The sequence below is a fragment of the Peromyscus californicus genome, unplaced genomic scaffold (assembly GCF_007827085.1).
Source record: "Peromyscus californicus insignis strain IS unplaced genomic scaffold, ASM782708v3 Scaffold_10__1_contigs__length_136768540, whole genome shotgun sequence".
NCBI lineage: Eukaryota > Metazoa > Chordata > Mammalia > Rodentia > Cricetidae > Peromyscus > Peromyscus californicus.
Window position 1 is genome coordinate 116,347,875 of NW_026294391.1, and position 105,583 is coordinate 116,453,457.

The following is a 105,583-nucleotide window of genomic DNA, read 5'->3' on the forward strand; positions in this document are numbered from 1 at the left end:
CCCCATTCCCATCTCTTCCAGGGCAACGACTCCCCTGGGGATTGAGTTCAACCTGGTAGATTCAGACCAGGCAGGTCCAGTCCCCTCCTCCCAGGCTGAGCAAAGTGTCCCTGCATAAGCCCCAGGTTCCAAACAGCCAGCTCATGCACTAAGGACAGGTCCCGGTCCCACTGCCTGGATGCCTCCCAAACAGTTCAAGCTAATAAACTGTCTCACTTATCCAGAGGGCCTGATCCAGTTGGGGGCCCCTCAGCCATTGGTTCATAGTTCATGTGTTTCCATTTGTTTGGCTATTTGTCCCTGTGCTTTTTCCAATCTTGGTCTCAACAATTCTCGCTCATACAAACCCTCCTCTTTCTCACCAATTGGATTCCTGGAGCTCCACCTGGGACCTGGCCGTAGATCTCTGCATCCGGTTCCCTCAGTCATTGGATGAGGTTTCTAGCACGACAATTAGGGTGTTTGGCCATCCCATCACCAGAGTAGGTCAGTTCGGGCTGTCTCTCGACCACTGCCAGCAGTCTGTTGTGTGGGTATCTTTGTGGATTTCTGTGGGCCTCTCTAGCACTTTGCTTCTTCCTATTCTCATGTGGTCTTCATTTACCATGGTCTCCTATTCCTTGTTCTCCCTCTCTGTTGTTGATCCAGCTGGGATCTCCTGCTCCCCCAAGCTCTCTTTCCCTCGACCCTCGCCCTTCACTACGCCCACTCATGTCCAGGTTGTTCATGTAGATCTTATCCATTTCTCTGTCATTGGGCAATCCCTGTGTCTTTCTTGGGGTCCTGTTTTCCAGGTAGCCTCCCTGGAGTTGTGAGTAGCAGTCCAGTCATCCTTGTTCCACATCTAGTATCCTCCTATGAGTGAGTACATACCATGTTCGTCTTTCTGAGTCTGGGTTACCTCACTCAGGATGATTTTCTTTTTTTAAGATTTATTTATTTATTATGTATACAGTTTTCTGTCTGCATGTATGTCTGCAGGCCAGAAGAGGGCTCCAGATCTCATTACGGATGGCTGTGAACCGCTAGGAATTGAGCTCAGGACCTCTGGAAGAGCAGCCAGAGCTCTTAACTGCTGAGCCATCTCTCCAGCCCCCAACCTGGGAATCTTCTTATCTTCTTGAGGACAACATGAATGACAGTAAGTTCCCTGTCCCCCCCTTTTTTTCTTTGAGACAGTGTCTCTCCTTATAGCCCTGGCTATCCTGGAAATCACTATGTCAATTAGGTCAGGCTGGCCTTGAACTCACAGAAATCCATCTGCCTCTGCCTCCCAAGTGCTGGGATTTAAGGCATGAGCCACCATGCCTGGCCCTAGTTCCTGTTTCTTGTTCACTGCTGATCCTCAGATCCTGGCTTGTGCTTGGCACAGCAGAAGATGAGTAAATGACCTAGAGGTGTCAGACTGGAAGTGAAGAGAATTTGATATCCTGAGGCAGAAGAGATAGGGACAGGAACTGCCCCCACAGCCCAACAGGCAAGAGAGGAAGAGTACAGTGAAACCACACACAGCTGTTCTTGTGTTGGGGATGAGTTGAATGAAGATGTGAGAGGGAGAAGCAAAGGGCGCCTGGGTGGTGGTAGGGTGCTCTCGGAGGGGCCCTCTAAGTGGAGCCTGAGAACACGGGAGGACTGTGTAGATGCAGAGGGAGAGTTCCAGGCTGTGTCAAGGACCAGGGCAGAGGATTCAGGGGCATGTGTTGGGGGTCATGGAGTGAAAGGCAGAGGCACAGAGAGTGACAAGGAGGCCATTGTGACCTAGGAGAGAAAGGAATGGTGGGATGAGTTATCCAGACTCTTGTAGATCACAGTCAGGATTGCATCCTTGGGGCTAAAGAACACAGAGGATGGGCTTTCAGCATGGACATGGCATAGCTCATTTACCTATTCACAGCCTCACTCTAATGCAGTGTTGGAGGGAGGATGGATGGGAAATGGACAAGAATGAGAAGCAGGCTAATCAGAACAGACTTCTTGGACTTCCTGATGATCAATGATCAACAATATCAGAGTAGGTCAGAAGAACAGAGAACACCATCTGATTTCAAAAGTGCTATGTGATTAAATGAGAGAAGAAAAGAAAGAGAGGCAAAAAGGATGACAGGTACTCATATACAAGAACAAACTGCAGGATGGGAAAAATCTAGAAAGAAGTTAGGGAGACCATTTGAGGAACTATCAGGGTACATTGGTGAGAGATCCTGGTACATTAGGGCTAGAGTAGAGACAATTGTCAGATATTGAATTAGAGATAATGTTGTCAGCAGTTGCTAAAAGAGAGTGTGTGTGAGGATATGAGATACCTTAGTGACTGGAAAATTCTAGGTACAGAACAGTGCCAAGTTGTACAGGAGCGGACATATAACTTGTGAATGAGGATTGTGCCTGACTCTTTCTGATTGTTGTGAAATTTTTCATGGGCGGGAAGACTTGGCAGTGTCTCCCCTCTCCTTCTAAGGTTCCAATAACAAACCAAAGTTTGAGTCCACCAGAGTTCACCCTGGTGAACCAATGAGTTTATTAGAGTTACCTACACAGCATGAGTGACATGTTCCAAGCACGTGCATGGGGGCCCCTAAAGCAACGCTGGAAAGTCTGCATGCAGCGCAGAAGGCTTCCCCATGGCTGCGTCGATAGGGGCCTCCCTGAATCCTTCCCCATCTAGAACCTTTGGCCCCTCCCTGAATCCTTCCCCATCTAGAACCTCTGGCCCCTCCCTGAATCCTTCCCCATCTAGAACCTCTGGCCCCTCCCTGAATCCTTCCCCATCTAGAACCTCTGGCCCCTCCCTGAGACCTTTAGGACAAAATTGAATATAGCTGTTTGGGAGGAGTAGCTAGATACTCAGGTGAGGGTTCCATGACAGTCCCATCCCATCCTTCTGGCATCAGTTGTCAACAAGTCCAACTGTGTGACCTTTTACCAGCAGACCCGACATAATCCCCAAAGACAGTGGAGTGGCAATTTAGCTCAGAGGATAGTCCTGTACAACACTGACTCATTGTTGTTTTTAAATATGTATTATTTTTTAAATTTTCTTGTATGTGTGTTCATATATGTGTGTTCAGGATGTGTACCTTTGAATGTGGATGTGCATGCTGTGGTAGAAGTCAGAGAACAACTTTCAGAAGTCAGTTATTTCCTTCCACCATGGGTTCTGGGTATTTAACTCAGGCCACCAGACTTGTACAACAAGTGCCTCTGAGCTATCTCACCAACCATGGGTTTATTTTTCAAGAAATAAATATACACACTTAAGAAGTAAATCTACCAAAAACCTACAGCACACATTATTCCTAGGAGTTAAAAATTAAAATCATAGGCCAGGCATGGTGGCAATGCCTTTAATCCCAGCTCTTTGGGAAACAGAGGGAGGCCAGTCTCTGAGTTTGAGGCCAGCTGGCCTACATAAGTAAGTTCAAGGCCAGCTAGGGCTACATAGTGAGACTTTGTCTCAAAAAATAATTAGACTCTTTCAAAGATGAAATGTGCTCTCTGTCACCAATTCTATTCAACAGTACAGTACCAGAATGTAAATTATTTTGATGAACCAAAATGTCAAGTATAATAAATTTATTAAGTATAAATTCAGCATACGAAAATTAACTGAATTTCTAAAAAACAGTACCAAGAAATGTAGGAAACACGAGTTTTTAAGATAACATTAGCAAACATTAGCAAAACTATGTGAGGAATAAATATATAAACATATACAGAAATATACATCTTTTTTCTTTATTCTTCTCTCATATAGTACATCCCAAGCACCATTTTCCCTTCCTCTCCTCCCTCCAGTCTCCACCTCGCCCCTAGGTCCACCCACCCTCCGTCTCCCCTCAGAAAAGAGCAGGCCTTCCAAGGACATCAACCAAGCAGGGCATTATATGCTACATTAAGACCAGACACAGAAATGTACATCTTTCATACATAGAATATATGGAGAATATGTATGTGACAATATAATAAATATATATATAAAACCAGTATGCAAGTAATTATAAAATTACTTGGATGACAACATAAGGAAATGGGAGGTTCAAGCTGGAACAGGGACAGAGTGGAGAGCAAGGAAAGAGATACCATGCTAAATGAAGACATCATGGGAATAGAAAGAGGCAGAGTGATAGCGAAGTTCCCAGGAATCCACAAGGATGACCCCACCTTGGACTAATGGCAATGGTTGAGAGGGTGCCTGGACTGATCTACTCCGATGACTGGATTAGTGAATACCCTGTCATCATAGAGCTTTCATCCAGTCACTGATGGAAGCTGATACAGAGATCCACTGCTGGGCACCAGGCTGAACTCCAGTAGTCCAATCGATGAGAAAGAGGAGGGATTCTGTGGGCAGGGTACGTCGAGATCATGGTGGGAAAACATGCAGAGACGGCCAGCCAAACTAGTGGAAACACATGAACTGTGGACCAATAGCTGTGGAGCCCCCATGGTACTGGACTAGGCCCTCTGGATAGGCAAGACAGTTGTTTAGCTTGAACTGTTTGGGGGGCCCCCAGGCAGGGGGATCCGGATCCATCCCTGGTGCATGGGCAGGCTTTTCGGAGCCCAATGCCTATGGTGGGATACCTTGTGCAGCCTTGGTGCAAGGGGGAGGGACTTGGACCTGCCTCAGCTGAGTGTGCTAGGCTCTGCTGACTCCCCATGGGAGACCTTGACTTGGGGGAGGTTGGAATGGGGGGTGTGTTGGGGGGAAGGCTGGGGGACGGGAGGAGGGAGGAGGGGGGAATCTGTGGTTGGTATATAAAATGAACAGAAAATTTCTTAATAATAAAAACACACTGATAAAAATGTGATTTTAAAAAAGAAAAAAAAAAGAATAGTGAAGACAAACACAAAGAGAACAAATTAGGCAGATCTGGCTTACACATCTCAGGACCTTCTGTTAACCTTTATTAACCAACACAGTGTGGCACAGAGCATAAGAACAGAACAATGAAATAGAACATCAAGGCCCAGAGGGATCCCACTCACGTGTGGAAATCTGTGCTTCAGAGGTGGCACTGCAGCTGACTGTGGGAAAATACACCAGGCATCGTATGGTCCTGGACAGTTAGCAATCGGTGGGAAATACCGCAAATGTCAGGGCAGAGTGGCACCTGCTATAATCATAGCACTCTGGAGGCAGAGCTAGAAGCATCTAGAATTCAAAGCCAGCCTGGGCTAGGAGGTGAGATCTTGTCTCAAAACCACAAAACTAAACTGAGTAAATGATGCAATTTGATTGGGTTCTTAATATCTTTCTCTCCCCCCCACCCTGTCTCTGTCTATCTGTCTCTGTCTGTCTCTGTCTGTGTGTGTGTGTGTGTGTGTGTGTGTGTGTGTGTAGCTGGAATGTTTCTCTCTGGGTCCCGCCAATCCCCCACAGTCCCGCAGCCCACTTATAAAATTCTCAGACGCGTATATTAGTTACAAACTGTATGGCCATAGCAGGCTTCTTGCTATCTGTTCTTATATCTTAAATTAACCCATTTCTATTAATCTATACCTTGCCATGTGGCTCATGGCTTACCAGTAACTTACATCTTGCTACTCATCTCAGCGTGGGCTGGCAGCATCTCCTGACTCAGCCTTCTTCCACCCAGCATTCTCCTCTCCCCTTGTCCTGCTTGGTGATACCAACATGATATGAACACGCAACATGTGTGTGTGTGTGTAAGTGCAGGCATAAGCATGCCACAGCATATGTGTAGAGGTCAGAGGACAACTTTGGGCATCAGCCCTTGACTTTCTACCTTGTTTTAGCCAGGGTCTCTGGTTGTTTGCCACTGCATATGCCACGCTAGCCAGCCCACAGGCTCCCAGAGCCTCCCCGGGCTCTGTCTCCCACCTAGCTGCAGAAGTGCTTGGATTACAGATTTCTGCTACTGCATCTGGCTTTGTGGAGGGTCTACGGATTGAATTTAGGTCATCATGTCTGCTTACTAAACCATCTCCCCAGCACCCTCACATTATATTTTTTAAAGTTCCAAATGGATTATATACTTAAAGAAAAAAAACAATAAACTTTAGAAGAAAGTAAAAAAACAAAAAACAAAAAACTTTAAGACTTCAAAATAGGAAAATATTTCGAGAAGAGGACACAGAAAATGCTAACATAACAAAGAAGGTTCCTGTGGTGGTATTGTGTTCCCCAAAATATTGTGTACCTTAATAAACTTATCTGGGGTCAGAGAACAGAACAGCCACTAGATATAGAGGCCAGAAAATGGTGGCACACATGCCTTTAATCCTAGCATTCCAGAGGCAGAGATCCACCTGGATCTCTGTGAGTTCAAGGCCACACTGGAAACAGCCAGGCATGTTGACACACGCCTTTAATCCCAGGAAGTGATGGCAGGAAGCAGAAAGGTATTTAAGGCGTGAGGAGCAGGAACTAGAGCCTGGTTAAGCTTTTAGGCTTCTAGCAGCAGTTCAGCTGAGATTCATTTGGACGAGGACTCAGAGGCTTCTAGTCTGAGGAAACAGGATCAGGTGAGGAACAGGCGAGGTGAGGTGGCTGTGGCTTGCTCTGCTTCTCTGATCTTCCAGCATTCACCCCAATAACTCGCCTCAGGTTTGATTTTATTAAAAAGACCTTTAAGCCGGGTGGTAGTGGTGCACGCCTTTAATCCCAGCACTCGGGAGGCAGAGGCAGGCAGATCTCTGTGAGTTCGAGGCCAGCCTGGGCTACAGCGCGAGATCCAGGAAAGGCGCAAAGCTACACAGAGAAACCCTGTCTCGAAAAACCAAAAAAAAAAAAAGACCTTTAAGATTTGTGCTGCAGGTTCCTGTGGTAGCATCGTCAACACTGTCATTTTTAAGGTTGGTGGTATGCAAACACATGTCCCTTTTATTCAGTTTCATTTCATATGCTCCTATTTCATACTGGCCAAATATTACATGGTAACACATTTAACTACACAAAGAAATGCATATTAATCAGAGCAGAAAAGTCAGTACTTTTAGTAATCTTAGAAAAATTAAGCCCAAATTTTTCAGAATTCTATGCTTATTTGTGAACTATGCTTTAAAGAAAGTATTATAAAAGCAGGACTAGGGCTGGAAAGATAGCTCCGTGGATAAAGATGCTTGGCATGCAAGCCTAATGACCTGAGTTCAGATTCCATGCTGGAAGGAAAGAGCCCAGCCTGAGTTGTCCTCTGACCTCCACAAAATCTACAGTCTGCATATGACAGAAAATGATAGGACTTTCATAGCCTTTTTTTTCTGTTAGAGTGTGTGTGTGTGTGTGTGTGTGTGTGTGTGTGTGTGTGTGTGTGACACAAAAGCAGAAGGAGGGCCATTTGGGAAGAAGAAGGGGACCATTTGGTGAAGGGAGAAGGTAACAGAGGGTTGAATATGGACAGAGCACATAACTTATGAAAATATCATAATGAAATATATCACTTTGTGTGATTAATATACAATACTTTTAAAACATAACTAACACTGTACACAAACATGAGAAAAATCTAGGTAAGCCTTAAAACTCATTACCAAAAGCTTGACCCATGAAAGAGAAACTTGGTAATTTAGACTGTACTAAAATCTACAACTTCTCTGTAGCAGATAATATTATCAGAATGAAAAAACAGGCCACTGAGTATAAAAACAATATTTGCAAAATACACATATATAAAGGACACTCAATATATACACAGAAGCCTTCAAATTGATCAATATAAAAACAATCCCATTTGAAAATGGACAAAGGATGGTACTGGAGCAATGGCTCAGTGGTTAAGAACATTGGCAGTTGTTCCAGAGGACACAGGTTCAATTCCCAGCACCCACATGGCAGCTCATAACCAGGGGATCCGACACCTTCACACAGACAGACATGTAGGGAAAACACCAATGCACATAAAATAAATAGAAATAAATCATTTTTCAAAAAGAAAGAAAAGAAGCAAAGGAAGAGTGGAGATGGCCAATAAGCACATGAAAATGTAAAGGAATTGCAACTTACCATAACGGTGAGATGTCACTTGACACTTAGCGGTACAGCTCAAATTCAAAAGCAGACGATCCCAATAACAGATAAGGTGCCAAGCTACAGGAATGCATTCACTGCTGCAGAGATTGCAAAACTGTACAGCCATTTTGAAAGACAGTTTGGCAATATCTTATAAAGCTAAACATAATCTTAACATATGATCTAGCAACTGTGCTCCTTGGTATTTACCCAACTAATTTGAAATTTTATGTCCACACAAAAAACCTACATGGGAATGCTTACAGCAACTTGACTCAAGACCAGCCAAACTACCGAGATGTGCCTCGATACTAAGTAAACAAGCAGAGGCATCCAGAGAACAGTCTAGTACTCAGAGAGAAAAAGAAGTATGTTATCACGACACAGAGCGGAGTGCTGAATGCAGATTCCTGGAAGAAGTCAGTCCAAAAAAAGGGCTACATAGTGTAGGATTTCAACCATATGGCAGGAAAAATGAGTATACAGGGCCTTAGGGGAAGGAAGCAGAGGCGGGGCACGGGGCTTTTCAAGACTGTGAAATGATTCTATATGATAACACAATTGTGCTTACTTACCATTATGCACCTGCCAAAACTCATTCATCTTTAGAACACAAACAGTGGATACTGTTGGGCTTGGACTCACAGGCTTCTAATCTCAAGCATACTTGGGAAGGTGAGGCAGGAGGATCTCAAGTTCAGGGTCTTCTGGGGTACTTAGTGAGATACTATCTCAAAACAAAAAGGGTACAGGGTTGGCTTGCCTAGCCCATGTTAAGGAGCAGGTTCAATCTCCAGTACTGAAAACAAAACACAGTAAAATGAACACATACCAAATGAGAAAAGAGTGAACCCTAGTGTGCACAAATGAAACAATTATTTAGGAGGCCAGGGCAACCCCCAAATAGAATGTACACTGTGATAAAACAATCTAATTGTATTATAGATTTATGAAGTGGCTGACACGGGGTCATTGCTGTGAGTTTGATGCTACCCTGTCTATAGAGTGGCACTCTGTCTAGACCCCCCCCCCAAAAAAAAGAAACTAAACCATAAATCAGTCAATGTCCTGAAGAGAGGGACGTAACACGTCACTTTGCAAATGAGCAGACTTTAACACTAATGGCAAACAACCAACATGTAATCTCTGTGCTCTTTAGGGGAAAGTTGTTTCCCTGGGCCTGTGAGTTAGCAATCCTGCAATGACTTTACATGTACTTAAATAACTTAAAGAAGTATTAGTTAAACAACTCAGTTAAGTGAAAAGCAGATGGTGGGAGTCAGGTTTCAGCTGCAGTGGGAGTTTACATATAACCAAGGAAAAGAAGTTAGAATGATCTATGGGGTGATGTATTAAAAATCAGCATGAGCTCATTAAGCATAAATATAGGCATTATATGTAAAAATAGTCACACTTACACGTAAGTGTGCAGGTTAATATGCCCACTTACATTTCCTTGTTATATCCAAATGAAAAGATATAGAAGCAGTGAAATTCCAGTGAGAATGAGCAAATCCAGTGGCCGGGTGGTAGGTGTTGGTTTCTAATACTATTCTTCACTCAATGAAACCAGACTATTTTTTGAGAATTGGCTATTTCTAGGACTGGAGAAGGAAACAGACAATATGAACTTACAATGTATTGTCATGCCAGAAAGCAAAGAAATGCTTAAAATAAAAATCTACAACGATGGGGGCGTGCCAAAGGGACACAGAAGCTCCCAGTGTTTACAGCGCAAACACTTGCAGCAACAAAATAAAGTAGTGCTCATATCTGTGAATCCAAACTTGGATAAATGACAAAATAAATGAGTCCTGATTTCAGAAGTTACTTTTACAGAAGAAATCTGAATCAGGTATGTAAGTACTCTATCCTCAAGGTAGGATAGCATAAATTCTCACTTCGTAAGTGTGGCCGCATATAGGGACTTCTAATAAGTACTGGGGTGGGGTGAGTTTTACAGTGGAGACGCCTGACAAATCTTACCTAGATGAATGGATACATGGCCTTGGCATGATATGATGAGGGGGACAGTTTACCTTGGCTGTCTTTCTCTCCCACCCCAACATTTAATCACAGTCTAATAACAGACAAATCCCAGTAGCAAGACATCAAAGAATGTCTATGAAGCCGTCACCGCCAAGAGAATCCAGGACACGATATCTGAATTTAAGATGGTCCTGAGGATAGATTTCTGAAACACAAAACAGATACTAGGCAAAACCCAAGAAATCTGAATAAAGGATGGACTTTAGTTAATATCTTGCACTAACAGTGGTTCGTTGATTGTACCAAATGTCATAAGCTAACGTGTTAGTAACAAAAGAAATCAATTATAGGGCACATGAGAACTCTGCATTATCTTTCCAAGTTTTCTAAAAGCATGAGAATGTTCTAATAATCAGTCTACTTTCCTATCCATGCCTCAGGAAAGATAATTCACCTAGTCATTCTAAGGATTTGGGGGCAGTAATTATCCCCTCAATGAGATTATGTACTTCTTCCCAGAAGTCCTTCCTCCATTCAGTCTCTTGCAAATCTTCCATTACGTAGCACGGAGGCAAGAAAAGTGTAACCTTACTCTTTTGTTTGTTTTTCAAGACAGGGTTTCAGCCCTGGCTGTCCTGGGACTCACTCTGTACAGTAGGCTGGCCTCGAACTCACAGAGATCTGCCTGCCTCTGCCTGCTGAGTGCTGGGATTAAAGTCGTACGCCACCACGGTTGGGCAGTTTTGCCTTTTTTTATCTTTCTGTCTCTTTTGGATACTAGCCAAAGCCTTGAATGCTTTGCAGACGCTCTGGGCTTCCTCACCATTTCTCTGAGAAGCCTCCTCCTCTTCTGCCTCTCCGCTGCTGGCTGGTCTTCATCACCGAACCCACCTGCTTTCTCTAAACACCACCCCTCTTCCTGGCAGCTTGCCTGTTCCGTTTTCTCTTAAACTCTAATAACATTGTCATCAACTGTCAAAAAAGGTCAAAGAACCAATTTGATTTTAGAAAAATACCACTTTTCAAAAAGACAGACTAAAGGGACACTAATGAGTGCTAATCTGTGAACCTTGGGGAAGCAGCTATAAAAGCTATTTGAGAGAAGTGTGGAGAAATTGGAATAGAGAATGGTTCGTTCTTGTTTAGTTATGAGAGTGGCATCGGGCTCATATGGAGAAATAAACAACAGTGGCAAGAAAATTAGGAATGATGGCTCTAAATGGAGAACCTCAAGGCTCATCACACAATTCTTTCACATTTCACAAGCTTCCAAATTCCAAAACAAAAATTCAGGAAAAGTATCAGTATGGTTTTAGATATGGGCAAAATGATAACTGGAGGTTATCTAGGAAAATAAGCATGTCAAGATAATTAGGGGAAATCCTCAGAAGGAATAGTAAGGTTTGACTAGAGATGCCAAGTATGAGAATATAGAACTGGGGCCATTGACCAGCGAGGTAGAGCACTTCTCTCTCATGCTCAAGGATTTGGGCTAGACCCCCAGGACAACAAAAAGGAAAAAAAGAAAGGAAATATATAGCAATTTTAAACAATTAGAACTTTTTGTGTGGCTTTTTCCCCTCTAGAGACTGCAGAGTCCAGTGACAGATCTGTGGACATTCAATGTATGAAGATGGCTCTTCCAATCAATGTGGGAGAAAATAACAAATGGGGTTGGGATAACCAGTTAGCTACTTGGGTAAAAAGTATTCCTATTACCTAAATAAATTCCAAATGAACAAAAGATTTAAAGTATAAAAGCAAACAAACAAAACCCCCTTGTGGGACACACCTGTAATCTGAGCACTTTGGAAGCTGAGGCAGGATTGTGGTTAGTTCTAGGCCAGCCTGGGCTACATAATGCGTACAGATCAGCCAATACAACATAGAAAGATCTTACCTCAAAAAACAGACAAACAAACAAAAAAACAAACAAAACCCTTTTAAAGTGCTAGAGAAGTATATTCAATTCATTCATTCTTTTTTTTTTTTTGGTTTTTTGAGACAGGGTTTCTCTGTGCAGTTTTGCGCCTTTCCTGGGACTCACTTGGTAGCCCAGGCTGGCCTCGAACTCACAGAGATCCGCCTGGCTCTGCCTCCCGAGTGCTGGGATTAAAGGCGTGCGCCACCACCGCCCGGCTCAATTCATTCATTCTTAAATGTAAAAGCCTTTCTAGGCAAAGCAAATTCCCAGTAGCCACAAATACTGATAACTCTAACTACAAAAACAAACAAAATTCAGGAAAACATCACTAAACAATTTTCTTAACTTACAAAAAGCTCAACTGAAAACAGAACACGACCACACACACAGTTCACTGAAAACCAAAAGATGAGAAAATGTGTTCCATCTCTTCTATCAAAATATATCAAACTGGCTGGGCAGTGGTGGGGCACACCTTTAATGCCAGCACTTGGGAGACAGAGGCAGGCAGATCTCTGTGAGTTCAAGGCCAGTTTGGTCTACAGAGTGAGATCCAGGACAGCCAGAGCTGTTATACAGAGAAACTGAGTCTCAAAAAATCAAATAAAAAAATTTTTAAAAATGCATTAAATCTTCATTAAAATATAAGATTCCAATAATTCAGTTTCAGAAGATCAAACCAAAAGCCAATTCATACTCAGTATTGGCATGGATCTGATAAACATTTCCTCTCATACATTGTATGTGGAAGGACACTGGACCGTGATGTCTGAAGGTCAATTTGATAGTAGCTACTGAACTGAAAATGAAAAGCATCCTTTGATCCAGGAATTCTATGGTAGCAATTAACCCCGTGGGCCTAATCTCATTAAATGCATGTATATATTTACTCCAATATGACCCAGTGAAATACTGAAAACAATCTAAAAATTGACCAGTTTGGAATATTAGTTGAAAAAAATAACGAGGTGTTTCTGTATATATTGATACAGAAAGATCTTATAAAACACAAGAAATGAAACAAACAACATAGAAAAGCGTAAACTGTCTAATTCCATTGATGTAAAATAATGAAGTATATGTTGGGTGGCAATTAAAGCTGGTTACCTCTGCAAACATACATATTAGAGAGGGAGGAAAAAACACAGGGGACAAGTCTATTTATAAATTACACAATGAACGAACATATCACACAAAACAAACGTGACACATGCACATTTCTAGCCATCTAGCTACTCTTTGAGAATATTCTGTTATTTAACAAAAGGAAGTTTTTCATCATTCTAAAGCTGGCTTCACTAACAAGGGGCTAATTTTTGTAATTTAAAATTTTTCATATATTTTTTGACTTTCTATATTACCTGGTCTTTTATTCCACGTGCATATATTATATTTCCCTTTCCTTCTTAAAAAAAAACACTTTGTCAGGTTATTTTGAAATATCCTACATGGACTTTCAAATTACTGTAGGTAACTGGCAAGTTTTATACATGGGACTTGCCTTTAGATTTTCATTAAACTTTTGATTTTTCCCTGGTATTCCAATCATGGTTTTTGGTTTTTTTGGTTTTTTTGGTTTGTTTTTTTTTTTTTTTTTTTTGGTGGGGTCAGGGGCAGGATCTCACTACACAGCTCTGGCCAGCTTGGGACTCACTTCGTAGATCAGTATTAAAGGTATGTGCCACCATACTCAGCTCAATCCAGGTTTTTTGACTATCATTTTAACTGTATGCTGTATTTGTGATGCAGTGATTACATGTTGCTGCTTAAGGACCACCTCCTGTACCCTGCAGGGCACTTGATTATCTAGAAGTGCCATTATACATTATGAGTGCAAAAGCGAAAGTACATTAAGACTTTACATATACAGGGGCATGGTGGTGCACAGCTGGAACCTCAGCACTTGGGAGGCAGGTGCAGGACAATTAGGAATTCAAGTCCAGCCTTGATTATATAGGTAGTTTGAGGCTAGTAAGGGCTAAATAAATGAAACACCATCTCAAATACGCATGTAACAAAAAATTAAGGAAAAAGAGGCTGTGAATCTGAAAGACAGTGAGGGCTACATGGAAGGGGTTGGAAGGAGTAAAGGAAAGGGAAAATTACGTAATTATATTATAATCTCAAAAACTTGAGCCGGGCGGTGGTGGCTCACGCCTGTAATCCCAGCACTCGGGAGGCAGAGGCAGGTGGATCTTTGTGAGTTTGAGGCCAGCCTGGTCTACAGAGCTAGTCCAGGACAGGCTCCAAAGCTACAGAGAAACCCTGTCTCAAAAAACCAAAATAAATAAATAAATAAATAAATAAATAAATAAATAAATAATATTTTTAAAGGAAGACTTTACATATATAATTAAAGTATGCATTCAGAAAACAGCATCATACTAAAAAAATACAATATCACAATATTAGTTCACGTTTTTCTGGAGACAGAGAAGCTGAAAAAATGAGATTAAAAGTTAAAAACAAAAAACCCAAATACCAAAACCAAAGTGAGACAATCACTTATTTATTGGACAGGGCAAGGTCATTTAAAGAGAGGAAACATATCCAAAAAATGGGTTTATTGGTGTTACAGGCATCAAGGCTCACAAACAATAGTATTCAATACATCATGGAAACAGGTCACGTACAGCCAGGAAGATGCTGTCATGTCACTCAAAAGTATGCCACAAGTGCTTAGGAAGCAATCATTAGGGAGTAACTGTGCATACTTGTCACCAATTCACAATCTTTATTCCCTGCAGCTGAGCTATTAGCCCATAGGATTTGGCTAGTTCCCTGGTTATAAAGTGTGTTCCTGTGTTCTGGAGAACTTTGATTGTATGTCTCCTACTTTTTAACGTCACTGAAATCATGTCAGTATAGGCTTACCTAGCACTAGCTCACATCACTGTTTTTGAACTACCCTAGGCAGTAATGGACTATCGCACAGTATTGTAAATAATATTCTGTACTGAACACACTTAGCACTGTTACAATGCACCCATATCTTATTAAGTTTTATAGTACCATATTTCAAGAAGATAGCAGAAATTCAATGAAGTCGATTTAAAAAAAAATTTGGGATGTTTACCTGGCCTGAGGTATACAAGCTGTCCGCAAAGGTGGACATATCTAAAATTTACTATGTCAATTATTTGCTAAAAATTTTAGCATTATTTTTAGCAAGATTTTCTTGGCTGGGTAGGCAAGAATAGATTTTAATATCCATTGTAGAAACTAAATAAATGTTAGAAGCAGTATTACAGAATGGATGTTCGGCTAGAAGGGAAACTATTCTATGTAACAAGATTAACTGAGTAGTCTGTCAGGTATTGGCTTTCCCTCTTTAAATCCATTAATCTATCAACTACTTTTTTTACTGTGATACTGTGTATGAACCTAAGGCCTTGCATATGCTAGCCAAGCATTCTACCAGATTAACAATCCCAGCCCCTCAACCACTTCCTCTCACTGTACTGGGCTCTGGGTTCTCAAGGTGAGTGTTCACTCCATATAGAAAACCATATTTAGGAATCTGGTCACAACGACTAACTACTGCATGAATTCATTTTTAGTAAATGATCAGATTATACATATGTAGACTATTAGTTCCCTAGGACCTAGGTGGGACACACTGGGAGGAAATCGGAGGTGACTACTAAAGAATACAGGGCTTCTTTAGGGGTAGTAAAATGGCCTAGATTTATCATGTAGTTGCACAATTTTGCAATTATATTAAAAGTTACTTAATTGTATGCTTTTAAATTTGTATAACTTCTTTAAAGGTAAGGTCTCATAGTGTATCTCAATCTGGCCTTGAGTTTGCGTGACAACTTTCCTGCCTTGGCCTCCTGAGTGTTAGAATTACAGGCGTGAGCCACATCTGGCAACTATGCCCTTTAAAAGAATGAAATTACAAAGCATGTAGATTAATTCTCAGTTAACATTGTTATGAAAACACATTAAGAAGGAAGACAGTCCCCAAAGAGAAGAAAACGAGAGGCTCTTCAATCAAGTACTAGTCAGGGAGAATGGGAGAAAGGCTTGATGTGCAGCATGCTTCCTGCATGCCATTTTGATTTCACTATCATCACGTTAGTTCTTAGATTCACTTTTTCTGGGGGGTTGGAATTAAGACAGGGATTCACTAAGATAGCCCAGATTTGCCCCAAACTGGTGATCCTCCTAAGTGCTAGGATTACATGCACATGCCACCACACCTGGCTTGACTTCACATTTTTAGACTGTTACTAAATTATTGTAGGCGATCAGTAGATTTCTGAGTTGTTCTCATTAGAGAACAGCGTCAGTGCTACATAGACTTGGAAAAACAAAAGAATCACAATCCAATACCAAGGGGCTGGGATGTAGCTCAGTTTGTAGAGTGCTTGCTTAGCATGCATAAGGCCCTAGGTTCAATCCCCAGGACCCAGAAAACCAGGTATAGTGGCAGCACCTATAATCTTAGCACTGAGGAGGTGGAGGCATAAGGATCATCCTTGGCTACATAGTGAGGTTGAGGCTAGCTCAGGTTATGTGAAATCCTCTTTACAAACAAAAAACAAAAACAAATCAATGACAAAATAATCTTGTCCTTTGAAGCTGTGCATTACCAGGTAGAAAGGCTGAGGTTCATTCCTAATGAAAAAATGCCACCAAGTGTGAGAACATTTGGATAGCAAGACCCTGCCTGAAACAAACAAACAAAAAAGCTTCAGGTGGGTTTCCTATCAAAATCCACAGTTATTCCCTTTACACCTATATAATTGAACAAAATTAATGTGCTGATGCTTGTGGAAAGCAATAGTCTCTACGAAGTAATGTTGAGCTTCTTAGTTTCCTAGCTAAAAAAGCTCCTCCAATTTTCCTAAGAGTAAAATGACTGTTTCTGAAAAACATTCAAGGATCTGTCCTTATGCTCACCTTCAGCACCATAGTGAAGATGGAAAACTCCAAGCCAGCTTGCAATCAGAAGCTACGAAGCAACTTCTTAAATGACCTTAATTTTCTAAGAGAATTGAAATAGATTAGCTCCAAATATTTAGAACATATTTGGCCCAATTTCTTTGCATATGCCTTTATATTAAGTGAGACATTTCTTTATTTTCACTAATTTACCAGTTTAGTATGAAATAAATAAGTCAACAGACTTTGAATGAGTGAAACTGGCTAATGACAATCAGTTTTCCTCAATCAATACTACTCTACACAGGCAAGATAATGAAGTCACAATTGTCTTTTTGGTCTACTTTCAACTAGTCTTACATTATATAATCAGTGAAAATTTTACAACAGAACAACAGGAGTAGTTTCACAGCAAGATGAACTTGTTAAATATATATGTTATGGTAGAATTTCTGACACAGAAATTGCTCACTGCACACAGAATCTCAGAAGTGATGAAACAAGACAGCTAATGTTAGAAGGTATCTGGGAGTAGGGTCTGGAGAGAAACCATTGATAAAGTAAAAACTGGCAAGTATCTGTAAAAGCAGAGTCACTCTTTAGGGAACCTAAGAAAAACTGCAAAGTCACCATTTTGGTCTTCTTAAAGAAGTCGGTCTAATAAGAATTGAAGACCATTTGACTCTTGTGTTGCCATTTGACTCTTGTGTTGCAAAATGCAGGTGTTACATGGTATTTTCAGGACTCCTAAAACCTGTAGTGCAAAAGAAAAGAAATCTACGAAAATAAATAATCACAAAAATCCCAACATTTTTCTGGGAAATGTGTTCAAAACAGTGACTTTTACAAAACATGGGAATTGTTTCAAATGAACAAAAAAAACCTCTATACGAAACTTCAAAGACTCATTTCACAGATAACTTATACACCATTTGATTTCAACAATGTACAAACAAGGGCCATAGATTATTGTAATTAGCTCTGAAATAGCAATATAAATACTGATGTTTCGGGGAGTGTTTGACACTCCAAACTCCAATACTCAATTCTGTGTCTGTCCTGTTATTTAATTTGTAAAAAGCTTAACGGCGCAGTGAGTCAAACTTTCGTAACTTCAATGACGTGTTAGAGGACAATGCATCGAGGTTTGAAGAATTTGTTGCATCCGAAGGCCGGAACAGTACTCGGCCACGATGATTAAATACATAAAAAGATGGGTGATTCCTTAAGGTATCAAATGTCCTTAAAAAGAAAAAAAAAGCACCAATTTTAAATAAACCTTTATAAAAGCACATTTGGAAAATAAGCAGGCTTCTAATTAATTATGAATTTGCTGTGAATTATATTTTAAATAGGAATAAATCTGAGATTAGACTACAAATGGTAATCACACTGTATTGCATATTTTTACTCTACAAAGACTGCAAGAAACTTGGAAATGACCATAAAGTTCTCAGATTTTTTTTCTTCAGCCATTCATTCCTTCCAGGATGCCTATCAATGATAACAAATACTAGATGAACTTCAGTCATCTCTATAAATTTAAAAGTAGCTTATGATAAATCATCTTTCAAATGCTAGCACACAAACTGTACTTCTGATTATTCTCCCTTGGCCCTAAGCCATAGACATTTCAAGGATTTGTTTTTCAAGTACAGTGAAAAATTCCTTTTGGCCTTCTGTATGTACTAGTGGCCAAATTCAACTATTTTGCTGCCCCCTACTTGACGCCATTTGGTTTGGCTCTTTTCTTTCCTGGCCTCTTGCCTGAGAGCCTTCAAAGACTCTCTCAGTGAGATTTGTATCATCTAAAAAAGTCCATAAATGTCCTGAGATATGAGCTTTTAGTGTTTGCTTTTAAATATTATTTTCTTGAAAAGAACCAGAGAATCTTCCCTTTATGGAAAAAATCTCAAAGTTAGCCCCATTTAACCACCCAAATGGAAATAAGGGGGGTGGGCTGGAGAGGTAGCTCAAGGGTTCAGAATGTATACTGTTCCTACAGAGCACCAGGGTTTTGTTCTCAGCATCTATGCTGGGTGGGTGGCTCATAACTGCCTTTAACTCCAGTTCCAGGTGCATCCAATTCTGTCTGGCCTCCATGGGCACCTGCATGCACATAAACTCATGTACCCACATATACATAAATACAAAATAATCTTAAAATAAATTGAAATAATAAAGTAAATGGAGGGGGAGTAACTTCCTCCAGTGTAGAGATATTTACTGAAAATATTGTAAAGGGCTATTTTTATAGATAAAGAAGGTAGGGAAAGCCCAGAAATGGAATTGAACAAACTGAAGTAAAAATATGAGGCAGGCAAGCAAACAGAAAACAGGAGAAACATGCAGAATAATGATGGTATTAATCCAGAAAAATAGAAAAAGGGCTAAGGGTACTCCTTAGGTTCAAATGACAGAGGAAACAGAAAAGTCAGTTACTCTTCCAAATACTAAGCTGGGACAAGAGGATAAAAGAAAAAGAAGGAAGACACAAGGAGGTAGAGAGGAGACAGGAGACAAAAAAAAGGAAGGAACCTAGTTAATGCTTCTGAGCTATTATCTTTCTATGTACCTATTCATCTGTCTATCACATTCTAACGAACCAGTGATTTTAGGCCACTAGCAGGAACCATAATCTAATACCTTGTTTTTACTTTTCTCCTCTTATGGTCTTCCTATTTAACCTAGACTCTCTTGGAACTCACAATTCTTCTGTTTCATCCTTGAGAGTGCTGGGCTTACAGGCATGTGCCCCTATACTTGGCTTTCAACTTCGACTTGTCCTATGACACCAAATACTGACTTAGTACTTCTGCCTCATTACTCCTACATAATCAAACTACATAATCAAAAGATAAAAATGAAACCAACTTTTGTGTAGCTGAAATCATGCTGTAAATCATGTACAGAAAACAAATCTCTCTGAAGTTAAATGCTTCTGGAAAGGAACTTACTTATTCTTTAATTCTGAAGTGGCATCCATGTCTTTGAACTCCCCTGCGATATGAACTATGCCATAACAGGTAACGGCAAAGGCCAGAAGTGTCTGAAGAACTATCTGTGAGTATAAAGATGCAGATTAACAAACAGCATATAAACACTATTTGAAAAATTGACAGTCTGCTTCCCCCAACCCCACCCCGCACTGTGCAAGTTCTAACAAGCATTCCTCAGTGCCACTCGCCAAGGAGTCACTTCTTGAAATGATTTACACTCAGACACAATAAAATCTCTTAAGTACAATAACACTTTTGATGTTTTAGGAAGTGAACTTAGCAACATGCTCAGAGGAGCAAAGTCACCAAGTACTAACTGGTACCAAGCCACTTAGAACTCAAGTACCAAATAGTGTCTGCTTTCAAGAGCAACTAAAACTCTTCTTTGTTATTTTAGTACTGGTTAGTATCAGAGAGGGCACAAAGCATATGAGCAGAGTATAAAGAAAAACAATAAAAAGGTATCACGTACCCGCCAACCAACTAAACTTTCAACCCTTGTCATTTTGAAACAGGGTCTCATTACATATCCCAAGTTGGCATTAAACTCACAATCCTCCTGCATTAGCTTTTCCAGATGCAGCAATTACAGGTATATGCCACCAAACCTGGCTTCTCAGAACTTTCCAAGTCCCTGTCCCATTATTTCCTTTCTTTCCTTCTTAAAGTTAACTATTGTACTTAATTGTGTATTAATCAGTTCCTTGCTGTTCTTAACAATTTTCCTTCTGTTTTTGAACAATTATGGAACCTCCAAAACACATTATGGTTTACTTTTACTCATTTCGAATCTCATTTAAATGCACTCAAATACATTCTTTTGAGTCTAGCTGTCTTCCCTCAACATTCTGTGTGAGATGCATCCCCACAGCAGCAGTCTATTCTTTTCGTTGTGTTTAGCACTTACCATATGAAAACACCATGATCTATTTCATTACTGCTGGGAATGTGGGGTGTTTCCTGTTATTTTTATAAGGCCAACATAAATATTTCTACATGTCTCCTGGTACACAGGAATGGAAATTCTGAGTACAGAGTATGTGTGTGTTCAGATTTATTACATAACACCAAACTGCTTTCTAAACAGGTTGTGCAAGCAACAATGCTTAATTTAATGTTTGAAATTAACCAACATGGGATTATGGGCCTCTTTTCTTAATTATGATTACATGAATTTTTAAAATTTGCCAATTGAGAATCCTAAGAAAGTTATTTTAAGTAGATATAAAAATGCATGTATGTTTGGATACATCTACCAAGAAGAAAAGGTGAGAGGAGGGTAAGTTAACAGCCATGTATACCATAGCTTTAGTTAGAAACAGCTAGAGACATAAGTAACCACAAGCTAGTACTGTCTAAATCAAAACCCAACAACATTTGAAATGTTACTTTACATTGCAACTACCAATCTACCAGAGATTGTCTTCTTTTTTGTTTTTTGTTTTTTCCCCCGGAGCTGAAGATCGAACCCAGGGCCTTGCGCTTGCTAGGCAAGCGCTCTACCACTGAGCTAAATCCCCATCCCATTTTTTATTTTTTATTAAGAGATTTTCTATTCATTTTACATACCAACCACAGATTCCCCTGTCCTCCCTCCTCCCACCCTCCAGCCCTTCCCCCCAAGCCATCCCCCATTCCCATCTCCTCCAAGGCAAGGTCTCCCATGGAGATTCAGCTCAGCCTGGTACATTCAGTTGAGACAGGTCCAAGCCCCTCCTCCCTGCACCAAGGCTGTGCAAAGTGTCCCACCATAGGCACTAGGCTCCAAAAAGCCGGCTCATGCACTAGGGATGGGTCCCATTCCCACTGCCTGGGGGCCCCCTAAACAGTTTAAGCTAAACTTGTTTTTTAAAACAGGGTCTCAGCTCAATGTTGTTGAGGAAAACCTTGAACTTCTGAGCCTCCGGTTTCTACATTTTAAGTGCTAGGATTATAGGCGTGTGCCACCATGCCCAATTTATTGGGTATAGAGGATCAAACACAGGGATTTGTGTATGCCAGGCAAACACTGTACTGAATTACATTCCTAGCCCCAAGGAGATTGTGTTTCATATAACACAGCAAGAATGTGGTAAATCAATGAATTGTCATGAAAGTATGTCCCAGAAAAATGATGTCCAAGGAAAACTATAAAGTAGGTGTGGTGGCACATACTTGCAATCTCAGCACCCAGGAGATGAAGGCAGCAGCAGAATCAAGAGTTTCAAGGCCATTTTTGGCTACATACAATTTCAGTGGTAGCCTAGGCCACACAGACTCTGTCTCCAAAACAAAACAAAAACCAAAGCTAGCTAACTACAAGACGACATATATACTTAGTACTGGATAACGAATTTGGGGACTCTTCCCTGGTGAAGACTATTTCTCCTATTCTCAGCACTCCTTAGTTATCGGTGCATAATTGTCTAGTGTTGAGGCTCCATGGTTATCCCTTAAATCATACACATACAAGTAACATTATAGGAACTGAGCAGTTGTATTTATATATTTAAGAATATATAGATATATACATATGTATGTAACACAATTTAAGAAATAGAGGCCAGGAATTTGAGTGACATGGGAAAGGTTGGAGGGAGCAAAAGGGGAAATGATATAATTATATTTTAATTTCAAAAACAATTTTTAAAGTTCATATACACATACATAATGCTTTTATAAAGGATCTAGTTTCAACCTTATTTTGTTGTTTATTTCACATTTATTTATAGTGAGGAAACATAGGTGCCATAGCGTTAAGGATTCAAGTCAGAGACTTGCAGAAGTTGGTTCTCTCCTACTATGTGGATTCCAGGGATTAAAGCCAGATCATCAGGCTGAACAGCAAGTGCTTTTACCCACTGAAACATCTTTACCACTGAGACATCTCACCAGTTCCCAAAAGCTGTTTCAATTAGGCAAAACAAAGTACATGTACCTAAGACAACACTGTGTATACATAGGAAAAATAGGAACAAGACTAAACCCTGATAGCCTTTAAACTATTACGAGTAAATGTGAAATTGCCAAGGAATTGGATCAGTTCTGTTGGTGCTATTGTTTTAATTTTGTGTGATTAGTTTATATTTTTCACACCTATTGTTTAATTCTGTTACAAAGAACTTAACTATTTTTCTAAGTTTAAATCTAAAGTAACACTAAATTATAAGTCAAGTGAGGACTAGGCATTAATTCAGGTTATAATCATTGATTCCTGTCTGTAAATAAGTACTGTCAGCATTGCTTGTTTTTAAACTTCATTTTCAAAAGGAACTACTGGGCCAGTGAAATGGGTGAGTGGGTGAGGATGCTTGCCACCAAGTCTGATGAACTGAAATTTTTTTCCCTTGGTACCCACATGATGAAAGAAAATTGACTCCTGCTGTTTGTCTTTTGACCTACACACTTGTGCCATAATATAATATTTAAAAAGGAATTTTTATAAAAATTTGAGACAAATAACAATTTTAAAGGCCATTTTATACTGTGGATACAAAAGCTTCTAGAAAGGCCCCCTATTTCCTTCTTTAGTTTTTGTTGTTTGATAAAGGGTCTTACTCTGTAGTCCAGGTTGACCTCAAACTCACAACAATCCTCATGCCTCAATCTCCCAAGTGCTGTGATTATAGCTGTGAGCCACCATGGCTGATAAAAAGTTCTAATAGAAAATCTTTAAGATTTCAAAATCTTTAGATTTTATAGAGTGATAAAAGCAGGTAACATCTGGGCAAGGTAACACAAGTCTTTAGTCCTAGCATTCAGGAGGCAGAGGCAGGGGCAGAGGCAGAAGAAGATAGATCTCTGTGAGTTTGAGACCAGCTAGATCTACATAGCAAGTTCAAAGTCATCGAGAGCTAAACAGTGAGACTCTAGCTCAAAAAAAGAAGCAGGTAACAGATGTCATATCATGCTTGAAAATGAAAAGAATAAAATAAAATAACATAAAAATTACCACAAGCAAAGTGGTTGATTTTTAAATACGTATTTAATGGAATATAAACGACCAACTTACATCTATTGGTAGTGATTCATCTTCCTTTTCTGTTAGTCGCATATAAGAACGATCTATAAACCAGAAACATACCATTAAGGAAATTGTAGCCTGTTTTCCTTTCTTAAAATGCAAGAAAATCAATATACCAAAGAAGTGGCTGATTTACATGCTACATAAAGTAATGCTAATCCCAGATTCCTCAAAAACCTCTTCTAATGCAGTCAGCCTTATCTTTATGAATTAGTTTATGCTTGTCATGGCCTGTCTTTATCAACTTAACTGAGTGACAGATGGCCAAGTATGAAACTGAAATAACTAAGCATAATTTTTCATCCATTAGTATAGAAAATCTAGAAATTCTCCAACTTTCTTTCACTAAGTGGTCAAAGAAGTCATAATTATTTAACAGTCAACAGGACTACAAACATCTTCATTGCTGAATGACCCTGCCATTGTACAGTGAAGCCAAAGTGAAAACTGGCATGGGAATGTTTCTCTTCAGTGTAGTGGTGTAATTGGAGTTTCGGGACACCAATTTCTGTCCCTGCTGCTACTTAATTCTGCTGCTGCCTTAACTTCAGGAGGCAGCAAGAGTCTGAAGGATCAGGATTTGGAAACTGGTAACCCTGAGTCATACATAGCACCAGCTCTTCTATTTACTATAATTTACTGTACCTCACTTAAGACATCCTCAGCAACTCCAACATGTATTTCAATTGTAGAGTGTTAAAATGTGAAAGTGAGCAGAGTGTTTCTTAGACTCAAAGAGCTACAGAACCATTCACCTGAGTTTCCTCCGTGGTAAAATGGGAATGTGAAAGTTAAACAGGGTTTGTTTAGTGCATGATTGCTGCACTGCTATAGTAAAGGTCACTATGGCAGAGATGAGCATGCTACACCACCACAGGATGCTATCTGATGCCACAATTTCACATGACACAACTAGTGTCAAAGGTAATGCCAGACTTTTGCCAGCATGAGCATTACAGAGATCTTGCTGCAGTTACAAATCCATAAGGCATTCGAATCACGTGAAAAATATAAAATCCAAAATCTTAATTCTAGATTAAGTAGGACTTATTATTATGAAGCATACTTCATAATATACTCTAGACTTAAAATACCCAAATTGTTTTAAGTGAATGTGGTATGACTCTGTTAAAAAGGTATGTTTCAGACAGATTATATTTGAATTTACAGAACTTATAATGGCGGGAGTAAAAACAAAACCAATCCAATATCAAAAGTAGTTTTGAATTAACCTTCCAATGTCCCACTTCTAGCTAGCTTTCTTCTTTGAATGAAGTCTAACATGGCACTTTAACACTAGCTAGGCATTTCTTCATTGTTGAAATGAGGACGTTGGACTTCAAGCAAGGGCCTTCTTTGCACCACGACTGTATAATAGAGCCAAAGCTTACTTTGAAAATAACACAGTACTCCAGTGTATGCTAATCTCCTCTAGGACAGTGCTTCACAAAGTAATGTGCATGTAAATCACCCAGGGATCTATTAAAATGAAGATCTGATTCAATAGGTCTGAGGTGGAGCCTGAGTGTCTACTAACAAGCTCCCAGGTGATGTCCATGACGCTAGCCTATTGACCACACTACGAGCAGCAAGGGTAAGACACTTTCTGCGGGTCCCACCAAATTACTACTCCCCATGAGCATTTATACACACACATACACATACACACCCCTTTGCATATCCATATTATTTTACTGTAATTATTTCTCCACTAGCCTAAGAACTCCCTTATGGCATCGCGGAACCTCTAGCATCTAAAAGCTGAAGTAACTTCAATCATTGATCTGAGAAAAAATTTAAAACCCACCATATAGCACGTTATCTTCTGCCCAAGGTCACACAGATTTAACAGTTAAGCGAAATTTTAACGACCAACCCTTTAATGTTACCGGTCCACTGCTCTTTCCCGTGTCACACTGCCTCCCTGAGGCAAATGGTCACTTAACTTCTCAGACTCTGCCTGGACAGCAGAGCGCCCAGGATGCTGTCGACCTGTCATGAAGCCACAAGCATTCAAAGTTCTCAATCCCACACTTTGTCTGATCCGCTTTATGCTGGATCTGACATCTCGAGTCTTAAGTTCTGAGACAGACTCCTGCTCTGAATCCTTTCTCAAACATCAGCAACCTCTTCTAACCTTTCTGCAGTCTAGCTGTTCCACACCCCTCCAATTTTAAGCCTTCCACCGAGGACCCTGAACTGCTTTACTTAGTCACCCCAAACTATACGGTCTCTAAGGGCTGTTCCTCCGGCACTGGGTCCGACAGTTCCTCAGGGGAGCGCCCCCACACAGCCCTAGGTGTCCCGCACGCGAGAAGTCCCCGTCCTTCATGCACTTACGCTGAGCAGCTGAAAAGGCAGCATGGGCTAGGGCAAAGAGGCCGACGCCTACAAGTCCTTTCCACAGCGATGGCGCCATGATTCGGAAGGAGCGGCAGCCCAACAAAAGGAGGCGAAGGGCGGTTGAGCTATTCCTCCTTTCACCGGCGGGCGTCCACGCGGCGCAGGAACATGACGTCACCAAAGCCCTGGGCGCGAAGTGCCGGGTGGCGCAAAACTCAGTGAGCCGTGAGAATGAGGAAAAAGGAATGCTGGGAAGAAGGAGAAAGCGACACGGAAAAAGGTCCTCAGGGCCTCCTTCGAGTCTGCGCAGTGCCGCTTCTCTCCGAGGGGCGGAGCTGAGCCGAGGGCGTGAAAGAATAGGCCAAGTGAGACCAATGGGGAGGCGCAGAAAAAATGCCAGCAAATAAGCGCTGGACTTGGAGAAGGGGCGGGACTTACGGAAAGGCCCAGGAGGAGAAGAGGGTGGGGCTGGTGGTAAAGGCTGTGGGTGCAAGATTCAGAATCCTAGCAGTTTGTATTTATAAGTTGGCTAGTTAGTTGATTTGTTTTTCTTTCGAACCCAAGTCCTTTGCTTTCATTAAGTCTTCCCTATGCTTCTGGCTTCGGACAACTGGTACTGAGGAAGGTTGCAAGGGAATTAGCGTGAGGAGGCAAATAAAGTGTGAGGAGGCAAATAAAGGCAAATAAAGTGTCTCCACACTTTATTTGCCTTTATTTGTGGAGGGTGATAACTTGGGGGGCGGGGTTGGAGCCCTGAACGCTTGACTTGCAGGAGACGCTCAGAAAATTAATTTAGCTTCGTACTTTTCTACTTTACCTTTCTTTGAGAAAAATCCACGCAAAAAGGAGTGTAGCATAGCAGAACTGTTTTGTCGTGAAGAATGCTAGCATGCATTAAGGAAAAAATAAATCAATAAAGGGATGTTTAAAACAATCTGATCAGGATCCAAATATAACCTCCTTTCTCCGTTTTTGTCTTCATCTCCTAAAATGTAGGCATTCAAAAGTGAGGTCTTCCCTTGATCTCTTTTTGCTCTGCTCTCTGTTCACAAGTTCATTAATTCGTTTCCACTTCAGACCAGCATAGATACTATAGTGATTCCAAATCAACAACTGTGTCTCGAATACCACTCCTTAGCTCCAGGTCAGCATTCCCAGCTACCCACTGCTGGATATTAATTTGCATGTGAGTAGACCCCGTGGTACATGAAATTTATATGGCCAAACGTAATTCACCCCCTCAACTCTATACAAGTTACTTCAGTGCCCCTGCTGAGTGGCACAGCTTTGTAAACTGCACATCACAAAATAAATGTAAAGTGTAATTACCGTTCTTTTCCATCGACCTCTAAAGAACTGTCATCTCAGTTGACTCACCAGTACCTGTTTACTGGTGCTCCTTATTATGCTTTTTAAATGTGAAGCATCCCCACTTGTGATCTCCTTAATCTACTCAAATCAGAGTATATCACTTTCTAAACTATATCATTTATTTACCATGTTTGTTATGTTACTGTTGATTGCTGCCTCTTTTCCCATTCTGCAAGAAGACAGATTTCTCTGTGCATAGAACATTGAGTTCCAAATAGTAGAAACTGAATGCATATTTGTTGAATGAAGGATGAATAAACGTTGGGAAAGAACTGAAAGTGATTTTATCACTGAAAAAAATCTTTACAAAGATTCCTTCTAGTACTTTGAATTGGGTTTTAAAAGATCACTGTGGTCTTTTGATATACTTGGGTTGCTTCACCTCTGAAAAAATGGAAATTAAGACATCCAAGAGCCAACAGCACACTTCCTTAAACTTACCTGTATTGTTTTTGTTCTGGATCCCATTACTCAAACATGTCAGTCATTACTGTTCTGTGGGCCCTCTCCACACAGTGCTTGATCAACATCAATTGCAATATCAAGTATTCCTTACAAAAGAAGAACTATCAATAAACGTCACAATCAGAACGAACAAACAACTCATCACTGTTTAATTGGCAGGAAAATGCTTTTTTCTCGATGCTTGGGATGTTGCAAGATAGAAAATACAGTTTTAAAACAGACCAAAATTTTGTTTTAGCTTAGATAATGCTCATTAAAACTTTTCCAGGTAACCTAATAACAATTTATCTGAAGCAGAAAATTATTAAAAGGTTAGAGGGTTTTGAGAGGGAGAGAGGTGGGGAGGGGAGGGAGGGGACAGAGACTGACTCTCACTGTGTAGTCTCTGCGGGCCTCAGAATAATGATTGAAACTGGTGTGCCTTATCCACCTACCCAGTACTGGGGTTGGTGGCATGTAACACTAAGAACACTTTCTTAAAGTCTCTGAGTTCTGGGTCACTTCTTTAAAAAAAAAAAAAAGAGGTTATGGAGAAATACGCCCACTGAGAAATCTGGTATTTGTATAAGCCACAAATGCATTTTCCTAGTCTTCAGAGAAGTGACTCAGCTCTAGAAAAAACATTTTGCTTTCTGTTCACTTAAGATACACTTGCATCTCTCCTCATCTCACTCTCTTCCATACATTCACCACTCCTTTTAACCTTCTATCAGTGTATCAAATACCAGAAAACTAGCCTGGTTTTCTGTTTTCTAGTCATAAACTGTTAAATCAAGTTCATGGGGTTTGTTTTGAAACAGGGCCTTGTTAGGATGCCCAAGCTGGCTTCAAACACTTGGGCACAAGTAGTCCTTTGGCCTTGCGCACCCCCAGAAACTGTAGGACTACAGATATATACCACCATGCCTGTGGAACGGCATTTCAATTTTCTGTAGATTCCAACCTGAAGGGAGATCAAGGTGTTCTTAGTTAGAGAGAAATGGATAATACTAATAAGTAACTAGAATCCACTCAAACATGGTTCTGCGGGTTGGAATTAGTCCCAGAGTACAAGATGCAACTAGTGATAGCACTGTTTTCCTGAGTTCTTAGAACAAAATCAAACTGCGTAAAACACAGTATTTAAAATTCTAAGTAACTGCAGAAGTGCCTTGATTATTTCCTCCTCCAAAAACCCTCCCTACATGTGCCGTGGATTAATGATACAGATATTATTGGAGGTGAAGATAATAATAGCTAAAGCATTTATAGAGAAATGTTTCCCAGGTTAATGTGTTGACTAGAGAAAAGTGTCCCATAATTGGACCTTAGCTTCATGCCAGCCAAGTTCTTAAATATCTTCATATGTTACTTGTGAACATTTCAGTCGCTCAAATATATTTCCCCTTTATCTACCATACCCTGACCTAGTGTGAAAATACACCTTTCCTGCAAATATGTTCCTATTACATATATATATATGTGTGTGTGTATATATATATGTACTGAAAGGGCTGGTGAGATGGGTTAGCAGGTAAGGGTACTTGCTGCCAAGCCTAATGACCTCAGTTAAACCCCCAGGACCTACATGGTGGCAGGGGAGAAAATGAATTCCTTAAAATTGAGTATGGGCAAATGTGCAAAACACACACACACACACACACACACACACACACACACACACACACACACACACTGAATTAAATAATTTTTAATAACTTAATTTTATTTTAGTGATTTATTTATTTTGAGTACTTTTCTCTTTTTAAGAAATTTTTTATTCATTTTACATACCAACCCCACCTCCCCTCTCACCCCACCTCCCACTCCCCCCCAGCATTCCCCCCTCACCCCCCATCCCCTCCTCCACAAGGGTAAGGCCTCCCATGGGGAGTCAACAAAGCCTGGTACATTCAGTTGAGGCAGGACCAAGCCCCTCCTAAATAATTTTTTTTAAAAGAAGTTTCTTTAAGCTAATTATATTTAGAACAATATCTCTGAGTAACATATTCTAGAATTCTTTTGCCTTCTAGGCAAACTAACCTGCTTGGCTGCCCTGTCTGTCTGTCCACCACACCCTCCTCCTTCCCTTTTTCCCTCTATCCTCCCCACTTCATGGACTTAATCAGCAAACAAGGAATTGCATAGTTCTTTCTCAGGTAAGGAATCAGATCAATAAAACAGCAGAAACTGAATCATTCAGACAGGCAGATCTTCCACAGATCCATATAGGTTTTACCTAACACATTCATCATGCAAAAAGTGCTTGTCCAGGTTCCCTAAAGACTTGTAACTAATCTGCTAGAGAAGAATTCACACATTTTTTAACAACGGCAAAAACCAGGGCAAAGCGGATCCCTTCGACACGTTTTACCCTTCAGCCAGGCAGATGTATAGCCCTTACCAGAGCTCAGGCCTCTCTACAGGCAGCTCCTGGTGGCCCCGGGCAGCTCCCTAGTTACCAGAACTGGAATCCAGGTCCCTAGTTTGAGGCTCTCCCTAGGAAACTAGCATTTTCAAAATTGATGTTGCATCCTCTTATTTTCTTCTTACAGACATAGTGTGTACTTGGAAGAAATTCAGACAAGAAACAATGAAAGATGTATCTCAAATGATCTAAGTAACACCTTGGTATTTTGAGAATCCAATCTTAATAAGATTGTATTTACATGATTCATGGCTTTGAGATTTGTCTACTGAATTGCTTATACTGCAATAGTTTTCTAGAGCATGTACTGGGGTAGGGTTTGGACCCTGGATTTTCCTTCTGTACATCTGGGAGACTGAAGGAGTTACTCATCTCTGTGTTTCAGTTTCCTCACCTGTAACTCGAGGAAAACCACAGTGCTCATTTATAGGGGCCATGGTCAGGACTGAGTGTGATGATGCCTGTTAGATGTGTAAGTCATCTCACACATTGTAAGTACTCAGTAAATGTTGACTGTCATTTTTATTATTTAAGAAACATTTATTTTTACAATTTATATGTGTGCATATCTGTGGGTGGTTATGTGCACAAGAGTACAGGTGCCTACAGAGGCCAGAAGACCAGTGTCACCCCTTAGAGCTGGAGTTACAGGTGGTTGTGAGCTAGCTGCCTGATATGGGTGTTGGGAACTGAACTCAGGTTCTCTGGAAGAACAATGTATGCTCTTTAACTACAAAGCCGTATCTCCAGGCCTCAATTTTTTATTTATTGTTACTTTACTATTCCTGTGGATGCAGGATCTTGGGGGAGGGTGGTTCTTGTGTGCTACGTGCACCACGGCACAGATGTGGAGATCAGAGCACAAGTTTGTGGAGTTGGTTCTCTCCTTGCATCTTTATGTGAGTTTTAGGGCTCAAACTCAGATCCTCATGATTATCCAGCAGATGCTTTCTTTACCTGCAGAACCATCTCTTAATCCTCATGATTCTTTTAGTGTGTGTGTGTGTGTGTGTGTGTGTGTGTGTGTGTGTGTGTGTGTGTGTGTTCATGTGTATGAGTACAGATGAGTGCAGGTCAAAGTACAACCCCAGGTGTTGGTCCTCACTCTCTACCTTGTTTGATACAGGATCTTCTTGTTTGCTGCTGTGTAACCCAGACTAGTTAGCCGAAGCTTCCAGATTCTCCATTCTCTGACTCCCCTCTTGCTGTAGGAACACTGGGATTACAGATGTGTGTTATCAAATCTAGCATTATGTGTGTCCTGGGGATCCGAACTCAGATCTTCATGAGTGTGCAGCAAGTGTCTTCCCCCACTGACTGAGCCATCTCCTTAGTCCCTGTTATTATTATTTGTTATTGATCCTTCTATTTTTCCAAACTAAAGAGATTCCTTATGCCGTCACTCTTTCCTAAAGCATCAGTTGCTTCTCCCCTTGATTTTTTTTTTTTTGAGACAAGGTCTCACTGTGTGGTTCTGGCTGGCCTAGACCTTTTGAGTGCTGACCCTTTGCTTTATATTTTTAATTCTTGTGACCATTTCGAGATTGAATACATCTCCCAGGACTTTGTTGATGCATCTGCACAGAGTAGCCTAAGTTACTTGTATGAGCTTAATATGAGCATGCACTTCAAAGAGTCTCCCTAATGGCACTGAAAAAAATCTGGCTTTTTTTCACATTGGGATGATCATATGAGGTAATAAATTGTGTGGAAACTTTTGCATGTTTATGCTGAATTCAAACGGGTAGCTGTGACCTCTGTTTGAGTTTAGGCATTCTGTTTGGATATAGGCATTCACTTCAATATTGCCTCAGGACTGAGCTCATGATACCCTCCCTTTCTTGTTGGGAAAAGTCAGGACCTCCCACAGCTTCAATACTGAACATATAGCTCCCAAACCTACTGCTGGTCCTGATGTCATTCCTGAACTGTCAAGCTACGTTTCTAACTGCCTACTCCAATATCTGCAAGTGGATTTCCCACCACTTTCCTTTTTATTTGGGGGACAGGGTCTTATTGTCATTTATCCCTGGCTGGCCTGGAACTTGTTGTGTAACCCAGGTTAGCCTCAGACTCATGATAATTCTTCTGCCCCAGCCTTCTGTGTGCTGGGATTATAGTCATGTGTCAGCATGCCTGGGTTCCCTCCGATTTCTTACATCCAGCCTGTCCATAGCCAAGTTCAGCCTTATGACTTCCTGTTATTCCTGCTAACAGGTCTATGTTTTCTAATTATGCAGATTCAAAACCGTGGAGTCCTTTTTCCATGTTTCTTTTTTTCCTTTTTGGCAGTGCTAGGGATCGAATCGAGGGCCTTGCAAATGCTGAGCACGTGCACTGCGCTGCATCCTTAGCCATCTACATTGTAACAGTTTGCCACTTTTATTCCTACCTTACCCAGTAAATTAAGGTCCTATTACATTTTGGCACTAATTCTGTTTTATTTTTCCCTATCTTTTTGGTAGGAGAGTGTGGTTCTTTGAATGAGAAATGTTCCACATAGGCCTGGGTATTTGAATTCTTGTTCCAAGTTGGTGGTGCTGTTTGGAGCGGTTTAGGTGGCGCAGCCTTGGTGGGAAAAGTATGAGTATGTCATTGGGGGCAGGCATTGAGATTATATAGTCCCGCCCTACTTCCAATGTGTCTGCTTCGTGCTTGTGTTTGAAGATAAGAGCTCCCGGTCCGGTCCCCTACTCCTGCTGCCCTGCCTGCCACTTGCTGTTATACCTCCCCAGCATGGTGGGCTGTTGTCTCTCTGAAACTATAAGCCAAAAGAAACTCTCTTTTTTTTAAGTTGTGTTCGGTCATGGTGTTTGTCACAATGACAGAAAAGGAACTAATACAGAGAGGGTGCAGAAGCTCAGTGTGTAGCACAGGCTGGCCTCAAAATTATGTTGCTCCTACCTCAGCCTTCTGAGCCCTGGAATTACAGGTGTGTGTCACCATGGGAAGCTACTTTTCTAAACTCCTAGTTGGCCTCCCAGGACTCATCTCTTTGCATGTAATTTATTCCCTTTTCTGCTGCCAAACCTAAACTGGGGAGATTTTTGATTGGGGAAATGAATGAGCTAAACATTTCAGTTGCATTATAGCTCTTTCGTTATGTGACTTCTACCAAACTTCTCCACCCTTCTCCCAGGACATGAATTAGTTAACCCACTGTTTATCAGGCACTTCCAGTGAACTAAAGATTGTGCTGAGCACGACTAAGCTTATCGGTGCTTTTCAGTTATCAAGTATTTACTGAGTACTTACTATGTACCTGGTATTGCAAAGCCCTCTTTCAGTTTATCCTTGAATTGAGTTTATGTTTCTATGGAAATTTAACGCCATCTGCAAACATGGGGATTTCCTTTGCACTCATTGAAATTCAAGAGACACTTACTGGTGCATTGACAGGATATGTGCTAGTGCATACATTTTACATTTTCTTTTGTATGCTTATGTGTACATGCGTGTGTGGGTGTGTGCCATGGTTCATGTGCGGAGGACACAGGACAATTTGCAGGGGTCAGTTTTATCCTTCCACCGTGTGAGGCAGGCTTACTGGCAGATATTTTTACCCATCAAATCATCTTTGTTAGCCCCAGAGTACTTACTTTGGTTAAATTTTGTGCTAGGTGCTGGTGGTACAGGACAAAGTAATATCTAATTCCTGCCTTGGAGGTGCTCATGACCTTAGAAAATGAATATGAAAGCTAGGATAGAGATTTGCTCAGGGGTTCAGGACCTTTAGGAAGAGGAGCCCCTAACTCAGTCTGTGGGCCTCCTGGAACATTTGGTGACCTTTAATCTGTAGGTCTGTTCAAGCAGGAGGAACACATGGAAAAGCATATAGGAGATATATATCTATATCTATATATCTATATCTATATCTATATCTATATGAAGCATTCATGGAACTACAGGTGTAATATTTTTGTTTCAGAATATCTGGGGTAAAATATATCAGGGGAGAGCAGACTATAATAGTGAAGAAACAGCCTGGAGCCACAGTCCTTCAAACATTATGTCCCATGTTGAGGGGCCGGAACTAAAGTGAGTGGGGACACTGGAGGAGCTGGAGCAAGGGTGTAACATTAAAAGCAGGGTAGAGCTTCAGAAAGTGCTGTCTCATAGGAGTGTGGGGGAATGATTGACAGGGACTAAGGCAGAGGTCACACTTTTCCAACAAAGGGTCAGATAACAAATGCCTTAGCCTTTGCAGGCCCCAAGGCCTCTTTCAAAGTTACCCAACTCTGCTCCTGTTACAGAAAAACAGCCATAAACAGTTAGCAAACAAATGACAACACTTGTTCCAGTACTCCCTCACGGATGAGCACTGCAATTTTGATTTCTGGTGATTGTCGCATCACAAAATACTCATTTGGGTTTTTTTAACTTATTATTTTAAAATGTCAAAACTGTTCTTAGCTTCCAGTCATAAAAAGCAGATGGCAGGTTTCTTTTGGCCCTTAGGCTGTCTTCTGATCTTTTATACTCCCCACACTAGGGGATGTGATTCCAGAAAAGATAGAAATGCTTTTGAGAAGTTTATCTCTCAAGCAAGAGGAGAAACAGGTACAATAGTTATGGGGAAGCTTGAAGGGGGGACTGTCTGTCAGCAGATACCCGAACACGCTGACAGAGTAGCAGGGGACAGAAAAGGAGTCACCGGAGGTGGTGGTGGTGGGGGGGTGGATGGTGGTTAGTTAGAGCTGCTTCCGGAAGAGGCAGAAAGGAAGTGATGGGATGAGCTAGATTGAGGAATACGTTTTCTCCTCCTCCTCCTCCTCCTCCTCCTCCTCCTCCTCCTCCTCCTCCTCCTTTTTTTTGTTTTTGTTTTTGTTTTGCTTTGTTTTTGAGACAGGGCTTCTCCGTGCAGTTTTGGTTCCTATCCTGGATCTCTCTCTGTAGACCAGGCTGGCCCTGAACTCACAGAGATCCGCCTGCCTCTGTCTCCCGAGTGCTGGGATTAAAGGCGTGTACCACCACCTCCAGGCCTGGCAAGGAATACGTTTTCTAAAGGAGGAGGAACACCTTTTACATGAAGCTGAAGGGGAGGAAGGATGGGAAGACATGAATGTGGTATTTAATCAATTGGAGGGTAGGAGCTTCCCAGAATGCTTTGAGTTTCTCAACAAAAACAGAAGCAAGGCTAGAACTCTGAATTGCCTATCTGATTACTGAAGTCCCTCAAAGGTGGTGACAGGGCTGAGAGGAAGATAGAAAGCCTATAAACCAGACTTTCAAGTACTTTGGATGTGTAGGAGTGACCAGGAAGTGGTTAGATGTCGAAAACGAGGAAAGAGAAGGTCACAGCTTCCCATGAAGGGTGGAGGAGTAAGGGCTTTGAACAATAAGGAGGAAGCAAAGTGTCAGCTCCTTCAGGCTACATGATACATGGTGTGTATGTGCATGCACATGAGCATGTGTGCAAACACACGTTGGCATATAGGACAGTCAGATTGTGATGAAGTGAACTGCCTCCACTTGAAACAGCTTCAGAGCAATTAAATGGAGCGGATAAAGGACCATGAGAGGAGCCACTGAGGTGGGGGCTGGGACCAGGACTGGCAGGGGTGGCAGCAGTGAAGAGAAATGGAGCTGGGAATGAGAAGTGGGAACAGTGTGTGTGAGAGAGAAGCACATTCTGAGGGGTGCCTAAGTCCCTGGGTTTGACTGGTGGAGTTAGAGCTGTGTAAATTCCTCCTGGAGCACTGCTGCCTAGAGGCCACAGATGGAGAGAGTATTGAGCTGCTGGGACCATGGGAACTGTGGTGGTAGTCTGGGGCTGGAAGAGATTTGTTCACAGTGGTCAAGGGAACAAATCTGTGACTTTGATTTTAAAGTCACTCATCCGAAAGTGGTTTTGTGCAGAGACAAAACAGCTCAAAGGAGGTGTCCTGGGTCATCCCAGCGAGGTCTGAGGAGTGGGAAGGCCAGGGATGCTCCTGGCCTGGGTTTCTTGCCTGTGTAATATGCCCAGCATGGTATGAACAGGGAAGTGCAGCTAGACTGGAGCCAGGAGAAGGAGGCAGGTGGTCATGAAGTTCCTTGTGAGGACACACAGGCCCAGCTACTGATAGGAGGGACTGGGCAATTACTGCTGGAAAAATTCCCGGCCGGCCTGTCAGTCAGAACCACCATTCCAGAGTTGTTTTTCTTTCTCTGAAGTCTCCCTCTCCTCACAGAGCGTAAAGAGTTCGTTAGTGAAGAGGCATTCACACTGGGGCTGCTTGTCACTGTTGTTGGGGTACATGAGGCCTTGAGATGAAAAGCTTTCAGGATGATACATTTGATATAAAATGGTAGGGCTGAGGTTGATAGTTAGCACTAATGATGTCATGTGATGTCATGTGCATACATATTCACAGGGGGAAGAATAAGCTCCTTTACAGGATATGCTCAATATATACTCAACAGGTAGAGATCTGAAGGGATGGTGACAGGCCAGTGCTTGAGACTTGTAGCTTATCCATGTAGAAGTGAAAGTCTAGAGAAAAAGAAGCCTAAATCACCTAAGGAGTGATCCCACAAGCATGGAGACTTTTTTTTTTTATTTTGGAGAGGTTCCCAAACACAGTTCAACTGTGGAGGTGAATTGTGAAAATCTTGCCTTGTGAGGTCCAGAGGAATACACAGAAATTACTCTGGGGGGAGGGCGGGAGATGACAGGTAGGAAGTCAAAGGAGAAAGAACTGATGGCATTTTGTGGTGATATTGTGTTCCCCGAAATATTGTGCACCCTAATAAATTTATCTGTGGTCAGAGAACAGAACAGCCACTAGATACAGAGGCCAGAAAATGGTGGCACACACACCTTTAATCCTAGCCTTCTGGAGGCAGAAATCCGTTTGGATCTCTGTGAGTTCAAGGCTACACTGGAAATAGCCAAGCATGATGACTCACGCCTTTAATCCCAGAAAGTGAGCCTTTAATCCCAGGGAGTGATGGTAGAAGGCAGAAAGATATATAAGGCGTGAGGACCAGAAACTAGAAGCATTTGGCTGGTTAAGCTTTTAGGCTTCTAGCAACAGTTCAGCTGAGATCCATTCGAATATGAGGACTCAGAGGCTTCCATTCTGAGGAAACAGGATCAGCTGAGGAACTGGCGAGGTGAGGAAGCTGTGGCTTGTTCTGCTTCTCTGATTATCCAGCATTCACCCCAATAACTGGCCTCAGGTTTAACTTTATTAATAAGACCTCCTAAGATTCCTGCTACAGTATTTGTCTTAAAATAGCAATCCAAAAGAACAACAGGAGAGGGAAACCACCAAAGATTTCTCCCCAAAGGGCGGGAAATCTGAGCACAAACTTGGTTGACTATTCTTTGCAAGGTTGATGAAGTTATGAATCCATTCCTGATGCGGTAGATGGCATATATCAAGCTTTGACTGATAAAGAAAACCCAATTATACGGATACACACATGATCCTTGCCTTTGTGTGAGTTCTTTTATGAACTCTTATAATGTTGTTTTTACCCCCAATAATGACAGAATAAGGGATTCTGATTTAAGTTACAGAGCTGGAGATTGAGGCCACTCCCAAGGGGCCAACTTCTTATCCTGTTAAGAGACACTGGGGGACGATATCCAGATGGGTTATGAAGATCGATTCCTGTCCCCTTCCCAGCTGTCAGAATAGAATCAAACTAAAGGGCGCGCAATCTGCATCTGATTACACTGGGCCCATGTTTATTCAGCGGAAAACAGTGGGTTAGATTCGATGTGTTGTCACGCTCGGACAAACCCAGAGCTCGAGGTGTGCCCGTAGGTGGGCAGATGGGCAAAGGAATGGGGACGCGCGGGCGGGAGCTGTGGCGGTCCCTTTAAGAGTGGAGGCCCCGCGGGGCGGTGCCTGCTCCGCCAGCTTGGCTGCAGCCCCGCCCCTTTCCCGTGAGCCCTCAGGGAGTGGTCCGACCGCGGGCGGCTGCGGGTGAGGAGAGGGGCGGGGGTGGGGGGGTGGGGGGGAGACATGGCTGTGGCTCGGCGCGGCTGGCGGCTGGCGCCTGTTCGCCGTGGCGTCGGCCGGCCCCGGGCGCGTCCACTTATGCGGCCCCTCTGGTTGCTCTTCGCAGTGAGCGTCTTTGGCTGGGCCGGGGCTTCGGACGGCTCCGGGGGAACGACAAGAGCCATGGACGAGGAGATCGTGTCCGAGAAGCAGGCGGAGGAGAGCCACCGGCAGGACAGCGCCAACCTGCTTATCTTCATCCTGCTGCTCACCCTCACCATTCTGACGATCTGGCTCTTCAAGCACCGCCGGGCCCGCTTCCTGCACGAAACCGGCCTTGCTATGATTTATGGCAAGTGTCTCGGACCCCTGTCCCCTCTCTGGCACTACCCCTTTCTCTGCCTGCTGGCTGCTTCTCCTCCTGCCCTAGTCCTGCTCGGCCTACATTATGCTCCCCTTCTCATTCCATTTTCCACCTCGCCTTAAACCGTCCCCCGTTTCTCTGCCTCACCCCCCTTTATTTCTGCTACGCCCCCCATTTTTCCTACCTCGTTCTCAGCCTCGCCTCCCCATTTTCTCTGGCTCTCCTCTCTGTTTTTGCCTCTGACCCCACCCCCTTTTTCCTCTGCACCCCTCTGCCCCTTCTCTGCCTACCAAGCTGGGGACCAGTAAGGGTGGGTGTTGAGGATGGGAACGGGAGTCGGGTGCGGTGGCTGGGATGGGGCTTGGGGCGGGGGGGGGGGGGGGGGGGAGGGGAAGACATCCCTGCAATCTATGTCTCTGGGGTGTCAGTTTGTTTAAGGGTCGTTGAAGCTGCAGTAGTGGCTGTACTGCCAGCATCTGGCATTCATTTGGAACCAGAGTCGACGTTTACTCATTGCCCAGCTTTTGCTATGCCTCCTTTCCAGATGCAAATGATAACCTTACTCCGGTGGAACCCACGCAAAAACCCGAAGTAGGCTACAAGAAGGCTCAGGACATTTTAAATGTCGTCCTCATTTATTATACTGTACTGTAATACCTGATACGGAGACCTAGGGTTGACCCTTAGGATTCAGGCTTAGGAAAGCGAGGATGAGTAAGAGTTAAGGTTCTTCCAGCAGCACGTTACATACCATATGATGAGAACAGTTCAGCCAGATAGTAATTAAGAATCTTCACGGTTATGCATACGGGTGGCTTGCTGTTGGCATGAGGTTATCGACCAACTGCTGTGTAAATGATTTTGGTTTTTGAGTCTCAGTGTGCTTTCTTTTGAGGTTATTTATCTGTGCGTGTGTTGGGGGGGGCAGACGAGATACACACACACACACACACACACACACACACACACACACACACACAGAGACAGAGAGACAGAGACAGAGAGACAGAGCGAGCGCGAGCGCAAGAGAGAACAAGAGAACAAGAGAGCAAGAAAGGAAAATCAAACCGTGGGCTTAGAAGCATTTTGAGCCATGCTCCAGCCTTGTGAGGAGGAAAAGAAGATATTGCTGATGGTCTCCTATTTGCCTAGGAGGGTAGACAAACAGCCTTGAACTGTTGAGGTTTGTTTCTAAGACTTGAAGATAGGTATAGGAAGGTTTGGCATTTTTTCCATGCAGCCCCCACCCACTTCCAGTAAATTCAGACTTCTAGAATGTGCACGAATCTCAAGGGTAGCAATAAAAGGTAGTTGTGAGCCATAAGAAAATGCATGGTCTCAGGCTTGTTTTTCATTTGTAAGGTAATAAATTCTAAGCATGAGGAACATCCCCGTTTACTAGGATGTCAAAAAATGTAGTTCTTTTTCTTTTTTTTTTTTTGGTTTTTTGAGACAGGGTTTTTCCGTGTAACAGGCCTGGCTGTCCTGGAATTCACTTTGTAGACCAGGTTGGCCTCAAACTCACAGAGATCTGCCTGCCTCTGCCTCCGGAGCACTGGGATTAAAGGCTTGTGCCACCACTACCTGGCCAAAAATTGTATTTCATTTGTAGTGCCTCTTAAGGCTAATTGGTCATACAAGTTGTACATTTTATCTGATTTCTCTGTGTTACAATGTGTGTGACTTGTTTACTATTTTCAACAAACATTTACTAATTAGTTTATTATATAGTATGTACAGAATCTATAGATGTGTAGGAACTTGAAGGAGTGTAAAGACATCATAAAAAGCATATAATGACATTTGAACTTTGATTAAATGCAAAATGAGTCATATAGTGTTAAAATAAGGAACTGATCTCAGATAATCTCTTTCCTATTGAGAGAGATGGTTTTATATAATACTTGATGGTACAAGGCTTTAGACCAGGGATTGACATTTTTTAAAGGGCTAGATAATAAAGATTGTTGATTTTAAGGGTCATGTATATTGCATTTTAATCTGTTTTTTTCTCTTTGCAAACTTAAAAAATGTAAAACAAACAAACAAACAAACAAAACAAAACAGGGCCCAGAGAGATGAATCAATGGGATAAGAGCACTGGCTTCTCTTGCAGAGACCCTGGTTTGGTTCCCAGCCCCCACATGGTGGCTCATAGCCATCTATAACACCAGTTCCAGGGGATCTGATACCCATTTCTGGACTGTGGGCAGTGCATACACATGCTGCACCAACATCCATGCAAGCAAAGCACGCATACACATAAAGTATCAATAAATATGTTTTAAAATTTAAATCTTACAGTTTTTAAAAATAAAAAAAAAAACGTTCTCAGCTCTTGGGCCATGCAAAAACAGACTGAGGTCTAAAGCTGCAAAGCCCTTGAGATTCAGCCCCAGATTTCTGTTTCCCTGTGCCAGTAACGATGTGTAAACTTAGCAAAGCCCCACTCCTCTCTTACTCTTGTCTGTGTATTGGGAATAAATGCTGAGGAAAAGGTGTTTTTAGCCTAGTACTTGCCTCCCAAGTAAATGCTCAATAAACGCTAGCTGTCCTGTTACTGTTGCTGTTGCTGTTGTAGCTGCAGTCCTCTGAGGCTCGGAAAAGTCTTTAGAAGACACAAACAGTATTAAAACAAATTAAATAGGGACTTAGAATGACCTCGGAAATGTTCATTCTTTGCTATCTGGTGTCATTAGCTTCCTTTAACTCATGGCTTGAAGTAGACAAAAAGGATTGTTGGTGGATGGCCTTTCCTAAAGTTTCTAATATGAAAATGAATAGAATGCCATAGTAGTAATATTCTATGAAGGAACAGCAAGGGTATCACTTGAAAAAATATAAGGTACAAGAGTGTTAGTCTGGGAGTCAACCTGGGATTGACTTGGAATTCCATAGCTTGTTCCAATTTCTTCTGAGAAATGGGAGCTATGGAATAAACAGGTCCCCAGCTCCAAAATCCAGCTCCAGACGAAATGGGATTTGGTCAATGTAGTTTGAATGTCTAGCAAACTCAAGTTTTCTAATCCCAGTTCCTGCCATTTTATCTTCTTATGACTCTTGCACCATCATAGCTGTTGTGCTGCTGTATATTTCTAAGATGGCTTACTTTGCAGTTTCATTTCTAGGTGAAAAGAGAATCTCTGTACATCTAAGCTTCAGCCTGATGGCCATCTGTGATATGGTTTTCACTATGTAACTTCTCTCAGAAAAGTGCTGTTTGTTTTTTGATTGACTGATAGAGATGGATCTTGCTATGTAGCTCAGGCTGGTCTTAAACTCATGGCAATCTTGCCCCTGCCTCCCTAGTGCTAGGATGACAGGCGTGCACCACCATGCCTACATCATTTATCTTTGTAAGAAGCAAGGGTAAAAAGCTTAAACCACAGCTGGGTGTGGTGCTGTACACCCATGATCACTAAACTCAGGAGTTTAACAAGTTGGAGGCTATCCTGGGCTGTGGAGTGAGACCCTATCTCAAAACAGTCAAACAAACAAAAAGCAGACTTAAGGCACTTATGTGGTCAGTTTCTAGATTGTAATATGGACTAATAATTGCTCTAGTTAAAAACAGATTCTTAGCCAGGTGGTGGTGGCGGCGGCGGCGGTGGCGGTGGCTCACACACACCTTTAATCCCAGCACTCAAGAGGCAGAGACAGGTGGATAGCTATGAGTTTCAGGCCAGCCTGGTCTACAGAGTGAGTTCCAGGATAACCAGGGTTACACAGAGAAACCCTGTCTCAAAAAACAAACAAACCAAACCAAAACAACCCAGACTCTTATGTGGAGGTGCACAGTGGAGACCAGAGCTCAACATTGGGTGGCTTCCTCAGTCACTGTCCACCTTATTTTTTGAGATGGGTTTCTCACTGAACCTGGAGTTCAGGGGTTTACCTAGACTAGCTGGCCAGCACACCCCATGAATCTTCCTGTCTACCTCTGTAGCAGCAGGATTACAGATGCACTCTGCTGTAACCCAGTTTTTACATGGATCCTTGGGATCCAAATTCAGCCTCTTAGGCTTGCATGGCAAGCACATTGTCAACTGAGCCTTCTCCCCATCCCCTGCAAACACAGCATCAATGCACCCACGTGTTTGGTTCATTGGGCCAGCTTTCTTAAGAAGCTTAAGAGTGAGTCACTGTTAGTTGAAACTGTTGAGGTAGTTAATTAAGTCTGAAAAGTGATCACTCACTGCAATGTGCTTACAAATAAGAAGCAAATGACAGAAAAATATTTGTTTTGCCTTAGGGAGTCTTGTTTAGTTAAGTCATAGGATTAACTGTTGCTCTATCAGTAAACATTTGTTAAATGTCTGTGATATGTGGCATATGATGGGAAAGGCAGGTCAGTGCCACATTCCCTGCCCCCAAAGTGTGTACAATCTAATGACTTAATAGCTAGTGTTTATTGAGCATTACAATATGCTAGAGTCTGTATTATTCACTTTTTAAGTAGCATCTCATTTAAACCTCATAGCAACTCTGTCATATGGGTACTGTTATCTTTCTCATTTTACACATGAGGAAATTAGGGCTCAGAGAGGTTAAGATCTTCTTGATATCATATGTTTAGTCAGGATTCAAACAGTCTATCTGGTTTAATAGCCGCATTTTCTTAGCCGGTAAATCACAACAGATGTCAGTAAAAGCTTTAACTTTCTTTGCTGTCTTGAAGTTCAATTAGCCATTGGCACAGAATTACAGTGTTCTCTTAAAAGATTTTTTTTTATGTATACAAGTGTTTTGTCTTCATGTTTGTCTGTGCACACATACATGCATTGCCCTCAGAGGCTAAAGAGAGTATCAAATCTCCTGGAGTTGGAGTTACAGATGATTGTGAGCTGCCCTGTAGGTGCTAGGAATCAAACCTGGGTCCTCTGCCTGAGAAGCCAATGCTCTTAAACTACTGAGCCACCTCTCCAGCCTTCTCTAGCAGCATTTTTGAAACAAGTTATTAATGTTTTTATGAATGCATGCACAGTTTTGCTAGGAGGCCCTGGGCATTGAACACAGGACTTCACTCATGCTAGATAAGCATCCTGTCATTGAACTATATTTTCAAGGTCGTCTTTTTACTTTTTCCTTTGAGATAGGGTCTCACTGAATAGCGCTGACTAGCCTCCAACTTGCCGTAATTCTTCCTCTGTCTCTTGAGTGCTGGGATACCAGGACAAACACTTCTTTTGAAACTTTCTTATTATTGCTGAGTGTGTATGTTTGTATTCTGTGTTTGTGAGTGCAGACACACATATGCCACAGTGCACGTTGGAGGTAAGAGGATAGATAACCTCGTGGAGTCAGTTTCCAGTGACTGGACTCAGGTCAGTCGGCTTGGATGGCAAACGCTTTTAGCAGTTGAGTCATCTTGCTGTCCCCAACCACTTCTTGAGGTGTAGAAATATTTATCCATTTTGGCTACACTTAATTCTTCAGTGGTACTACTTCCATATTTTTGAGCCCCGGGGTTCTCAGGTGACTGGGCTGGAATTCTGGAGAAAGCCTTGTTGCATCATCTAGAGGAGCAGACACTAGCGGGCTGGGGGGTGCTGAGTTCCTTAAACCTGGGAGTGCTTTCAGCACAAGTGATCATGAATGCATGAGAGGGCTAGGCTTCTGTTTTATGAAAATATCTCTTGTCACCTGTGATTAATTTACATTTTGTAATATCAATATATTCTGTGCGGCCATATGTGTAGGATGCTACATGTTTCTGCTTTATCTCCCAGACAAAGCACTCTTTTGTGACTGTCCTCTTCACTAGGAATTGTTTCAATTCCATGATTAGGATTTGACCTTTTACACAACTTGAATTTAGTTGATCTGTCAACTTTTTTCCAGAGGAATTCCAGTTTTCCATCTGCTGTAATGAAAGGATCTGTCTTGTTTCCAACACAGTAATTGTTCTCCATGCTGTTGCTTTATTTTCCAAGGTGTGTGTTTTAAATCTGCCCAAGTGCTGGGCCTTGGTCAGGGCACCTGATGTTTCAGTGTGGGTTCAGACATGCAGGGGAACCAGTGGACACTCTTCCTTGCATTGGAAAGAATTTATGCTTCTGTTGTTAATATTTATAATAGCTAAACTGTGATTTTTTTATGTGTAAATGCAAAGGGATAACTTTTACTGAGCCCCTCGTTTCTAAGTCTTTTAGGATACGAGAGAACAAAGCTGTTTCTGTGAACTACACAAAGGGATTCTATGGATGCAGCCTTTCTTCCCTCCCAGGTTATGTCTATCAAGGGTTGCTGATAAGCAGTCATGATAGTCTTCCTCCTCTCCCTGCCCCTGTCCCTGTCCCTTCTCCCTCACTCTCCCCTCTCATTCCGTTGCTCTGCCTCTTTCATCTTATGGAGGTTAGTCTGGGCTCGAGATCCTTCTGCCTTACAGGTAAGCTCCACCACACCCAGTTGTTTTTGTACAACTGTTTTTTTTTTTATTAATGTGGTGCTGGGGTTTAAACTCAGGGCTTTGCACTTGATACTGCTCTTGCACCGAGATACACCCAACCAATCCAGAAGGTACAGGGGGGTTTTAAAGTGAATCTTCATTTCAGATCTGAACATTGGCCAAAATATTTTTTCAAATTGATATTTGCTATTCAGCAGTTCATCATTGCTGCTTGCTTTAACAAGCACATGTGGTGTTCGTGAGTTAATTGTAAGGGCCTGTCATCTTTTCTCCCTCCCTGTTCCCTAGCAGCTACTGTCTTTACATCCCTGTTTCTATTTTTTTTAACTTAATTTTTTCAAGCAATGTATTTTGATCATATTTCCCTTTCCCTAACTCCTCCAAGATCCTCCCCACCTCCCTTTGCACTCAACATCATGTTCCCGCTCACTCAGAATAAGAACAAAGGAAAAATCAAAACAAATACACAAAAACCCAGTAAGATAAAAAAAATAATGAAACAACCCTCCACCCCCCAGATGAAACATGGAGTCTGTTTTGTGTTGGTTAACTACTCCTGGGCATGGGGCCTGCCCTGGAGTGTGATTGATCTACCCAGTGACACTCCATTGGAGAAAACTGATTTTTTCCTTTGCAAGCAGAGATCAATTGCAAATAGCTTCTTAGTCGGGGTGAGACTTGGTGTCCACTTCTCCTTCCCAGTGCTGGGATTCTGTCTGGTTTGAACTTGTGCAGGACTTGTACATGCTGTCACAGTCTCTGTGGGTTCATATGAATATCAGTTAATTGTATATACGAGATGCTGTTTCCTTGGAGTCATCTGCCACCTCCAGCTCTTACAATCTTTCTGCCTCTTCTTCTGCATAGCTCCCTGAGCCTTTAAGGGAGAGGTTTGATAGAGACATCCCATTTAATGCTCAATGTTCCAAAGTCTCTTACTCTCTTTGTTTGCATTGTCCAGCTGTGGGTCTCAGTGTTAATTCCCATCTGATGCCAGAGGAAACCCTCTGAAGAGGCTGAGTGATAACAGTGATCCTCTATACATCCCCCTGATTCTGTTTTATTTCTTCTTACTCTGGTCAGGCTTCTCCCCCACTAAAACTGCCCTTACCAAGGCAACCCATACCTTACTTCTTGCTAAGCCCAGAGGAGATTTCTCACTCCTTACTTATTTAACATTATTGTAGCATTTGATAGTTTTCATCATTTCCTAAAAAAAAAAGAATATTTCTGCTTCTTCCTGAATTCTTAGCCACCACTTATTTCTTCCTATGCCTTTGGCTTTTCCTCCTTAGAGTCGTTATCAGTTCCTCGGTTCCTTTTGGACCTTCAGTGTTAGTTGTTAATGGATCAGACCCATGACCCATATCTGTAGTCCTCTTCCCATAGTTCTTGCTCTCACATCATCATCTCATGTGTATACCTAAGCTTTACTAACTGTGACCACTAAGTTGAGGCTCTCTACTTGTGCTTGAGACCCCACATACTCAGTGTACATTCTCCACAGGCAGATGAAACTCAGCCTGTTTGAAACTAAACTGAGGGGGCTGGAGAGATGACCCAGCAGTTAATAGCACTTGTTCCTCTTCCAGAGGACCTTAGTTCCCCAACACCATGTCAGGCATCTCACAACTGCTGATACTACAGCTCCAGGGCACTCCACACCTTCCTCTGGCCCCACGGACACCTGTGCATATGTGACAGGCAGATGCACACATATAAATGAAAGTATTTTAAAAACTAACTTGGACTTTCACCCCTATAAATCCATTCTCTCTGTGTGTTCCCACTTCATTGAATGGCCTTGTTTTCCATCTGGATGCTCAGGCCAGTATAACCACCTCATTGCCAGTCCATTAAGGCTCCTCTAGTCTTTCATCTCATTTGCCCTAGCCTGTTCTACTTAGCCACCAAAGCTTTCTAAAATATGCTATCTTCTAACCACCCCCACTTCTGGCATTACTCTCAAATGAGGTCCAAAGCTCTTATTGTTTAATGATTGCAGCGTTCACCTAGACCGCCATTTCGACCCTCTCAAGTCTAGACCAACCTTTTAAAATAGAACACTAATGTCAAGCTCACACTCAGGACTCTTGAGTGGTTTCTTTTTACTTCAGGCAATGACGTCTGAAACCTCTTCTTCACACACCTTTTGTTGTTTATGATTCAGTTCCTGCAGATCTTGTGGACTTCACCTCTTGTCGGCTCCTAATGTAGCCACACTGAAGCACCTTGTGATTCCCCTTATCAGCCATGTTCTGTTAGTCCTTGAGTAGATATATATTCTATTATACCTCTACCTGGTAATGATATTTAGTTACTTAGGTGACATCACTGTAAAACCCTCTAATGTTCCACTCCCTTAGATTTGGTTAAATATCTCTTCTGGATTTAGACCATCTTCTATATGTGTATATGTGTTGCATTACAATTGTTAATTTTTTTTTGCTAACTGGACTGAAAACTTTTTGAAATGGACAGTATTTTCCTCTGTGAACCCTGGGGATGTATCTAGCATAATTTAGCAATTTACATCTTAAATGAATGGGTGGCTAGTCAAAATAAAAGGCCATGGGAACGTAAAGTGTAGTTAGCACTGTGACTCTTGGCCTTAAGGAAAGTTCCAGAAGTATAGGTTCAGTGTGTAGTTGAGGTATATACATATAATAAAATATTAATTTGACATGCAAGTGAAGTTTTGATATATTCTACAACAAAGGCGAATGTTCAAATATACTAAGTGAAAGAAGCCAGACACAAGCGGTCATACATTGTAGGATTCTATTTATATGAATTGTCCACTATAGGCAAATCTGTAGAGATGAAAAAGTAGATCTTTGGCTTCCAAGGGCTGGAGCTAGAGAGACAGCTTAGTCATAAACTACTTACTGTGAAAGCATGAGAACTTGAGTTTGGGTCCCCGGCACCCAAGTAAAAGCAGGCATGGTGACATGTGTCTTCAATCACAGTTCTGAGGGAGGGCAGAAATAGGTCCCTGGAGCTCACTGGCCACCTAGTCTAGCCAAAATCAATGAGGTCTAGGCTCAGGGAAACACTCTGTCTCAAACAGTAGAACACTGACTGATGAAGACACCCAATGTTAACCTTTAGCCTCTACTACACAGATGTCCATATATGTGCATGCATGTATGTGTGTACATATCTATACATACTCAAAGTTTTTAAAAGTTAAAAAGGACCAGAAAGCTAGAGTTTGGGGATAGGGGAGTAGGGAGTATTCTAATATTTTTGGAGTAGTGAAAATGTTCTGGAATTAGTGGTGATTGAGTTACACTTTGTGAATATACAATTTGTGAATATAGTAAAGACCACTGAATTGTATAATTCAGAAGAATAAGCTTTATAACATCAGAATTATTTCTCAGTAAAGCTGTCATTAAGCCTTGCAGTTTATCAGTACAGTTTGATAGAACCCAGAGGATTGTGTGTATCTGAATATGTGTAGGAGTAAAACCTGTATGCAGATCACATAGGATCAGAATCAGGACTTTTCTTTCATTTATTGACTCTGAGGTGGGTATTTTAAATTTTAATTCTGATCTTTCAGTAGTAGAAGAATTCAATCAATCTATAAATGGTGTATTTACTTTGCCATTTATTAAATATATATTATTTGGTCCCCTATGTGCGTGTGCTTTGGGAATAAACACAGGGAGCATATATGTTTACCTTGTTAATTGATGGATGGGGATTTTAGAAAAACACATTTTTTGTGGTCTTGGGCTTAAACCCAAGGAGTAGCACTAAAGAAACATATTGCTTTTTCCTTCTTGTTTGGAAATAGTGTCTCATGTAGATCAGGCTGTCCAGGAACGCACTGTGTAGCCCAGGCAGGTCTTGAACCTAGTCTTTCCTTAGCCTCCTGAGTGCTAGGATTATAGGTGTGCACCAAATGTGTCAGCCTCAAAAAATATACCTTTCCAGTATGACTGCATTGTCAGCCTGACACCCCATAGAGCATAATCTGTGTACAGATGATTTGAAGATACTTTCTCATTTAGTCACTTTCCTCATTGGTTATGTATGTGATAACTTAGAAATGTAGTGGTCTGTGCTGTTACTCTAGGGCACATTTTCCCTCCTGTCCCACAGATTACATGAAGATTGGACTCTTAGACATGTGAATTCAGTAACACTTTAAACTGTAATAGCATTTGGTCTAAAAAATTGGTTCTGATCCTCCAGGGACTGTCATCAGAAGTTCTCTGTTCTTAATCCAGAGATGAGTGTTGGGTACAGATAAGCAGTTTCTGTCTGCAAGAAGAGCTGAGGTGGTCCTTTCATTTCCAGGTCTTTTGGTGGGCCTTGTGCTTCGGTATGGCATTCATGTTCCCAGTGATGTGAATAATGTGACCCTGAGCTGTGAAGTGCAGTCAAGTCCAACTACCTTGCTGGTCAACGTCAGTGGAAAATTTTATGAGTATATGCTGAAAGGAGAGATTAGCTCGCATGAACTCAACAATGTTCAAGATAATGAAATGCTTAGGAAGGTAAGTGTTTAGTTGAAGCGGATGTTTGCTTTTTTTAAAGAGGTATGTAACGAGCAACTAGATGAATCTTTTAAAAAAAGAATGACCTATTTTGTTTTATTTATTTATTTATTTATTTATTTATTTATTTACTTACTTACTTATTTGTTTATTTTTGAGGCAGAGTTTTACTTTGTGTGGTGGCATAGAACTTACTACATAGACCAAGCTGACCTAGAACTTGTAGCAGTCAGTCCTACTGTCTCTGCCTCCTTGGAGTTACATGCATGCACTACCTACCTCTCTCAGCATGTGCCACTATGCCTAGCTGTAATTTTTTAATATTTAAAATAATAATTAATTGTAAAATGTAATAAAACCTGTTAATAAATATAATGCTGTTAGACGATGGACCTATCTATGTTTTATTTTTCATGATTAAGGCCAAAATCTATAACTCTCTTTATTTTTCACTGTATATATAATGGTTTTATAACTGACAGTGGTCAGGACCTGAGTTCAGAAGAATGCATAAGCATTTCTTCAATTTACAGATATTCCTATTGTTTTCAGATGCATTAATACATTGAGTTCATTTAGTTCCTCCCATGGTCCCATCAATATTTCATTGAATTCTTTCGTGCCTTGCCTGTATTCTAGACAAGCATAATTTAACCTTTCTTTGATTCATAATCTAGCATAACTTCTGGGGCCCTAGTAAGAGCTTCAGGTATTGTACCATGCTTTCTATGGGAGGTTGGGTTGCAATCTCACTAGCTCTCCAGATTCCTGGGTGCTTGCCCGTGTTCCGCTCAATTTCTCCCCTGAAGCTGCTCAGTACCACTTCACACATTGCTCTGTGTTCACCCACCCTTTATCTCCTGTCTTTCAGTTAGCAGGACTTGATCTTTATAGTTGCTTGATTGTGTTCCTGTCTTAGTTAGGGTTTCTATTGCTGTGAAGAGACACCATGACCATGGCAATTCTTAGAAAGGAAAACGTTTACTTAAGGCTGGCTTACAGTTCAGAAGTTTAGTCCATTATCATCATGGGGAAGCATGGCAATGTGCAGGCAGACATGGTGCTGGAGAAGGAGCTGAGAGTTCTACATCAGGATGGGCAGGCAGCAAGAAAGGAGGGTGACTCCAGGCCTGGCTTGAGCATCTCAGACTTTAAAGCCCACCCCCAGTAACACACTTCCTCCAACAAAGCCACACCTACTTCAGCAAGGCCATACCTCCTAATAATGGCACTCCCTGTAAGCATAAAGGGGCCATTTCTTTTCAAATCACCACAGTTCCTATCTGTTACGGTTTTAAAAATTCCTACAAACTTAAAGTTTACTTTGCAGCCAGAGTACTTAGCAGCCATGGAAAAGTCCAGTTCTTAAAAATTCTAGGAAAGTAAGTTTTTTAGCATGGTTAAGTGTATAGCTGCATTGTGTTCATATCAATTCTACTGCAGCCTTCAAAACAGAAAGGGGCATCTGCGTTGTTAAAACAAGTAGGTTTTAAAATGAGTGTGCTGTGAGGACTGGAAATTTTGATTTTTATAGAAAGTTTTAACTCACTACAGTATTATGTTGTGTAGCTTTAGAGAGATTACCTGTGTAGCAACTCAGTTTCCTTTTGTCAACAGTAAGTGTAGCTCTGAATTCTGTTTTTGAATTTGGGTCTCTTTTATATAAAGCAAAAATACGTTTATCCTTTTTCCACTTTTTTTTGAGATAGTGTTTCTCTGTAGCTTTGGAGCTGTCCTAGATCTAGCTCTGTAGACCAGGCTGGCCTTGAACTCACAGAGATCCACCTGGCTCTGCCTCCCAAGTGCTGGGATTAAAGGCGTGCACCACCCCACCTCCCAGCTCTTTTTCCACTTTTTAGGATTTTTAAAATTTATTTTGTTTTGAGACAGAGTAATGCTATGTGGCCTTGGCTGGTCTATTACTAAGTAATTCAGGCTGACTTTGAGCTCACAGCAATTCTCCTGCCTCAGACCCTTCCCAAAATGCAGGGATCACAGGTGTGTATTATTTGTGTTCTGCTAAGAATTTTAATGTAATATTTTTGTATAGTTTCCATAGAAATGATATAACTGATTATTCCAGCATTGAGTAGGACAATAGCTATCCTGTAGCACAAAATTTATTATGTGCCTAAAATATGGAAGTATTAGATTCCCTGTCTAGAATATTTATTTTTAAGTTAGCATATAAAATAGGTTTTATGTCATTTTCATCTTTTGTGTCATTATACTTGTCTCTAATTTGTCTCCCTTTCCTCTTGCCCTCTACACATACACACACACACACACACACACACACACACACACACACACACACACACACACAGAGTGAAGAGAAATATTACCGAATGGGAAAAGAATCTGTCAAGTGCACATCAATCAGGATGTTAAAATCTAGGATATGCAAAGAAGCATAAGAAAAGCCTCTAAAATTACTGGATACAATCAGTAAATGTGCTAATAAAGTAAGCAGTTTATCAAAAGAAGAAATAAAATGGTCAATAAATAGTGTTCATCAGCAGACAAATGCAAATTTAAATCCTACATGAAGTGTTTTGAAGCTGACATAGGAACATTCTTACTGTTAACCAGTTTAACCTCGACTCTTTTCCTTTTGATAATTTGATGACTTTTATTTCTGAAGGAAATAATCTCAAGGAATTCTGTATTTTACCAGGTTACTTTTGACCCTGAAGTCTTTTTCAACATACTGCTTCCTCCTATCATATTCTACGCAGGTTACAGTCTGAAAAGGGTAAGTGCTTTTGTGTTTCCTCTGCTTTGAGTAGCCTTAACTTTCCCGTGCTTTGATGGGTCTTACATTTCCTGTGCACTTCTTAGTACTTGGCACTTCAGAAACAGGTCATGTCTTCCAAGTTCTCCCTCCTTTTCTCCTTGTCTTTTTGAAATGTTGAAATTTATACCAGTACCTGAATGCTTGCTCTGACTGGCTTCTTCTAGAGAACGATGCTTTTAATATTAGCATAGCAAAGTGCAATAGAAAAAAATGTTCTTTGTCAATACTTGGTAGATATTCTAACAGAGCATAACTTCTTTTTTTTTTGTCAGAGACATTTCTTCCGGAACCTTGGGTCTATCTTAGCATATGCCTTTCTTGGAACAGCAATTTCTTGTTTCGTTATTGGGTAAGATTTGAAGCTTGAAATGTCTTTTAGCCTTCAGATTATAATTCTAAAAGAACAGCCTTTGACTTGCATTTGATTTATGTATTACTGTAATCTCAAATGTGTTTTAAGAACTTTTGTGGTACTTATTAGTAATAAGTTGTTTTACTTTTCCTTAAAGTATTAGCCATATACTACCTGTTCATTCAATCCAGGATGAATCACAGAGTACTATAGTAGATTCCTTTTCTTGTTCTTCCTTTATTCTAACTTCTTTAGTAGTTGGCATTTTTATAATAGAGGAATGTGTTTATTGGACAGGTCCATAATGTATGGCTGTGTAACTCTGATGAAAGTGACTGGACAGCTCGCAGGAGATTTTTACTTTACAGATTGCTTGCTGTTTGGCGCCATTGTCTCAGCCACAGACCCAGGTACGTTTTAGCAATAGAGCTCCAGCCACAGCACGTGTGGATGCTCTTTTGAGCTAGAGAGTCAGGATTAGGTTCTCCACTAGCACTATGCTTTCCAGTTGTGGGGGAGTAAACAATTCTTTTTTTATTTTATTTTATTTTTTGTTTTTTTTCGAGACAGGGTTTCTCCGTGTAGTTTTGGTGCCTTTCCTGGAACTCGCTTGGTAGCCCAGGCTGGCCTCAAACTCACAGAGATCCGCCTGGCTCTGCCTCTGGAGTGCTGGGATTAAAGGCGTGCGCCACCACTGCCTGGCCAATTCTTAATTCCTTTGGTTTAAGCACATATTTGGCTGTTTTACTTTATTACATTGGCCTATAACTGGTTCACAAATTGATGCTGCTCTGATGAGAGCTATTAAATTTAAATTGCTCTTTATACCCTAGTGATTGAATATAGCAAAAGAAAAGCTAGGTTGTAGTTTTTAAAATTGGTTGTATACTTCCTTTTGCATTTCTAGACAACCATTTCTCTAAAAATCTTCTGTTTATATTCAGCTGTTGGCATTTTACAGTAGAAAACAATTTGAGTTTTTTTTTTTTTTATTTGAGCTAGGGTCTCATGTAGCCCAGACTGACAAGCTGGCCTCTAATTCACTAGGTAGTCAAGGATAATCTTGAGCTTCTGATCTTCAACTTGTCCTCATTTCCTGCTCACTGGGATTATTGGAGTGTGCCATCTTGCCTGGTTTATGCAGAACTGGGGATCAAACACAGGGCTAGGTGAATCCTTGGCATGCACTCTACTGTTTTTGTTCTTTTAAGACAGGGCCTCCCTCACTGTAGCCTAGGCTGGCCTTGAACTCATGACACTTTCCTACCTTAGCATTGCACATGCTATGATTGCAGGCATAAGCTACCATGCCTAACTAAGAAAAGTAGCTTTAAAATGGTTGCTATACGGTAGCTATGCTGATAGGGGTAGTCTTTGGTATATTATTGAAGATTTTTTTTTATAAAATTGGCCTTATGGCTATGAAATTATTCTATTATTGACAAAGCTTGCTTCTTTGTGATTTCAGTGTGAAATCTCTAAGAATTTGTGTTAGTTAATGAATTTAATTGCTAATGAAGTTAAAAATTTTAAATGTATATTGTAAACTAACAGCTATATTCAAATGAAGAATTTGTAGAAAGTTTAGAATGAAATGGTCGGGGTAAACATCCAGAAATTATAAAGAGTTCAGTAAGCTCAACACTAAAGGAATAAGTAATCCAATCATTATGTTGTTTGATGAACTGATAAGATACTCTTAAAAATGTACAAATGATGCCGGGCGGTGGTGGCGCACGCCTTTAATCCCAGCACTCGGGAGGCAGAGCCAGGCGGATCTCTGTGAGTTCGAGGCCAGCCTGGACTACCAAGTGAGTTCCAGGAAAGGCGCAAAGCTACACAGAGAAACCCTGTCTCGAAAAACCAAAAAAAAAAAAATGTACAAATGGCCAATAAATACGTTTTGAAAATGTTCAACACTTTTAGTCATTGAAAAAATGAAAATCTAAACTGCAGAGATTCCATCTCACCTCAATCAAGGTGTCTGTCATCAAGGAAACAAATACAAACATATGTTGGTGAAGCCGTGGGATGGGGTGGAAGAACTCTTGCTGGATGGGGTGGCTTATGCCTGTAATTTTAGCATTTGAGAAGGTGAAGCAGGTGGATTACTGTGAGTGTCAGGATAGTTTGGCCTGCAGAGGAAGAGCCTCAAGAAAAGGGAAACTTATACACTGTTGGTAGGAATGTAAATTAGTTTAACTACTATGAAAACCAGCATGGGAGTTCCTAAAAAATAAACAACCTAAAAATAAAACTACTATATGATCCAGATATCACTCTTTCAGTATAAGGACTATAAATCATCATACTGCAATGATACCTGCATACCCATGCTTTGTATAGTTCTACTATTCATAGTAGCATGCTATAGAATCAGCCTGGGTAGCCATCTACAAATGATAAAGTGTGATATATACACATAGATGCATACACATACACCATAGAGTTTTATTTTTCATAGAATACAGTTTTGTCATTTCCAGAAGAATGGATGGAACTGGAAATCATGTTAAGTGAAATAAACCAGACTAAAAAAGACAAATTTCACATATTTTCTTTCGCATGCAAAACAAGATTTAAAAAGAAAAAACATGGATGGAGAGGTGTGGGGGTTAGGAAGAGGGGAGGAAGGGGAAGCTTTGGTTAGGATGTGAAAACAAGAAAATATTTTTTAAAAAAAGAAAGAAAAAGAAAACCATGTAAGTAGAAGAGGAACTATTTGGAAAGAGAGAAGGAACCAGCTTATTAGAGGGACAAGTAATGGTAGTGAGATGAATATTATCAATGTACATTATGTATATGAAAACATCATAGTGAAACCCATTAGTTTGTACAATTAACATGCAGTAATAAAAGTAAATGGGAAGAAATGCCAGCATAGGAACAGACTAAAGTTTTTTGCTCTTACTTCTTTGGTATTGGGAGCCTTGCTCATGGTAGGCAAGTGCTTTGTTACTGACCTGTGTCTCTATCCCCTAGACTGAAGATTGAGAACCTGGGGTCAAAGTTTTCTTTGACTCTTAGTTGGAATTTGGTAGAGGTTTGTTCTGTTTCAACTTTTGCCCTTGTGAGTTAATCATCTTCTTTGATTGTCATAGAGCACAATTGAAGCAAGTGTCCTAAGGTTATCTTTGAATTCCTTCCTTAACTCTGATAACACAGGGAATGACAGAAAGGAGAAAGATGTGTTCCATGTGCTACGAGAGATAATTCTAAAAGATTACTCAGGGCTCGCTAGGCACAATGGTGTACATGCTTGTAATCTCAACACTTGAAAGTGGAGGCAGGAATTTAGAGGACTCGTGGCCAGCCTGGCTGTCTAGTGAGACTGTTTCAAAATGAATAACTAAAACACCAAATGAACAAACAAAAAGAGTTCCCAGAAAGCCATTTCGGAAAGCCGTTTGTAGAGCTTAATGTTTTTTTGTTTTGTGCTGAGCATAGATAGAAGAATGTAGGGACTGATGTACACTAGGCAAGAACTCCATGGCTGAGCTATATCCCCAGTCTTTTGGTGCTAATTAATTAATTAATTAATTTTGTATTGGATATATGTGTGGTGCATGTGTTTGTGTGAGTATATGTATATGTGTGTGCATGTGTGTGAGTGTTTTCCTCTATCCCTTTCCACCTTAGTTTTTTTGAGACAGAATCTCTCACTGAGCCTGTAGCTCATCAATGTCTAGACTGGGTGGACAGTGAGCTCCAGGATCTGCCTGTCTCTCCCTCCCCAGCACTGGGATAATAGGCAAGCCTGTTATGTGCCATTCCATGTGGGTGCAAGCCATCTCCCTGGCCCCTGTATTTTTGAATTTTGATACAGGGCCTTGCTAAGTCCCCAAGGTTGGCTTTTAACTTACTCTATAGCCCAGGCATTCCTTGAATTTGGCGTCTTCCTGCCTCAGCCTTTGGAATATTTGGCACTACAAGTTTGTGCCACCCAGGTTTGCCTTAGTTTAACATTTTGTTTTGATTTCTTTTGTATGTAGTTCAAGGTGAGCTGATACTCATAGCCCAAGTTGGCCTCCAACTAATGGTAATCCTTCTGCCCCAGTCTTCCTAGTACTGAAATTATAGGGGTGAGCTACCACACCTAGTTGTAGCTTAACATTTTAAAAAACTGATATATTGCTTCTTTATAGATTGCGCTGAGCCTGTCCCTTATGTCTTTCAAGAAGCCAGTGGTCTCGGGTGCCCTTGTCTTTCAGTAAAAGCAGGCATCTTGACCTTTCTAATGATCGAGCTGGCAACATTACTTCAACCTTCTGGTTTTGTTTTAGTTGGAGCATTGCCTGACTATCTCAAGCAATAATCTTTTGTTTATATAAAGTTTGACAGATTTCTTTTCTACATTATGTAGGCACTTTCTCTAGTTCTATTATTTTGCATTATCTTTCTAGAAGTTTGAGCCATAGGTTCTCTATTCAAAATTGGACAGTATTTTTCCACTCTCCTTTTTCTTTCTTTGGGTAATCTTTATGACATCCTATTCTTGGGGATGGAGAGATGACTCAGCAGTTAAGAGCATTAACGGTTCTTCTGGAGGACCCAGGATCAATTCCCAGCACCAACATGGTGGCTCATAACTATCTAATTCTGGAGGATCCAATGCCCTCTTCTGGCTTCCATCTGTACCAGGAACTCACATGGTACACAGACATACATGCAAACAAGACACCTACACACATAAAATAAAACAATAAAATAAAATCTCCCCAAATAATTTTTTCTTTAAAAGATTTAATTTTTTCTTTGTTTTACATGTATGAGTGTTTTAGATGCATGAATATCTGTGCACCATGTGCATGCCTGGTGTTCGAGGAGGCCAGAAGAGGTTGTCAGGTCCCCTGGAACTAGAGTTAGAGACTATTTTGAGCCTCTACATGGGTGCTGGGAATTGAGATCCAGGTCCCTGGAAGAAGAGCCAGTGTTCTTAACCACTGAGTCACTTCTGGCCCCCAGGTTTTCTTTGCTTTTCAGAATTTCATGCATGTATATGTAGACATATGACATATCTGCATGTTGATATGTCTGCTCCCTTGTTTTGCAATATGAATTATATCTTTTAAAACACAAGCTTTCTGTTTTTATGTTTCCTCTTTGAAAATGCTCTCATTTCTGGCTATATTAATTTTTCATATCTGCTTGGATTTATTTAATGGGTGAGCAATATGTGACCCAGCAATGAAAGTTACGGTGTAACTTATCAGTCTTATCTGATTTTCTAAAAATCTAATATAATTGCTTCCCCAAAAGAAGGGAGTGTTGTGTTTTCTATCCTTCTTACCCTGTAATATCCTGATAGTTGGCTTCTTCATCAGTTAAATATGGCAGCTATTATTCTGGTCATAAATCTTATGCCAACCAAAAAGCTAAAGGTGCATTTTCATTTCCTGAGGGCTTTACTAAACTTGGTATGGTTTCAATTTGCAAGTTAAGTAGAAGTGAGTTGTAAAGCTCCAAGGGAGAAGGGGTGTTTACAGAAAGAGATGCTTTTCATATTTTCTTCTTTATTAAAGATTAGGTGCTACTTAGTCTATAAAAATTCTGAATATACTCTTTATAGAAAATAAATGTACAAAACCAGACTCTTCAAATTTGCATGAGGACGGTAGTCCAACTCAGTCCTTCAAGATTATTTTCAGTTGTTTTTGAGAAAGGTGGTGTTGCATGTAGCCAATTAAGAACAAATAGTGTCAGAAAATTACTAAATCTTTAATTCAGTAAGAGAATGTTAGAAAGGAAAATATGAATTTCCAAACACCGTCTAACAGCTGTTGAGGGACATATGCTGTGTTTGTGATGTCTAAATATTCCTCTGATTCTTTCTATCTCCTAGTGACTGTTCTTGCCATCTTCCATGAACTTCAAGTTGATGTTGAACTCTATGCTCTTCTCTTCGGCGAAAGTGTCCTCAATGATGCCGTTGCCATAGTGCTGTCCTCGTGAGTGTCAATTTTCTTTTTATACTTGGAATGGTACATTCAAGGGTACTAGCTGCTGAAAGTCAGTTGTTAAAGTACATTATGACTAGAAATATTTGAAACAATGAGTCTTTTTTCCTTGCTCTGGCAGGAACATACATTTTATAGATAACTTGGAAAAATGCATGGAAAAAAATGAAAGAAAAATTGATATATATTCTCATATCAAAATAATTCCTATAAAAATCCAGGACTGTTCCTTCTGCTTTTTTGTTGGCCATGTATTTATATAATAGTCATTTTAATGTCTGTAATTTTATTATCTGTTTTAACATTATAACACAAATACATTTTTACTTAGGTTTAAGTTTTGAATTCAAAATTGCACGAAAAGGTTTGTATATAAATTCTGTTCTTTGCCAGGCAGTGGTAGCACACAGCTTTAATCCCAGCACTCAGGAGGCAGGAGCAGGTGGATCTCTGAGTTCAAGGCTAGCCTGGTCTACAGAGCTAGTTCTAGAACAGTGAAGGCTACACAAAAAAACTGTCTTGAAAAACCAAAAAAGGAAAAATAGAAAAGAAAAAAAGAGAAATTCTGTTCTTACACGCTAATCCTTGTTTTCCTTGCTCCTGAGAACTGTTTAATAAAAAAAGTTTCTTTCATGTCTCACTGTTTCTTCAAATCCAGTCACAGATAGGGATATATTTTTATTTGCCTCTCATTTCTGTTTTTATTTTTAACTTTTGGCAGTTTTGGGGATTGAACCTGTAGCCTTGTGTGTGCTAGGTAAGTGCCCTAGCATTGAACTACATCCCTAGCCACTCAATTTTTATCTTGGAAGTAGCTTATACATAGGTATATTCTAGCTATATTTTCACATCAAAAGATTTTTTTATTCTTTGCAGCTTGTGGTATTCTCTGTGAACTGCATTGTAATTTTTTTTTCTCTCCCTCAATCTTTTACTACTGGATATTTGAAAAACTTTCAGTCCTTTGCTTTCCCAAAGGAAGTTGAAGTGTTTAACCTAGAGCTTTCTTCAATTGGCATAGGCATAGGTATATGGTAGATTAAATTTCAGAAGTGACTGAGATTTGTGGTTGCTTTAAAGGACAAATGCAATTTTAGTTTTATTTAATATTAGCAAGTTGCCAGTCAAAGGATTGTATTATTTTATACTTGAACTACCATGATATGAGACTATCTTTCCTCAGCGCTTCCCCAGTAAACTATTATTCTAGATTTTATATTTTTGCCAGCTTGATAATTGAGAAACTATATTGTAGTTCAATTCATTTTTCTTATTTACCATAATCACTTGAGAAATGTTTTTATCTTAGATGTCTTAAATGTACTTTTCTTGATGATAATTGTTGAATGAGCAATGCCTTTTATCTAAGTATAGAAATTGCTGTATGTGTTGTTACAAGGTGTTTGCAGGTGGAAGATGTTCTGTACCCCTGATAACTAAGGACATATGCAATCATATGGGCAGCTACCTTCACCTTATGCTAAAACTTGCCATGAGCAAGAAGAAGAAAAAGCCCTTTACATTTTCTCATTAATTTAACTTCTCTCCTTAACTTCTACTTTGTTAGTTATACAAGAGTCATAAGTCACGGATTCTGTTTTGCACAGCCCGACTACCACTGTTGCCTTACTGTGCAATGAGAAATTACCCTTTCAGAAATAAAACACTAACCCCTTCAATGATGTGGATAGCAATATTTTAAAGTTCAAATCCCTTTCTGTGAATGCTCTATGTTTAAGTGTTGCTTCCTTCCCTGCTGTATCTATTGCCAGAATTTTTTATAACTAAATTAAGAAATGAAACCTAATGGCTATAACTAATATTGATGCTGATGCTAAATGTGAGTACCTTCAATAATGATAGGTACAAAATAAAAGTTGTATACTATATAAAAGGAGGAATAGATGGATAGTGTAATTTTAATTTATGTATTTCAGAAACATGACTTGATAAAGATCATTGAAGCTTCTAGTATATAAGTACACATGAGACTCCCAGTCCTAAGTGCTACTCCAGACAATTATTTTACTGTTTAATCATCTGCTGATAAGCATTCCTTTCTTTTTGCTCTAATGAGTTAAGAGTCCAAAAAAAAAAAATCTTTGTTCTGTTCTGTTCCTATCTTAAACTGTTGTTTACCGTGCCGTACATTTTCCATCAATGAAGTAACCCATTTTTGTAACTTTAGCATATGACCGGTGTTAAGAAAAATGTATACATCGAACATCGAAAACATTTGTGTTTTAGTGATGAAGAAATATGTTCAAAAGAAAAGGCTTTTCCATGGATGTTCTTACAAAGGGCCATACTCCTCCATTGCAGCCTTTCTCATATTGGGTTCTGTGAGTGAATGAAGCCTTCTAGAAAACAATTTGAATGATTTCTTTCTCTTAAGGATAATACATAGCTAGTACCTTTCTGAATTGTTAACTCATGCCATCTCTGCTGCAGCCTTCACGGGAGGTACCATTGTAACAGGGGAGCTGTAAGCTATAGATGTGTCGATGGAGCTGAGCAAACGAGTTCCTGCCCCCAAATGAGAGGGAAAGCACTTGTGTTGCCTGGCCATGGAGGTTACTAGAGGGAGGTATTCAGTGGTATATTGACACTCACTTTGCATTCACCTTTGATGTGTTTCAAAGGGTGTTAAGTATACTCTACTTGTATTGCATCCCCTTAGTTTAGTAATTGCTGTTTATATTCTATAAGGCAATTTTGTGTGGAGAGAATGCCTTTCTGAGAGAATTGTTTAGCAATTAACAGATTAAGGCAACCCTTTTAAATTTATAAAATTTATTTTGGAACTTATTTATGTTTCTGTTTGGTGGGAGCCAGTTCTCTCCTTCCACCATGTAGGTTCCAGGAATTGAGCTCAGGTCATCAGCCTTGGCAGCAAGTGCCTTTACCCACTGAGCTATCTTGTTGATCCCAAAGATATGTTTTAAAGTAAAATTTATAGGCCAGTATGTAGCCAGAAGCTTTTCTCCCTGCCTGCTGGTACCCAAATAACCAGTCAGAGGCTTAATATTAATTGCAAACTGTTTGATCTATGGTTCAAACTTATTGCTAGCTAGCTCTAACATCTTAAATTAACCCTTTTCTATTAATCTATATTTTACCATGGGGCCATGGCATTACCAGTCTGCTGGCATTTTGGTCCTTGGGCAGCTGGATGGTGTCTGCCCTGACTCCGCCCTCTTCTCCCTGTCTCTCTCTTGGATTTCCCATCTGGCTCTTATCCTGCCTTACCATAGGCCAAAACGGCTTCTTTGTTTGTTTGTTTGGTTGGTTGGTTTTTCAAGACAGGGTTTCTCTGTGTAGTTTTGGTGACTGTCCTGGATCTCGCTCTATAGACCAGGCTGGCCTTGAACTCACAGAGATCCACCTGGCTCTGCCTCCTGAGTGCTGGGATTAAAGGTATGTGCCACCACCGCCTGGCCACAGCTTCTTTATTAACCAATAGTAACAACACATATTCACAGTGTACAGAAAGACCACCCCACAGCACCAATGGCTATAACCTTTTAAAAAGTGAGCGATATTGCCATATTTCTCTCCAGAAATGGAAGCTGTCTTGGAAGCACTTGATCAGCACATAAAAAGACTTGTAGCTACAGTAATGCTCTGTTTTGATGAAAATAGCACAAAGGCGTAGACCAAAATATATAAAAGTCACAAAGATATTCTTCCATGCTGCTGAAGAAAGAAATATTAGGAGCAGTTTTTGAAAGTCCAGTTTATGTTTTTGTTTTCATTTTCTGTTGTACAGGAATGAAAAAACAGGGCCTTTTGCATGCCTTTTGTATGCTAGGCAAGTGTTCTGTTAACTGAACTTTATCCCCAGGCCCTAGAAGCAACTTTTAAAGTCTAGCAATGGGCAAATGGTTAAATAAATTATGCTGCTAATACCATTTTAAATTCTTAAATATTTTGGTTTTGTAATTCTTGTTTCATTGCTCATTGAAGAAGTAGAGTTCAAAACCATGGGCTGGTATATAGCACAGTTGATTGACTGCTTGCTTAGCACGCATGAAGTGTTGGGTTCAATCCCTAGTACTACATTAAAACTAGTCCTGGTGGTACATACCTGTATTCCCAGTACTTGGCTGGTGAAGGCAGAAAGATCAGTAATTCAAGGTCATCCTCAGCTACACAGTGAATTCAAAGCCAGACTAAAGTACTTATGGAACCATGACTCATAAAGAATTCAAAACATTATGCATGTGACAAAAAGAGAAAATAAATACAGAAGGATAAAAGACACATCTGTTAAGGCAGTAGATGATGGGGTGATTTTCTCTTGAACCATATGTTGCATTAATATTAGGATTTTTTGAAAAGTATTCATGTAAATATTTATGCTACAAGATGGAATGTGTCCTTATATGGAAAAAAATGAGTCAAGATTTCAACCCAGAGGCCAGCATTTGCCTAAAACAGAAGACACAAGCCATCTCTCCAGCCCTTTGTTCTTTATTTTAGTGATTAAAGAATAAAATAATGATTAGTGTGAAACTGTAATTTAGACTAATCCAAAGGGAGCAACTTCAGGAGGCAGAGCATACATATTATGTTTCATTGAATATTTTGAAAACAAATATTATCAAAGAGGATGAAGGTTGAGAAGTTGGCCAGGTGAGGTTAGCTGTGGCTTGTTCTGTCTCTCTGATCTTCCAGTGTTCAACCCAATACCTGGCTCAGGTTTAATTTTATTAATAAGAAATTTTAAGATTCCTGCTACGTTGCAGTAGAGAAGTATGGTTTTCTTCCTGTAGAATGTATTCTAATGTTACATAGCATAGTCATATCACACTTGTAGGTGGAGTTTTTCTGTCCCACCAGTCAGTTCTGTCCTACCAGCTAGCTCCCCAAATAACCACAGAGACTTGTTATTAATTATAAGCTGCTTGCTTAGGCTTGTTACTAACTAGCTCTTAACATTTTAAATTAACCCATTTCTATTCCTTTATTGCTGCCACACGTAGCTTTTGACTTGTTACCTCATTTTGTACATGTCCTGCTTCCTCTGCCTCTGGCTGGCAACTCCTGAGACTCTGCCCTTCTTTTTCCCAGCATTCTCCTAGTCTGGCTCTAACACCCAATCTCTTCCTGCCCAGCTATAGGCCAATTAGCTCTTTCTTAACCAATGGGAGTAATACAAATTTACAGTGTACAAAGAGTGTTCCACTGCACACACTTACAATGGTGTGACCTTTTATGTATATGCAAACTTATTGTGCTATTAAAAGCCATTTCACATTTATTAAAACAATATATACTCTTTTAGTTCCAAAGTGATCTAGTTACTTTGAGCTTTTAAACACAAATGTATAAAAATTTCAACTCAGATTGAGTGTTAGAAATTTATTAATGCTGTTACTAGAAATTGATGTGCTTTAATGAAATAGATACTAATTAGGAAATCATATTTTGGTCTTGGTTTTTAACAGTTTAATCTGGGAGATATAAAAAGAACTTGTCATACATGGTATAGGTAACACACTTTTTAGCCCTGAACCAGAAAATAATTGTAGTAAGCTCAGGGTGAATTCATTATGTTCTTAGGAATGTGTTTTTTTTCCCTCTTCTTTGACATGACTTGTATAGTGTCTTCGAGTCTGTACTGTTCATGAAACTGGTGCCTTAATTAGCTGAGATGAGAAGTGGTTCAGTAAGAAAGAGTAAACACTGTTAGCGGAGCCCTTCTGGTAAAAGTGGGTTTCTTGGTCATTTCTATTTCCTCGGGTGACTGTTATAAAAGAAGCTCTTTTCAGACCAGCTTTGGAATTTGAGTTCAAAACAGAGATTGTTCATTTTAATTGCCTGGCTTGACTGGTTCAGAGTGACTCTTTCTTAAGTTGAGGGTGGAGGATCCAGCTAGGTATGCCCAAAGTCCTCCAGAGTGGGTCCTAATTCCTTGGAAGACCTTTTGAGCCCATTTGCCTAAAGAAGTCTGTTTTAATGAGTAAATACATATTAGGTATTTGGCCCATTCTGGCAGTTTAAAAGTTTTTCCATAAGAGGACATATGCAATGGGGTTGAATATTGAGCAATGTTCTTTATATTCTTATGCCTCTTCAGGAAACAAGTAGGGTTTTCTTTATTTTCATTAGTATAGTAGGGTTTTGGAGCACTCAGAACAGATAATTCTTCTTTTTTTTTCTTCCGGTTTTTCGAGGCAGGGTTTCTCTGTGTAGCTTTACGCCTTTCCTGGAACTCACTCTGTAGCCCAGGCTGGCCTTGAACTCATAGAGATCCGCCTGGCTCTGCCTCCTGAGTGCTGGGATTAAAGGCATGTGCCACCACACAGGGAGGGACGGGGGCGGGGGAGAGAGACAAAGAAAGAGAGAGAGAGAGAGAGAGAGAGAGAGAGAGAGGGAGGGAGGGAGGGAGGGAGGGAGGGAGGGAGGGAGGGAGGGAGGAGGGGAGAGAGAGAGGGGGGAAGGGGAGAGAGAGAAAGAAAGAAAGAAAGAAAGAAAGAAAGAAAGAAAGAAAAGAAAGAAAGAAAGAAAGAAAGAAAGAAAGAAAGAAAGAAAGAAAGAAAAAGAAAGAAAAGCTCAGTATTGAGGATGAAGAGGAAAAGGAGGCTTGGTACAGCTTTTAAATAGAGACCTTTACAGTGGTCTGCTCCTGAAAGCTATGTTTTCTTGCTAGCTGTATATACTGCAGGATTCTTTTTTGTAGCCTTTTGTAATTCACATAGAAAGAGTTGGATGTAGCTGGAAGTTTTCCTGTATCCTGCCTGGTCCTGCAGCTGCTCAGACCCAAGTAAATACATAGAGGCTTTTATCAATTATGAATTGCATGGCCATGGCCTATGGGTCAATTTTCTTGCTAACTAGCTCTTATAACTAAACTCAGCCCATTTCTATTAATCTATATGTCGCCACGTGTTCCATGGCTTTACCTGTGTGCCATTACATGCTGCTCCCTGGATGGCAGGATGGCGTCTCCCTGCCTCTCTTTTCTCTTCCTGTCTGTCTGCTTGGATTTCCACCTGCCTCTAAGCTGCCTTGCCATAAGCCAATGCAGCTTTATCGACCAATCAGAGCAACCCATATTCACAGTGTACAGAAAGACATCCCACAACAGTTGGAAGTCTCTTTCTTCTTCTGATTTTGTCATTGAAGTTCTATACTAGAAAATGCTTCCATTTTTTTGTTTTTGTTTTTTGTTGTTGCAGTTTGTCACTGTATAGCCAAGGCTATCCTAGAACCAGAGTTTCTCCTGCCTTAGCCTCTCAAATGCTGAGTTTGCAGGTGTATGCTATTATATCCAGATTTGGATAATATTTTAAAAGTAAAAGTTGCTACTAGAATTGAGAGCAATCTTGTCTTTTTTTTTTTTAGCTCAATAGTGGCATACCAACCAGCTGGAGACAATAGCCACACCTTTGATGTCACAGCCATGTTCAAGTCTATTGGAATCTTCCTTGGGATCTTCAGTGGATCTTTTGCAATGGGTGCTGCTACAGGAGTGGTGACAGCTTTAATATCCTTTTATTCTCTTTCTTTTGTCTTCTTAACCTACTGAGGTAGTTTAATGAGGCATGGTTCTTCCTAGTTCCATGGCTGGAATTACTTTTATTGTTACTAATCTTTTAACCAAGAAGTTTTTCTGAAAGCAAGAAGCAATCTTTGTTACACGTCACTTAATGAATTCCATTGTTTTGCATAGGCTCAGTGCCTTAAAATGTGTGTGGGGAGCAGGGTCTCATGTATTTCAGGCTGGCCTTGCATTTCCTATGGAGCTGAAGATGCCTGGAAGTTCTGGTCCTCCTGTCTCTTCCTCCCAAGTGTTAGGAATATAGACATACACCACCATACCCAGTTTGTGCAGTGTTTAGGCTTAAACCCAGGGCTTTGTGCATGCCAGGCAAGCCTTCTACCAACTGAACTGTACCCCCATCCCTCACCCCCTCTTTATGTTTTTAATTTAATTTTATGTATATGTCTGTTTTGCCCATATGTATGTCTGTACACTGTGTGCATACATGATGCCTGCAGAGGCAAAAAGAGGATGTTGGGTCCCTTGAAACTGGAGCCACTGAGGGTATGGGTGCTTGGAGCTAAATCCAGATCCTCTTCAAGGGCAGCCAGTATTGTTAACTACTTAGCCATCTCACTAGCCCCTACTCCCTTTTTTGAGACTGTTCTCAAATTTATGATCTTCCTGCCTTAGCCTACTTAGTGCTAGAATTGCTGTCCTGTACCACAATGCTAAACTGCCCCTAAACTGTCACTGCAAGAATCTTTGACTAGATGCAACTATCCCTTTGAGGATGGATTTTGAAGTTCTAGATTAATTGGTGTGAAGTAAATAGACTCCCCAAAGTCTTTGGGTGTTCTCTGCTGCTGGTCATCTTTGTCACTCTTCTCTCCGTGCTTAACAGGACAACAGAAACTGTGGTTCCTGGGTGAGCACATATATGTATTCATCCAGAGCCCTGGCCTGGGAGTCCAAAGGACCTGAGTTGTAGTCCTGATACTGTCACTAGCTAGCCAGGAGAAATATAGGCAAATGATTCTTATATTCATTCAGGAGACATTTGCTGATTGCTTGCTACAATCCAGATGCCGTAGTCTGGGAATCAAAGATAAGACAAACATGGCTCCTGCCTTGCAGACACAAGTATGATAGAGGTTTTGACATTTGAACCCTGGATCTCAGTGTAGGAGAGTGGAAAGTTGGGAAAAGTGAGTAGGACTAGCTATAAATCTTTTTGAAAATTTATTTTTTTATTCTGTGTATGTGTGAGTGTATGGCACATGTGTGCAGGTGTCCCCAGAAGCCAGCAGAGGATGTTGACTCCCCAAAAGCTGCTGAGTTATAGGTGGTTGTAAGCCACCCTCACAGCCCAACTCAGGTCCTTTGGAAGAATATCAAGTGCCCTTGACATTGAGCCATCTCTCCAGTTTCAACCAACTATAAATCTTTTAAGACGCTTTCATGTAAAACACAGGTGTGCTTCTTTTTGAATACTCTTGGTTTTATGCTGGGAGAGAGTACATTCCTGAGTTGTTTGTTTGTTTGTTTTGGTTTTTTGAGACAGAATTTCTCTGTGTTAACAGCTCTGGCTGTCCTGGAACTCGCTTTGTAGAACAAGCTGGCTTTGAATTCATAGAGATCCTCCTGTCTCTGTTTCCCAAGTTCTGGGATTAAAGGTGTGAGCCACCATGCCCAGCTATCATTCATGGCTTTTTAATTAGTGAACTGAGGCATAAAGGGAAAAAAACAGGGGTTGAAGGGAGCCAGTACAGGCTGTGTCTCTTCTCTGCTACAAGATCTTCAGGGCTAGGAAGTGTATCTTGTTTATTATTTATTATGGTGCTAGTTTATGAATTGACTCTAGATTCTAGCCCTAGATTTATCATAACTTGGCACAGGCTCTTCCACTATCACCCAGCATACACTTTTTTAGATTAGTATAGAGTGAAGTGCCTTAGTTTCTTCATCATGGGATGAATGCTTTGTATTGCAGATGAGTTAGAAGATCAAATAAATGTGAAACTCTGTGGAAGTTACATGTTTTTATAAATGCAAATTGTAATTATGGAAACTGTCATGCTTTGGGCCCCAAGTGAATAGAGTTTTGGCATGGTTGTGTTTCAGTGTGCTGACCTCATCTCTGTCTTTTATTATGTGTTTTCAGGCAGAATATGTCATACTCATAAATCAGTAGGAACATCTAATTTGTGAGATTTTCTCACGGATAGGAGGGCAGCTCCATAAGATTTCATTCTAAGAATTTCTTACCATTTTACTTTGTGCCTTTTGTGTTAGAGAGGCTCAAGAACCCTTCCTGAACTTTCACAACTACCTTGAATTGACTATTATTTTCTAGTTATATTTGTGTGTTACTATGAGATCTTGTTACCAAGCTTAACAGTCTTACGTGACAAAGTTCACCAAGTTGAGGGAGTTCCAGCTGCTGGAGACGGGTCTGTTCTTCTTGATGTCCTGGAGCACCTTCCTTTTGGCTGAAGCCTGGGGTTTCACAGGTAGGTGACTTTCTTTGCATTGTAAGCCCCGATGAGGAGTGACTTAGAGGGCTCCTTTCCTAGTCAACCAACTCCTTTAGTGTTTGAACATACTCATCATGGTTGGGAGTCAAGGTGGAGGTGCAATGCAAGGAATTCGTTCCTCCCAACGAAGTAAGTCAAAGTAAATGAAAAGGTCAACATTATGCATGGAATCTACGTCTGTAAATAGGAGACTTTGTCTAAAATTTAGGAGCCCTCCTTTTCTGTGTTTGCAGGTGTGGTTGCAGTATTGTTTTGTGGAATCACACAGGCACATTATACGTACAATAATTTGTCCACAGAGTCTCAGCACAGAACGAAGCAGGTAAGAGAAACTTTATAAACAGTGAATAACATTTTCCTTCTCTTGGCAAAACAAAAGGTTTTAATTTTCAACTTAAATATTTGTGATCATTTCAAACTAATGTCTTCTCTTCCCCTGACTCTAGAAATGGATGGGGCTGGCAGGTTGCAGGATAACAGCTTCTAGGGCAGCAGTCGGTCAGCAGAGTAACCAGAGGCTGTTAGGATTGGACTTCTGAAAGCTAGTCAAGTGGCTTCCCCTTCTCTTAGTATCTTCCTAATCCAGTGGCTGCTAAGAGGAATGATTTGAAGGCCCACTGTGACTTGATCAGAGTTTCTGCTGGCTGTGCAGTGTAGAAAAGGTTGACTTCTTATCTGGATCTGCTGAGCTACACAGAGACTAAGCTTCCTGCACTCTTCATTCAGGCCCTGTATTACTGCTCCTTCCAGGAGCCTCGGGCTGTCATTGACTGGGCACCGCATGAACAGGCTACCTGAAAAGAATCCTGACGGAATTAGGCGTATTGTTTTTCTGTCTTAGGAGACATAGAAGACCAATTAATAAATGAACTGTAATGTCTACAATAGGAATGTGGGCATATTGGATGACGGTAGTAAGAACTAGGAACTTCCAGTTTTGCAGAAGGCTAGAAAAGGTGAGTTGAGTCTAGAAAGGACCAATAGTAAAGCAAAATAGTAATCCTTCCCTTCCTCAAGCTACATGCTTTCCCCAACACTGCAAAAGAAATTAGGCTCCCCCTCCAGAGCATTTATATGGAGGTTACAAATCCCTTTTGTCAAATAATTTAGTACACTGAATGTACAGCTGTAAAATAGCCAGGAGAGTGGTCTTTTTTTAGGTGGCAAGGTAGGGCATAAAAACAGCAAGCCAAGAGCTTGTTGGTGACATGAAACTTGCATACAGAAAATACATATAACCAGAAGGAATCATAGTGCGTGGACTTGGAATTCTACATTGTACAAAACATCTGGGAAGACAGTAAACAGTTTGAGACTGGAGGAACTGGATGTTATCGTAGTAGAAATGATGCATCTAAAGGATGGGAACGATTTGGGTGGCCTGGTGGAAACAGACGTAGTCCTTAGGTTAAATTTGGTCTTGGCTATTTTGTGAACTAGAACGTTCTTATAATTTGAAATGGTTAAGAAAAGCTCAGGAGAGTATTTTTTGAATAATGAAAGCTATATGGAACTCAATTTTAGTGTACATTACTAAAGTTTTCTCAAGCCAGAGCCACACTCATCTTTTAATGTATATATAGCCTATACAGCTTTTGTGTTAAACTGGCCAAGATGAGTTGTGACAGAGACTTTGTGCCTGCAAAGCCTATAATATTTACTCTCTGGCACCTCATGGGGTTTGCCAGTTCCTGCATTCAGAATTAGAGCTGAGACTCTGGATCCATTGTGGCTCTCAACACTGATTCTACTGTTTTCTGGCTATGTGATCAGGAAGAAGTTAGAGAATTCCTCCGTGTTTCAGTTTTGTACTCTTAAAATGGAGATATAATAGTACTTTCGTCCTGAGTCATGAGATCAAAATGTGATGGTGTGCATGGAGTCTCTACTTAGTATGGTAATCAGGCTTATAGTAATAATGAAAGAAACTGTACTTACAGCCATTAAGCAAGCAAATAGGATATAGAATATATTAAATCATTCATAGAAAAATATATACCTATTTTAATGTTTGCCCTTATTTGGGGTAATAAGCCAACTCTGCTTTTTTGTGCAGTTTTGGAGATTGAACCCAGGGCCTCTTATTTGGTGGGCAAGTATTCTACCACTGAGCTGTATCCCCAGACCTTCCAACTCTGCTTTAAAAAACATTTCTAACTCTGCTTTTAAAAAGAGTAAGTAAGCCAGGCATGGTGTGTACCTGTAATAGAAACACTTAGGAACTGGGGAGCTGGCTCAATAGGTAAAAGAGCTTGCTGTGCAAGTGTGGAGACTTTCAAATCTCCAGAATACATGTAAAAGTTGGATGCATAACGTGAGTGTCTATAAGCCTAGCGTTCCTAAAAGAAGATGGGAAGCAGAGACAAGAAAGTCTCAAAAACCTGACAGTCAGCTAGCCTGCTATCCAAAACGGTAAAAAAAAAATCAACAGAGAGACCCTGTCTCAGAGAAGGTGGAAGGCAAGAACTAATACTTGAGATTGACATCTGAACTTCACATGAATTCTGTGATATATGTGCCTGCACAACACAGCACACACATAAACACATGTACTTAGGAAATGGAAGAGGATAATCTGGAATTCAAGGTCACCCTAAGCTACATGGTAAAACTCTGTTCCAAGAATCCCATCCAAACAACAACAAAAAACAAAAACACCAACAAATTTGCTCAAAGCCATAGAGCTAGCAAGTAGGGGAAAATGTGGTTTAAGCCTAGGCATTTCGACTCCGAGCTCAGATATCTTTCCTGTTGTTGTGGGGCAGATGGCTCCTGAGAAAGGTCAAGGAAAAGTAGAGCTGATGGAGGGCCTTCACTTTATTGGAAAATTCTCGTACCCCTGCAGTGGAAACAGGGATGTGAATGGGTAGACCTTGACAGGCATCAGGGGAGGGTGCTAGGTTCATACTGTCATAGAGCAGCCCTATTTCCATAAAATAGAAGCTAAGACCTAGTGAAAAAGTAAAGGTGACAGACAGCACCCAGTGATATAACAGTGGTCATGCAAGATCCTCCGCCAGGGCAAAAGTAGCTGAACTGTTTTGTAATTTGTAGAGGAAAGTATCTTGAAACTCATTTTAAGTGAGACTCACTCGGTGGAGATGAGAAATGGGCATGAAGTGCTTGCCACTTAGGCTTCAGAATCATGTACAGAAAGTGATGGAAGCTAGGCTAGGGCATTTCAAAAGAAACATGGGGTTTGGACGAGAATAGCCAATGATGAGGACTGAGAAGGGAGCTGCTGGGGGACAGGAGGGCACACCATTTCTGGCTCTTTCTGTGGGTTTGGAAACACCATCTCTACATGTATTCCCCTCTGAGTCACATGCTTTCAGGTGTGTATATGGGCTTTACATATTTAAAATGTCTGTTACTCACGTTTTCAGTGTGACACTTACTTATTGGAACCTTTTAAATTTCATTTCAGTTGTTTGAGCTTCTCAATTTCTTAGCGGAGAATTTCATCTTCTCCTACATGGGGCTGACGCTGTTCACCTTCCAGAACCATGTCTTCAACCCAACATTTGTAGTAGGAGCATTTGTATCCTTTATCATGTGTCTGTTTTGAAAACAATTTTAATTGAGATCTTCATGTGGTTGATAAAATATTTAAATGTGTGGGTTTTTTTCTGAGAAAACAAGTAAGCATATCAGCTGTTTTCCCCAATTCCATTCTAATCATTTTTCCCATTCTATTTCTATTTGAATTTATTGCACAAAAATGGTGACAGATTGGAATGACAGAAGTCTCTTACCTCTCTGCCAACCTCAAAGGTAAAAGTGTTTGTCCATCAATAGGCACAGTGCCACCTGACTAACCGCTGTGAAGGTGGGAAGATCTGAAGTGTCAGGCCATCGTAACACACTCCTGTCTCAAAATCAAATTTGAAAGTGGAGTAGTGGGGTAGCTTGGCAGCAAGCTGCTTCCCTAGGAAACCCCTGACTTCCGTCTCCAGCACAGCACAACAGAAGGAACAAAAACTGTCCTTAGTTACTAAAGGAGAGAGAGCAAGCTTGACTATGGGGAAGAGTTAGCATCTATGGCACAGGGCAGTGCGGCAAAGATGAGGAAACTTGAGTAAGGCCATATTCTTTCCCGTCTTTTCTCTGTCATATAAATGAGTACTTTCACCGTTAAAGCCAACTTGAGGGGCTGGCAAAGTGTCTCTGACAGTAGAGATGATTGTCACCATGACTGACGGTCTTAGTTCATTCCTTGGGACCCTTGGGATGGAAGTTGAGAACAGATGCCTGCAAGTTGACTTCTGACCTCCACACTTGGTGGCATGAATAATAAATGTAATAAAATAAATAAAAAGTAAAAGCAACTTGAAAGAAAGGATCTGAGAGCATGAAAGACATCCTCATGACAAGATGGGGACAGGTGGACTCTGGAGTTTATAGAGAAACTGGCCTCTGCGCAGGGCAGCTTCCCCAGTTGGTGAAGGAGATATGATGAGAAAGTGGAGCTCCTAGCTGAAGGCTTCTGTATTATAAAGTAGGAAGTGATCTTGCCTGCTGAGAGTAGGATAGCCAGGTGTACAAGTTATTTGTTGTGTAAGAAATAATCTGGAAACTTACCATTCTTTACCTCACATGGTATCTGGGGGTTAGAAATCCTGGAATATCTTAGCTGAGTGATTCTGACTCCATAGCCTTACAGTGATATGGTTTGCTGGTATGGTGCTGAGGACTGATCTAGGGCTGGAGGAGCCATGACAACCTCACTCATATGGCTGTCAACAGAAAGGACCATCTTTCTGCAGGACCTAGCCTTAGAGGAAGTTTCAGCATGGATTCCCAGAGTGAGTGAGCTGAAAGAGTCTAAGGATGGAAGCCAAGGTACCCTTTATAGACCAATGTTGGAAGGGAAATCTCATCATCACTTCTGCAATATTCTGCTGGTCATACAGACCAACTGTGGTACAGTGTGAGTGGGGATCACACAGTATAAAAGGAGGCAGGGGTCATTAGGGACCATCTTGGAGGCTGGCTCCCCCAGATAAGTGTTTGGGGGAAGATAGAAAGTTTGAAGTAGTCATGGAGAGTTAGGAGAAAATCAATCAAAGAATTGCAGTCCGATTGCTGAGCATTAAATGGGGACCCATTTGACTTTGAGGAATAGATACTTGCAAGATACCAATCTTCCGTGTCGTGTGACTCTGTCCAGGAAGACTTAACAGTAAGCACAGGACAAAAGAAACATTGGGCCCATTGAGGTTTGTGGTTTTGTTGAGTGAGTGTGATGGAAAGAGAAAAGAACAAAATAGATGTAGACTGTGGGAAGAGTGTCTCTACAACATGGAAAAGAAGTGAAGTGAAGAAAGAAGGGGGCTGACCATCAGAGGCAAGACTAGAGTGGTCTTTGGACTGAAGAGCCCAGGGAGCTGGACCATCAGAACCGGGTACTTGAGATGTGGAAGGAAAGATTGCAGTCAGGGAAATGAATACTTAAATAAGTGATTTTCAAAAGAAGCATTAAAAACACTTAATCCAGATTCTGACAGAGAGAGCAATAAATTAAAAAAAATGAAAACCACACAAGATCAATGTTAGAAAGTGAGATTTTATTGAAATGCTATTCTGCAGTCTTCCAGCAAAACAGCAAAGTCCTGTCAATAAGAGAGAGCCTAAGCCTGAAGACATCGCTTCAGAGCTCGTCACTAGTTGAAATTTTTTGAATAGCCGCAGTAGTTTAATCTGTAGTAGTTAACCTAGAAATAAGGTTAAATAATTGCAAGGTTTCTGAGTTTGTTAGGACTTGAGATTATCAATAAAGAATCTATGAAAATGATTCTTTTTGCAGGGGAGCTCACAGACTCTAGACCGATAGCTGTGGAACCTGCATGAGACTGGACTAGGCCCTCTGCATGTGGGTGACAGTTGTGTAGCTTGGCCTGTTTGAGGGCCCCTGGCAGTGGAATCAGGATCTGTCCCTGGTGCATGAGCTAGATTTTTGGAGCCCATTACCTGTGGTTGGACATCTTGCTCAACCTTGATGCAGCGGGGAGGGGCTTGGTCCTGCCTCAACTGAATGTACCAGGCTTTACTGACTCCCCATGGGAGCCCTTACCCTTTTGGAGGAGTAAATGTGGAGTAGGCTGAGGGGGAGGTGGGGGAAGGGGTGGGAGAGGGAATTGTAATTAAAAAAAAAGAAAAAAAAATGATTCTTAACAGGTCAAAGCTGTCCTGTCTCTGGTAGCCTGGGTTATATTTGGTTTTGTGTGACAAGGACTCAAATTGACCCAGGTTGAAATGAGTGAAATGAGACAGAAGTTTATTTCTTGTGTAAAAGTCTCAGCTTGTATGACTATGGAATTGTTATGAACTTGGGCAGCCTTGGTGCTGCTCTCCGTAGGGAGTTACCCGAGTTCTTGTGGTCCATGGCGTCTGACCCTTGTGCCTCCTAATTATCTTTAAGTGTACACACCACTTGCACATAGCAATGCTGGCAACACCTACCTGCAAGGGAAGCTAAGAATCATACTCTTTATCTGGGTGGCTATGTACTCAAAAATTGGGGCTAAAGGGGAAGAGGGTCTTGTGCTTAGAAGAACAGACTAGGTACAGATTTTTGAAACCTAGCAGCTGTTGCCACACCGCCTCCCATGCCTTTTTGCTGCTGTTACATTTTCTTTTTCTTTTTTCTAATGGAATTACTTCCAAAGACATTTTAAATTTTAGTGTATCTTACATTTATGAAAAGAATAATGAAGATAGCACAGAAAGCTGTCCTATAGCCCCCACCCCAGTTCCCTGTTAGCACCTCACATCAGCGTAGTACATTTGTCACAAGGAACATGCCTGTAGCAATCCAGTAATTCAACTTCATGCTCATCCTGAGTCTCATGGCCTTCCTCTAGCATGCTGTTGCTATATCAAGGTCCTACCCAGGACAGCACATTACATTTGCTGTGTACATTTCTTTGGCTTCCATTTGACTAACGGTTCCTCAGTTGTTCCTTAATTTTAGTGAGCCCTGAACAATTTGAGAGTACTGACCAGGTGTTTTGTAGAGTGTTCCTCAACTGAAATTTGTCTCATGTTATTTCAAGGTCACACTGAGTAACAGGTATTTTGGGAGGAATACTAGGGAAATGAAGTGTCGTTGCCATTGTGTCGAGGACACGTATTTATTAACACGTTAATGTAGTTTCCCCATTGCAGGGTTGCTCATCTTTTTCTATCTTGTCCTGCTTGGAAAAGAAGTCACCCCATGCAGCCCACATTTAGGGACTGTGGAGTTAGGGTTCCTCTCCCCGAAGACTAAATGTTTACAAAATTGCTTGTAATTCTTTACATAGGAGATTTATCTGTTCTCCCTCACTTGATGTTTTCTCCAGTTGTTTATTTCTGGCATCATTTATTTGAACAATACTTATTTATTATTTTATATATTGGATTATTTACAACATTTTTTAAAGTTTTATTGTTCAAACTGTCCCAACTTTAGCCATTAGAAGCTTGTTTGGTAGACCCCTGCTTCCATTTGACATGCCTTGTCATCGTGGTTTGGGGACTTGGGTTTTGTTTTTTAACACTTCTTACTTTCTGGAAGTATAAGATACCTCTGTTCATTTTGTGCACTTTATACCCAAGAACTATCTATTTCTCCAAGGAGCTCTGGTTCCTCTTATTGGGAAGATGGTATTGGGAACCAAGATCTGGGCTTTGGGTATACTTAGGATACTGGATGTTCTTTCTTATAGACCAGTGGTTCTCAACCTATAGGTCACAACCCCATTGTGAGTCAAACATCCCTTTCACGGGTTACCTAAGACCATTGGAAAATGCATATTTATATTACAGTTCATAACAGTAGCAAAATTGCAGTTATGAAGTAGCAATGAAATAATTTTATGGTTGGGGGTCACCACAACATAAGAAACTGTATTAAAGGCTACAGCCTTAGGAAGGTTGAGAACCACTGTTCTAGACCCTGTCCATGGACAGAGGAAGGTGTTATTCATGTGTATAGTAGGTCATGTACATATACACACATCCATAAATATTTCTGTTTGTAACCATCGGCATCTCCTGTCATGAGTTTGTACTGATGTCTCCAACTGTAAGCTCTTACCATTACCAGTCAACTGTCTTCTCTTTTGGTTTGTACACTTCCATTCCCAGGATAAAGAACTTGACTGCTAGCATCTTCCATTCAGTTGTTTAGTTGTTCAGTTGCAGTATATGTAGATGCTCATGTGCTGCTTAAAGGTGGAGATACATTTGGAGAAGTGTGTCATCAGGCAGTTTTGTCATTGTGGGAGCATCATAGAATACATTTACATAAACCTACATGATATAAGTCAGTTATTCAGAGAAGCTTGTCCATACAGTTAGAACAGTTGATAAACATGAGATATATGAGGCTGTTGCTGCATGCTATTTCACAGTAGACTTATCTTTACAAATGCCATGGGTTATGTGTGGATGTCTGAGAACAACTTTTAAGACTCAGTTCTCTCCTTCCACGATGTGGGTCCCAGGAATTGACCTAAGCTTGTCAGACTACTTACTCTTTGTTTGGTAAGTAGAAAGAATACACTAAAATAATGACAGAAAGCATAATATAGTAAATATGTAAAACCAATAATAATCACTTATTACCAGCTACTGTATACTACACATAATTGTGTGTGCTGTTCTTGTATATGAGGGGCAGCATAGTAGGTCTGTTTATGCTAGATGTAATTAGGCAATAAGAATCTTTCAGCTCCATTATTGTACGGGACCACCGTGGTGTAAGCACTATTCGCTTGAAATGTTGCGAGGTACCTGGCTATATGCCAGTGCTAGTATTGTTAACTAGCACTTCCCTGGAAAACAACTCCATCAACAAGCATTTCATTCTCTCCTTTTTTGGTGAATTTTTTTGTTGTTGTTCATTGTTTTTTTGGGGGGTGGGGTGGGGTGGGAATGAGGTTTCATGTAGCCCAGGCTAGCCTCAAATTCACTTTTCATCCAAGGCCAACTTTGAACTCCTGCCCTCCTGCTTCTACCTCTTATGCCCAGCAATGAGTATATGATTCTTTTTTATTTGGTTTTTCGAGACAGGGTTTCTCTGTGTAGCTTTGCACCTTTCCTGGAACTCACTTGGTAGCCCAGGCTGGCCTCGAACTCACAGAGATCCGCCTGGCTCTGCCTCCCGAGTGCTGGGATTAAAGGCGTGCGCCACCACCGCCCGGCGAGTATATGATTCTTGCACACACCCTTTGGCCTTAGCAATTGCACTCTCTTTGAAAAGTGTTTACAGCCATGCTGCTTTGCTTTTAATATTACATTTCCCTTTCTATTCATTTCAGGAAATATGGTGGGGATGATGTTGTAAACCCTGCAGTAAAATTTGCAATTATAAAGTACAGGTTTCTGTAGACAAGGAATGGGAAAAAATCACCCAAACTGTTTCTTAGTTAAGACCCACCTGAACTGACATGAAATCTGACCTTTTGTGCAGGTTGGAAGTACACATTTAGTGAACTGCCCTTTTTTGTATTCTTAGGAAGGAAGGGGCAGTATAGCCAGCTTGACTTTTCTTCTTCTCAACACTGCAATGGAAATGAATGTGTTTGTGATGTTAATAATAATAAAGAAGGTCCTCTCTTAGACATCTTTTTCTTCACTTAATGAATTTCCTACATGCCAGACATTCACTATCAAGTCTGTTAACTACTAGCCACATGTGATTATTTCAATTTAAGATTTATTTATTTATTTTATGTATGAGTGCTCTATCTGCATGTACAACTTTATGCCAGAAGAGGGCATCAGATCCCACTATAGATGGTTGTGAGCTACCATGTGGTTTCTGGGAATTGAACTCAGGACCTCTGGAAGAGCAGCTAGTGCTCTTAACCACTGAGCCATCTCTGCAGCCCTGATTATTTCAATTTAAATTCATTTGAATGGAATAAAACAAAGTGGCAGTTCCCCAGTAATCCTGACTGTATTCCAGTTGCTCTGTAGATATAGATAGACTGTTCTAGCAGACGACACTTTGTTACAGTGTTGTCAATAGACAGGGTACTTACTCCCCACCTTGAATGTATAGCTTAACTTACCAGTAGTAAAACAAATGATCCTTAACCTCTTAATGATTTTAGATTGCTATTTTCTTGGGAAGAGCTGCCAATATTTACCCCTTGTCTCTCTTACTTAATTTGGGTAGAAGAAGTAAGATTGGATCAAATTTTCAACACATGATGATGTTTGCTGGTAAGTTTCAATTTCTTCTCTGGTCTACCCCTAAGCTCCCATTTGCACCACATATGCTAACTTCTATAGTCTGAGACTGAGGTCCTATGTCAGCAACATTGAAACTGAATCCTCAAATAGAAAACTCCTTATCAGTTCCCATTCTCTTCTGTGGGAACTTTTCATGCTTCCAAATCTTTGATTTCAAAATATGTCACACAAAGTAAAGAAGTTAAAGATGACGAATACATTTTTACAGAAAAACCTGCAAGTGGATGTTTATAGCAGTTCTATCCATAACTGCCCAACCCTGCAAATAACTTGCTTGTTTTCCCTTTTTTCAATTCTGGAGATTGCGCCTAGTGTCTCAGGCATGCCAAGCAAACACTCTACCGTTAAGATATCTATATCATCTATATCTATATCTCCCCACCCTCTCCCCCTAAGAAAACTTTTTGCATTTTAAGATGGGGTCTAAGTTGTTCAGACTGACTTTGAAGTTACTATATAGTTCAAGCAAGCCTTGAATTTATTTCTGACATGACTGCTTCAGCCTCCTGTGTATCTGGGATTACTGACCTTTACCACCAGACCTGGCATGTATCTGTCTTTCGATGGACAAATGGGCCAGAGAAGGACCTGATGAAGTTCTGCTGTGGAAAATTACTGAGTGATAAAAAGAACAAACTTTTATTCACATAGTGGCATGGATGAGTCTCCAAAATGTTATGTTGAATGAAAGAAGCCAGTCTCAAAATTTACATGCATGATTCCATTGATATGATACTTTTTTTTTTTTTTTTTTGATTTCGAGACAGGGTTTCTCTGTGTAGCTTTGCGCCTTTCCTGGGACTCACTTGGTAGCCCAGGCTGGCCTCAAACTCACAGAGATCCGCCTGGCTCTGCCTCCCGAGTGCTGGGATTAAAGGCGTGCGCCACCGCCGCCCGGCGATATGATACTTTTAAAAGACACAATAATAGTGATGCAGAGCAGGCCAGGATGATGAGGAGGTTGAGCTAACGGGTGGCACAAAATAATTTAGACAGGAAGAGTAAAATTTTAGCTCTGCTTTTGTAGCAGTGGTCACACCCTTCTATGCATTGTCAAAACATAAATTGAATTCACTGTACATAAATTACTAAGTTTTAAAGAATTGTTAAGAGATCATGCTGGATGTGGTAGCAGATACATGTAATCCCAGCACTTGGGTGACTGATGCAGGACGATTGTGAATTTGAGTAGCAAAACCCTGTCTGAAAAATCAGACAATCAATGAAAGTCGGTATTATATATTAACTCTATCAGTCATTCTTTATGTATGCTAAATATTTATTTCATATTTGTCTATATGCTCTCAAGTTTTGGGGTTATGGGTTTTTTGTTTGTTTGTAGTTTTTTTTTGTTTTTTTTGGTTTTTTTTTTTGAGACAGGATTTCTCTGTGTAGTTTTGGTGACTGTCCTGGATCTCGCTCTGTAGACCAGGCTGGTCTTGAACTCACAGAGATCCGCCTGGCTCTGCCTCTCGAGTGCTGGGATTAAAGGAGTGCGCTACCGCCGCCCAAGGAGGTTATGTTTTATATCTCTGAGTTTATTTCTATAGTCTACATTGGCGATGAGCTATTGAAGAAATCTCTCTTCTATTCCCTGTAGGCCTTCGTGGTGCAATGGCATTTGCCTTGGCCATTCGTGACACTGCCACTTACGCACGACAAATGATGTTCAGCACCACACTTCTGATTGTATTTTTTACTGTGTGGGTATTTGGTGGTGGCACTACTGCCATGTTGTCATGCTTGCATATAAGGTAAGTAGGAACTGAGGACCTCATTTTCATATTCCATTTTAAGTCAATTTACTTTTATTTTTAGTCATGAGACGATTTTAAGCTTTGTCAAATCTATTTTCATTTTTCCTTCTTAAAAAGTACATAGCATAATATAGAAAAAAGAAACTGTAAGAAAAAGAACTGAAAAGCATTATTACCACTCTGAAGGTTAGCATCCCAGACCTTTGCTATGCATTTTAGCAAGAGGGCAATGCTAAAGTGCTCTTCTAAACTGGTTTTAAAATGTGATAATAGAAGAAAATGTATCACAGCATGGGCATTTGCCCTGGTAAATATCTTCATATTATTTGAATAGCTGTATGGATCCTGGCTGATTTAACCAAATCCCTATTGTTGTAGTTTTATATTGTTTTTAGGCTGTAGCTATTTCCATCTGAGGGTTTTGCTGTTACTATTAACAAATGAATGCTCTGAAGCCAATGTGCCACCCTGCTCTTGTTTAATTATTTCTCTAGGATGTATTTCCAGAAGTGGAATTGATTAATCCATAAGATATGCATGTGTTTAGGGCTTTTGATAAGATTACCAAATTCAATCCATCGGCAGTGTGTGAGAGTCCATTTTACCCCAATTCTAATCAATTCTAGACATTATCATTCTTTTTCATCTTTCTGATCAGCACCATTTTTAACCTAACAAACCTACCAAGGCCAAAGTGATGTAATCATAGTCTTCAGTGTGTACTGCTTAATGTATTCAGTTTGAACGCTCTCTTGTACCTCGAGTTTCTGCATTTGTTTCCATGGATACAGCAGCTTGTGTCTGAAGCCTTTGTAGATTGTAGTTCTGTGTTTGACTGAAACGTCATAGATGTTAAAAGCTACCAAGCTTCCAGGCTATATGGGCCTCATTCGGAAAATCAGTGTTTCACCTAATAGAGAATCTGTCATCTGTTTCTTTTACTTTCTATTATGCCTTTTAACATTGTAAAGACAAGCTAGCCCTTAATTACACAGTGAATGTTATTAATGCCTTAATCTCTCTTTACTATTCAAATCCCTTTCTTCTAATTTTTGTGCTATTTCTGTGTATAGTAGATAATATAGTGCAGCATATGCTTTTATACATCCAATAATGTTCTCATAATTCTACATACTACTTGTAAGAGGACTTAACATTTATTAAGCACCTACTATGTGCCAGGCATTTTGTTAAGTGTGTTTAACATGTTTATCTAATCATAATATCTGTTTTATAAAAAATATAGGCTTTAAAAGGTTGTTAATTGTTCAATATCATACAGATAATTAAATGGTAGACAGAGAGCCTCTGTTCTTAGTTCCTTCAGACAAGGTGCATCAAGAAATAACTGTGGTAAATTTTGAAAGAAGTAAACTCCTTTCTTTTCTCAAAAGCTTGTAACTGGGAGAGTAAAACAAAATGTGAGCTAGCTTAGAAGAACTAATACTCATCAACGGAGAATCAATTTTGTTCCCCTTACTGCCCTCTACACAGAGCAAACAAAATTCCCATGCTTTATCAGCTTCCTCAAAAAAGAAAAGAAAATCCCACCTACTCATACTGAGTTTTCTTTACATCACTGGATTTGAAAGCTCCCTGGCTGGCCCCATCTTGCCTACCTTGCAGCACAATTAGAAGCTTAATTATATCCACTGCCTTGTAGTTTTAGACTACTTCTTGGTTTCTTGTTCTATTGCAGTGTTTTGGCCTGTTTGTGAACAGAGGTTTATGTTAATTTTTAAATATGTTTTTAATTGAAATAGAAGTATATCACTTTCATCCCTCCAGTCCCTCCCAGGTACCCTCCAACCCCTCCCATATCCTTCCACTCTCAAATGAGGCTATAGATTTTTATAGTCCTTACTGGATAGTTTATTGAATGTGGTGAAGACTAGCCTATCAAATAGTTGTGAAACATATTCTTAATTTTTATATTTTAACTCACATTGTTGCTTTAATTTTTCTAAACATGTATTGGCTTAAAATGTTATTTATCACATTTACTTAATAGTTATATCACAAATTTTCCATTTTCTCTATTTTAACTATTAGTAAATTCTTAATAATTAACATAAATAGAAAATGTCATTATTTTCATGGCATTTACTATTACTGTAATTATTATTAGTTTATTTTTCTATTGGCATTTAAAGCCTAAAAACTTATTTTTTCTTTCCTACCTATATTTGGGAAGAAAGGCAAAGGCTATATATTAAGCATCTCTTCTCTTCCTCCAGCTTTTTAGTGGTGTAATTTTGAAATTGCTGATGAGTTGGGATTGTTGAATATTTGTGTACACACCAACTTAACCTTTACATTCTTGATCTTGCCTTCTTAATTTTGGGCAAGGCCTTTGACTATTCAGAGCCTCAGTTTCTACATCTGTGGCATGACACCTGTTTCCTGGAATTAATTGTGAGGATTTGGTGAGCTAGTAGTATCTGCAAAGCTCTTTGCACAACATTTCAAGTGTGCCTTTTACACAGTCACTCAGTAAATATTTACTGAGCACTAACAGTTTGGTGGACACTCCTTGTTTCAACTTCCAACTCACTGGTTCTTAGCAGATTATTTTATCTCCTCAGGGGATAATTGACAATATTTGGAGACATTTTTGACAGTCACAACTAGGAGAAGGGACTACTGTTGCTATCTAGTAGGCAGAGGCCAGCACCCTGTTTAGCATCCTACAGGGTACAGAATTGGCTACCATCTAGACCTGCAATTAAAGAATTATCTGACCCCAAATGTCAGTAGTGCTAAAATGAAGCAACCTTATTCAAAAGGACAGTGGCAGTAAAAAGATAGAAAAGATCTCTTCCCATTTAGTGGGAAAGTAGTTTTACAAAACCTAGTACATAAATAAATGAGCATGACAGTTTTAGATGATGCTAAATGTGATGGAAATTAAGATGCTGTGATGGCGACTGGGAATGTGGGATATATAATATGAAGAAGCCAGGGAAGGTCTCTTGGAAAGGTTATATTTGAGCTCAGTCTGAGTGGCAAGACCCTGCCAGTTCAACGCCGACCAGGAAGAGCAGTCCAGACAGAGCAATCCAGCAGCAAAGGCCCCAAGGCAGGAGCAGATGTGGCCTGTTTGACCCAGAGAAAAGCTTACATGATGAGAGTGATCAAATGGTAAGTAGAAAAAAAAGGTGGACATGACCCTAAAGGGTCAGAGTTCTGAAAACTGCCTGTGAAGGGCCGGAAGCAAAGAGTTCAGACTTCTCCAGTCATGTGATCTGTCTCAGCCACCCAGATCTGGTGTCACAAGCAGCCACAGGTGATAGGAAGTCACATAGTATGGCTGTGTTCCCTCCAGACCTTATTTACTACTGGGAGTGCATGAGCGCTGCAGTTTGTCCCTCTGTCGTAGAGTCTTGTAGTACATAGTGAAGACTGACTTTGAAAATACAGAGGAAAGCGTGAGGATAGTAAAGCAAGGAGCGACGTGATCTCATTTCCAGTGTAAGAAGATCATGTCCTCTGTCTTGGGAGCAGTGGATCCCCAGTGAATTGATCTGCTCGCATCCTTTCACATAATTTGTGACAGTCACATTTGGCACCCTAGGGTTTAGCCAGCACACACGCTTTGCATTTCTTTGACTCCAAGCCTTTGCTTGGCCTGGGATTCTCTTTCATTCTTAGGAATTGACAAAACCACCCTTCCTCCTCCCCCTCCCTCATTCCTTTTCCTTGGAGTTGCTGTGCTGCTTTGGGTCTGTCTATCACAGCCATTATCCCATTCATCCTTGTAATGCTGTATTGCTAGAAGAGCTACCTACCACTTAGCGCTAGTGATGCATCAAGCACTTTAGAAGTGTCTCAATACATTCTCCCATTTAATCCTTGCAGCAACACTTTGTGGTTATACTAACCCAATTTTCGGGGTGACAGAATTACAGTCCTTAGGGCCACAAAGCCTGATTGAGCTCACATAGCTAGAAATTATCCTGGGGTAGTCCTGAACCCATCCTGCCTCAACAGCAAACTCTGCGAGTCTGCTGTAGTTGGGTCTGTTTCCCCACTAGTCTGTGAGCTCCTTGAGGACAGGGACCGTGTTTAATTCATGTCTATGCCCTGTGCCTAGCGCAGTGCCTGGCAAATAATAAGTGCTCTGTAAATGTTTATTACATTGGTTCTGGATAATGTGCCATTTGAATGTTTAAATGTTCTATCATCTAGACCACTAGATGTCACTTGAGATGCATAAATGTGGTGAGAGTCCACTGTGACTGGGAAGCTAGTAAACAGTGTCTGACCATTTTTAACAAAGTGAAAATGAACCTTTGTTTGAGTTTGGAATCTGGCCATTGCCACCTGTTTTCAAATACTTGGACCATAACTCCCTTGCCTTCCGGATAGAGTTTTGTATCACTTTCCTCCTTTGAGTGTTGTCTTTGCAGATGTTGCTAACAGCTTCTTGTACTGCTGTGTTGTCTGTGCTGTCTGTGGTTGGTAACCGAATCAATAAACATTTGAGCACCTATTGTATGTCAGGTACTATGCTAGACTCTGGGGATACAGAGATGAATTGAGACATGGCCTTTACCCTCAAGGAGCTCACAGTCTTTTTGGGGAGACGGACAGGTAAATAACTATACTGTACTGTGATGTGTGTTTCTAATAAAGAACTCAGTGCTACAGAAGCACAAAGGGGAGGTGATTCTGTGTGAACGTCTCATAGAGCAGCTTCTTTGGCACTTGACAAATGAGTAGAACACTGAGGGGACGCAAGATGCAACCCGAGGGAGCGGGAGCGAGTAGCATGAGTAAAAAGAATGCATTGACTCTTGGAGCTGTCAGGGGTCTGGGGAGAGGAATGGTTAGGGTATTACGGGGCACATGGACGAAAATGACCGGCAGTGATGGAGGCAGGGTAGGTTGGAGTAAAGGGTGGCCACTAGTGTGTAGAGAGATTTGAATGTCCTGCAAAGGACTTTAGACATGACCCTCAGGGTTGTGTGCAGTTCTCAGAAGCTTCTGTGAAAGCAGTGACCTAGAGAGTTCCTTGCTATCCAGAGTTAACTCTGGGGGAGAGCCTGGCAGCTGGAAAGGCTTACTCGACAGAACCCATGAGTCAGAATGAGGGCTGGAACAGCAGGGATGGCAAGGAGAGGAAACCTGACAGGCAGGGCAGGAGAAAGAGCAGAGTTGGCAAGTTCCGAGACTAGAGAGGAGACCCAGAACTGGTTAATGAAGTGGTTCCCTGGGATGCCCGAAGAAGGAATTTGATGTAGGTACACAAGACTTACCAAGAACCAAGGCTGATGTCCACCCGTTACCCTGCAGTCCCCTGCAACTGCACGCCCTTCTGTCATCTTCACAATGCTTCCATGAGAGCAGTGGTCCAGCTTTGCTTTTGAAACGTTCTAATCATTCTCACTGGGCACTTTCTCTCCCTCACCGCTTAGCGTGGACTAACATTCAGAGAAGAAATGCTATTTTACTGAAACTGGTAAGTGGGGTTTTAGGAATAGAACATGTGCCCTGCTTGCCTTAGACCCAAGACTGTTGCTAAAGAAAGGGACAGGTGCCAGAAATGTCCACCCCAGCCTGTAGAGAAGAGGGACCATGAACCATTCTGGAGCTTCTGTGTTGAGAAAAATAGTTGACAATATGAGTAGACCTTCTATTGGCTTCCAAAACCTCATTTGCTCTTTGTGTTTTTCCTTTAGGGTTGGTGTTGATTCAGACCAAGACCATTTGGTAAATATGTGCTTGTGTTGTCCTGGCATTTCTGTCCAGTGTTCAGTCTCTCTCAGATTTCATGCCACTTTGTAGATACTGTTTTGTTTGCCTCTGCTTTTAACTGACATTTCTGGCTTTTCTCCCTGCTCCATGAAACAGAACCATAGTTTAGGCAGCAAGTGGCTATCAAGGGTGACAGCTTTCCTATCTGTGGCTGTCCTGGGGTTTTCCCACGAGGAGAATAGGCTCTTAAGTGCTCCTGGGTGTTCAAGCGAGTGCTCTGGCGCGGGCAGCCTTTTTCCACTCGGGTTGCGCATGAAGGCTTGTCTCTGATGTCAGCCCCACTCCAGCTGCTCTTCCTGTGCAACTTTCCAATTGGATGAGCAGCAGCTGCCCTTGAGAACTGCCTAGAATCTTCTGAGTGTCCAGCTGGTCCCCCTGCATATTTGGGGGGTTACACTCTCTTAACCTAAGCCCCAGCCTTTCCAACACAGCTCCTCACTTCCTTCCTTCCGTGTGTCAGTTTCTCAGCTGCTCCTATGATCTCCAGACTTGTGGACTGAGCACAGCAGAACTGTCTGCCCTTGTGAGACTGACCACCCTTTTCTGGTATTTGCCACCCTCTTTTTAATGGTTTCTGAGCAACACTGAATAAGTGATTCTCTATTATATATTACCCTTTAGATGAGAAATCACAAGTGAGGTTTTTGAAGATAGAAAGTATCTTTTGAAACATAATTCCTATTGTTTTCTGAAACAAGCCATGGTGTATTTTTCTGCAGGGTGTGCTTTAAAAGAAAGCATTTACTCAATTCATTTCCCAAGTGCTAATTTTGAGCGATGACTGTGTGTGTGTATGCATGTGATATAGTAAGTACTTGCCCATTTTGTGGTCAGAATCTTAAAGTAGAATTCCTCGGACGAACCAGATTATATACTTTTTCATCCAGCCAAGCTTCTGGGATAGATCCAAGGGGTGCTTACATCTCAGTAGTGATAAAACATTACATTTACACAGCTCTTGAGGCAAGTATGTTTCCACCAGCCCCATTCCCCCTGTCCCCACAGAGGAGAAATAAGGGAAGGAGCCAGATAGGTGACTATCAGTTGTGGCAGACAGAAAGAAATACTTTTCCATTGCTTTCAGAACCCTTTGGACAGACATTAGCAAGATGGCCCAGTGGGTAAAAGTGCTTGCTGGCAAAGCCTGACGACCTGAGTCTGACCCCTGGAACCCTTGTAAAAGGATGGAATGAAAGAAGTGACTCTACAGAGTTGTTGTTGTCAAACCTACGCCTGCATCTGTGACGTGTGCACACACGCATACACACACACACACACACACACACACACACACACACACACACACACACACTGATGAAAATCAATACAATTAAGAAATTAAAAACTCCATGGACATCTCAGTTGCATTGTTTACTCAGTCCATTATGAGGCTCAAGGAACATTCAAGTCAGTACGGAGTTTAGGGGTGTGCAGTAGTTATATGGTAAGGTCTGTAGGTGATGTTTTACAAGAAGTGAAGGCAGGGCCAACGAGATGGCTCAGTGAGTAAAAGTGCATGCTGAGCAAGTCTGATGTCCTGAGTTCAATCCCTGGAACCCATGCTGGAAGACAATAACTTCTAACACACCCAATAAATGATAATAGTAGTAATAATAATAATAATGATAATACAATACGAAAAGTAGTAGTAGTAATAACAATGAAATTTAAAAAGTGAAGGCAAAAATTTAAAAATAAGGCAGTTCCATGGGCTAGCAGTATAGCTCACTGGTAGACTATGTAATTAGTTTGCACGAGGTCCTGGCCATCCCCAGCACCAAAAATTAAACAAGAAAATAAGAAGTGAAGGCATGAGAAACTTAATGATGTAAAAGCAAGTTCAGAAGTTCTTTTGTGCTTGTGAGCACATGCAGTGTTCTCAGATATTTTTATAGTTTTTTGTGTATGTGTTGATTCATGTTGAGGGGCAAAGTAAGCTATTTCGAGATTGAGAGGGCAGGAAAGAGACAAAACCCAAACTCTAAACTCTGTGTCTTTAGAAAATCACAGAACCATGGAACATTAGTTCTGGAAAGGGCCTTGGGGAATCTGTATTGCTTGCATGTTATATTGTGAAGAAATTCAGGTTCAGAGAAGGAAGGAGGTTTGCCCCAACTAGTTAATGTCAGTGAGCCAGGACTAGAGCTAGCTAGCCTAATTGTCTAATTACTGGCCATACCATATTACAAATAAGGACATGTCATACTTTTGTAAGCTATTTCAGAAGCTGCCTGCTTGCTGTGTTAGTCTCCCTCCGGCCAGTGAGTTCTACCATAGCATTTCCTTGTTTTCATTTTGCCACCGTGTTCTGAACATAGTAGCAACTTTGAAAATACCAGTTATTTTTGAAGTCTATGACACAGCTCTCCAAATATAGGGTGAGATGTTTTCTTCTGTAAGTGCCACTGCATCAACAGTGCAAATCTTTTAGATTGAGGAGGTGAATTAGCCTCTACTGGCTTTTCTTTAATCTGTGTGTATGTGTTCATGTGTGTGCGTGTGCGTGTGCGTGTGCGTGTGTGTGTGTGTGTGCGCGTGCGCGCGTGTGCGAGTCTGCACGTGCCACAGTACACGTGGTGGTCAGAGTGCAGCCTTGGGTATAGTAGAACAGGATCTCTTTGATGTTGACTGCTGTGCACACCAGGCTAGCTGGTCTATGAGCTTCCAGAGATTCTCCTGTCTTCACTTCCTATCTCACTCTATTAGCATTGGAGTTACAGAGAAATGTTGCTATGCCTGGCTTCATGTGGGTTCTGAGGATTTGAACTCAGGTCTTCATGCTTGCATGGCAAGTACTTTTCTCACAGAGACATCTCCATAGGCCCCACATTGATTTTTTATAATATTTTTGAAATTATAATATAATTCTCTATTATTTCCCTACTTCATTTTCCTCCCTTCAACTTCTCCCGTATACCCCCTCCTTGTTCTCCCTCTCAAATTCATGGCCTTCTTTTCTTTAATTGACCCCACATTGACTTTTAAGTGGTAATAGAATCATAAATTAGTAAGCTGCCTGAGTCATAGAGATGCTTAGAAAAGCCTTTCAGTTTCCTGTACCAAAGCGGCAGTATACAAGCCACCGAATGTCTAATGTTATCCGTGTTGGACACTATCTTTCATGAAGGCTCTGTTTCTGATCTACAAAGGAATGACTCTAAATAAACCTGTCTGCTTCTTTGATATTGATTTGATATCGTCTGTCTGCAGGGTGTTCCTGAAAATGAAAGGAGAACTACCAAAGCAGAGAGTGCCTGGCTCTTTCGGATGTGGTACAACTTTGATCATAAGTATCCTTAATGATAAAGCATCATAGTACAGTTTAATGAAACAACTTGATGTGTGAATGTGTGCACATGTGAGTGTGTCTGTGTGTTGGGGGAGTTCTGGGGATGAACCCAGTGACTTGTACATGGTAAGCATGTACTTTACTACAGCTGCAACCCCAGAACAGCTGTTTTGCCTTCCTGAAGCAGAATATAAAACCAGCCTCTCTCCATAAGTGTAGTGGAGCAGGCCATTCCCACCAATGAATTCCTTGGGAACCCAAAGAACCAGTCGGGCACTGGTTAGTTAGCCTATTAACTGGCTGGATGGAGGGAACCCAGAGCCTAAATGACATGGCTAATTGTTTAGATATGGACTTATTTATTGAGGAACCTTTAGTATTTGATGTCCTTGAGATGATTTGGAGAATTCTATGAGAGTATTCCTTGCTTGTCCGTGTGCTTGTTGGGGTGGAAGTCTTTGGGGAAGGCACGAGGTTGAAAGGAAATGCAGAGTGCTCGACACTTGGCTTCTCTAGCAGCCGCCTTCCCCTCTGGGATAAGGGGAGAGTGCATCTTTGTTTCCTCGGCCTTTCTAAAGACCAAATCCTCTCTGTGCAGAATGCTTTTGTGATTTAAAAAACAAAACAAAACTTTGTGTGTTTGGAAAAATACACCTGCCCTCATGGTTAGAAGCCACTGCTTACTATATTCTGTTTACTAGATTTTCACCTCCATTTTTTGCAAGTACTTTAAATTAAATTACCATGCACATACAAAAATTCAAGCATATCTGTGGCATTAAGGCTCCCATTAGGGAGTGAGAGCCTGGGTTTTTTAAATTGTTTAAAGATTATGTCAGTACTTTTGGCTCCATTACCAGCATCTTGGATATATTCCATTCCCATATCTCTTGAGGCTTTTTCATGCCTCCTATTTAACATTTTTTAGTTTTCTAGAATAAAATGTACATTTTCTACATTCACAAAATAATTTAAATGATTCCAATTTAGAAAAAGAGCTTAGTTTCCTATATAATTGTGTAGGAGTAAACACCAAAGACTATAAACTAGTCATTTTAATGCCCAGAGCCCTGGTAGAATTAATTATTCATCAGTCTAGATTTCAGCTCCTCTATTTAGCCAGGTTGTTACCATAGAGTTATAATTTAAATACAATGACATACAACATATGTGAATATTAAGAATACAGTTTAATGAATTTTGACCATTTATCCCTGTGTACTTACTGTCCATATAAATGTTTGTGTATTTATAGCTCAGTAGAAGGTGCCCTGTGTTTTCTTCCCTAACATGCCCCACAGAGGAGTAACTGATTCTGAGTGCCACCAGCATGAATTAGGTATACCTGATTATTATTTTCACTTCAATAGATCATATTTATTCTTTTTGTGTCTTTGCTTTTCACTGACATCTGTGTCATTTATCCAGAAGGCTATGGTAACCATATTCAGTGAGCTGGAGTTCAAATCTAGGGCATTGTGCATACTAGAGAAGCAGTCTGCCTCAGTCCTTCTTTTGGTGTTGTTGACAAAGCCTCCCTAGTTATCCCAGGCTAGCCTCAAACTTATGATCCTTCCGTGTCTGCCCCGAGTGCTGGGCATACAGGCATGTTTCCCCATGCCCAGCCTTTTCTTTATTTCTCTAATAGGCACAGAACTCTTTAGAATTTTCTTTTGGCAGATTGTTTGGTAATTGATATAACAAATCCCTATTCAGTACTACTAGACAGAGCCTTGCTCATTTTTTATATCAGCATTCTGAGAATTTATCATTTCTGTTGATAGTGGCTTTGTGTAGACAGAGTGTGTTTATAGAGAGAGCTTTAATCTTTACATAGAATTTATTAATATAGACATGTATGAATGTTGTCTTTTAAAGATTTATTTATTTGTGTGTGTGTGTGTGTGTGTGTGTGTGTGTGTGTGTGTGTGTGTGTGTGTGTGTGTGTGTGTGTTGGGAGGAATATGCTACGGAGATCAGAGGACAAACTGCAGGAGTCAGTTCTCTGCTACCGTGTGGATACTAGGGCTGGAACTCAGGTTGTCAGACTTGTTGGCAAGTGCCTTCACCCTCTGAGCCATCTTGCTAGCCTCCAAATTTTGTCTTTAAAATGGTTTTTGAGGTGAATTTGCTGTGTAGTGTGCCCTTGAATTCACACTCGTCCCACTTGAGCCTTCCAAACATTGGGATCACAGGTATGCACCACTATGTAGAGCTAATAACTCTTGTGTGTTCTGGACTGACCCCAGGGCCTTAAACATGCTAGGCAAGTGCTCCATCTCTAAGCTACATGCCCCAGGTTCTCATTTTACAATGGCATTTCCCCATTCTTTTCCTTGTCTTTTCCTCTTTTTTCTTCCAATTACCATGAATTACCAAATCTGATAAAATGAGGATCTATGATATAGGAGTTCATGAGACATAGTTTTGTTGTTGTTTTTTGGTAAGTCTTGGGATTTCATTTTTCTTTCCTCCTTCACCTCCTTTGAGCTTTGTAGGAAGTAAAGCAGCATGATACAGAAATTCAACTCAGAGCATTCAGGATCCATCAGAATCCATAATAAATGAGCAAAGCCATTTTCATTAGTGTATGTAGCATGAATCTTAAAAGTTCTTATTAATAAAGTCAAACCTGAGGCCAGTTATTGGGGTGAATGCTGGAAGGTCACAGAGATAGAACAAGCCACAGCTATCTCACCTTGCCAGTTCCTCAGCTGATCTGTTTCCTTAGACTGGAAGTCTCTGAGTCCTCATCCCAATGGCTCTCAGCTGAACTGCTGCTAGAAGCCTGAATGCTTATCCAACCAAAATGCTTAACCAGGCAAATGCTTCTAGTTTCTGGTCCTCACGCCTTATAAACCTTTCTGCTTTCTACCACCACTCCCTGGGATTAAAGGCTGCTTTCTGGGATTAAAGGCGTGAGTCACCATGCCTGGCCGTTTCCAATGCGGCCTTGAACTCACAGAGATCCAGAGGGATTTCTGCCTCTGGAATGCTAGGATTAAATGCTAACATTTTCTAGCCTAAGTATCTTGTGGCTTTTCTGTTCTCTGACCCCAGATAAGTTTATTAAGGTACACAACATTTTGGGGAACACAATACCACCACAAGTGTATGCTACTGCAATATTTCTTCTTCCCTGTGAACATCAGTCTTTACTTTCTTTTTTAGTTTCTGCAGTACCAAACTCAGGATGAGCTTGTGTTCTTTCAATCCCTAAAAGCAGAAAAGCAATGGGAAGTCATTCAACAGGCTCACGAGTAAAAGTCAGACCAGGATCAGCCAGCAGACATGTCCCCATTTCCTTAATTGTGTGACTTCAGGTGGCTCACTGACCGCTCTGTGTGTCAGTGTTCCTGTCTGTGAAATCAGGATAGAGAAAAGGTCTCCCTTTGCTGTCTCTCTGCTGTCATATGGCAGTGAGATGAGCTTGCAATGTCAAGCCCTTTGCCAGCCTCTGAAGAGGTCAGCATGCTGTGGCAGTGATCATCTTAAAGTGTATTATTTGAGGCTGAGGTGTCATTTAGGAGCAAGTAGAGCACTTGCATAGCACGTGCAAGGCCCTGGGTTTGCTCCCCAGCACCACTGTGATCACAAGTTCATTATTCTCTTAAATATGTACAGAAATGAGTACATCCCTTCCTTAACCATGCGTGCACAGCTACCTGAAGCCCCTGCTGACGCACAGTGGGCCTCCTCTTACTACCACACTCCCAGCCTGCTGTGGGCCCATCGCCAGGTGCCTCACCAGCCCTCAAGCATATGAAGTAAGTGGCATTTGTTTATTTACTTACTGCTGTTGTCTTGAGGCAGGTTCTTGCTGTATAGCCCAGGCTGGCCTCAAACTGGTATTACAGGCATGCACTACCTTCCTCCAAAGTAAGTGGATTTTATGCACTAATTGAGTTCTTTAGCAAGTTCAGTTTAGCTGTTCTATGGGTTAGACTTCGAGTATTATTTTGGTTTGAATTTCTTGGTCTTTGAGGTATACAATCTATGAGAGGGAATTTAAGCATATTTTGTTCAAGTAGAAAATATACTGAAATGTATAAATAGAGCTAACACCCTTTGGAAATAGACTAATTCCTTATCTTACAGCAGATAATTTTAGTATGTCATTCTATTTCCATGCCAGCTTTAATTTATTTGCAGTATGTGGCCTGACTTCAGCAGTGGGATGTTTCCATGTCTTCATTAGGCTCATCACAGTTCAGTTGAAAGGATTCCCAAACAGTTTTTCTTAGATTTCATGACATTTATTTCAACTAAAAAATGTGGTATTATGGAACTTTTCCTCCAACAGAAAGGAAATCAGAGTGAAATGGTATGCCATATCACACTGGGCTTTGCTGGACAGTTTTGATGTCTGTTAAATACAAAAGATGGGCTGTGATTTAACATCTATAACTTTGGGATTTTAGGGGAATGCATCCATGTCTGGTCCATATAGCTGGAGGGTATAGACACAGACAGAATCTAGATTCCGTATATTTTCCCTATCGACTATCATGGTTGATGGTTTGGGAAATATTAAACCAAGAAGAAAGTGAAAGTTGTGCTAACTCGTTTGTATTCTAAAATATAAACACTTGATGACATTGGATGTGCTTCCCTATGACAAGCCCACCAGTTTGGCTGCTTTAACGTGACATTTAGAACCCTGAGTTAGTGGCAACAGTAGTGAAGCAGTGTAGACATGGACCTTTCAGTTGGTTGTGTCCTCCTTTGTAGTTTGTTAGAGCAGAATCCACAGTGGGTCAAGGAACAGCAGGCAGTGTGAGGATGGCACCTGGGCCAGGGTAGCAGCCAGGAGCTTTGTTTTGAGTCACTGTACATTTGACAGATTGTGCTAGTAGTGTGGGGAGAATACTCCATGCTGCCTTGTCTGCCTCCCATGTAACTCAGGTTCTGCATACAATTATTGTTCTTTTCCATTGTGCCACATGACTCTACATAGTAGTCTTGTTGCTTCAGGAAGAGGCTTGGCTCTGACTCCAGAGACCCAATAATGTACATCATCCACAGCCAAAAGGTCCACAACTCTGTGTGTGTGTGGGGGGGGGGGTCCGGGGTATGATGGCACATATCCATGATCCCATCACTTGGGAGGTAGAGGCAGTAGGACCAGGAGTCCAAGCTCATCCTCAGACACATAGCAAATTAGCAGTTAGCCTGGGCTAAACTGAGACTCCGTCTCAAACAACAATAACAACAAACAAAAACCTGCCACCAACAACCATTAAAACCCCACAAACAAAAATGCAACAACTATGTATCCTGTGGTAGGTACAGATACCACTACAACACATCACTATATGAGTGTCCTGGGGCTGCTGTGACAGACTAAGTGGCTTAGGAACAGAAAAGTGTTTACAGTTGAGGCTAGAAGTCTGAGGTTAAGACAGAGACAATATTGCTTCCCTCCAGGCCTCTCTCTCTCGGTTTCTGATTCTTTGCTGTCAATCTTTGGCATTCCTTGATGTTTAGATGCTTACCCCTAGTCTCTGCCATCCTCAGCACTTGGTGTCATTTCTCTGTGTGTCCCTGTGCTGTTTAGGCTATTGCAAACAGCATTTATGGTGACTGTCTGTATTTAAAATACTTTTACATTTAAATTTGTTCAAGGATATAAATTAAAAGTATGTAGAATTGATTTTAAAGGGCTGTTACTAGATCAAAAGGAATATGCCTTTTACATTTTACATTACATTCCAGACCTCAAACTTAAAGAAAACATTAATCAGGAAGTGCTAAAGAGCCCCCACTGATGTGCAAAGGAGCTACAAAACTTTGTTTTAACCAAATGGCAGACACTGGCTAGATTTGTTGTTACTAGTTAAATATTAGACAGGAAGTGATTTCGGCTGATTGGTGGCTATGGACTTGTTTTTTTCAATTGGCCTTTTGTATTTTAATCTTTGAGCATTTGAGGAACTTTCTAGTAATAGTTAATTTTTGATACCAGAAACACAAACAAAATTCACCAGCAACCCCATCATGGAACAATGATGTTGAATGACATTTCTCTACCCACATACATGTTTTTTTTTCTTTGCCAAATGGGACTATACATTGTTGACTTTCACCCATGTTACAGAACTGTATGAGGTATAGTGTTTTGGAAACTTTTTCCCATTAGAACAAAAGCGTGTGAACCTGGGAAACAACCATGTGTCTCCACATGCCATAATGTGTTGTGTGATTGCACTAAGAAGCACTTAATGTTGTATCGTAACCCCGGCCCCAGACTCTAAGACCCATGAGGGCAAACTGATAATGTGCAAGAGCGAGTGCTACTTGCAAACAGAGGGCCAAGGACCAGATGCTGTGGGAGCACACAGGATGGACACCTAATGTAGAGCGGAAAAATGCAAGAAGACTGTCAAGAGAAAGCCATGAGCAGGGACCAGTGACTTGCAAGGGATAGCGGGGGCAGCATGCCTGACCAGTGAGAGGTGAGAGACGGACTGGAGAGTGGGATAGCCGGTACTGCTGCAGTCAGTCCTGCACAGCAAGGGGCTGCTGGAGTGGGCGAGGCAGCTGGTTAGGGGAGACGAAGCTGAGAGGAACAAGTCACGTTGTCTTTTAAGGCGAGGTTAGGGCTCAAGATTTTATACCAAGTATGGTGGGCTACCACCGAGGCATTTTTAATAGGGGGTGCTCAGATTATCTCCTTCTGGAAATGATTCTCGGAAGAGCTGGGCTTACCTTACCACCTTGCCTGGCTTTGATTTTCTTGCACTGCTTAACAACTCTTAAACCTTATATTGTTTGCATTTAGAACCAGGAGCAATTGAAAGATGATGACTCTGATCTTATTCTCAATGATGGTGATATCAGTTTGACGTATGGGGATTCTACTGTGAACACTGACTCTGCAACAGCCAGTGCCCCAAGGAGATTTATGGGCAACAATTCTGAAGATGCTTTGGATCGGGAGCTTACATTTGGGGACCACGAACTAGTCATTCGTGGAACACGCCTGGTTCTTCCGATGGATGATTCTGAACCTGCGCTAAATTCATTAGATGATACAAGACACAGTCCAGCCTAAGCTTTCTAATACTCACTTAGTGGTTTGTAAACTTTGCACATGTGATTGTGAAGAAATGTGTACTACCTACAAGTCCTAGTGCATGTCTCCGAATGTGTAAGCTATATAAATGCTATTTATATGGCATAGGAAGAATATAAATACCCTGTACAAGGCAGATTGTGAACAGTCTGTCCTCTTAAGTTTTGCTGGCTGCACTACATTGGCCAGATCTGTTTTAGAAAGTTACTTTCACAGTAATGTTGTGTGTTCTGTTAGTTTAATGTTTCAGTTAAAGTATAAAAGTGACAGATTGACCCTCTCTTATATTTATCTGACACTTAACCAGAGTACTAAGTTCTTGTGATGTGAATTAATTTGTGTGTGGCAGGGGGAGGGGAGGGAAGGGAGAGAGAAGGGGGAGCTGTTATTCCCTGGGGAACCTAAGGAGGAGAGGTTCCTTTGTTGGAAAACTTTTGTTGATTGCTGCTGCCTTTGTCATGACTTTTTTCTTTCCCTTTTCTCTGGTGGCCCTTTGTGGTGCAAGGAGCTGATGGCATTTTGATCTCACCCCATTCAGGTTGGGGATTGAAGTGTGGGGGATGTTTTCCCCCATTGATGTTAAAGAACAGATTTCCTGACTACAGTACATTGATGCTCTGAGAAAGAAGGCTACAAATGACCTCCAAGACCTTATTTCTTTGCTTTCACACCAAGACCATAGGAATCGCATCCAGCTGGCTTAGCCAAAGTATAGGTGTATAGAGTTCTGGGCACTTGTTACAGCTTTGGGGCACTGGAGCAAGTGGACATGGGGCATAGGCTGGTGGTATTGGAGGTCTCTCTTCCCAAATATGTAAATATTCTATACCAGATAAGTTGAAATAAGAAATGTAATTGCTGCTTCATTGATTATGTTCTTTGTGTGTATAGTAAGCCTTGTCATCAGAGGTTTTTATATCAATTTAAATCGCTGCTCTTTAGCAGCCAAACAGGAGCAAAATGTAAAATTTTTAAACTTACGATGTTTAGTGGTCACTTGTTAGTTGATAGTTGATGCTAAAAATTAATTTATGAACCCGTGATTGTTCTGTACTGCACCAAAGGCAGCCGTTAAGAGAAACACAGTATTCTGCTGTGTCTTTGAAAGGATTCTGCTTTGTGTAAAGTGGTGTAGTTGTCTTCATTGTCGTGTTCCTTTTTACTAGTAGACACCTAAGCTGCCATGTGGTGTTTTTTGATGGTTTTTCACTTCATACTCATCGTATGAGAGTGGTTTCTATTTTGTAGTGCTGCAAATACCTAAAGGTACATTGAACACTTGGAAGGGGATACTTTTTGATGCTGATTCTGACCTGTTTCTGATTCAGGTCCGAGGAGAATTGCCTTAAATCTAACCCAATGAGAAAATTGATTACTTATGTGATGTTCAAATTTTCCACTGAAAAATACCCTTCCAAACAAAACATGCACTTACCCTCCCAAAGGGTTCTGTGCCATTGTGAACACTCCTTGAGATGTTAAGGGAATTCTAATGTCCCCTTCGTGGCAGCCTTGACTGTCGTCGGCATGGCCATTTGTTAGGTAGTGGTAGTGACTTTTCCTGCTATGCAGGAACTCCTCCTGTGAAGTGTACATTTTATATGATGTGTGGCTCTTCATGCACTAAATAATTTCTTCTTCTTAATGTATGTTTGGGGGTTTTCAATGTCAGCATCACTGACCCACACAGTTATTCAAGTTGTAAAAGGGTATATAGTAATTTAACTACTCTCTTTTTATTCCGTCAGGTTACTGGGCTCACATTATGAAAATGGCTATAAATACTTAGCATGACAAATTATGTAACCTGTCTCTTTCCGCATGCATAAGACTTCTCATTAAGGAAACTGATAATGCTTGAGTCCACTAAATCTGCCTTCAGTACTTTATCAAAGGGGAACCAAGCCTGTTGTGCTTACATCTTCATCTGGAAGATTTTTTTCCCTCTCTCGTCTGTGTACACATCCCCATGCAAAAAGAAAACCATCCCTGTTGAGACAGCTATTGGAATTAAAGACCTGAATGAACTTTGATGAAATACAGTCTGAGTTACCATCATGCATGAGTGAATTGCTCTCTTGGACCTGTTTTTCTGTTGTTTGTGGAACCTACATGTTTGATTGACTTGAACATTGCATCTTTCAGAGTTATTTTTTAAGATCTCTTGGCATTTATCCTAGTCTGTGTTTGGCAGTGTGCTGTTAAAGTACTAGACTTCTAATCTTTATGTGCTTTTTGTTTTCCCTTGGAGTACTTGGAAAGATGTAATAGTGGTTTCTTTTAGGAAAATCTGTCATTAAAAAAATTATAGCCTTGCAAATAACTACTCACTGTTATTTGAGTCACAGCTTATTCTAGAGAGACATAAAGAATGCTGACTTCATTTATTTTTCTACCTATATACATACTGGAAAAAGGGGGAGGACTGGTGTTTTAAAAAGAAACTTGACAGTACTTAACTTATGAGGTGGCAGAGTTGGGGTGCTTATGTATAAGGGTGAATGTAATTCCTTATGGTCACAGTTGGAACATTTAAGAAAAACTGGTCAAAGCCATCAAGTTCCATTACATTGATTTGTAGCCTGTTAGTGCAATAGCAGAGAATGTCATGAAAATAGTTGCATTGTACAGCAGGTGGGATAGTTGTGGATTGGGTTAGGTAGAAAGGCAGTTCTAGGATTACCTGCAGACCACAACCACATGAATAGTCCTTCACATTGAAGGTATGTCTCTCTCTGTACGTTAGATGTTTTGTGGTTTAGAGTTTGTATTAGTCAAGGTTCTCTAGAGGAACAAAACTTATAGAATTTATATGATTTAACTAAGAAAAAAAGTTCATCACAGGTGTGCCAAGCCATGTGGATTTTAGTTAATTAATTCCAGATGTAGTCAGGTTGACAACCAAGAATAGCCATCTGACCGTAACTTAAATATATATATATATATATACACACACACACATTCTAATAAATCCCATGTATATAGTAATATAGATATGAGATTTATTAGAATGGCTATATATGCATATATGTATGTTTATAGGATTTATTAGATGGCTTATAGTCCAGCTAGTCCAACAATGGCTGTCTACCAATGGAAGTCCAAGAGTCCAGTAGTTGTTTAGTCCATGAGGCCGAATGTCTCAGCTGGTCTTCAGTCTACACCGGAATCCTGAAGAAGGTGGGCTCTAATGCCAGGGAAGGAATGGACTTGCCAGCGAGAGCAAGCAGCCAAGAAGAGAGTGAGCTTCCTTCTTCCAAGTCTGTTATACTGGCTGCCAGCAGAAGGTGTGGCCCAGATTAAAGGTGGATCTTCGCATCTCAAAGATCTGAATTAGAAGTGGGTATTCTCATGTCAAATGATTTAATTAAGGAAAAAAATCCCCCACAGGTGTGCCCAGCCACCTGGGTTTTAGTTAATACCAGATAGAGTCAAGTTGTCAACCAAGAAGAGCCATCACAGAGTTTGCTAACAGCAGCTTTGTCTAGTTTTGTTAATGGGACAAATCATGCTGTCAGTTATGTTGTGTTGCTGTCTGTTCCAGCTTCCTTACTCATTGTCACTCACTAAGGGGCACAGGTGAGAGGCACCCACATTCAAGGCTCATGCCTTCAACCAATTCATTTTTCTCACCACACAAAACCCTTTATTAGATTTGAGCAAATATCTTTGTTAACCTGATTTAGTGCTAGAATATAAGGATGTGGAAGGATAGATGTTCTTGACTTAATTGGAAAATTCTCAACAAGAAGTACTTAACAAGATGGTGCAGGATGAGGCTTGTAAATAAACTAGAAATGTTACTAATAGTTGTATTTTTGAGTCCCTCTTAGGTACATGTACTGTGTGTACAAGGTATTTTTATTGCTTTAATTTTCCGACATGAGTGTCCCTTCACTTTTCAGCTGAGACAGACAGACAGAAGTGCAGAGTTTGCATGACTGGTAACCCATGGAGCTATGACTCTAATCCAGCCTCAGCCTGATTCCAAAAGTCCAGATTCTGTTGTTTTGTTTTTGAGACAGGACCTAACTGTAAGGTCAAGCTGGCTTTGAATTCAATGTGTAGCCCATTCTGGCTTTGAAACAAATGAACCTATCTCAGCCTCCTGAGAGACGTGATTACAGGTGTGTACTACCACACCTAACATCAAAAGTCCAGTTTGTTAACTACTGATTCCAGGCACAGGCTCCATACTAAACTAAGTACAACCTGAAGATGAGACATGGAGTTATAGATTTCAAGCCTTTTGTCCACATTGCCTGTTGCCTGCCTTGTATGAGTTTCTGGATGGGAATATCCTGACATCCATTGCCGAGGGTCCTTCCTATGTCTTGTCCAATCTGTTGAGTGAAGCTGGCTGATTAGCAGCTCTGCCTTAAATTCCCTTACACTGCCTCTTAGCCTTTTCACCAGGGGCTTATCTTTCATGCCAGAGTATATGGTCATGAACAATGGCTTTGTAGTCACAAGAGTTGGGCTAGTGTTTTAAAAGCCCAGGCTTTTAGGGTTATACAGATTTAGGTTCAAACTCGGGCCCTGCTGCTGAGTGTGATGTTGACCAGTTACCCAACTTAATGGAGCTTTTTCATTCTCTCTCGTTGTTCAAGGGATCTGAGCTCATACTTTGAGCCACACACAGTGGGGATAGTAGCAAACAACTGAACAGCAGTCTCAGCTTTGTGCCAAGTACCGTATGAAGACATTGTCAGTGATCTCTTGGGGTACTTGGGAATCACTCATGTAAGAAGGACTGCTTGATTTCTAGTGGGGGCATATTGATTTTTAAGTAATAACTTCAAATACAGTAGTCACAAAAGCTATGACCAAAATGTAAGAACCCTGCCTGGGGTGATAGCAGGGGCCCTTTAATCTGGTGATACAGAAACTGAGGCTGACTTTTCTGTTAAAGTGATGTTTAAGTTTAGATCTCAAGAGTTAGTCAAGGGCCAGCCGAGTGAAGTGATGAGGACCATTCCAAGCAGAGTGAAGTGACATTCCTTTAGTCGGGTGTCTGTTGAGTGACAAAACTTACGCTGTGCTATATAATTCAGCAAGAAACAAAATGGAGCTACCCCCACAGCACTTATGAATCAATTGCAAGGACAGAATCCTAGTTCCAGTGTTAATCATGAGAGCCCTAAACCAAAATGCAACCTCCTCCCTTCCACCCAGCGTAAGACTACCCCCTCCTGTATGTCACCTTAAGGGCCTTTGAAAAGAGGAGCTGATAATGCCTTTTCTGAGTCTTTGTGTCCCCAGGAGAAACAGCCCTATTCTCTTACTATCTTCCTTAACCCGAGACCACCCTGGCTTGTTTAGTTTCTGTGGCTGCATCAACCCCTCCTAACAATCAGCAGGAAGACTGAGCCAAAGGCACCCTGCTCTTGGGAAGTCTACATTCCCTTCAGGGAAAGCAAACCATAAATGCACATACATGAAATAATGAAAGGGTGGATAATTGGCCAGCAAAAAATAGGAAGAGGGTAAAGGGCGTGAGGAGAGGGGCTAAGTGTGGAAGAGGCAGGGAGGAGAAGCTGAAAAAGTCAGCAATCAGTGGGATCATAAATCAAAGCCCAGCCTTAGCTACACAGCACATTTGGGACCAGCCTGGGGTATGTAAGACCCTCCTGTCTCAGACAAACAAACCCCTCATGTAGGTAGAGAACAGGAGTGCAGAGGTCTGCTTTAGAATGGATGCTCAATGCATGTTTGTTGACAGGAAAAAAAATGTCTCCTTGTCCTTGATTCAGTTGGAAGATTGCTATAGCAGAATAGGAGAAGCAATAAGTAATAGGAGGGCGGAGTCCCAGCCCTGCTTGCCACTGAGCACTTTCAGAAAGCTACTTGAATCTCTGAGCCTGCTTCTTTATAAAATGATGACAGATCAGAGACTCAGTGAGCTTCTTCAGCTATTACCATATGCCAGGCACTGTGGTAGGTGGTGGACCATGATTTCAGCTGTAAAAAACCACCAGCCCTATTAGGGGATCAGATGAAGTGATGTACATTAAAGCAGCCAGACTGAGGTTGGACGTTCTGTATGGTTTTGCTGATGAGGTGCTATGTGATTATGATATGGAAAACACTTCATAGACTGTCCAGATCCTCCAGGCTGCTTCCTTTTAGAATCTCCAGTTCGGTACATTGGAGGGATCCCAAGTTCCTGCCATGGTGAAGACTGAGAGCTGCCTTAGCCATTGCTGTCACAGCTGAAGCCTCAAGTCCATGAGTCTATTTTCTGGTTAATTTTGGTAACCCAAATAACGTCTTTTTTTTAATTATGAATTCACATTATAGTTGTAGCTTAGGAAGCCCTGCCCTCCATGTTCAGCTGCCAGTGCTGTTGGGTAGGTACTGGGTTCCTCTTCAGGGATAGAGCTTAGCTGTAGAAGTCATTTTTTTTTGTCCTGGTAGAAAAAAATATATTGAAAGCACTATGAGTACTTCTTGGAAATGAGGTTTAATTTCACCTGTTCTGTTGGAACTGTGTGTTTACTTACAAAAATTGCTTGAGAGGTAGTCAATTCTTGCTTGCTTTGAGAGTCATGAGGCTTTGCTGCCTGATTTTCTTGTTTATTTGAGTCTCCTATACAGCTGTGTCCCCATGTGGCTCGGGCACAAATGATATGAGCTGTTTTCCATCTGAAAAATCTGGGAACCTTCTGTCAGATAATGAAAGTTGCCCCCAACCCGGATTTCGGTGCTGGTTTTGTGTGAGAAGGCAAGATAATGGCAATTAGACCCCCTGGGTGTGCCACAATTTTTTTTTTTACACTTTGAAAAACTCAACAAAGTTCCATTTTCTAAGAGGAGCCAGGAGTTTGATATTTAACGACTTTGGCCAATCAGTATTTTAAATTCTAACTTGCAGTCAACAGACCATTAGTGTCTCATCTGGGCTAAGACTTGAGCCAGGGCAGGGGAAACACAACAAAGGGGTATTTAAACCATGGTTTGAGACTAAAGGAGAATGTGGTGGACTAAATAAGAGCATCACCATGGTGGGAGAGGCACTCGAATGAGGTTGTGAGGTGGAATTGTGGCCCTTCACATTGCTGCAGAATATGGCCCACCAGAAATGTCCACACCATGATCCCTGGAACCTGTGAATGTAGAAGTGTCTTATGTGGCAAAGGGAAGTAAGGGATTAAGATTGCCAATGGAATGATCTTGAGGTGGGGAGTTATTCTGGTCTATACAAATGGGGGCCAACTGAATTACACAGGTCCTTAAAATTCATGAACTGTTCCTGACCATAGTCAGAGAAGGAGAGCTGATCACAGACACAAACCCAGACACATGCCACCTGGCTGGCTTTGAAGAAAGGAAGCCAGAGCATGCAGCAGCCTGCTGACACAGTGGAGTTAGCCCAGTGAGAGCCCTGTCAGACTGTTGACCTACCAAGCTGTGAGATGACAAGTGGGTGTTGTTTTAAGCCATTCAGCTTGTGGGAATTTGTTATGGCAGCAATAGGAAGTGAAGAGAGTGCCTGTGAGGGAAGGAACATTGTTTCTGTTACTGCCTCCTTCAGAATGTCTAACTTGTGCCAGGCATTGTGCATGAGACTAGGGCACAGAAAGAACTGAACCGGTCCTAGACAGTTGGGTAGAGAAGATTAGGAGTCATACTGACAACTGTGATATAGCACAATAGGGCCATGATGGAGAAAAGTCCCGGTGATAGATTCCTACTCTGGGAAAGGATGGTGGTGTGCACTGGAGAAGGCCTGCCACTTCTGTGACTTTAATCTCACTGTCACTACCATGTCCATGTCACAGGCTGATGTAAGGGATTTCCATAAGCCACCATGGCCACTGCATCCCTTGAAAGTGGCAGTATATAGGGGACCAAATCAAACCTGGTTTTAGAAAGATCACTCTCCTTGTAGCTATGGCTGCTTGGATAAGGGCAAGAATGGACATAGAAATAATGAATAGAAAGCTTGGTCAGTGAGAGAGTGTATGGTAGTATGGACTAGAGAAATGTCACTGTGGACAAAGAGGAAAGGTAGATCAGGGAGCATTTAATATGTAGACTCAACAGTAGTTGTAGACTAAATAAAATAGTTGAGGCTGGAGAGATGTGTCGGTAGTTAGGGAGAGATGGGTCAGTGGTTGTTGCTCTTGCAGAGAACCCTGGTTCAGGTCCCAGGACCCACATGGCTCCTCCAACTGTCCATAAGTCCAGTATCTGGGAATCTGATGCTTTCTTCTGGCCTCTGAGGGTACACACATGAAACACATACATTCAGGCAAAGCATACATAAAATAAAAATAGACCAATTTCCAAATGTGATGATTAAGTTGGGAGGGGGTGTTATCCCCATGATCTGAGCAATTGGATTGGGCACAATGGATGGAAGACAAGTCAGTAAGCAGAATCTTAAAAAAAAATAAATATTTAAACCAAGAGATTGTGAGATGTGTCAGTAAAAACAAATTTGCTTCTGGGTCACACACATATACACACACGTGCTGCATGCTGTGTCTCATTGTGGAAGCTTAAAACATCAATTTAAAAGCAGAAGAGAATAGAATAGTGATTATTAGAGACCAAACAAAGAAAGATGGGAGAAGGGGACATAGAAGGAAGTCGGCTAATAGTAAACACAAATAGGAAGAATACATTTTAGTGTTCTGCAGCACAATAGGGTGACTTTAATTATTAATAGGCCATTATGTGGTTTTCACAAATATACAAAGGAGGAGTTTAAAGACTCCAACACAGAAAATAAGGAGATGGAA

General features: G+C 41.0%; 2 protein-coding genes across 3 annotated transcripts; one reads left to right on the forward strand and one right to left on the reverse strand.

The window, feature by feature from the left end:
• Nucleotides 1-14,373: 14,373 nt before the first annotated feature.
• On the reverse strand, nucleotides 14,374-26,376 carry Mmgt1 (membrane magnesium transporter 1). The gene is made up of 4 exons (XM_052739744.1): nucleotides 26,118-26,376; nucleotides 23,766-23,818; nucleotides 19,733-19,836; nucleotides 14,374-18,017 (listed from the first exon to the last, which is right to left on the reverse strand). Exons 1-4 carry the CDS (start codon nucleotides 26,194-26,196, stop codon nucleotides 17,858-17,860), a joined length of 396 nt encoding a protein of 131 aa, XP_052595704.1. The 5' UTR covers nucleotides 26,197-26,376; the 3' UTR covers nucleotides 14,374-17,857.
• Nucleotides 26,377-38,310: 11,934 nt separating this feature from the next.
• On the forward strand, nucleotides 38,311-99,162 carry Slc9a6 (solute carrier family 9 member A6). Of its 2 annotated transcripts, XM_052739755.1 has the most exons (17): nucleotides 38,311-38,649; nucleotides 49,382-49,581; nucleotides 52,259-52,336; nucleotides 52,651-52,727; nucleotides 53,028-53,140; nucleotides 58,573-58,678; nucleotides 66,038-66,179; nucleotides 68,584-68,689; nucleotides 68,947-69,035; nucleotides 72,141-72,254; nucleotides 78,817-78,928; nucleotides 80,559-80,712; nucleotides 85,219-85,308; nucleotides 86,397-86,427; nucleotides 89,683-89,762; nucleotides 93,423-93,528; nucleotides 96,543-99,162. In XM_052739755.1, the coding sequence occupies exons 1-17, from the start codon at nucleotides 38,322-38,324 to the stop codon at nucleotides 96,813-96,815; spliced, it is 2,199 nt and encodes a 732-aa protein (XP_052595715.1). In that variant the 5' UTR covers nucleotides 38,311-38,321; the 3' UTR covers nucleotides 96,816-99,162. The 2 variants fall into 2 exon arrangements, with proteins under 2 accessions (XP_052595715.1, XP_052595709.1); XM_052739749.1 differs by lacking the exon at nucleotides 85,219-85,308.
• Nucleotides 99,163-105,583: the final 6,421 nt, after the last annotated feature.

What these genes read in the sequence shown, in the direction of transcription:
- Mmgt1 (XM_052739744.1), bottom strand. Translation starts at nt 26,196, where the DNA reads ATGGCGCCATCGCTGTGGAAAGGACTTGTAGGCGTCGGCCTCTTTGCC. An exon ending in ATGAATCACTACCAATAGAT is followed by an intron (nt 19,837 to 23,765) that starts GTAAGTTGGTCG and finishes TTATACTCACAG; the next exon opens with ATAGTTCTTCAGACACTTCT. An exon ending in ACTTCAGAATTAAAGAATAA is followed by an intron (nt 18,018 to 19,732) that starts GTAAGTTCCTTT and finishes TTTCTTTTTAAG; the next exon opens with GACATTTGATACCTTAAGGA.
- Slc9a6 (XM_052739755.1), top strand. Translation starts at nt 38,322, where the DNA reads ATGGCTGTGGCTCGGCGCGGCTGGCGGCTGGCGCCTGTTCGCCGTGGC. An exon ending in CAGGTTACAGTCTGAAAAGG is followed by an intron (nt 52,337 to 52,650) that starts GTAAGTGCTTTT and finishes TTTTTTTGTCAG; the next exon opens with AGACATTTCTTCCGGAACCT. An exon ending in TGTCTCAGCCACAGACCCAG is followed by an intron (nt 53,141 to 58,572) that starts GTACGTTTTAGC and finishes TCTATCTCCTAG; the next exon opens with TGACTGTTCTTGCCATCTTC.